Source organism: Falco punctatus (assembly GCF_963210335.1).
Source record: "Falco punctatus genome assembly, chromosome: Z".
Lineage (NCBI taxonomy): Eukaryota > Metazoa > Chordata > Aves > Falconiformes > Falconidae > Falco > Falco punctatus.
The window spans coordinates 66685929-66830107 of NC_137586.1; the positions used below are offsets into that span (position 1 = coordinate 66685929).

Consider the following 144179-nt stretch of genomic DNA (forward strand, 5'->3'; position numbering starts at 1 on the left):
TGAATCTCTACAGAACTGAACGTCTTTGCATGTGCTGGTATCACAGAGAGGTAAGCCTAGTCCTTTTTTGTGCCTTTTTAACATCTTTCAGTTGGTGAAGAGATGTGGCTTTTCCTATGCCATATGAAGAAAAAGATTCCTTTGTTATCCATTGAAACCTGCATGAAGATGAAACTGTGTGGCAATTTTCCAAGCATTTCAGTTGCAGAGCTCTCCCCTCTTTCTGCCATAGTGGCTGGCTCCTCTTTAGCTACCCCACGACTGTTCACAACTTCCCACACTCTAGCATCCCCGAAACGCTGCCTCTCCAGCTCAGTGCTGTACAACATCCTCTATCTCCACCACACTTTTTTCTGTCCCCTAACTGTTGTACTCAACTTAAAAAAGAAATGGTCCTGTTCTCATGCAGCCATTCCTCATGTACCTCCTGGTACAAAACCTGCACTCTAGGGACTTCCATACACTGTTACTTAGCAGGCTTGTTCCTTGTCTCTCTTTTCACAGTCCCTCCAAAGCCCCAGTACTTCATGTCCTGATAGCTGCTGCTTTTGTGGTAGGGGACGGATGATGGGGGAAATAAAGAGGTGAGAAGGAGAGAAAGGTCAGTGTTTTAAGAAGCTGAGTAAAAGACTTAGGTAAAATTGCTTCTTTTGCTAGGGTATGGCTGCTATAAAGCTTGATGCTCATCACTGTAGCTTGGTGTTTGCTTAATACCAGGACTGTCCTAACAGTTTGACTTGTTTGAGGAGCAAATCCTAGGGCAGCTGTTTTGTCGTACTAGTTTAAGATTTACTAAATATTTCTTCAGATCACTTTGTATTTCCTAAAAGATGCTAACTAGTTTTCTGTGTGAGATGGTACTTTTATCACTAATCAACAGAAAAATTGCTGTACTTACAGGGCAGCAATGCTTGCAGCACAGTTATGGCTGAAGTTGATGTATATACACCACTTATCAAGTTGAACCATGCATACTGCACATCTTCTGTCATGGATGTAGGAGGCAGCAGATGCTCAGTTGGAAGTAGCTTTGAACTGTTCTCTCTGCCCATGTAAGTAATAATTAAAAACCTCAGTAGCTGTAACAGACCATATGCTATGTTGTGGCCTACTGTGTCTAAGGACAGGTTAACATATTTTAAGCTTTTACAGCTGAACTGAAACTGGGACTTTACCTGGTATATGAAAGATTCTTTTGGGCTTGAATACTAGGTTTAGTCTCAATAAAGACATGTATCAAAGACTATACACAAATGACTTAAAACACATTAAGTCATATCTACTGCTCTGTATGTTAGTGGAACAGAGCAATATAGAATATTTGGCAAATTAATAATATAGAGACAGATCATTTGCATATATACTTGCATGTAAATATAGGTGGTGTGCTTATAAAGTGCAGAAGTATTTCTTATAAATTATAAGCATCTTTTAAATAGGTTTTAAAAGTAAAATTAAATTTGTATGAAAAAAGTCAGTGATTTAAGTTCCTTGTTTACCTTTTGTTGCCAGAAGGGTCATACATACATACATACATATATTTATCAGGTGTGCAGATAAAAGCAATAGTAAATTTCAGGGGGGTGGTGTGCTGTGGTGGTATTATATGCTTTTAAAAGTATTTTTTAGTGGATGTGTTGAGATATAAGTCATATACTGGTTGTGATTAAACATTTGCAGAATTGAGATAATTTGAATCTTTTCCGTAATTACTGTCAGAAGGTAATGAAAAAAAGTGATACTTTTTAAAGTACTATCAACTTAAAGTCTTCATTATACCTGAAGTAGTCCTCTAAGGGATTTTAACTTTACACAAAATCATGTTTCCTGTTGTTTTCAGGGATTGAATAGGATGTTTTGAGTCAGTGCTAGATGTGCTGGTTTATGCCAAATGTGGCATCAATATTATGGGGAGTACTAAGTTTAGATGAAAAGATATAAATATATTTTCCCTAGAAATGTTACGTGGATTTTCTTTTTCATCAAGATAGTCTGTGGAGTAGCGTCTGGGTTTGTTTTTTTTTTTTCCGTTTGGGTGTAATGGAGTTATGCAGAACTTAAATCTTACTGCTCATTCTGTTTCATTTGGGATGGTTTCAATAACGGATTTGTTAATGGGTAGTGCTGGTAATTAGGTATGAGCCAAGAAGATTGAACACTTAGGATTTGCAGCACTTGCCTTATTTAAAGACATTTTCTTTCTCTTTTTCTGTGAGCAGGCATTTGTAGTAGACAAAACAGGTACTTCAGCTGAACTTGAAACAGTTGTGAGATTCTTGTTCTGCTTGGCTTTGTTTACCTGTCTCCACCCAGGCATACAGCAGCAGTTCATCCCTCTGGAGTTCGCGCCACTGGTCTGTCTCCCTGTGATCAGTGAGTTTCACATTCTTTAGCTGTGTAGGCTGAACTTACACCTCTGCCTGCAAAACTAAATCATCCCTGTCTCTCTGTTCAGACAGCAGTCATGTTTGCTTTTTGACCCTGTTGTCACTGTGGAGTTGTGGATGATATTTTGCAGAGCTGTTCTGGCACTGTTGGGGCATTACGTGCTTTTGGTATGAGGAAGGAGAACACAGTGTGAGCGTCAATTTCTGTTGCAGTTACTGTTTACTAAGGGTTTATCTGAAATGAAAAAATAAAAAGTCAGTATTTGTCCAATGATAAAGGACAAAATATGAAAGCGAACTTTTAAGGACCAGATTTTACACCTTGCCTAGGAGCAGGTTATGGGAAGTCGTCGCTTATGTGCCTTTCACAAGATGCAAAAAGAATCACAGCCCTTCTGTTCAAGGGAATAAAAGAACAGTTCCTTCTTTCTATCTCTAGAGGCATGTATCACATCAAAGGTGGAGGGAAAGGACCATCACTATTGCGTAGCTCAGAATTGTTGTAACACTGTATATTACTGCTGTAAAAGTGAATCTATGGATGGATTCAGCTTCTTCTTTAGGATATGTCCTCTTCTTAATTTTTTAATGACTTTACATCAAAAGGAAGGTAGGCATGTTTAAAAATCGAGAAACATTCACTTACCTGGCAGCATTGTTTACCTCAGACATAAACTGATCTGAATTACTGTTTTTCTCACAGTGTGTATATAAGAAAATGACACCTAACTCAAAGTGATAACAAAGTTTGGGAACAAGGAATTGAATGTTTCTGGTTTTGTTTGTTTTTTTAAAGTAGCACTAAAATTCAGGAACGTGTGAGAAACTGTTGGAGGGATTGGACTGGTTGTGGAGAGAGGTTTGAGTTACAGAATTGGAGAGTTTAGACCCTGTAATTTGCATCTGACTTCCAAGTCAGAAAAACTATAATGTGAATGCTGCAATCGTTCAGAGAACTAACTCAGTCTTCATCTTTATATTTAATAATAAAGGCCCTGTGCTACCTTTGCAGAGGTGTAAACTTAACCTTTGTGAAGCTTTGGATTAAATTTTGGTGATTTGAATTGAATTTTCTGCAAGTTTTACAGTTAGCTTTGATTTTTTGCCTGTAAAATAGTATGTTCTGCCTCCAAAATTGCTGAAGCAACCATAGAAGATGGAAACATCGTTGCATCTTGATATGGCTTCAGCTGTCATGACAAAAACCTCATCCTGAATTAATTCTATGAATGTGTCTATTTGATGGCAATAGCTGATTTTAATCCCCTTTATAAGTTAATCTAAAGTTACAATTATGCTAGTTCCTTTATTTTGAGAAAATTGCTAGTTCCTAGAAGTAGGTGTTTGGCAAGTAGTTACTTATATCAAATTCTATGTATATCAAAATGTTGTTCATACCTATATGTATTTATTTAGTAATTTTTACAAACTGTGTCATCTGCACAATGGATTTCCAACTGTTTAGTCTAAGTTGAGGTTTCTGATGTGTGACAGGTAATAGGCATTCATGAATTAATCCTTCATACACTATTTCTTTCTTGGGGAGAAAAAATGCAGTGCTTTTGATTAACATTGGAACTTAATAAAGGGGAAAAAATAAAATATGACAGGAGTGTTCTGCTGAGTGATTCTTCCAGTGAAGTTGATAATTTCTACAGGGGAATGCCTCATGAATAATTCAGGTAAGATGGAAGCAAGTGCCTTGCTGGCCAATGACTCAATGAAGAAATCATGTTGGAACGAAAGTATCCTATGTAAAATGCATGATAGTCTTAATGCTGATGTTTAAGTATTAATAAGTTTTGTCCTGTAGGATAGCTAGAGGTGCAGTAGGGTTGAACCCCAGACAAGATTTTTGTATATCGCTTCTGAAGTTGTCACAGATGTTCTATTTTAAAATGGAACCAGGTGGATGGTCACCGTTGCCTAAATTAGCACCAGACTCCAGTTCTCAGGCAAGCTGAACTGGTTTTAAAAGCGAGCATGGTGACAAAATGTTACAGATAGGTATTGAATAACTATTGGGAAGAAGCAGGTACTCCACTCTATGTTGCTCTGCTCTCTGGAGAGTTAAACATTTTTATGTAAATAATCTAAGAAGAACATAACCAAGCTTTAATAGAAATATTTTTTTTTTTAAATGAACTGTGGTAGCTCATGTAAGAAATGCATAGTAAATACCAGTTGTGTTTTAATTTCCATATTTATTAAACAAATATATTTGTTGTGCAAACATGCCTGGTTGTGAATGCAGCCTGTAGATGGCTTGAGTTATATGGATGATAACGGCTGTTATCTGCGGTTCTTTGAGCAGTTTAAAAAGGTTGGTTAATTTCTGCATTTTCATTGTGGTGCCAAAACCTGCTAGCATGAGTGCTTTATGTTTGAGAGGGGTTTTTCAAAGGGGTTTTTGAAGAGTTAATATGTCAGTTGTGCCATCCCTATTTATCTGTTTCATTAGTGCTGTTTGGTGAGGCTAGAATTTGTCCTGCAGCAATTGTGGCTATTGCCGGCCTCTTGAGGTACAGCTGGAGACTGCTCCTTTTGCTTCAGCTTTACCATCATCGTGGTTTTGTACACTGGCATAAGGACTTCACTGCAGCATGTAAAATTTTTTTCAACATCCCAGAGCTGAAAATGTGTTTTCATGTGCAGTGGCATTCAAAGCTCAGTGCAATACCTGAATAGTTATTGTAGAAGGTTTTTTCCCCTTCTTAAATATGTTATCACATAGGCACTACCAGCGTTGCTGATGGGCTCAGCCTTGCCCAGTGGTGGGGTATGTCTTGGAGGCATCTGGAACTGGCTTTATAGGAAATGGGGGAAGCTTCTGTTGTCTTCTCGCAGAAGCCACCCCTGCAGCCTCCCCCTCTCCACAGATATTGCCATGTAAACCCAATACAGCATACACACCATTGCTGACAGCACAGCTGCAGGACATGGCTCCCTGGCCAAGACCAGGACACGCGTGACACAAACATAGATCAAATACAAAGCAGCAGTTTAACTGGATGCCAGGAGAGCTGAAAAGTGACAGATCCTGAGGGATTCAGTGCTGTAGAGGAAGGTAAAAAACCCCTAGGGACCAGGGCCAGTGTGTCCCAGAGGGAAAAATTCCTTCCTGATGGCCATCAGCTGTTCCCAGAGCATGTGAGCAAGACTTGCCTCCTGGCCCCATGGGGTGGTCACACCTACCAGGGATGCCACCACTGTGCAGCCCCTTCCCTCCTACAACCCAGATCCATCTCAGACACTTCCAAGAATGGCAAAAAGTCCCAGACGGATCGACCTTGGGGGTGAGAATCCTTCCCGTGCCTGGCAGGACACCAGTGGGTGCTCCAAAGCACTAGGGGAAGGTGCTGGCTCTCATACGCCTTGCAACGGCTTTGCAACTGCCGCTGGCTCTGCAGGAATGAGGACGATGAGCCCTGCAGTGCTCCCTGAAGCACTGAGAATGCATTCCCATGTTCTTGGCACGGCACCAAGCCAACCTTCGCCACTGCTATCCAGCTGAAAAGGCCTGATGGCTGTGGGCACCTCCAGGTGTTTGTGGTGCTTCTCATCTCCCCAGGAGCTTGTCTCTGTTCCCCAAAGGAGGGACGAAGCAGGATTTCCATCCAGTAGATGCAGCTTTGAATGTGGCCCTGCTGGGAGCTGGGACCACAGCAGAAAAGCTCCAGCAGCCTCATCCAGCCTTGAGTCTTCCCCACTCAGCCCCTCTGATTAACCCAACTGGCCACTCCAAGAGGTCCTCTCCTGTGCTGGGGGGCAGCCCCTGGCCAGCTCTGTCCCGACAGCACAGGCTGGCAGGCTGGTGGTGGGGCGTGAGAGGGTGCCCCTTTTGTCCTGGTCGGGCTTGGTGATGCTGCGTTGCTGGGTAGTGACACTGGCAGCAGGGTGGCAGGACTTTGTGTCACAGTGGAGGGCCACACAGCAGGAAGGCCTTTGGAGTGCTGGCCTCCAGGCTGTCCCTGTGCCCAGGGACTGGAGGCCATCCCTGCCCTTGGTGGCCATGCACCTGACACAGCTGGGACAGCCTGCTGGGCTCCCCCCCTGCGACCCTGTGCAGCGGGCTCCGGGTGTCACCATGGCGGGGCCAAGAGGCAGGTCACAGCGTAGCCTTGGCCAGGGGCTTCTCCTGCTGTGCCACAAGCAGCCATTAGCTGAGGGCAGTGTTGCCTGTGCTCTCAGCCTGGAGGAGTCCAGCAGAGCCCTTCACCATTAGGACACTGGGAGATCCCCTTCAACACAGGGCTCAGCACTCCTTCTGCAAGCTCTCCTCTCTCTCTAGGGCTTGTGTGAGTAGAGGACATAATCCAAAGTCTTGCTGTGACATGACAGTCATCTGTTCTGCTCGTTCTGTTCCTAAAGCTCAATGGCTTCTCAGGGAGCATGGGAAACACCCTGCACACCTCTGCAGTCACGTTCCTAAGTGATGGCCATGTCCTGGGCTTCTGCAGGAGAGAGCAGCCAGCACCTTTGGCATGTGGAGGGCTGCCGAACTTCAGTGCGACACCTCAAGCAACAGATGCAGCACATGCCACTGCATGGAAGCGTCATACTGTGGACACAGCAGAGACCTTGGTCCTTGAGGAGAAGAGCTGGCCTGAGAAGACAGGCCAGCTCCTTTGCCAGCTGCCACCTTGCACCAAGTGGCAAAGAAAGTGTCAGGCTCATTTTTGTTGGGGGCCCCCCTTTTCCCCATTGCAGAAACACTATCCTCAGTGCTATGAGATGGAGAAGTTGTGGGGATGCCTCCTTCTTTCCCTCTCTACTCCCCTGCAAGCTGCAAGTGGCACAGGAGGGGAGCATCTTAGGGCGGAGCTGGGAGTGTGGAGGAGAAAGCGGGGCGAGTACGTGATGTGGAGCAGGACTTTGCCCCCACCGCTGGTGCACCGTGCAAGCGCCTGAGCGGATCTGGATGGGAAGAAACGTGGGCATGTGGAGCACCAGGTGGTGAAGGCAGCTCTCAGTGCAACCCTGACCCCAGACCCAGGGTGCAAGTGGCATCTTGCTGCTGCGAAGGCAGCAGGTAGTAACATGGAAAAGCCAGGCTGAGAAGGCAGGCCAGACGCTTTGCCAAATTCTACCTTGCACCAGACTTCAAAGATGGTATGATAGGCCAAGTTACTCCTTCTGGATTCAGAGCCTGTCATCCACTGAAGTGAGAAAATAATGTTTTATGACTGCAGTGGTTTTCCTAAGTTTTTTGATTTCACAGCTGTCCTCCGCCTCTGGGGTGCCCCTTGGAAAAGTCTGTCTGGGGCTGGAGCATCTCTCCTGTGAGGAAAGGCAGAGAGAGCTGGGAATGTTTCACTATTAGTCCACAACATTATCTGAAACCTTTTTGCTCATATCATTACTTAAAAATCATGTCCAACCACGTACAGTTTGAGATATAAGGACTAAAATATATTGACATATTTCATTTTAGCCCATATTGCCTATGTTTTACTTGCTGAAGTTGAGAGAAGAGCAGAGAAGGCTCAGGGGGTTCTCATCAATGTGTATGGCTACGGCAAGTTGACTATGAGTCAACAGTGCGCCCTGGCCGCCGAAAGGGCCAACGGTGTCCTGGGGTGCATCAAGCCCAGCACAGCTAGCTGGTTGAGGGACGTGACTGTCCCACTCTACGGTGCGCTGGTGTGCCCCACCTCGAGTGCTGTGTGCAATGTTGAGCAATTCCATATAAGAGGGACATCAAACTATTAGAGTATGTCCAGAGGAGGGTGACCAAGATGGTGAAAGGCCTTGAGGGCAAGACTTGGGAGGAGTGGCTGAAGTCACTTGCTTCATTCAGTGTGCAGAGGAGAAGGCTAAGGGGTGACCTTATCGCAGCCTACAGCTTCCTTAAGGGTGGTAGTGGAGGGGAGGTGCTTATCTCTTCTCTCTGGTGACCAGCGATGGAACACAAGGAAAGGGCATGAAGCCACATCAGAGGAGGTTCAGACTGGACATTAGGAGAGAGTTTTTCACTGACAGGGTGACTGGTCACTGGAACAGGGTCCCCAGGGAAGTGTACAGCACCAAGCCTGTCAGTGTTCAAGGAGCTGCTGGATGACTTCTCTTAGTTGTATGGTTCAGTTTTAGGTAGTCCTGTGGGGAGCAAGGAGTTGGACTCAATGATCCTTATGGCTCCCTTCCAACTTAAGGTATTCTATGATTCTACTACACATCTAAGGTAACTGGTTGAAATACCACTCTACACTATTTCCCCATGACTTGGAGTCTTAACTGCTTGCTGTTTTTAAAGATGCCGATAATTTCTGCCTGGGAACTCTTGTTCAGAATAGAAATAATTGTGTACAGCTCTTGCGAACTACCCTTGTCTTTTGCAGTGTGCCTTCTGAATATGACAAAAAATTTTTTAATGATGCTCTGTGATGCCAGAGATTTTGCATTTAATGGCACTTAGAGCACATTGACACATGGAACTGTTGTGACATGTTTATATTTCAGTGTTCCTTGAATCAAAAGTCTGTTTTAATAAAAAATGACACAGTATTTATGATGCTGTGATATATAGGTCATGGATTCTTAAGGCTGCAGGGAACGTATGGCATGATTTCAGGAAAGTAGATGTGATCCCACTGAAATTTAATGACAGTTTTAGCAAGATTATCCATAACTCAGACTCCCTACAGCTTTTGATTTCCTTTCAGGAAATTTAACTTTAAAAATATTAATTCCAGATAACAGGTCAGATTCAACTTCAGCAAGTAAAACATAGGCAATATAGGCTAAAATGAAATATGTCAATATATTTTAGTCCTTATATCTCAAACTGTATGTGGTAGGGCATGATTTTTAAGTAATGATATGAGCAAAAAGGTTTCAGGTAATGTTGTGGACTAATAGTATATCTGGATGGGTGAGATGTGGTAACTAGTTCCGTGTCTTTCAGACAAGCTGCAACGTAAGAGTAGCTAACGTTAAACACAGTTACAATGTTAATGTCTTGTGGTCATGTTTTTCAAGTCTGTGAGCTATCCAGTTAACTGCAGTGTAGGCCATACTAGTCTTTAAGCTTGTTTCTGTGGAAGTACTCAGGGAAGAAAAAATCACCAACAAACTACTTTCAGCATTTAAAAATTAACTTGTACCGGTGCCTTTTCCTGTTCTCTTAATAGACTTTTGTCTCTCTGTGAAACAGAAATCAGGTCTGTAGTCTTTCTAGAAGTTTCTCACTCAGGTCATAACTTATCCCTATCAAAACTGTAACTCTCCTAAATTGCAGACATAAACTGTGCTTTACAAAAGCATAAAATAGTGCAGATAGCCCTTCAGGACTTCTTGGGTTTCCTAAGCCTTTCAAATTCTTCTGTTGTCTTTTCCTTGATCTTCAACATCTCCTTTATGTTAGGAATTATACTCTAACCTGCTGTGTGTCTCTTTTGACATGCCCTCTTCCCAAGTTAGGGCATATGCTGACCCACCTCTCTGAAAGGCTGCCTTAAATATCTTTCCTTTGGCTTCTGTCTAACAAGTTGCTAAAAAAAAAAAAAAAAAAAAAAAAAGGAGTACCAGTTTTCCTAACTAATACATTATCAGAACCTTTCTTTTATTTTTGTATGCCTAGTTTTTGATTGAACAGCCTTGAGAATTAGTTATCTGAGTCTCTGGAGTTTTATTGCATGGAAATTAGTTCTTTCATTGGCCTTACTGTGCTAACCACTCTCTTATTAACATTGCTTTCAAAGATCCATTTTCTTTGCTCTAAAAACTCATATCTGAAGATGAGATTACAACATTTTATGGTTCATAAAGCTGTGTCTTAAACTAAAGCTGCAACATACAATTTTGTGCTGCTGTGGCATCTGTTTTCTATAAGCTGTTATGTTTTAAATTTGCTCTTGAGGAAGATCTCACTAATTTTCCCATTTGGGACCTCTTTGGCCTTCATGTATGTTAACTGACATTTTACTGGATCATAAGTTTCTATAGAGCACTTACTGGGCTATAAAATACAAAAGCCAGCTCAAGATTTGTTAACTGTATTATAGGAGATATATGAGGGTGAGTCTGTAAAGGTCGTGTTGGTGCTCTTTTGTCTTCTCACTTAAACCCTTTCCCTTGATCATCTGTATATTGGTACACATCAGGCCCCAGCTTTCACTTGTGTCAGCTTTTCTTTCTGAGGAAGGTCTATTGCTCGATGCAAGCTCTAGACAAACTGGAAACAAGCCTTCCCTTTTGCGGTATGGACACAACTGGTGCACTCTAAAGGGGCTCAGAGTGGTAGAGACGTCACTGGTGTGCACACTGCTTAGTGAATTTAGGCATAGAGCTGTAGGTATTTACCAAAGTCTTTCACAGGTGGTTTTTGTGTCTGTTGAGTGTGGCCAGTGAAAGCCTAAGCCCTCCCAGTGTCACCTCTCTGGACTTGGCGAGCTCTACGTGCAGCGCATACCCAGTGCAGTAGGAAATAACGGATCCTGCCAACATGCACAACAGGACCCAGGTACCTTAGGGCACAGATGATGTGTGAGGACACTTGTTTCTCCTTTTCTTCTTAATTTTCCCCCTGTATCTTTGTCATGCCTCTTTGAGACAAAGACTGTGATGGCCAAAGGAAAGATGTGTTAACACATTCTCTTGAACATTACTTTATTTAACATAAAATTTTACTGCATCAGCAGTGACTGTAGTATACAAAAACAATGCTGTTCCTTCCTTGGGAAGGATTTTAAACACAGTTAATGTTGGGTTATGAATGAAGCTGAATATTTTTTTTTAAACCTTTCTGAATTTTGCCTTCATATTTTTACAAAAGTACCATCTTGCATTAAAAGGAAACTTTGGGCTCTGATTCCCTAAAGATCCCAAGGGAATCTCATACTTTTGACCACTAATCCTGCTATAAGTCCCTTATACTAGTCATTTGTTTTGATTTGTGGCTGTGGGTAGTAGGTGCATAGGCTTCTGATGTTTACTTGGGTTTTGTTGATGTTATCGTATAAGCAAATTTTTCAGTAGAATGGAAGTATTTATGTAAAAGTTGACTATGCATGACAAGGCTAGAGTTGTCAGACCAGTACCTGGTGTGAACTCCCTTAGACTACAGAAGAGTTAGTCCAAGAGGAGTTTTAAAGTTTCTTAAAGGTTTCTGAGACCTGTCAGTGGAACTGGCTGGAATTGAATGACCTGTACAATATACTAAATCTGATAAACGGAGATGTAAAGTCTACTTATTTTTCCTTTTTCTCTCTCTTCTAAAATGTTTCTATCTGTGACAGTTTATGAATGTAACAGGCTCTTGTCAGTGACTGAAGGGTTTCCATTTTCCCTGGCCTTTTATTGTACATCTAGATAGCCTTATGTGGCAGCATGAAGTATTGTTTTAATACTTTTTGGAAGCATTGGATGCTTGCTTCTCAACATATGTGAGTACTGAAGCTGTTGTTTAAAAAACTTGAGTTTCATGGTGTGCATTTTAAGTATGCTGTTTTTAAGAATGTTGAAAACAGATTTTGGTTTTTTTAACTAAGAAGCCCCCTGGTAAAAGAAATGACAAATAGGAAATAAATTTATTTGCCTCATTGGGGATGAGATGACTCTTGTGTGGTGATAGAAAGCACCATTTAGCCCAGAAATAGCAGCTTGACACTGGGGAACATAGAGACGGTTGAGAAGCAATATCAGTTCAAGGGAAATGTGTTAGTGAGGCATCGGTAACTGTGCAGCTGAGAGAGAAGGAGAATAACTAGGACATTTCCCAGCCAAAAGAGAGGGACTGTTGAAAAATGTGGGTAGAGTTTTAGTGGAGCAGAGAAAGTACTAATATAGCAATAACAATGGGAAATTGAATGGGTTTGGAAATTGATTTTCCAAGTTGTATATTTTATTTATATATGTCAAAATGTATAAACATACATATACAATATTGTGTGTGATTTTAGAGAGAGAGAGAGAGAGTATGTGTACTTTGTCACCAAATCATGCGTAAATGAAGGCTGTATTTTTGCTTTGAGTTTTCTAGAATGTGCTTTTCAAGCTCTTGGTCTATAGTTTCTGGTGTCAGAAGAATTCCTTCGCAGGGGCTGTGTGCTGTGATGCGCTGTTGGAGGAACTTTAATTGTAATGTATTTTCAAGGAGAGTTTATGAGTGGTAACCCTAGGCAATGGCTTTGTCCAAAGCAGAAACTACATGATATTGTTGTGAATGCATGGGGGATTGTACACAGTAAGTAAATTTTTGGAGTTTCTCTCTTTTGTCTCTCTTTTTTTAATTATTATTTTTAATATCAGTCTTCTCATACTGCAAATGATATAGCAGTGGAGTTTTACAGCTACTTTCCAATTTCCAACTTCAATGAGTATAGTTTGAGGGGAAGAGGGGCACAGAGCCTTGAGTAAAAATGAATCTAGTGAGCCTTCCATGTCCAGCTACTTTTTACTCAGAGACATGGCCAATAAACAGCAAGGTATCTTCTGGTTTGCATTGAGATTTTGTTAGGCACCAACTCTTCCAATAAGATTTGAGTGTCCCTGAATTCCTTTGAAAATCTGAGTGTCAAATAGTACTCGAGACCAGTGTCCAACTTTATTTCAGTTAAAGCTCAGCAGTGTCTAAGCTCAAGTGCACACACAAATACTTTGCTAAAGGAGTAGCCATGAAGCAGCAGCAGCGGCTGTGGCCACTTAGCAAGCTTCGAGACATTCCACTGGAAGAGCAATTTAAGTTAAGCTCAAAATATATAGGGAATGTGTAGAAAAAAACCCCCTTGAAAATCTTGAAATTCTATATAGATTTTTAAAAGGCTCAAAAAATTATGTAGATGACCCCCAACACTAAGGAGAAAAAAAGATCTGTAAGGCTGTTTAGGGTTTTGAATGACTTATTCTAAGGAATGAATCAGGAAAATTATTATGCCTTGCTATTTCAAGAAAATTAACTTCACTATGTTCTTCATCTCTCAGCCAGAAAGAACACAATCTCATCTGAGGAAAGTGGTTTGTGTTTTTTTGTTTGTTTGTTTGTTTTTTTTCTTTTGTTTATAATTCAGTACTTGTTTGTCACACAAGAACTGTTTTGCTATAGCAACTTTTCTAGCACCCAGTAGAGTTCATAGCTTGTAAACAATTTTTTTTGTCTTTGTAAACACCTTCAAAGCAAAGATTTTGTCATGGTTGGATGGAACTGCACATCGCAGAAGCAGCCATTAGACCTGAAGACAGACTAATTAGATGTCTGCCTTTTGCTACATGATATTAAGACTTACATTCTAGCACACCTAAAGTTCATGCAATTCCAGGCATCAGTCAATTAGACAAAGGAAAAACAGGTCAATTTTATTAGACTACATGACTCAGGCAGTTGATTATACTGAGAAAACACAGGACTTGGTGCTTTAGCAAAGGGTTTGCTTTTGTAATTGACTAACTGCAGCCTCCTGCTCTATTGACCTTCACTAATTTGTAGTATTGTCTGTCATTCTTTATCTGCAGCCGAGTGGGGATGTTCATATGTAAACATCAGCATCGTTAAGGTCAGGGAGGACTGCATCTGTCTCTGTAGCCTGTTCATTTTAATCCTGTGTACAGCAAGGCTGCAGGCTTTCTGCCATTTTGTTCTGCAGATCTATCTGAAAATCTGCAGTCTTTGTCACACTTTCCTGGTTTTAATAATAATGAAATGAATAATGAAAATAGCTGTGAATAATTTAAAAACCTCGAGAGTTTCTCCTGGCATGATCCCTGTGCTGCCACAGTGCTGCAGGGGAGCAGCATCCCCTGTGAAGCGTCTCTGTTTTATTGTATAGGATACACTGGTTTGCCCTGTGTGATGTGGTGGTGTATCACAGAGGATATGCATTCTGTTGTTGTGGTTGCTGTGGCACTCTCTCTGCTGAGAGAAAACTGCCCAAAACTTTTATTCTGAAAGGTTGCATAAATACCCTCCAGCTGTATTTCTCAATGTTTTGGACATGTCTACTTGACGTGGAAAAGTATGTCAATGATTTCAAGGGCCTGCCAAGATTCCAACTTTTTAAGAAAACAGTTATTTAGTGTTATTACCAATGCAGCATTTAAACGTTTTCAGTTTTTGGACACACTGGCAGTCCAATTAATTCGAAGCATTGTGACTAACTAATGTGACTGAAGTGCTGTATGATCACTGTTGTTTGGTAGTTTCTATATAATCTCATTTCTGCTGCAGAATGATTATATATAAAAATACTGCTTTTTTCTTCCTCTCTATACATGTGAAGTTTCAATTCTGTTTGTGGTATTTCCCATAGCCTGATGTATTTTAGCATTAACTATTTTTGGTAATAATCATATTAAAAGTTCTGAGTTTAGTTTTGTCTCTTTGTTCAACATAGCAACCGTTCTATTTCAGCAAATGATTCTTCTTCCTTTGATATTTCTTCCCTTCAGATATTTACATTCACTTTCTTTCTTTTCCCTTTACTTTACCTTGGCTAAGCTAGTATACATGATAGTCTTCTAAGAGTTTTTCCAAAATTTATCCTCTAGCCTCTTAATGCTGATATTGCTTAGTCTGAACCTTTTTAGTAAGTTGTCTAGATAAGTACCCCGAAGTCTTGGCACTATCACTTTGCTAGCAAACAGCTGCTCCTTCTCTGTCCTGTAATGAGATAGAGGACCCAAACATAATTTTTACTTCCCTGATCCATATCCTAAGGAGCTGCCCCAGTTAATAATGAGCTTCCTTTAGGTATCAGTATTCTAAATTATTTTGAATGCAGAGGTTCTGGTTTGACTATTGTTAGGTTGATTTGCAAAGTATTTTGTTTGTGTGGCAAAGCTTCCTTGTTTTTGAAACAATTTGTGTAGGCATTCATAATACCTATCAACATGGTATCAGTCAGGACACATTTTCTTCCTACTAAAGGTTGTGAATGAGAATACTACGTAAGTGTATTCAGCAAGAAGCACAAACCCAAGGGAAATAGATGCTTCAAGGTCTGGTTGTGAAGTAGGCTTGAATGCATGGAAGGGTGGTGAGTGCATTAATGGACAATCAGCAGTTTCACTTTGGCAAAAGTCAATTAAAGTGTTTTTAATGACAGTGACCTACCTGATGCTCCCTCCAGCCTTGCTACTTCAAGAGAAACCAGTGCTAACCTGTACAGAATGTTGAGAAGTGCTAAAACTTGTTCTGCCTGTTGTGATGACTAATTGAAAGAAACAGCTTGATGAATTTGCTAGTTCAGTAGTCTGGCTTCTGCAGAGAAACCACATTTCTGAAACATGGCAAGCTGAGACCAAAACGTTATTGCCTCTAGCAGTGGATCTTTGATCTGGCTCTGACTGATGTTGGGTAGCTGTGAATTCCTCAAGGTGATGCAACATCAGTTCTGAGCTGCATTACTTGCAGATCTGGATGATGAAGCAGAAGAGTAACCTGTGTACATATTTAACCCTGCAGCTGTGTTACACTGCATTTCCTTGAGCTCAAGCTCATGTTTATTCCTTGCATGGTTTTCTTGAGAAGAACAATGCTGTTTGTGTATTTCAGAACCCTAATGGTGATATCTCTTCTTCAGTGTGACCAAGCGTCACTCCTGCCTACCAAAGTGCAGATGAAAGAAACTAATTGATGCCCTTGGGAAACTGCAGTAAAATACCATCCGCCTGTGTCAGATTCGCACATTATAAGAGTGCTACAAGAAAGCAAGTGTCCCACGGTTTTCTGTGAGCTGAAGAGATGGGGGTAAGAACAGCCATGAAGGATGCTGTAAATTCCTCGAACAGCTAGTGGGAAGAAGGAAAACCCTCAAAAAGTTTGTCTCCTAGCAGTTACATGTAAATTACGTGTACTTTCTTGGATGTTATTTTCTTACAACAGTCTGCTGTCTGTCTCCCTGCTTTAGTAACATTGTTGTGGTGATGTGCAAATGAAGAGTGAAAGGAAATGAAGGCAAGGTCAGCCCCCAGACGAAAAAGCATTGTTTCAACAAGCCGTTTATTCCCAGACAGAATGAAAAGCTTTTTTACCTTAAACCATGCTTTGTCTTAGGGACGAGTGACTGAAACACAGAGTGAAGCAGAGAGAGAGGGGTAATTGGGTTAATTAAATTTGGCCTATATTTCTAAGGTTTGATCGAAGAGTGACTAAATAATATGAGGGGAGTTGGTTTGTTGTTTTGGGTTTTTTTGTTTGGCTTTTTTTTTTTTTTTTAAGAAGCTTGTAAGAAAAATTGTCACAACCCCTTAAACTTATGAAGTATTTTGTGAGATGCAGGTATAACATTGATGCAGATTATAAATAAATAATGCATTATTTATGCAGTGCATATCCTTAAGAATAATTTGAAAGTGCTTTGCAAATGACTTTGGCTTATTTACAAACCTATACAGTGGATGGCAGAGGCTGAAAGAGTATAATGCCCATCTTAAAAAATTAGAATTTTTTTGCTAATAAGTAGAATTGCCTTTATTAGATCATGGGGCAAAGCTGGCAGTGGCTGGGAAAAGAGCTCAGATGGAAGCAGGGAGTCAGAAGGTTCTTGAGAGACTGGCATCAGGACTGGGAAGAAGGAGACTGTGAATGTGGACTAGTGGGGAAGAAATACTGGACAGGAATGAATGGCTAATAATTAGTGTTAGAAACCTCAGAGGATGTGACGTTAGTGTAAGTGACTGTGCTCTTCTCATGTGAACAGGGCTGTTTAATTCTAGGAGGAAATTCACTGTCCTGCATTATGGGATGAAGAAGAATTGAGAAATTGTGTTAGCAGGGTCATGGAGAACCACTCTGAGATTTATAGATACATAGGCAAAACCTGACTTATTCAAAGAACCTGGTAATTAGGCTGCTAGATCCCATTAGAGAGAAGGCACAAAACAGATAAACCTCCTAAGCTTGCTCTTCAGATTCTCATTATGTTGATCTGTTGAGTATGCTGATTTTCCCATCTTGTCTCATTGTCTAAGATATTAGGAATTTCAGGAAAGAATGTTAGAATTTTAATGATCTTTATGCTTCTAGGCCAGAGATCCCCAGCCTGTTTTACATGAGAGACAAACACTGATGCAGAGCACTGGGTAAGTCACTACCATACATAGAAAAAGAAAAAATCCAGCAACTGAAAATGTGCAGAGAGATTATGAGAGTAAAAGGCAAACTTCAAATGTACAAGCAATTTTTGTTGTAGGGTGCTTTTTTTATGTAAGTGTTGTCTTGCTTGGCTGGAAGTAAATGTGATATGTTATGGTACAATGAAATAGTGCTGCTTCTTTATAAGCCTGGGGATTAAGTCTACCGCTCCGCTTCCCTGGCCTTCTCATCCATGAACAGAGGTTTTGAATACAGCATCCAGCCATGGCCTTGCTTGAAGAACTCACACTTCCTGAGAGTGTGATATACTCGTTTCATAGCGTCAGAATATATCCTGAGCTGCTGAAGACTTGTACTGAGGAGATAAAACTAACAGGGACTGTGGAACACCACTGAAAGCAAGTTAGTTTGTGATGAGAGAAACTGGGTGCTACTGATGGCTGTAGTTACAGGGGCAGTTGTACCTCTGATTTCCACTCTCTGTGGGCCTGTTTTTAACTAAGCATGATGCTTTGTTTAGGTCAAATGTTCAACTATGACCCATGTCTTGTCCAGCAGAGTCAAATGGGGTTGATGAGTAGGGAGATATAGTCATGTTCTCACAGTTTCTGTTGACAAGGGTGCCCTGAGACATAAGGTCTAAAAAAGTCCAGGATTATTATTTTTTTCCTTTATTTCAGTTTTCTGAGTAGAATCCTACAATTTTTAAGGTTAGCCTGAGACACCAGGGTGAAATATCTATATTTATCATAAGCATTATCTCTTGTAGTTTAATTTGGGCATTGCAGCAGATAGATAGGTAGATGCAGTGACCGTAAAATTTGCTGTTCAAAGAGGCCCAAAATGCTCTTCTTTTATATCTACTTTAGGGCCGTAGCCCCATTTGAACAAGGTGCAGAATTTCAAAGGCTGTAGCTCCTGTGCTGTAATGTACTAGTCACCCAGACACATACATGTCATTCTTGTTACTGCTCAGGTATCACCCATGACCAAGGTACGTTGATTTACATAGTAGCTGATGTCATGATAGCAATCAAATGAAGAAATACATGTGTAAATATCTTTCTTTCCTCACTACAGACAAGTATTTGGACTGTTTTATTTAGTGACCGGGTTTACCCCATCATGTAGCTAAACTGAATGCATTGCTACTGATCATGAAGGAGATCTCCTTTTAGCTTCATCATCTTCCCTGCGAAGGCTAGACTTCACAGGACTTAGCAGATGAGCAGAAGAGATCCCCCTAGTTCAGTACTGCCACCTTGCTGGGTAAGTGGGTCTGTAGTACCTATCCCATCCTCTGCCGGACCGGTCACTTTCCTTCAGTGTTGCATCCAAGTTTTTAGTCTTTTCTGGTTTTCTGCATGCAGACTTGGGATCAAGGCTGAAAATACAGTGTTGTTTGTCAGGGTTTACCACTGGTGAAAAACATAGTTAGTAAAGCACCTGTTTGGACTAGGATAAGAGTACAGTTAAAGGAGAACCTGTTTCGTCTGGATTTAGAGGATTTAATAAGGCAGATGGGGAACAAGTCTAGCACAGTGCAGTAGGGTTGATTATCCAGGAGGTGGCACCTGAAGTATTCTGTTGCAGTAAGAGCAAAAACCAGCCTGTAACTATTGCAGCTTCTGCCCCTCTGCCTCTTCTGCCTCTTACTTCGTTAACACTGTGCTAAAAAGAAAAGTCAGAATGGATGTGTGCTTTTATCCTACCACCTCAAACCTCCATCCCAGCCTTTGAATTAATTCTGGGTATTGTTGTGCAGTGGTACTCAGAATTAATTCAAAGCTTGCAAAAAAGTGCTTGTTTGCTATTTCATCGTGTGCCTTTTATTTTTTTGACTGACTTGAAAATCTCTAGATAAATTCTGGGCTTGGGGGAGGAGGGGGGCATGGTTTTTATTTCCTTGGTACATTTTGTTTTGTACTCTTTCCAGAGGTTAATGTCCAGACTTGCTGCTCTTGGAGTGCCATAGGCAGTCAGGATATAATTTTCATCATGGCAATGATTTTAATCTTGCCTGTTGGGTTTAAGTGGTGTCAACACAGCTTCCACCTGACTAACAATCTAGTCTATATATAAATAAATAGACCAAAAACGTCTATTAAATCTACAACATAACAATAGTAAGGAGAAATCAAAGCACAGCACCATGGGTAGCCCCTGTCTGTGTTATTCCTTACTGAGCAAAAGATTTATAGTAGAGGGCATTGGGGCATTGTTGACTGGCCTGTTAACGTTATGGAGAAGATGGCTTTTTCAGTCACTTGCCTTAAGTTGTTAGAAAACAACAAGCTGCGGCTGGCCTGACTTCTTTTTATGAAAAGAAATTACACAGACAGCTGGAATCATAGGTGTTTAAAACATTTTCACCCTTAATAAGCTGGAACAGCTAGCTGGGGATTCCTAGCTTTTGATTATATATTTGAAGCAGCCAGCCCTTCAACTGTACGACTTCCAAAATGGCAGGTGGTTATTTTTCTCCCTCTGGCAGCAATTGAAAATACACTTGTATTCCCCATTAAATTCAAACTGACAAAAAAATGCAAACCCCAAACCAAAAAAACCCAAATCCTGCTGCCTGAAGTAGAATCTGTACTTCACTGGGCTGAAAGATATCACACAGTTTCTGGGGAAGAGGCCTTCTGTCCTGTAATGTCCTGAGCACTTGAAGCTTCATGGCCTGCCCTTGAGCACAGGCTTAAGGATGTGTTTAAATATTTTATAGCATCTCTTCCTGGTATACTTGCGTGGCAGGGGCATATCTGTGCTGCCTTATTGTACAGGATGATCACTGCAATGGATGCAACAACAGTGCACACCTGGAGATCTGTAGTAGTCAATCAGGCATCTTTTAATAGCAAAGTCTTGGTGGTGACAAGACTTCGTTCCTGCAAGGAAGAGGTGGATGACTAGCAAATATGTTATTCACTCCATGCCAAGTTTCTCAGTCAGTCATGAGCAGGGTATGTTCGTCTTGACCCCAGTTATTTGTAAGTGTTCCTAGAGAAACTTGTACAAATTAACTAGTGGTGTTTCTTTGTTCAGAATAGATGGTTTGACAGCCGAACTTCTATTGACATTTCAGAGTTATTTATAGCTAATTTTTAAAGAACAGTGTTTACCTTTGGGAGTATAGTAGTTATTATATCCCTCTTGGTTTCCATTGTCTTATAGTAAAAGATATGTGCTGGTTACACCTGGGCCCTCAGCAATGTAAATGGGCTTTAAGTGAGACTCCTGAGGCCAATTCAGGAGAGGCAGCATGGACAAAGCATGCATGCTGACCTCCCTAGGCTTTAGGTATGTAGTTAGGACAGATTTGACAGATTGATAGCAGAAATAGGTGGACTCTACTCCTAGATGCTATGTGAAGTCAAAGCCTACACTTCAGGGGTAGATTTATGGGTAAGATGAGGGATTATGTCTTCTGCGCTGTGTCATTGTTAGCACTGCCCAAGAGTAGGCATGTTTGGCTGGAAGTGATGGAGCCAGAAACATAATGTATACCTCCAGTCCTGGACTGAACCTTTCTTTGGGCCAAAAGAGAGGTCTGTCTCTTTCTCCAGGAAATGCAAGAGATCAGAATAAAGGCCAAATAATACCTGTTCAATCACTGAACATTTCTTCAGCCTAATGGCCTGGTTTATCTTGCTCACTTACAAATTCTCATTTGCTTTCTAGCAAACTTTTTTTTAAAGTATTTTTCTACTTGGCAAATATCGGTAGCAGAATAAATGCTTTTAAGTGAAACATCTGTTGAGGATGTACAGAAGAGCATCTGTGTAATACTCTAGCAAATTCATGAAACCTACTTTCAGTATATCTTTCTTCGAAGTGTCTTCCTCTCCACTAAAATCATCCCTTGTTTCCTCCTGTCTCCTAGTTAATGGTAAAAGAAACTAAAATAGCCTCCTCCAAACCCACCCTCCTTGCCCCTTAGCTTAGCTGCTGAGACTGTCCTGACGACCTAGCAGAATGAGGCTTCAGTGCAGCATCCATCAGCTGTACTTTGTGTGGAAGCTGATTTCTTTCCCGTTCAAGGCCATTGGACTGGGCAAGAGACAAATCTGGGCTGATGTGTACATCTCAGCAGTCTGCTCTTTCCTAGAGCTGAAGTGGAATTTGTATGCATATCCCAGGCTTTTCAGGGGATGAGCTGTCGCTCCAGAGCACTGGGCACACAGGTCCTAAACGGCTTGATACGAGTCCCTTTCAGTGTTGTTACAGCATTAGCGCACAGGAAAAACTGATGGAAACAAACACATTGGCTGGGGGCACTCTTCTAGCCAGATGCTCAGATTTCACTTCACTTGCATTTGAAAGTTTATAGCAGCAGAATATATTTCTGGTAAAGTTTTCTGCCCTCCTAAAGCTGCTCTTTATCAGGAGATTACTTTTAGCTCAGCTACTGGTTATCATTTTAAATGATCTCTGTCACTGAGTGGAAAAACAACAGCAAAAAAGACTAATAAAGAAACTGAGGTTCCTGGCTTGCTTGCTGTTGAAGTTTAGTTTACTTTTTTGATGAGCCAAACCTTACCTTATCTTTAAAAATTTCCTACAAAACAGTAACCATTTCCCTGTGAGTTCTGCCAAAACAAATATTTCCATCATTTTATCTTGTGAGGTAAGCTGATGTTCCATATACTTTGTTTCTAAATACACTTTTGATGGTAAAAAGACAGTCTGTATCCAAGATGAGTTTCCAATATCCATGCCTTGCTGCAACAGACAACAAATGGTTTGGAAGTGTTTATTGCGCTCATTTCTGGAGTTAACCCTTACATCACACAGGTATATCTCTGTTTGGTTTTATGTTGTAGGAGGTAAGGGGAAATACAAAGAAGAAAAATTTTCAGTTGTGTTTGTGATGTTACATGTGCTATGACAGGGTTGTAATGAAAAGTAAATGGATTAATTAAAACTGTTGACAAAACAAAAGCCATGTTATTTGTAGTATCCCAAATGCTGAGAAGAATGTCAGAGTCACTGGAAATTGTGTCACTGATACCTTATGCACATCTCATGTTTGGAAAAGCCAGGTAATTATCATGGTGAAATGGACCTGTATAACACATTGTGCAAATTCTCATCCTCTTTTCTTCTGTAGTTGTAAAAGCCCCAACTTAACAACGAAAATGTAACAAATAGTATGTCTCTGTAGAAGACTTAAAAAAGGAGGGTACTGTAAGTGTTAGCTAGACAGGGGCATCCTCTGTTCCAGAAAGCAGTTTTGCCTTTCTGTAAAGAAGGACTGTAAGAGTGTTAAGATTAGTGAGTAAATTTTTCCTGCGTGACTTATTACTTGTGTCCTTTTGTAGTATCCCTTCAGCAACTGCTACATAACATGACCTTTTCAGCGTCTTTACCAGTCTCAACGTTATGGACGATGCAGAGTTATAAATGTGATTGCTGGGGGGAATGACCAATTCTAGGAGAGTGTTCCAAAAGCAGGTTTCGATGAGTGTGCTTCGAAACGCTTGTGTCCTGGTGCATGTGCCTGACTTCTGCTCTGAAGCTCTGACATCCAAGTGTAGGCACAACTCTAATTCCACAGCAAGAACTGTGAAAAAGAGCTTAAAATTCTAATAAATAGCAAATAGGCTGCATCTGATGAAGCATGAATGTTAGGGTCAATAAAAGATCCAAGTGTTTTAGTAATATACATCAATATATAAACACACACGTTGATGAGTCTTATTCCCAGCGCAAACCTAGTGAAAACTAGTGAAAAAATGACCTAGTTTCTGAGTAGCAGCACAAATTTACTGTTTGTAAGTTCTTACTTTTTGCCTTTTTTTCTCCACAGGTGTGATCGTTCTGTGGTTCCTGTGGTAGGGAGTCTTATCTTTGAAAGGCAGAAGATTTGATATTTGAGCACTATATTATACTTGAGGGATATGCTGACTTATTAAATTGGTTTCCTGGTACTCCACTGTGGCATTTCTTGCACTCACCTGTGAAGCTTCAGCTATTACCATAGTTTATCTTTGTACCATTGAAGTCAGTGACAAAACTTCTGTAACTTCAAAGGTGCAGGGTCAAGACCTGGGTGAACTGCTGTACTGATTCAGCAGTTCTGCTCTTTACTCTGGAAAGATTATGCACTGTGTCCCATTTACAAAATATATTTCTATCTTCCTTCATTAATCCATTTACAGAAAAACTAATAATGTATCTGTAGGGCTTTGTCTGTTACTTTCCTGGCATTGTTGGGCAGATTTTACACTCCCCAGTCTTTCAGATCTTTCACTGACAGATATGAATAAACAAAAAAGTTTGTAACCTACAGGCAGATGGGGATGAGACAGGAGAATGCTACGATCTGCTGTTTGTGATACTGGAAGAAGGAAGAATATGATGCTTAGTTAATCACCCCATTTTAACTTGCAATTTCTAACAGAGCAAGATTTGTGTATGGTGTCAGTGACTTAAGTGTTGCTATTTGAACATATTTTAAACAGCTATTAATGATAAAGTTGATAAATTTCTGATAAATTATATAGTTACTTAGTCTATTTCATATTTGTTTCTCATCTTCAGTTTTATGGCTACCCTGCAGGACTTGAGATTTCCACTGTGACTCTGTTACTGGCATTAGCACCTGTTTTAGAACCTGGAGCCTTTCCAGGGCTGGAACTTACTTCATAGCAGGTGCTGTGTCACATGGCTGCAAAATATGGGATACAAAGAGTGGAGAAATTCTCACTGTGTGCCTTCAAAAGCTTGAATTTTGCCATTTGCGTACATGAATAATACTCCTCGTTGCCCATTGGCTTCATATCACTGAACTTGTCTCAGAGGTCTGTTAAGGCTCCTGCTACCTCTAATAAATGGGGTGCGTTTGAGATGCACAGGTTAGGGAATCCAGTGGCTTTAAATTCTCCCATAGTTCTAGCATCTGCTCAGTCTGATGTCATCTGTGACTGACTGTAGTTACAGAAAGGAATTCCCAGTTCTTCTACATCATACTATGTAAATGAATTAAAAAATGAGCAACCCTACCTTTTTCTTTTTTTTTTTTTTTAATTAATGTACTCTGCCAGCTATGTGAAAAGGAGCAGACCTCCAAAGAGTTTGTGTACTGCTGTCCAAAATACCCAAGACTCCCCGGTCCCAGTTTACAAGTGGAGATGAAGTGCAAAAAATGTGTGTAGACCTGACAAATTTCTGGCTTCATGAGTTGAGACCATAAAGAGTTAGCTGTGCATTAGTGAAAATGTACAAAATGATCAAGTACAGCATAGGATATTTTTAAAGAATGACGTCTTGTAAACTTTTATAGACAATTCCGCTCTTTGTCCAGAACTGCTCTCTGAGGTATCATTCAAAAGTCTGGCCAGAAGTAACAGATTTGAAGAGCAGACATCTCATTCAAAACACTTTACAGCTCATAAACAGAGCTACCTCCCTAAGAAGCAAATAATTTCCATAGAGATCTGCCATAGCGTGTGATGTTATTTGAATCATGGCAATGCTGAGGTGCTGGATAGCCTGTGGTTGCCTTCTGTTTAAGCCATGCATATTAGAGCAATTAATTCTACAGCAATCATCAACACTTTCAATGTCATATGAAGAGGCAGTGATAGACACATACCAGAAGTCTAGGAGGCTATATCTGTTTGCAATGCCCACATTACAACCGTTTTGAGAACCCGCACTCTGGTTTGGTTTCTGGTATGATTGTTGCCTGCCCCTTTTCCCCACCTTTTGTTATGTTGAAATGAGTTTCCACAGTGCTAGTAGATACTGTTCTGCATTGGAGACAGAGACACTGCTGGACTCCAGCAGAGAGAGGTGGGGATGCTGGGGAAGGACTAGAGGAAAAGTGAGAGGAGGTTGTATGGTACTGTGTTACGGTACAGAGATTAATTTAAGGAGGGTGATTGCATACTGAGGATCAAGACAAAAAAAAAAAAAAAGGTTGCTCTTTGAATGTCCAACATGGTGGCAAGACTAGATCCAAACAAGCCTACTTTCAAAAAAATAGCAAATTATCTGCTATTTTCAATTTATTTTTTCCTTAGTGACATACTTTTTGTTTGTTCCTTTTTTGTTCAGTTCTGTTCAGAACCGTGTGAATGTATCCTCAATATTTGGATTTTAGTATTCTAATCCTGCAAATCTATGTATCAGCAAAGCTTTAAGTATACATGTTGGGCCCAGTAACTTACCTTTAAGGAAGTCCACAAATGTATGGAGGACTCTGAAAAAAAATCTCCAGAAAGAAAAGATTGCAATGAGATAAAATGTTCTACTCTTTGGAAAGAAAATGAACCACTTACATAAACTTCAGAATTTATATTGAATGTATGAATTTTCAAACAGTGTTAGTAGTTTTTTATGCGTTTATGTTTTTATTTTTTTTTTATATGTCATGCAGTTTCAATTCCTTACTTTAAGGAATGTGAAAAGTAACATTATACTTGTTCACTAACCAGAAAAAATTGTAGTACATGTTAGATGGGAAAACCTTTCTGAGAGCAGCTGTTAGAGTGGTCAGATGTAGATTTTCAACTTTGTTTTCCCCTCCCATGAAACTGAGAAAGGGGAAGGAAAATGTATATCAATTTTAACATATTCAGTTGAAAACAAATGGCCTAGTTGTGGAGAGGGTTCCAGTCAAAAAAACTAATGCTTTCTCTGTACCCTGCAGCTTCAGAGAAAAATGTAAACCTGAGACCTCTGTGGATGTGGATGAAGCTGAAAATGTGACAAGTGGAAGTAATCAAATGAGTCTATCATAACCTAATATTTCTAGTATCTCTATAGTTGTTGGAAGTAATACTTTTTGTTAAAATGTTTTTGTCTTTTTCTAGTTTTAGTCCACTTAATGTTAACAAATATATTCTATGATCTATGCTTTTAAAGACAGTACAAAGGACAGAAAAGAGGAGGAATGTAAACTGAGCTTGAGATAGTTGTTGATATGTCGGCTGGATGCTTCTGATGGGCAGAGAAGATTACATACCCTTATTTTCTTTAAAAGCACGGAAAAGCCACAGCATAAAAACTTCAGTGATTTTATGCAGGTATTTTAAGGAGCGTAAGAAAATTAATAGCTTTCGGTGCTGACTTTGCAGCCTGTTCCAGTGGAGCTGCAGTCCCACTTCAGGAATGAGTAATAGAGCTCCATTTAATTCAGCAGTTCAGTGATTTTCTACATGAAAAAGGTGTCTTCCAACATCAGTCCCTATAATCTATTCCAATCTAAACATAGCATCCAGTCTTAACAGTTTCCAAATACCCAAGAATTCCCTTTTATGTAATAGGAGTATTGATAGGTGTACTACTAGGTACCTCTGGCTGCTTGCTACTATTTTTTTTTGCTTAAAATACAGGAACTCTGGGCAGCTCAGTGTACTTCACAAATGCTAAATGAACGAGATCTGCATTTCCCCAGCTGTAGATACTGTGGAATATAGATACAGGGCGTGAGTTCCCTGGACACTGGTAGAAAGCAGCCATTCTTTTCCCACAGGGGAAATGGAATCAGACAGATATGAAGGATCCTGGCCAGAGTCTGCGGTGCTGAATTAGTGGCACAAAATTCTGTGTTTTGTGTCTCCCTGTTGTTTTTCATTATTTGCACTGTTGTAGTGCTGAGGATGTCACCTTGTGAGCTCTGGAAGGCTGATGTTCAGTGTTACACCTGCAGTCAGTGCGTGCTGCAGGATGACTGCAGGCTTCTACATGTAAGTAAGCAACTGAGCACAGACCACAGAGCTTAGCACGAGCCAGTGAATACTTCTTTCTTGTGCAGGGACTTGGGAGAGTCTGGACATAGAAGAACTAATTGACAATGATTTGCTGATCTTGATACAAGCTCCTGTGGGTAGCTTTGCTTTTTCACTTTGCTAGCAGTACCTGAAATTAGTCTGAAAATTTTCACAGGGACTTGCTTTAAAATTGGTAATATTTAAAATGGTGTATCAGAAGAGTGTACCATAGTAAAGTTTTGTGTGCTGCATTTTCTGATGTCTAGCTGGGGGAATTACTATGAATGCAGCTTGTTATACTAAACTAATTTTTCCTGCCAGTCTGCTCAAGTTCTTCAGTGGGATGTGTGGAATTTGCATTGTGAGTACTGTTTCTATCTACATCTCTTTTCAGGTTTCCCCTTTACACCACATTTTTTCTTTATTGTCTTGTTAGGCTTGCTAACATTTTTCATTCTTACAGCAACCTGGACAGAAAAAATGATTTCTGGCTCTGAGTTCTCTAGAAAACAATTTCTGATCTTTTCAGCTTGAATGTGAGGAAATGGAACAGCAGCATATGAACCCTTTATGGGATAGATTTTGACAGATAGTATTATCTTTCAGAAAGAAATGAGTATGCTTGCTGCCAGAATGTGCTGCTGTCTCTGCCCCAAATTCTATTTTTATTTCTGTTCTCCTTAGCAAAACAGAACAATAATAAAACATTCATTTTACTCTTTTTTTTTTATTTATTATTTTTTTAATCTTTTCCTAGCCTAACTCTGCAGAGCAGCCTGCAAGTAGAGATGAAGTCTTTGTAGAATGGCACCTGCTGATCCTCCAAGATCTGCCCTGAGCCTTAGATCCCTTGACAGTGCTGCATTATTCCTGTCAGGTGAGAAGTGGGCTTCTTGCACTCACACTTCACTTGTTGGCTGGCCTAGCTTTTTATTTTGTAAAGTCTTCAGTTTTCTTCATTAAACTTGAGTTAGAGATTAATTTTACTGAAATTGAAAGAGAGTTGATTTTTACTACCCAAAGCTTTGAAGAGGTTGCAGCTGGCTGGGCTGTGACCACAGAGAGGAGGAGCAGAGATGGGAGCAGAGCACCTTGGGGACACTCTCATTGCTTCCAGACTTGGGGAGAAACAGGGAGAGCAGTAGGTGCCACTCCGCACACACTGAGTACTCATTGTGTTGGTGCCCTGCAGCCAGTCTCCTGGCAGCTGTCCACTTCTCTTATGCAAGATAGCTGGCTCTACCCTGAATATGCCAACTGGCAATTGTTGTTAACTCTTTTTTCGTTTCACAGGAATGGAAATGTTTTGAGTGATAAAAAGGTGTCTTTCCATAGAAGTGAGCATGCACACATCTACACCCACACCTCTGAACTGTTTGATAAGTTTCTGAGCATGATGTGCCAAATTTCACAAAGCTCCTGCTCAGTTAAGTCCACATCCTAACAAAAATGGTTTAGGCTGCTTGACCTACCTATGTTACAGAAATCATAATAATGTGGAAAAATATTATGCAAGAAGGAAAACTTGAGGACAGTAGATGGGAAAAGGAGAATCGATTTCTATACAAAAGCAGACATAGAGGCAATTTTAAGTTGGAAGCTGTTCCACTTTGTATCCACAAGGGAATGATAGGATAAATTACATCTAAAATTTTTCTCTTAAGTATAGTCATTGAATTTTAACATCAGGTAACACCATATTATATGCACTAAATAAAACTTTTCTTCCAGTTCCAAAGTGATAATTTCATTAGAATTGCATTAAAATAAAGAATGAATTAGTCCATTTTCAGATACTTTCATTCCTGGTTTGTGCATCCTGAATGCACTGTTGCTCTGGAGAGTTTCTTTCCAAATTCAGGCAAGCTATTCAGAAAGCTTTGTGCTAAAGAGACCCTCTTGTACTACTTTCATCTGTCCCTGGTTGTGTCATCTAGCTAGCAGGAGGTCACAATCTGCAATGCATCTCTTGTATTTGTCTGGAGTCCAGTATTGCTAAATGTAGAAAAGGAAAGTAAAGTAATTTTTCTGCAGCTGGCAAATGATAAGTAATTTCTCTAGAGGTAGTAATGCAAGGCAGAACAGAATACAGAATTTTTTTAGTAATGGTAAAAGACCCAGGAGGCTTAGGAATGGTTCTATGAGCATTACATTAAGGAAGGACTTCATAGGAAGACCATGACATGGAGATAACAGGGATGTTTATGTGAGAACAAGCAGAGCTAAAGAGACTTGTAATACACAGAGACTTATGGTTAACTGAAAATGGGATCTGGTTCTTTCTTAACCAAGGTGTTTATGATATTTGTTAGCTCTGCATCTTTAATAAGTCTTTATAAATTTCAGTTGTTCTTCTTCACTTCCTACAATTTGGCCTCAGATTCACAGTCTGAATTCATTGATTTGTCTATACATTCATCCACTGCTTGCTTTTTATCTCTGAAATTTTGCATGTCAATGTAGCAGCCGTAGGATTTCTGCAAGTGAACAGAAAAATTATACAATGCACCAGCTATTAAGGATCTTGAAGACCTAGTTAGACCAAAGTGTGATCATGTAAAGTAACTGACTTAGTTTTACAGTTAAAGGTAGTGAAGCAGGGAGAACGTAAGTATTTTGCCTGACTTATGTAACAGTCTTTGCAAAGTTATACCCAGCCCAGGATATTGATCTGAGTAATGAAGCCACTATCTTTTAGTCATTCTTCCAAGAAAACACTGGTTGCAGTTGAGCAGGGACAATTCTCATCCAAAATCATGTTAGAAAATATTCTAGCATGCAATATGTTACCTTTATGTGTGTCTAATCTCTCTCACTGAGTTTAAGAATTGTTTAATTTCTTGGATGATGTATTCTTATTGTAGTCTTGGTTCCTTCTTATTTAGGCAGCTTTTGTCCAGGTCATTTGCCTACAAGTTTGCTCAAAAAAACTTATTTCCCCTTACTCTGTGAAGATTTTAAAAATATAGTAGGGAGGAAGAAAGAAGAATCTGTCACGGGCATAGACTTTCTAGCTTTACAGGAAGCAGTAGGTATCAGTGATACCAATGGAAAAAGAGCACTCATCTACAAATCCTGTGAGTTTCAAGCAAGAACCTGTGATGGGGTGAATGTGGATCCTTTTTGGAGACAAACACACCCCTTGAACACTGCCTCTGCTGTCCTGCTTAAGACTGGGTCAGCACACACAGTTTGAGTGGAAAATCACCTGTTAATGTGTTTGATGGTATGGATGTGTGTTCTGCATTTAAAATGAAATAAAATGGTTTTAAAAGAAAATAAAGTGACAACTATGTTGTACTGTGTTTAAATGAGCCCTAGGGCACTGTGTCTCCTTCTGTTTACAAAGAAAGAGATGGTAGTGTTGCCTGGAGAGCTGTGTTGTTCACCTTGGAAGGGTCTGATCTCCTGATCTGAAGGATGAAAAGTCCTGTGGTTTGCTTGGCCCTTAAGACTCTTGCTTCCTGCCTCAGATTTTCTGGCCGCTGGAGGTAAAGGGGAGTAAAGATTTCTGAAGAAAGCTGTTCTCCTCTTCAAAAGAGAATTTTCTAATTATGTCTAATGAAAGGATCTTAAAAGTTTATTTCATTATAGGACTGCAGAGAGGTTCAGAATTTTAAGACAGATGTTATTATCTGGTGTTTTCCTTATCTTTTCCCAGATTTTTCTGATGTCAAGATATTGAAAGGCTGTTCCCTTACAATCTTTTGATTCTTTGTTTTCTATTTGGCTTATCTAGAAAACTTCAAATAGTGTGGCCTCTCTAAGGGGGTAAGGGGAAAGGGGAGTCTTTATTCTCTTTGATCACAGGCCAGTGCTTTCTTCTGAAATAGTATTGTTGTGTATAAATAAAGAAGGACTTCAAGAACTTCTGCCCACAGAGGTGGGTGAGGACAGAGGAGTGATCTTTCCTGAGTCAAAGATTGCTGAGGAGTAGTTATTGGCAACATGCCCATGAAGCTGAAAATAATACTAATCTTTCATGCCTAGTATAAAACTTCTATTGCTGTCTGGTTAGTGTAGACCAGGTACATCTAATAAAATATTCCTGTTGTTGAATTCCCATCAAAGAAAAATTTCCAGCCAGACATGTTCTTTTTGAGCAGAGGGCAAGTTATAATTTATGGAGCAGATAAAACCTTTCATTTCTCCTAAGACAAGTTATTTGCATCTATAGCGAGAATAGAAGATGCCTTTTCTTTTCCTGTTGTGAAGTGCCTGTAGAGCAAGCAGAAACAAACCTAGCACAGATCAGCTTGCACAAAGGAGGAAACGGGCCATAGGGATCTAAAAAAAACCTACATGCTTTTGGAAAAGCTGTTGCACAGTGCAAAGGTTCATCACCAGCCACAACTGATTTGCCCATAGCCCTCTTCTGAATCAGTCACAAAAATATTTTTGTCGCTTTTCCACTTTACGGTTTTGTAATATAACGTTATTCCTTGGGAGTACCTGCCTGTTTGCACAGCTATACTCACAATACCATCCGCTATTTGGATTCTGGCTGAGGTAATACAGTACCTTGACCTGAACAGTTTTAGAAACATGTGACAGTAATGATGTGATAATTTTGGATCACTGCAGAAGAAAATGAATTACAGAGCAGGTATTAGAAAGGAAATCACATGACATCTTCTTCAGCACCCCATTTTTAAAAATACTCCACCTCGTTTTTAGTTACTCTAATTAAAAAAAATAGTTATATTAAACATGTCAGTGCAAATCCTTATCTTGGATAGTACTAGCTTAACCCCCTCAAAGAGAGACGAGTTCTGTTGGATTTACATCAATGTCACTGAAAATAGAACTTGGCTTTGAGTCTTCTCATTTGACAAGATTTGTGACTTCCTGGTGGAGAGATGAATGAAGATTGATATTTCATTCTGATGACAGCCAGAAGAGTACTTTCACCCTGGTCACAAATTTCCCCCTGGACTTCATGATGCTTTGTGAGTGGGAATGGAGCTTCAAATTCCTAATAATCAGCAACTGTGCATTTGGGAGTCAGGGCCCTCAGGATTCCCAGATCTGTTGTCTCTAGCAGTGAATTCTGTTGTCTGAATAGAAGATACAATTTTCATGCTTACAGAGTAAGGCATCTAAGAAAGAAAATAAGTTATCATAAATAATAAAGAAAAACAAATAAGAATTTCTGCTTTACCTTGGTACACTCTTGCATCTAATGATGAAAGCAAGGATAATAATTAAAAGAAATAATCTGCTTTACAAAGGTTTACAGAAATAAGCTAGGCTTTTTGATTTGATAGTTTTAAAAAAATAAGGATTTTTTTCCCCCCAAACTCAAAAACTTCAGCCCAGAGTAACCATCTTGTACAACACTTAATAGTCAGTGTAGCATTTGGCTTGAGAGAATCTAATTTTCTTCTTGAGACAATATTAACAGGTTATTTCCTTAGTTGTTCTCTGAAATATCCTTTATATCCATGAAGCTTACTATGAGCCAGAAGACTGAGATTTCTGTTTTTTTCCATTACTGCACCCATGGGACAAAATGTCATACTAGCAAGGGGAATGGCAGTAAGGTCTGTTGCATTAAAAGGATGGAGTAATTTGGCAGAAAGTAAACCCCCTTGCTTTCTAACTCTCCTAACTGGAATGGGAGGTTAGGTGCGGCTAGGTTTAAATTCTGAGTGATAACCAATTTGCCACTACCAGTCCAGTCGCTTTTGATATGTAAATTAAACTACCATGATTCTGGATACACTAATAGTGGTCTGCACCTTCAGTCCAGTCACGCTGATGAACTAGTATGGCCACGCTCTAATGTTCGGTTGCGTTCAGTGAGAAACTTTGACAACTGGCTACTGAGTGCAGTTTATTTGTGCAACAAAGATACAGGTTTTTTTGGATTGCCGGTGATAGTGAATGTCTGCAAGAGAGCATGTGCAAATATGATGTTATTAAGTACAAAACCCATGAAAAGGTTATAAATAATACAGCCTGGCTATAAATGTTAGGGAGTAACAATCTAGAGAGATTTTTAAGATTCCCAAGAAAAGCGCTTAGTTTAAATCTCACCCAAGAGGTCCCAAGGAGGGGGAGAAGCAAGGCTCAGCCTGTCAGCTGATCCCGGTAGTCAGAGGCAATCTGAGACGGAGTTTCCTCTGACTTGCTCACAGTGAAATCTTCTCCTCAAAAATTCACCATTTCCCTGGCTATTTTTATATCCTTTCTACCTTCAAGGTGGAGTTTGAGTGACCATAGTCATACATACCTTTTATCATGATTGGTGTGAATTTCTCTTGCTTCATATTTAAAGGTACAGTTTACAAAAAATTGAGGACGCAGACTCAAAGAGGAGTGGTTGCACCTTGGCGGCGGGTAGCCTTTGGGATGGAGGTATGTTTTGGTATTAAAATTACACTAAAATGAGAAAAGTTCACAAAAACATAACTCTTTGGCAAGGCCTCGAAAAACTGTTGGCTCAGATGACCACATGGGCTGCTCATCTGTCCTTATAGGACCATTTCTTCCCATTTATCATCATGGAGCATGCCTACGGAGTCTCCACTCCACTCCACCCTCTATGGTATGTTGCAGGGTGTTGCTGTGTCAGTGGATTCCTTGTCTGCTGCAGCCGTGTCCCATCCTCAGAGCTTTTTGATTTTATACTTTTCCTTTATAGGTGAACAAAGCTACATTTTTTGTATAAACCTTTGTTTTCAGATGCAAACCTTAATTTTTCCATTAATTCCACAAGGTCATACGCTCATGCCATGCTGCAGTGATGCTTGGCTGTGGGCCGCTATAGTATACTAACATTTGTGGCTAAAGCTTAGTCTCATTTACCTCCAGCCCGTGTAGTTCCTTCAGGCCTTGAAACTGGAAAAACTTGTTTTTGGCAAGTGGTAGCCTAGTCATTTCACACCTAAGATATGGTGTTAATAAAGAACTAACAATTGTTTTAAAAACTTTATGCAAATCATTCAGATTAGATTTATTAAAAATTATGAAGGGGAGAGAAAAGTTTTAATGAATAGCTATGCTGTGCATTATCTGTGCACAAAGCAGATGTAATGATGCATTATAAATGCTGAGAAAATTTAATCAGTGTAGAAAAGATATAATGAAATGGTTGTTTAAACACTGCAAAGCTAATGTTATAGTAATTACTTCCCATTGAGCAAGACATGGTGCACATTATCTGGGCTGTTTGATTAGTGATCCTGCCTATGACAACTTGCCTTTTCTTAATTTTACTTCAATATAATTTAAAAAATCTTCAATTCAAACCCCAGTTAAAAAACCAAAAGTGAGCATGACATCAAATTCAGTTCTCCTTCCTTTTCCTTTCTCACCCACTCTGCACAGAAGTATTTGATTTACTATGACTATATGTGAAGATGCTGAACACTTGCACTTACTGAAAACATGGTTCTGTAGAGTTTGTGGTTTTCTCCCCTGCAAAGTGATACTGCAGTACTACCTGTAATGATAGTTATATTTTTCAAAATGTCCTTGTATAAGGTGGATTTGAATATACTGAAGTTTTGCTATGTAGTTTTTCTAAGGTTTCTTTTAAGTGAATAAAACATGGATTTCACCACCAATCTTTCACAGTTCTTCAGAGCCTGTAGTAATACTTTCTTACTAATAGCTGTATGCCAGTCCTTAAAATGAAGTGTATGGAAAATTCTTCTCATAGGTCCTCTTACAACTATATAGCTTAGACATGAATAAACAAGGAATTCTTATTCATCTTCTCTATTGATAATTATACGTAGCAGCTATGATTAGGACTTTGTCATTGGGAACTGTCTTAAAGTCACAGAGATTCTGAATTGTGGCTGATGGTCTTTTAGTCATGTTGGATCATAAATGATAGATGGAAACAGAATTCTTTCTGTAACCTCCAGTCAATGAGTCTTGCTCTAGGTTTTAAGACATGTTCTGGTCTCACTGAACACAGTATAAGTGAGGGCTTTCTACTGCTTTTATGAGAGCTGAATTAGAAAACTAAACCACCATCTTGCATTACTGAAGATCAGATCAGAAGGGAATTATTTTGCAAATGTGGAGTAACAACCTTTTACAGAAAAAACAGATCTCAAGAAGAAAGGATAGGCATTTAAAGAAAAGAAAAGAAATGATACTTTCCCAGATAATGTAATTGAATATATAAAAACGTAGCAAGATGTTGTGGTTTAACCCCGGCAGGCAACCATGCATCATGCAGCTGCTTGCTCATTTCCCGCCCCCCAGAGAGATGGGAAGGAGGATTGGAAAGGAATGTAAAACTCAAGGGCTGAGATAAGAATGATTTAACAGGTAAAGCAAAAGCCACACACCCAAGCAAAGCAGAGCAAGGAATCCATTCACCACTCCCCACGGGCAGGCAGGTGTTCGGCCATCCCCAGGGAAGCCGGGCTCCATCACGTGTAACGGTTACTTGGGAAGTCAAATGCCATAATGCCAGATGTCCCCCCCTTCCTTCTTCTTCCCCCAGTTTATATACTCAGCATGGTGTCATATGGTATGGAATATCCCTTTGGCTAGCTTGGGTCACCTGTCCTGGCTGCATTCCCTCCCAGTTTCCCGTGCCCCTCCAGCCCTCTTGCGGGCAGGGCCCAAGGAACTGAAAAGTCCTTGATTTAGTATAAACATCACCCAGAAACAACTAAAACCATCAGTGTGCTGTCAGCATTGTTCTCAGATCAGAGCCAAAACACAGCACTGCACCAGCTACTAAGAAGAAAATTAACACTATCCCAGCTGAAACAGGACACTAGGCTAAGTACAGCTATGCTACAAATTCTGCATTCTCTTCACAAATATTAGAAGAGTAAACGTATGAAAGATTGATTTTCTTGCTTTCAGTTTGAAGCATGTAAACCGTGCATGTTTCTGCGTTTTCTCTTATTGAACAAAATAATTCTTATAAACATGAAATTTAACTGTTATTTTAAATAATGATTTGTGTATAAGCCCTGAGCTGATATTGTCAAGATAAAGTTTTTGATGGTTTCAGGGTCAGTAAGAGCTTAACGTGGTAAAAAATATTAGAAAGAAACACCCTTCAGTGGAATATTCCAATTTTGATTTGTATGTAGACTTGAAAACTTAAAAAAATTTGTAGGAGTCTGACTGGGGATTTTGCAGTCAGACCATTTCTAATTAATGTAATCACAAGCTACTTCCCAAAACCAGTTTTTTTTGTGGTTTTGGTTAATTGCTCAGTTTCTTGGAGCTGACATGATATACTTTTTTGTTCCTGTGATACATGATAGTGTTTGCACACTGCGTGTACATTGCTCAGGAATAATTTCCATTTTTTTAATCCATGAGCTTATTTTGTAAACCTTTGATTCCATTCAAAGAAATTAAGAACACTGTTTCAGAAGTGAATGGCCCACTGATCTCAGACCTAGGTACCAGTTGATACAGTTAAGGCAGTTGGCATAAACCTAGAAATGAGAAACAATTTTCAGTTAATTTGAGAAAGGAAGAGGTGAAGCTCAAATAATTTAGGAACAAGGAGAGAAAGAACAAGTAGCAGCTGCTCCAAGAAACATTGGCTTGTATCAGTGCAGCATATGGAAGGGCAAATCATAAGCACATGATTTCATCATTCCTGTGATGAAGGCTTTGCCTTCAGATCAACAGAACACAAATTTTGTTGTTTTTGTGGTTAATAAAGAAGATTGGGTTATGGCTCCTCCAGCAGAATCCTGCGGAGTCACAAAAGAAGCCAAGACATGGCTTCCCTCCAGAAATGCTCTTTGTGTATGAAGAGAGTCTTAAATCAATAGCCTTAATGCTAAACTGAGCTAATAATCCATTGAACTGGTATTCATTTAAAAAAAAACTAAAGAAAAACCTCCAAACCAAAACACAACAAACAAAAAAAAAAAAAAAAAGAAAAAGAAAAAGAAAAGGAAGAAAAGAAAAAAATTGTATACTTACCTAGTTAGTGTGTTTAGTTTTCTTTAACTAGGTCTCATGCCCTGTTTAAAGCTGTTTCTAAAATCTTCAAGTTTTATGATGCCTGCAATCTTTACAAAAGTAAATAGTGTGTCATTGTGATGCATCCTACTTTGTTCAGAGTGCACTTTGGGCTCATAGCTGTAATTGCAGTCATGACATGAAGATACAGGGCAAACCTTACAGCCTGATTTATCTTTGTCAGAGGGGTAGCAATGCTCAACACTGAAATCCAGGGTATACGTGACTAAATAGAGCAATTTGTCAAGTATTTCATTGACACAAATTGAAATGAAACTAGTTCTTAGACTCTAGAGGTCACTTTACAACAGGAAGAATTCATTATCTAAGTATACACAGAGGAAAACTATTTCACAATTGAAGTTGATTTGTGAAAGATGGATGTATGCACATAAAACTAAAAACTCATAGGTCACGCTTGGAAAGTAAACTATAAGAACCTACAGGCTCTGGTATTCCCTGGCTAATAGCCCATCAGTTCCTCTGAAAAAAACCAGAGCAGCAGTTGTCATATTGAGGTCTATCAAGTATTTCAGACTCCTTTTGCATAAAGAAACACATAAATTACCTGCTTCGAACATTATTGAGGCAAATGTCTTTTTCATCATGTATGTATAGTAGAGTACTGGAGACAGACATACATGGCATCCCATCCTATGAAGAAAGGTCTTTTTTAAAGGTCATGTATTTCATTTCACCTATGGCCTACTTTCAAAATTCATTAGAATACTGCTCCTCTCTTGAAAGTGTGTTTACTTTCAACCATATCTCTTCATAAACCCAATTAAAATCCTTCCTGGGTTAAATCTTGATTCGGTCATGGAAGAAGAGGGAGTCTGCTATGCAGAAGCAGAAACAAACTCCATTTCTCTCGTTTGCGCAGAGACTGCTGGGATGTGAGAAAGAAGTGAGAAAAGACAAGAAGAAAGAAGTAATGAAAAAGGTATGAGAGGTGAAATACAAGTTTACAGCTGCAGTGAACTTTATTTTATGTGTTGCAGTGTTTTATGGCAGGGGACCATAACCACTGCTGGCAGGCTAAAGTCATCAGGAGGAGTGTTGCTGATCAGCAGTGACACCAGCATGGTCCCAGTGGTGTAGGTCTTCCAGAGGGGAGGAATATTGCTCTCTGTTGCAGAGCTCCAGCGGTACCTAGGCTCTCTTTTTTCAAAGTCTGTAAACTTGGGTTGTCTTTCACTTGTGTGGCCACTCTGTTTGGTTGTGAATGACAGCACTTCACATCCACTTTGCACACGTGTGAATGATGCCAGGCTGTGGAAAAGGAGGCCAAGTATGCAGGATTTTATTTCATGTGGTGACATCTCTTGAGGGCTCATTTTTCCACCGAAATTAAGGTCGAGGTTTGACTCTTTCTTATGGGGTGGAAAAGAAACAGATTGACAAAGGAGTAATTTGAAAACAAAGAAAATGGAAAAAAGTCTAAAATCCATCCTGAAAAGTGGGAATATGTTTACTGTGTTCTCTGTGTAGAAAATGTCCTGTTCAGGCATCTAGTGGAGAGAGATGTATAGATGTGTGGTCCTCAGATTTTTTAGACCAATTTAAAACCTGTAAAATGTTGGGACTACCATGTATCCTTTTCTGTACTTTTATTTATACACATCAGAGCTGTTAATATTTTTGGGTTTTATTTTCAGATGATACTTTGAGAAATATTAGTCTAATGTATTTGGGAAACAGAATCAGTTCAAGATAGCAATTCACTGCTCTGGATAGGAGCATTTTCCAGAAAAAGAGCCAAATTTCCTGATCTAGTATATTTTTAACCAGCAGAACTCTGTTTGGCATCGGAGACAGTACTCCTGCAGCTCTACTATCTGTCCAGGTGAAAGGTGCCACGCTCTTGACCTGGAAAACAAAGGCAGACAATTGATAGCTTGTCTTCCTTGCAGGTGTTCATGTTAGTTTTAGTGAGCTACTAAATAGCAGCTTTTGGCTGGGGCTATATGTGTGGTATCTGTTTGGTATATAACCTGATACCTCATGATTTGTGTCACAATGCTTTTCCTACCATTGCTTGGTTGCAGAGAACCTGTTTAACTGAAGCCTTTTCTAGCAGAAACATACTTTCTGATTGACATTTGTCACTGGGAAGGAAACCTCCTTTCGAATCCTTTTGTCCTATTCTAATTCTGCAGGTGTCTGTTAATATGCTCCTGATGGCTCTACTAAAGTTCATGGGGTATTCTTTGTTCTGAAACACAGGTAGACCAGAGCTCTGGTTTGTAAAGAGCAGGCTGTGGCACAAACTGCAGGAGAAAATGTATTATTTGGAAATGCAAATTCCAGTGCTATGCAATGTTGAAGAAAACAAAGGTTAAAAAAACATTGCTATGAGCGGCTTGGGGAAAAAAATACTTGTATTAAGGTGACTGTAAATAGTTAAGATTAATTTAATAGGCTAGAGATTTCTAACTAGTGAAAAATGACAACCAGGAGTTACTCAGCTTGCCTAGAAATATTTATTCTGATAAATGCACCAGTTTTCAGCCTCTGAGGAAAGTAAATACCTGGTGACAACATGTTGCTCAGTGCAGTCAGTAGAAAGCTTTGAAATTAGGAAGGGTAGCAGAGAAGGAAGTGGTCAACTCTCTTTCAAGAAAGAGAGAAGTCAGGAAATACTGAGAATCCAAATATTCAATCTGACAAGTATGTCTGAAGATCTGGGATTTTGGTCTGTGTCTGGTAGATAGAAAATGGGTTTGTATCTGGAGACTTCTTGGAGCAGTCTCAATGGTCTAGTGTGAAGGAAGAGTGCTAGGGAGGCAAGTATGACACAAACTAGAAGACAAACCAATGCATTAAATGAAAAAAAATTCAGTTAGCTGAAAAAATATTGTCACTTTTTAATGATTTTTGACTAATTGCAATTAATGGAAAAATGTAAGTAGCAAAGATAGAAATAGAAATACAACACTTATTAACAATAAGCAAGAGGAAGTTGTAAATCCAACTAGTTAGAAATTTTATTTTGGTAACAGGTATTTCTAATGCCCAATTGGAACTGTTTGTCAGTACTGAAATATTGCAAGCCAGTCAAGTTCATTGGTTAAATTCTACCTAGGACATTTGGTGTACAGCTAAGTGAAGGTGGCTTTACAATAAAATGTCATTGCGTGATTTTAAATAATCAATAACTAATAAAAATATAATCTGGAACTGTAACAATTGTGGTTGAATATTATAGTCTGAATTCTGGAATACTGGAGATATATAACAGTTGTTGAATCAGAATGCAGAACAAGGAAAGTTACTCTTTGAGCACTGTTTTGAATACGTAAATATGAGGTCTTACATTACTGTGGAAATTCAATGTAGAAGAGATGTGCAAGTCATAGTGTAAAGTCACTGAAGTCTCTGACAATTGCTGATGATTATTTGTTTTCTCCAATGATAATACATGAGTGTTTGTCACATTTACAGCCTTAAACTGATTGTTGATAGTTGTAATGTGTTTACTTCTAATATAAGGAAAAGGGAAGACACCAAGCAGTCAAATGTTTATTTTAAGTTAAAAAAGCCTTATTTATCAAAGGTAAGGACAACTATTAATAAAATTCTGATGGAAAAAAATGAATAAAAATTTGAATCTTACGGTATGTGGGGAAGTGAAAAAGCTGCAATAATGTGGCTGGTAAAGAGGATAATTTTAATAAAGGTCTTCTGTTTCAGTGGAGAAATAAAGTTTTCAATTAAAACAATAAAAGCAATTTCAAATAAAACAATCTAAATAAAGGGGGAAGTATGATTTACTCTAAAACTTAAAAGTTAGGGATGTATGAAACACTTAAGGAAATCTAGAATCATTGTGCTAAGGACAAGAGAGACAAAATGTTTAAAATTTTGTGTATATAGGAAACAAAGAATGGCAAAGTCCATTTATAGACAGAGACAGTAAAATGATGATTTGGGGAAGAGACAAGTATTCATAACCATTTCTCTTCTGTATCCAAAAATAAATTGGATGATGTGCCAGTATCACCTAAGGATGACACACTGCCTTCTCATTCACTAAAGAGAATAGTAATTAATGATGTTTAAAGATAAACACTTAAGACAGAAGGCCCGGAGAATTTGTACACAGTCTAATACCACTGGGTAAGATGTCTTTCTTGCTAGCATTAATATTTAATGAACGTGGAAGATTATAACACTTCAGAGACCTATTTGAAGTAGACAAGCATACCATGGGTAACTTGTTAAACTGAGTTGAGCCTTAGGCACTGTAATAGCAAGGCCTGATATTGGATTTGATTAAACAAAACAGTAATGCGGCAAGTTCCACATTTTTTATATGGAAAGCAGGTTTTGTTCAATCAGATCATAACTTTCGTTGCTCAAGGTAACTGCATAATAAACACTTGAATGGCATTCATCCAATGATATTCCAATTGTAAAAGGACACTAAAATAGTATCAGTAAATCAAATGTGTGTTAAATAAGTTCAAAGCTGGATAATGGATGTCTCAGAGAAAATCACTTTCAATAGTGGTGTTTCTAGTGGGTTTGTTGGAGTATGTACTAGATTGATGGAAGCATCAAGTAGGGTTTTATTACCTGGAAATAAAAAGTTACGGTTGTTAAAAAGTTGTTGACTATAAGATTATAAAGATTGTTAGAAGAGTAAATAAGAACTGGATTTAATGACCATGCTTTGTATTATTTCAGCATATTTTATTTAAGTACAGATATTTCCTGTATTCCAAAGGAAAAAAAAGAGTGAGAAGAACATGTTGGACTTGTTTTGGAAAAAAATCTGGATGCCACAGCTGGCAAATACTCAGAAGAAACTATCAGTGAATGATTCTGTGCTTAAAACAGCCGTAGATGTGTTTCTGGAATGAATAAACATGAGTAATGAGTAGGAGAAAACGGAAAGTGGGGAAGTGTACATCTGATATCACAATACTGTGTATTGTACACAGTTCTGTAGCTGTGTTTTGAAAAAGGTTTTAAGGAATTAGGAACAATGGAACAAATATCCACCAGAATGTGGTGAAGTGTGTAATGTAAAATATGTTCATGTGAAAGGCCTTTACCTCAATACATCTCGATCATCAATGAAAATAATTCAATACAGACCACAGCTACCTGAGAGGAAAAGGCAGAGTATTTAACCTAGCTGAGGTGCACCAGAAGGAAGAACCAATATCTGGAACCTAAAATCAGACAAATTCAGGTAGGAAGTTTAAGGGAAGGTGATGAGTCATTAGGGGAAGCTATCAAAGAAAGTGGTGATTTTTTCCAATACTCCCTGTCCTGCTGTTCTTGACTTAAGACTGTTTATGAAATATGCTTTAGTCAGACACAGTTTAGACTTTAATACCGCTAATTGTTACACTCCTAACAAGATCAGCAAGGTTAAATCTAATTATCTGTTATATAATGGGAGTGAACTCTATGTTGAAATGTTCTTTATTTACATTGATACATGAAACAGAAAGAACACCTTATGCTATTAACTCTATTAACTCTTCTTGTCTGCTCCTACAGGGATGACAGAGGACACCATATCAATATTTTAAAAATGAGAAGAACTGGGCGTAACAGTTTCTTGGGTTTACCACAAAATCTAGTCCTGTCTCATCATTACCTAGTGTTGTTTGAAATTTTCTTGTCTGGAGTCAGGAGCACGGAGCACACAGGTTACAAGCCAGCCTGAGGGACATGATATAGAATCTACATGTTTGTCTCTGAGCATTGCTGTCAATTCCTTCTGCTTGATTGTAGTTTAATGTCTTGCGCATAATAAGTGCTAAAGGTATTTTGGGCAATTTCTTCTTTCTATTCTGCTTGAAGTAAAACATGAGCACAAAAAATTCTATAGTGATGAGTGACTCATCCTTTAGCTGGAGTTAATTTAATGAACAAATTCTAAATAGTGAAGATGCTGCACATTGATTTCAGCAAAAGCAGAGCTTTCAAAATTACCTTCCCATTCCCTATTAAAAAAGGAGCAAAAGAAATTGCTTTCCTGCTTTGACTGAAATGGTCAAATGCTTAAACAAGAATTCGGTGCAGATTTGCATTTATTGTATTTGTGATCTTGAAATGTAAGAAAAAGCAGTTGTAACTTTCCTGAATTATCTCATTTATTCCTATGCTAGCTACAGCTTATTCAGTACTACCAATGGTAGGCAAGAAAATTAAATGCCTCTGTAAATTTTAAGGCATCAGAAACTCAAGGTTCAAGGTTCAGAGGGTTGATGATAGGATCCTATGTGTTTTAAAGCCATAAACATAGCTGATCAGCTAATGCAAATTTTTCCATGTTAACAATAATCATTCTTCCTGCAATCTTACTGTTTTGCAAATACCTTTTCCAAAATTGCTTCAAGGATGAAAATAATTGATTTTGTAAGTTATAGAAGTTTCATGGTGAGAAATGCACAGAAAATAGTAGGGGGTCCATAGTACCCGTTTAACTGTAGACATTTTGGTGTTGATTTTTTTGCTCACCTGCTTGGCAAGTTAGGAGTACTTTAGCAAAAATATTGAGTGACACTGGTGTCAAGTGATACTATATGCTTATTCATAGTGCCCAGTATGTCAGCACTTAGTGTGGTAGGTACTCTTCAGAGAGTGTGCTTGTGTAATTAAAATGTTAGAAACCAAAACATGGCAATGAGATTTGGACAGCTGGAAAGCAAATGACCCAGGTAATGTGAGCAGGACTTCACACTGTCTAATATCTTGCTAATCCTACTTTTATAATTTTACTGAATTTCTGTAGGTTTTGGGCAAGGATTAGAATTACATAGATGAGCGGTAGAAGAGTTAGATTCATTGTGACAGAAGTATTAGAGGGAAAGAAGGTATACCAACTAAATTGAATCCTAGTTGTATAATCACACATTCATTGGGAACAAGAAAAGCAGAAGCAGTTTACAAAGAGCTCTGAACACCATAGTGTTCAGAGAGCAGATTTCTTACTGTTTGGTAACTGGTTTGTATCACAGGCTTCCAGATTTAGGGTGTTTTCCTGATATTTCTTTTGCATCACAGTAATAAACTGACCCCATCTGAGAATCTAGATTTTTATTTTGGACCCAGTTACTCCACAGACGTTGAGTGGCTAATACTGATCTCATGACTATTGTCTGTATCACTATGCAATATATTACTTGCCACAAAAGTCACAAGGCTATGGTTTCGTTAACAAATGGCTAATTGTTCTGGAATGCAATTGGAAACTTCTTTGAAATCAGGCAGAAAAAGGTGTAAATTCTCAGAGGAAAAAAACACTGGGAGAATAAAATACTTTGTGCCTGTTGACACATATGAAGATATTTTTCCAGTGACCCTAAAGGGGCTTGAACCCAAATTATGGTGCAGACTCTCAGGATTGCAAAGGCTTGCTAAATAAATTGGAGACCAGTTTTATCTGCTGTATCTTGGAAATAATAATTTTACACAGCTCTGCTTCCACCATCCATTTCCAATCAGTGGAATGATTGTTTTGTTATTGTTCCAGTCCCAACAAGTTTGTTTGTGTTGGAAGCATATTTCCCAGTAGTAAACATGACTTTAAGCATATAGGAAATGAAGCAGCTATCCCTGAAGAAAGTGAAGGAAGAAAACTCCCATCAGTACTGTAAGCTAAGAAGAAAACAATTGGCCCAAATGACAAGCCTGTGTTACAAGTCCCCATAAAAACAGTGAGCATCCCTATTTCAGTATCACTGAAGTGTCTCACCATACCACACCAATGAGGGTAAAGTGGCAGCATATGCAGTAGTATGTCACTTGCAGAAGAAAATGTAGGAATACTGAATACTTTGAAATGCTATTAGGCCAACATCTGACTGCAACTGTACTTATAACTTAGGGTATTGCAGAGCACTGACTCATCAAAGTGGCCCACCGATTGCTGACATTTCGGATGCCTCTACTTTCATACACCCTGTTTTCTTGGAGTAACATAAAGCATGACAATGCATTCAGGCTGTGTCTTAAGTTCAGATGAAAAAATCTGTGTTGAAGGTGGGAACAGTAAAAGACGTCCCTTCTTTTCCTGCTGTTTCCTTCCTGTAATGTCTGGTATGAATATTTTTACTTCCCTCTTTGTGGGTGAAGAGGAACTCCTCTAAGGAGTACTAAAGAGGTGTGGTGTGATTCTTCATACCATTGCTTCTAGTTAATATACCCTTTAAGAATTTGGAAAACCAATTAGTTTAAGATTGATGTCCTCTTACTGCTAACTCATGGTAGTGGATATGAATAGGTCAGGAGAATGGGTGACATGGAAACTCACAGTTCTTCCAAAGCCTCCAGGGTAGGGAGCTGCACTGTGGGGCCAAGCGGTACCATGGTGGGAGGAGATGGGGAGGCTGCTTGTAACAGAAGAGTAAGGGGAGGCATGGAGAACATTACCCATTGCTGCAGTTATTAATGTGTGTCTGTGGTGTTTTAAAGTGATGTTTTCCTCAGGTGTGTGCTTTTGATACTTCAATAAATGCCTGGGCTAGAATCAGACTGTCAGGATGCACAGCACTGAAGATGTGACCTGAAGAACAGATGTTTAGGCTGCACCCTTATTCAGACCACATCAGAATTTGAAAAGCTGAAAAACTGTGAGCTGCAGGTAGGAACTGAAGAGACTGCTTTAATTAAGATGAGCGCATGTACAGAGGGTATGTAACTGAAAGATTTGTTTCATACAGGAGCTGTAAGTCCTTTGCTGCAGACGCTGGAAGGCCATACAGGCAATGAGGTAAGCTTAGGGAGGGAAAGGAGCCTCTCACAGGAAGCACTGCAGCAGAGATTTGGCTATTTCAGTCTTTGCCATGGGGACCTAGATTAGATTTTTCACAGATGATTGGCACCTGTTCCCTGTGCTTGACAGAGACCTCTAAATTGCAGGAGGATCCCTGAGCTATGCTTTCAGCATGCAGCTTTATAGAACACTAAGTACTTTCTGAAATAAGGTTTCAGTTGTCTTACACTGAGCATCCACATACAATGGAACATTTTGACCTTGTTACTTCAGTAAAAGAAGAAATGTAGTATCCGACACCTCACCATACCAGGGTGTTTCAAAGATGCACTGTTCACAGCCTTTGGCAACCTAAAAAATCCAGACAATAAATGCAAACATGTTGAACTGTGTTTTGTTGTATGTCTAACTGTTCTGTGGTGAGTCTGTGGCTGTGCTTGACTATTCAGGGTGCCCACAGAGAATCCTCTAAAAGTAATTCACTCTCAAAATACTTATTTTATAAACAGATAGATCAGGACTTTGCTGTAAAAGATTTTGCTCCTAATAGACTATAAAATCAGCTATTCCCATAGACCACTGTTCTCATTGCCTTGTTTAAATCAAGCATTCTTTTGCAACTAGAATAGTTATTTTTTTGAAAGGGAGATTCACAGAGGTGGTAGTAGCAAGGACTAATTCAACTAAGAATATACAATGCAGCTTAATTAATGTGTAAAGCTCACAGAGATAATCACTCCTTCTGACTGCTGTATCATTGAGATTAGACACTGAAAAATCTTCCTTCCTGAAGGTTCTCAAGACAAAAATAAATCTGTGAGCTTTACATCTTTAGTTTTTCATTTTTATTTCCATTCAGTTTTACTGATTGAGCACAAACTGCAGGAGCCCTGAGTATGTGCATGCAAACGAAAAAATGAAGTACCTTTTTTATAAGCCTCAGAAACTTCAGAGGGACTGTATTGCTTTCACTCAGCAAAAACTACTTAAAAAAAAAAAAAAAAGATAAACCCATATTTGATAGCTGCTGAAAGAGGGAATAATCCAGATACAGACATTATGGCACAACATGCCATGCAGTTTCAATCTGTTACACTTTAGTAGCACATCAGTCACAATGAGCCCATTGTGAAAGGTTTTCATCTCTTTGTATATTTTTAGGAGACCCCTGGAGGCAGTGGGAAATATGTATATTTTTGTGTGAGGAAGTGCGAACAAACTGTCTTTGGGATAATCTGAACAGTTGTTGATTCATAATTCTTATATGGATCCTATAATTGAGATTTCCCAGCTGTGCTTGATGGAACTCATCATCTCATCTAATGCCGATAGTTCCCGAAAGGCTGTTCCAGATCTCGTCAGTCCTGAAACACAAGATGGGTGGAGCAGACCATAGCAAGTGCCCACTTCACAGAGACCTCATTCAGGCTTTGGGTGTCAGCATTTGCCAGCAGACAGCAGTTGGAGTCAAGTCAGAGACAGACAATGACAGATTTAGCATCTTGCTCCAGTTGTAAAGGCAGCCCAGTGCACATGCACAGACTTGTAGTATGAGGAGTATGCCAAGGAGCTGCCAGTGCCTCCCTGCTATAAACAGCACCTGTGCTGCCAAATGGTGGTGTCGCTCCATGGCCAGCTCTTTCCACGGTGCCTCAATTTTATGAAGGCAATTCCCAGGGCCTAGTGCTGCTTTCTCTGGGGATGAGGGGGTGGTAGAATTAAAAAACATGATCCCTTGTCCCTGTCTTAAGTGAGCAGTTCACCTGGCCACATGATGCTGAATGCTTTCTCAAGTTAAGCTGTCTGCTAAGTAAATAAAAGCCATTTGACTCCAGTAGTGTGACTATCCATCACTATCCAACAGAGCACAATCTGTTGTGTGGATAAGCCTCCAGAGGTCAGTTTACCTAAAGATTCAGGTTAAAGGTTTCTCTAGACTTATCAGTCTGCTACTCCAAATTACCTTCAATCAAATCTTGCAAGTGAGGCTGGACTGAGAAGTTGCTCATATCCCTCAAGTGCAAAGACCTGCATTTCTCTCATGTGGCTTTTTTTTTTTTCTGAGATCAAGTCAAACTCATTTGCAAACAACAGATTTTTTCCCCATCTAGCCAATGCTCACTTTTTCTCCATATTCTACAGAAATGTTATAATAATTTCCATGACTTGAGGCTGTGTGAAATGTTCTGTTCCATTTTCTATGTCCTTAGAGGCTATGAACAAGAAACAGTAATGGACATTTCTTTCATCCCCTTCCCACACTGCTGTGGGAACAAATGCCCATCAGAAAAAAACCCACCAAAATTGCCTTTATGCCAGGTGAAGCTGTAGATGCAGCTTGCCCAAGACAATGTATGCATTGTCTTCCCAGACCAAAGTATAACCATGAATTTCAAACTGGCCTTTTCAGGTGGATTTACCGTGCAGTAGAAGCATATTAAGGCTTCAAATCCATATATAGGCCTCCAGCAGCAAGTTAACCAAGCCACCAAACCTCCATTCACTTACCAATGAACTATTGCTTCAAGAAAACTGTAAGAAGAAATACTTGATGTTAAGTGCTGCGTATGTGTTTTGTACTTTACAGTCTCATAGTAGCATTAAGGGAAAAGTAAAGTGGGAAACTGGGTTAACAAATGCCAAAGTGGTGGTTGCCTGGGGAACTTGAATTCAGATCTTTTTGCAGTACATTTATAAGTCAGTTTTTGAGCACAGGTTTTTTGTTTGTTTATTTGTTTGGTTGTTTTTTTTTATTTTTTTTTTTTTTTATTTCAGCATGGGTAAAACAATTAATCTGCTGTTATTCTTTACTAGGACAAATGACTCTGGTTATTCTGGAACTGAAACTGAAGCTTAGAAATTACATAGGAAATGTGAGCCTAAGCAGTTAAAGACAATATACTGGAAAGTGCTGGGTAACCTTAATGAATGGCAATACCATGAATTATTTTACCAAAAATACTGAGAAAATTAGATACTTTTAGATTTCATCTGCTTTTTTTCTTTAGTCACTCATATGTTTAGTTTGTTCTTGATCATAATATAGAATGAAATTTGTTAATATTGGAAAACAAAGGATCACTATTTCATGGTTTAAGGGTCACCTTCTGAAACAGTTATCACAATGTTATCTGAAATACAGTATCCCCCTGCAGTCTCAGGGAAGATGTGCCTGGAGTCTCTGCTGAAATCTGTAATTCATCTGCAGGAAGGCTACTGCTTGTAACGTAAACCCAAGCACCTCCACTAGTCCAGGGGCTTCTCGAGAAGGCATACATCTGTATGGGAAAAATCTGACTTGATTTTATAATAGTGACCATTGTGAGCCTGTAACAAGGATTTTTGCAGGAGCTGTAATCTCACAGTTTGTCCTTTACTTTTGGTGCCATTTCCTGCATTTACAGCCTGAGTGCCAGGTCTGTTTGCCTATCAGATCTTCCAGACAGACTGGTCAGGACACCACAGAGCTCAGTTGTTTCTTCAAGGACAGTGCCCCAGCCAAGCAGGAGAGAAAAGGCAGAAAAAAAGAGAGGGGGAAAAAAAAAAAGAAGATGCACCCAAGATTGATGTATTTTTCAAGTAAATAAATTATTTTATATGAAATTTGACCTTTAAGCCATGCCTTTGCATTAATGAATTATACTAGATTGCTCAAATAAATTGCTGAATTTTGGGAAACTGAATACATGGAGGATTGTTCTGAGATCACCTCATCTTGTCTGTTTGCCTTTGTACAAGCCAGATGTACATGTTGCAATGGATTCAAAAGCACCTCGATTTTATTATTTGCTTTTTTAAGATATCACTCCTGGCTGAACGTGAATTTGAATTATGGGTACTGTTGATGAATCAGTGACCATTTTCCTAAGGGTTCTTACCCCCCCACTCCCCCCATCTTGCCACAGGGGCTGTTAAACCCCACTATTCTATTTTCATCACCAAGCAGAAATAGCTGTGTAGCAATGTGTAACATCTTTCTCAGAACAATCTCCCAGAGAGCCTGTGTGGGTAGGTGAAATATTTTTTTAGTTATTCTTAAGTTTCTGATGGTTGTGTTCTGCCAACTGGCTCCTCTCTAAAAATATTTTCAACATATTTTGCAATTCAAGGTTCATTACTTTTAAGTGTCAAAAAAGGTCATGTGTGTCTCATGACAGGATCATATTTACTGGCATGAAAGAGCAAAAAAATGGGCTTTTTATTAAGAATCCCAGTAAAGGATTTGTTAGACATATTTTTTTAAAAAAAGGAAATAAAAAAGGCATTTTATGGAGAGTGTCTTGTGAAGAGTGGTACCCCTATTTGCCATCCAGAACACATCTGTGGTGAGCTGCCTACAGATTGCCTCTCCAAGTAGACAGGGTCCTTGTTTATGGCATCTCTTGTTCAAACATCTGTGTTTTTGAGATATTTCTGGAGGTAAGTAGCTTTCTTTTCCTGTGCCCAGAAAGCATGAGGACTTTCTCTCCCAGTGAAAGCTGCCATACAGGTTGTTCTGGGCAAATGGAAGATAAAGGGAAACAACTTTTACCTGTGTGGCATGAAGCCAAGTGCAGCAAAATGTGGTGCTGTGACCCATGGAGGAACCACAAAATTGCCCTGCCCTGCTTGAAGCTCTGTTGCAGACCTTAGAATAAATTTCTTTATAAACTCTTACTAATTCCTTGGTCTTCACCATTAATATTATTCTTCCTGCAGCAGAGTTGCATGCTTACAAAAAACTGTGAGTATTGCTTTATGGGAGGCCATTTTACAGGTACAAATGTAGTGTGCCTTGTGTGGCACCTGAACGCCCTTTATTAACTAGCATCATGTCTTAATGCATTATCTAACAGGCAGAAAATAGCATTTGCTCCCCAGGGGCTGTTACATTCAGCCAGCTTGTATGTAATGAGCAAGGTGTCCATTAGCTTAGAATTCTGTGTGTTACTCTGCGTTGATGAACTGTTTGTGTTCCTCAGGAACATTGCAATTATTTGGGAGATTGAAGTTGCTTGTATAAGGAACTGTGGTGAAACCTGAAGATGGCAATATATGGAGTCAGTTTTTTACCAGTCAGGCAATAGGAAAATGAGTGGGAAAAATAAAATGAGGAAAAGGAGAGGGTATACTAGAGGAACAGCAATACCTCCTCTTGGTGCAAATAGTTTTATGAAGACTGCCATCCAAACTCAGTCTCTGACCAACTTTACCTATATATTGCTTTTATAGTCATGAAAGACAAAAGTTAGATCCTAAATGAAGAAAACATCCTAATTCAGAATATTTCAGAAGACTAGGTTTGTATGTAACATTCCAAAAGGCTGAAACGTGATTGCACATAGATAAACATCTAAGTGCTGCTGTCAATTGGTATGATCTTAAACATATACTGAACTGATTTCACTAATTGTGTAGTATGTAGCTATGCAGTTATCTAGAGCATATGGTTGATCATGCTCATCCTTTTCAGTGAGCAAACCAGTATTATATGAGAAGGAAGGCAGAGAGAAATTTGCTAGGAAGAAAGGATTCCATCTTTTGTTTGTGAAATATATGACAAAAATAATCCACAAAGTTTCATCTTTCACAAACCAGAAGACCATGCTCTACCCTGTTACTTTTGGTGTCAACGTTGCTTCCAGCAAAGTGGCTTTTGAGCCATGACTGATATGGATCAGCATCATTCATTCTTGTACTAGAAGCTACCGTTTAGTTATCCAAGCTGAGGCAGGAAAATTGTTGCAGCTTGCCTCACTTTTGGATGCTACCTGTATGAGAGAGAAATCATCATCACTATTTTCAAAGTTTAACAATAAGATTCATTGTGGTTACATCAAGAAGTTGATTATTAGATCCTGGATTTGCTTTCCTTTTACATGAGACCAAATCACAGATCTCTTAGAACAGACATATATATATGTGTGTGTGTATATGCAAAAAGGGGTCAAATCCCTCATTTGTTAGTGTTCTGTCCTTATTGATTCTGTTTATGACTTTTGTGAGGAAGCAACTCAAAAAGTTACAAAAGGTGAATAAAGTTTCACTGTTTGGCCTCAAGATGGCTGTGAAGACTTTACAATTCTGTCTTGCCTTTATTTGTATATTAACGTCAAGTAACCCCAACTGATAGACTTTCAGGTTCATTTTTCAGAAGTCCTGAAGAGGTTGCCTTCTTGTCTACTGCATAACCTCAGGGTCTGAATCGACATCCATCACAGACCTAAACCACTATTGACTGAGAGACTAGTGCAGTGCTGTATGGTGGGCATGGTTTGCTATAGGTATGTTGTGAGGGAAGTCTGGGGAATGCCAGGTGCTGCAGAATGCCTCCCCACCCTGCCTCACCTGGCGGGGGCTCCAGCCTACTTGTATTTACAGTTCATAATTAGTATTTCAGAAAAGTAATTTAAAAAAGTTTGACGTAATCAGGAAGCAAAGTGAATTTTGGAATACATCCAGCTGTCCTGCACAGAGAAAAGAAGACATGTTTTAAGCAAAAAAAGCTTTAAAGAAAACCCTGAAGAGCACAGTCTTTTTATTTTTATATTTATATCTATACCTATACTCAGTGTATGTGATGCTATCTATATATATACGTATATGTTTGTATATAGTTTTTATACAAATGTAAGTATGTATGTATGTATCTCCATGTGAACATTTGAGAAAGAACAAACCTGGGCAGGGAAAGAAGGCAAAAAGCAGTCAAAGGCCAGACATCTCTGTTCAGGGGTTGTTTGCAGTTTTCTGTTTTGGTTGGTTGTTCTTAGCTTTGCTAATTAGCTTATGCCTTTCAGCTTTCAGATGATGCTTCAGTGACTGAGAAGAGAGAAACTATTCCAGAATAGAATATGGAGTCACCAGGAACCAGATTTAAGTTGATCCATATAAAGTAAAAGATTATGCAACAAAATACTCCTATTAAGAAGGGTGTTTATCCTCATGACCGGAGAGGGACCTCCCTGCACCCTAATCCAGTTCTTATTTATGTGCAAAACTAGAGGTTTTAAATGCCAAGTAAAAAGAAACATTCAAGGAAAAGAAAAGAGAAAGGAACAGCCCAAAGCAACCTGGATGAGTGTTTTCCTAATTTTCCCTATCTGCTTTGAGTATTTGTGGACATATTGTTTTGTTATTAAGTACCACTTTACAGCGTATTAACACCATTTCAGATACCAGCATTGCTGAGGACTCCATGGCTGTGATGTCTGTCCAGCAGACTCTGTGTAGGGGTTTCTTTTCATCTTAGTGTTTCCCATAGCATTTGCATTTCTCAGTGCAGCTGTGTAGAAGACATTATTCCACCAGTGTTTTGACATCATCAATATTGACAGTGCCTGTGGAATAAACTTGAAGTAAATTTTGGAAAATTATCTTACAGTGATATTAATTCACAGATTGAAAAAAAAAAATCGTTAGAGGGGATGTTACCAGGTATTTAGAGGGCAACTTCAGCTGGAAGAGTGATCATTACCTAGGGGGCAAGACCCCAAGGGGTGGTAAATCAGCATCTTGTCCATTAAATATTTCAGCTCAGTGTTTGATGATAGTGAGGAACCTGTTCATGTTAGATTTCTGAAGCAGAAAACTAGATCCTAGAGGCAAATAAAAGACATGCTTGTTCAGTGGTATCTGGATGACTGTTATATGCAGAGAAGATGAACTGGATGAAGACCCACACTTTCTTTTAGTTCTGGCCTAGGCTGAACGAACTTTGCAGTACTGTTGACTTAGCTCTGTTAGCTTACTTATGATAGGCTGTGGAGACTGTCAATGGGTAATGTAAAATAGCCCTGAATATAGGAAAAGCAATACTGCTTTTGGTAATACTGCTGTACTAGTGTTAGCCTTGACGTATGAATGAATGTATTCAGTTTTGAATCTTCCTCTAGCTGACTGAGTTTTTTTGGTTTTTGGGCAATCATGAAAATTCTGAAAATTCCCTTATGTAATAGTTTAAAAACATTCAAAGCAGTCATGAAAACGTGAATGTGTTGAAGAAGCTATGATCCAAAAAGGTATCCAATATGAATTATGGCTCAAACAGTATTACAGTCTTCTAATCTTGATGCTATTTTTATTCACAATTAGTGTAATTTGTTCTCTGAATCTGACTGAAAGTATCACTTCAGTCAGGGAAATATGAAACCTAATTGGAGATATTTTCAAGCAGCCTTTTGCACACATTATTAATCTTGCATTGAGCAAGACAAAGCATTTGTGGGAGGAGAGGGAAGCAATTTTAGGTAACTTGCAGATTGATGAAATACTTAAATTTTCATTCCTTAATGTGCTCCAGGATTAAGTCAGCAGGTCAAATAGTCAACTTTCACTTATGATAGACATTAAGGAGAAGGAAAAAGAATGAGATCAGACTGCAGTCAGAGCTAGAAGGGTCTGTCAAAAGACTTGTGGATTTAGATTTCTCTGAGGTGGCTCACCATCTTCTTAAAAATTATTTTTGTGGAGGAAATAAAGAACAATGCAATGTCTTTTGAAGTCAGTGTGCTGTTTTTCTTGTAATGTAGTCTGACAGACTGTCTTTGATCTTTGAAACAATCTACAATCTTGTATAGCTTTGATCGCTAACATAATGGATGTGGTATTATTTTCTGTGTGTGTTGAAAATGGGTCTTAACCTGCCTAGTTATTACGGTTGCCAGCTGAGTTACAAAGAAGCCTTACCTTGCATGGAAGTAAGGGCTTACCAACAGAAGGTGCACCTACATTTGTGTGCTGTCTTGTCAGAAGTGAAAAACTGTGGTGGAGAATCACAGATCACAGTGCTCTGTAGCGCTGCCTCCTCTTGTCGTAGATGTGTGCTTTTACAGGATTAACACAAGTAGACTATGTTTATGCCTCTCAATTTCTATAAGCATGATCTTGCTGTGTTGTGTTTCTGGAGAGCCTACTGATGCTTGCCAGCAAACACTACATCAGTGCAGCAGTATGATGACAAAATCCCCTTTCTCTCGGTGGAGCACCACAGCAGGTGTTGGCAGACAGGCACGGGAAACATGTTTAGGGAGAGCTGCTTTTCCTTGCTGGGCTGCCTTAGAAGAATCAATGCTTTTTTAGAGAAACAAAGCCCAAATTCAGACCTGATATTGCAATTTGATAAACAATGTTTTGGAAATAAACCGGTAGAAGTATATAACTTCATGACATGTACTGAAAGGAATGGGCTCAAAATCCCTGCAATGGGTTCATATAGAGCTGTTTTAATTATGGAAATTAGACACCAGTACCATCAGTTGTTTTAATTTAGTAAGCAAAACTTTTGCTCTGTCTTATTTATGAGAGTTTTTTAACTGCATGGCTCTTTTCTGGAAGCACAAAGTAGATGAAGAGTGTATCTCTCAACTGGAAGACAGGGATGAGGAGCAGAATGCAGTCCCCACGGTCCAGGAAGAAATGGTCAGTGACCTGCTGCTCTGCTTATACGTGCACAAGTCAATGGGGCCAGATGGGATCCACCCAAGGGTACTGAGGGAGCTGGCAGAGAAATTCACCAAGCCACCCCCCACCATTTCTCAACAGTCCTGGCAAATGGGGCAAGTCCCAGAAGACTGGAGATCAACCAACATGACACCCATCTGCAAGAAGGGCAGGAAGGAGGATCTGGGGAACTACAGGCCTGTCAGCCTGACCTCAGTGCTGGGGAAGGTTATGGAGCAAATCATCCTGAGTGCCATCATGCAGCATGTGCAGGACAACCTGCATGGTTGTATGAAAACCATCATGGGTTTATGAAAGGCAGGTCCTGCTTGGTGATCCTGATCTCCTTCTATGACAAGATGATCCCCCTAGTGGATAAGGGAAAGGCTGTGGATGTTGTCTACCTGGATCTTAGTAAAGCCTTTGTCACTCTCTCCCACAGCATTCTCCTGGAGAAACTGGCTGCTCAGGGCTTGTGCAGCTGTGCTTAATGCTGGGTAAAAAGCTGGCTGGGTGGCTGAGTCCAATGAGTGGTGGTGAATGGAGTTCCATCCAGCTGGTGGCCTGTCACAGGTGGTGTTCCCCGGGGTTCATTGTTGGGCCCAGTTCTGTTTAATATCTTTATCAATGATCTGGATGAGGGTATCAAGTGCACCCTCAGTAAGTTTGCAGATGACACCAAGCTGGGGGGCGTGTTGACCCGCCTGAGGGCAGGAGGCTCTGCAGAGGGACCTGGGCAGGCTGGAGCGATGGGCCCAGGCCAGTGGTGTGAGGTTCAGCAGGGCTCAGTGCCAGGTCCTGCCCTTGGGTCACACCAGCCCCACGCAGCGCTACAGGCTGGGGCAGAGCGGCTGGAAAGGGCCTGGTGGGAAAGGGCCTGGGGGTGCTGGGTGACGGCCGGCTGGGCAGGAGCCAGCAGTGTGCCCAGGGGGCCCAGGCGGCCAGCAGCACCCTGGCCTGTGTCCCCAGCAGTGTGGCCAGCAGGACCAGGGCAGTGACCGTCCCCCTGCACTGGGCACTGCTGAGGCCGCCCCTCGAACCCTGTGTTCAGGTCTGGGCCCCTCTCTGCAAGGGGGACGTTGAGGGGCTGCAGCGTGTCCAGAGACGGGCAGCGGGGCTGGGGAAGGGGGTGGGGCACAGGTCTTGTGGGGAGCTGCTGAGGGGACTGGGGTCCTTTAGCCTGGACAGGAGGAGACTCAGGGGGATCTCATCGCTCTCTACCACTACCTGACAGAGGCTGTAGGCAGGTGGGGGTCAGTCTCATCTCCCAGGTAACAGGCAATGGGACAAGAGGAAACAGCCTCATGTTATGACAGGGGAGGTTTAGGTTGGATATTAGGAAAAAAAACTTTATGGAAAGTGTGGTGAAGCATTAAACAGGCTGCCCAGGGAGCTGGTGGAATCAGCATCCCTGGAGGTTTTTTTAAAATGTGTAAATGTGGTGCTTAGGGATGTGGTTTGGTGATGGACTTGGCAGTGCTGGGTTAACAGCTGGACTTGATGATCTCAAAGGTCTTTTCCAACCTACCTGATTGTATGATTGTATGATACTATACAGCTTAGTTGCCCTTGGCAGCAGCCATCTTACCTGCCTGCATGTGTAAATAAACCACTCTGGATGGTGAGGTGGTGCTATTATACAGATACAGTGATAAAGGATGACAAGAGCTAATGGGGTAGCAAAACATTCATGAGATTAAGGCTGTGTGAAGAGTTTTAACAGACTTTGGTTTTGAACCACCATTTTCTGAGAGGCATAAATGAGATCACCACACTGAATTATTTGCTTGCAAGTATGCCAGGCTTAAGTACAGAGTAACCACACACTGAAGTTCAAGACTTATTGAAGGCCTTAGTTTTCAAAATAATAATTTTACAATGTGACTTGTCTAAGGAGAAATAGATGTATCTGAAAATACAGAAAAGAGACACAGACTGAAGCTCCAGAAAGAGCCTGACCCTTTATGCTAGGATATCAAGGCTTAATCCCTTCTATAAACTCCCCCCGCTTTTGGAGAATGTCACAGCATGGGGTGTTTTGAACCCTGCTGGTACTATAGAGACAGCATGTTTGAGGGACAGCCTGCAGCAGGATACCCAGTAAAGGTCGGCTGTGAACGCTTCAGCCATCAGGTCCAGTCTTGGCAGTCATAAGCAGCTCAGTAACTGTAGGCCTTCAGTTTAGCCATCAATACCGAGGCAAGAGAGAATGCTTTTGTGAGCTACTGTGTTTTTTGTGCTACCAAGGCTATTGGTCTAGCTGAAACATTTCAGAAGAGTGTTCTCTGGAAACTGACGTCTTTTGTGCATAGGTGGGCTTAGGTGTCAGCAAAGCCTAAACGGAAAGCTTCTGTCTAGAACTTTCCTGTTGTACTCACCTTCGCCACTGAAGGGATCCCACGTCCAGCCCTAAGCCAGGGAAAACCAGTGTAATCACAGATGCTGGGAAGAAGCAAATAGAATAGCAAAGGCAATAACTGGCTTTACTGAAGTCTCATTTGTCTTTCTGGACAGCAATGCAGACTGGCCTGCCTTGGGCTGGTTTTGGTTAATTTCAGCTGTGAACATCACTTTTCATATGCTGTTAATTCTTCTTCTGGTTACTCCTTTATGGACTTTTTATGGTCTTATGTTTTTAACATTTTCCAATTAGTTTGTAAGGCCATTGTAAGGCCTGAGGTGTTTAGTAGTGAGAAATAAAAATGATCAATATAATGGTAGTCATTACATTTATTATTCATTAAGATGTTGGTATTATTAGAATTTTCAGGAAGTTGAATTTCAGCTGAGAGAAAAAAGGCACCTTCACTTCTTTAACCCTCCTAAATCATTGGGCATGCCTTCACCTATTGCACAAGCAGGAGTAAAGACAGAGCTTTGAAGGACAATTCATGTAGATGCTATAGATCTCAAAATCAATGAGGTGTTGCAAAAAATAATGGAAATCCCATCATAAGGGAGGGCATTAATGTCAGCTAATGGGCAGGAGACATGAATGGCTGAAATCATGTCAGACTGAGGTGACTTGTACAGTGGGGGAGCAGTGATACTTCATTTATGTTGCAGTAGCAGTCTTGGTGTATTATGGTGACTTGAATAAGGGGTACATCCAAACTCATACATGGGTTTTTTTGTGTTCATATAAAATGGGTAGATTTATGAAACAATTCACAGTACTGTTTTTTACTGAGTTAGAACAGACTGAATAAAGCATGCATATGTTTTATTTATATGTATTTATTTGTTGATGACAAACTCTGGTCTGTTGTACATGGTAGGTTCTTGCTATTGAAAGAAGGTTTCAGTCTTTCTGCTGTGACTGTCCCTGCTACCTTTCCCAAGAAGCTGTAGGTTCAGGAGCTGTAGCATGTGCATAGTACCTGCCAGGGCCACGTTTGGAGGGGGGTCTGCTGTGTCGGTGTGGCTGTTACCCCGATACAGCAGTGCTCCACAGCAGTCATGTGGCATCTGGGCTGGCAGCTCAGAATGCCTAAGGTGCCCCAGGGTGTAGGGCAATGAGATATTCTCTAGTAGGAAGCAAATCCCCCTTTTCAGGGCCTTATTTGCAAAGATGGAATGCTTAACTGAAGCTGTTGTCTCCTGCCTGGTTTTAAGTTGAGAATTCTAACTGCAACAGCCACCATCTGATATGCTTCAAATTGGTGGTTTATTTACTGGGGTTCATCTTGAAATTGTAATTCTATTCTACTCAACAAAGTCATGTATCTTGGACATCAGCTAGATTCTTTGGGTTTTTTGGGGGGGATTTTGAGGTGTGTCTGAATTCTGTCAATTACTGCTATTAGATCATGCCTTTATATCAGAACATCTTCTAGTTTTTCTTAGCTATAGAAGAATATTAGGCAAAGTTGCAGTAAAGAAAAAAACAAACCAAACTACACGCACAAGGAAACAACTCAGGAAGGAAATGAAATAAAGGGTGTTTTTTTTTATTAAAGGAACTCTAATCTCCAATAAGTATAACTTGTTGCTTGTTAAAAGATATGTGGGCTAAAGATTTACTAGGAAATTGTCCTTGCTCTCCTGTTGGGCAGTATGCTATTAAGTGGCTTCAATTGAGTATTAAAAAAAAAAAAGCATCAGAGGGAAGGTTTTCTGTTATAATGTAAGCTTCAAATCAGCAGCATCAAGACAAAACTGGATTAATATAAATCCTTCAAGGGATAGAACACATTTGCAGATTAACCCTGACCTCTGCTTAAAAACTCCCGAACTCTCTTTTCTGTATTGATTTATCTAAACAGGGCTGCCTGCTTGCACATAATGGAATGCTTCCTCTGCAGGTCAATTAACAGGCACCTGGATAGGATTCAGACTTCTGTTAGGCACAGAACATCCTATTAGATGTTGTTACTAGATGTGGTTGCTGCATGTTTACTACCAATATGAATATTGCATTTAGAAACTTGGAGTACAGGGTATGAAAAACCTGATGGTTATAAATCTTGTATTTGAAGGGAACGGCTTTATTGACTGCTGCTATCTTTGAGATGGAGAAAAGGGGAAATCTGTTCTAGCCTTTTGATTTAATACAAGAGAGCACTATTTAGGGATGATTGATGGTTGAAAAATGACTTACCAAGTGCTCCGCATGATTGTATTACCCTAGATAATAAGTTAAAGAGGAAAGAGGGGCTTCTGAATTTAAAGGCACTAAACATCACTTTATTGCAAATGAGAAAAATCTGTGCAAGTATGACATGGATGTGTTCATTTATATTCTAGACCAAACTAAAAGGGCATCCTATAAATTATTAATTTCTTGTCTAGTTGTGTGCCACCCTGAACTATTGTCTGAGTGATGTTAAATTTCATACTTTTTCATGCCAGAAAAGAAGTATTCTGAGTCCATTCTGAAACTGTTCCATGTCCACCCACCCCAGAAATTTAATGTTGCCATACTGAGATTATATCAACCTGCTTACTACTGTATGTTGGGCTGCATCTGTCTTGCACCCAGTGGAATTGTAATTGGGAAGGTCACCAGATTTATTTTAATGTCAGGAAATTTCTAATGAATTGAGGATAAAATTATGTTTCTCTTGAAGCAAAGAGCAAAAATTCTCTTGCTTTTTTTGGAGCTAGCATTTTACTTGAACTTTTCCACATGTCTACATTTAGGTTATGCTCCAAAGCACACAGAGAACAGATGGGAAAATCATTCAACCTGCCTGTATCTCAAGTCTCCAATCTATACAACTGAGTGGATAATATACACATCAGGTATATAAAGAGGATAAGATAACCCCTTTGACAACTTTGATTGGATATAATCAATACGATGTTATTAGACACTGTATTATTAATAAAGCTTTATAAACATACAGTGGTATTGTATTATTGACCATAAGCATCTTTAGGTATTGTGATACTTACTCTAGCCTTATTACTTCTATGAAAAGAAAATCTGTAACATCCCCAAACCTGCAGGCAGCTTAAATTGCCTTAAAAAAAATCAGTTAAAGGTAGGAAAGGCATATTAGATCATGCCCCTGTCTTGCAAGGTGTATATTCTTGAAGAAGGATAGACATTAAACTGAAGTGACACTGTTAGACCGTAGACAGTTTCTCTGTGAGAAACTAAAATGCTATTTGTTCCTGGTGTGCTTAGGTACAATATGAAGATAAGTCTACAAAAAACAAAGTACTTTATTGCTTTTAAAAGCATTACAGTTTTACAGATGTTGAAATATATGCTAGGTGTTTATATTAAAAAAGTATAATGCATGTTTTATCATAAATTGTATACACAATATAGAGTCTTTTTTTATTCATTTGTTTTCTGAGTTAGCTTTACAGTTGAGTAAGAGTAGCTTAACAAAATATTTGTTGGTATAACATACTGCTAATGGATTGTTTAGACCAGTTCTGGGATGCACTTTCTGTCTGCGGCTTGTATGGTGGAGGAGGATGTAACAGGCTATATATGGAATGTAAGCATGCACAAAATGTGTATGGACGTTTTCAGTATTAGAAGGAAGAAACCACTTTCTGTCAATGAGACATGTCCAACAATGAATTTTAAAGGATTATTGGATGCCTTAGGTGTTTGCTGAGGCACAGGGCCAGCAAGGACAGTACTCCTTCAGAACGAAGGCTGTCATATGTTAGAAGTAGTAAGTTATTATAGCATAGAAATTATGCCAGTATTATTGACTAGTAAAAGCCTTGGGCCCAGTCTTCTCAGAGGTAGGATGAAATGTAAGCTCACCACACCTGTCTTATACTCCAGATTTTTATAAAAATAGTAACTGTAAAAAAGATCCTAAACAGTAATTCACTTAGACTTACAGGGCCCTTGCTCGGTGCAGAATATGAACTTTTGTTCTGGTTTCGACATTTAACAAAATATCAGGGAAACATTTATTAATCTTGAATTGACAAAGAAAAGGCATGAGATGTCAGATAAAAATTACAGCATAAGATGAGGTTTATGGAAATGGGTGCAACAGTATCATGGACAACTTGTAGAGAGTTGTTTTTTTTTTTTTTTTCTTTCAGATTATCAAGTCTATTTCTTGGGCAATTAGCAATAGTGTCTCCTTTTGGCAATTTGATTCATCCATGAAAGATTGAACAATATGAAGCATTTATACTAGAACTGCTGTAAGGACAGCTTGGAGATATATGTCTTACTCTAAAATTAATGTAAACTACTAATTATAACTAGTGAACATAAAAAGGAAATTTTCTAGGGAAAGTAAGATTTGTGGAAAAAGGAGAGATTTTTATTTTTTGCTACCCCCCTCTTTTTTTTTTTTTTTTTTTTTTTTTTGCTAGACTTCCAGCCATCCATAATAAGGCAGAATACATCTGTAACTCTGTATCTCCTTGGTGAGTTACAACACCAATAGGACTCTAAAAGGATATTTAGCAAGTATATTTCATTTGTTCTCAATTTTCATGGTTTTAATGAATGCTTTATGCTTTTTGTCACACATCAATGTATATACCAACACATAGGTAACATTTGTATGTGCGGTTGCAACAGAGCATAGTTGCCGTAAATAAAATAATAATGACAATTTGATGTAACTTGTAGCTTTTTTGTTGTTTGTTTGTTTGTTTAAAGCTTTGTTGGCTTACATCTCCCTCTAAAAGGCATGTGCTGCAACAAAGTTTATTAATTCCTAACATAAAAATGTTACTTTCCTGACAATGTCTGAGATACTCAGTGATACTAAAGTATCTGAAATACTTTGTTTGCCTGAAGTAGAAACAAAGTTGGATTTTTTTGATTAATACATTGTAAACTATGTAAATGTAAACAATTTATTAGATAAATTTCTCTACCAATGTTACAGTTTCTTTCAAAATTGTTTTCAAATGTGTGCTTATATTTATATATTTACTTGTGTTTATGTACATATTCTTTCAGGATTATGAAAAATCTTCCTGAAACAGCTGGTTCTAGTTGCAGTGCTGCAGTTGGTTTGGCACTTAGGGAAACCCAGACACTTCACTATGGCATTGTGGGTCTGCTGCTGTCCAAGACTTCACTCAGGAACAATAAAGTAAACATGTTTTTCAAGAAGAGAGGAAGGCTCTTCCATTAAAGTGTGTTAGTATTTCAGTAGGGACTTCCTTTTTCCCTTCAGTTATGCAATGATGCCAGGGAATCTAACGCATCATTTAGACTTCTGTTTATTTAGTTACCAGATGTTTGTCCTTCTTAGTCTTGGATATCCATGCACGATAGTGTTGGCTGGCAGCCAGAAAGCCTCTGTAGTTTCCAGCATGAATAGCTGAGATATATAGATGACTTGACAAAGTCCATAAAATAAAATTCTTCTTCTGCTTGAAATGTCTATGTTCTGCTTGCCTAACCAGGGTGATGTAAACCACCACAAGCTTTTGTATCAGGAGGGCTGCATCACTTTATACTAATTCAGGATTCTGACAGGGGTCTAAAAAAAAAGTTCATTAAATTTTCTTTTAAATTTCAAAACAAGTTTTGCTGGTTGTGTTTGATCAAAAAAAAGTTTTGTCATAGGTTCCTGTAATGAACACTCATTACTGAATGTCAGTACTTGTTTTCTTGTATTTTCTTTCTGTAAGTATTCACATGAGCTAGTGAACAAAAGCTTACTTCAAGTGGAGTTCAGGTTTAATGCGGATTGTGAAATTTAAATGTTGTAGCAGCAAGCAACTCTATAACAGAGATTTGAAGTTGTAAGAGTTCCATTGATTCAGTCAGTGATCAAAGCTAATAACATTTGGCATTTTAATCAAAGAATATTGGAACTTAAAGTTCAGATTTTGAACAGACAGCAACAAGGGAAACAAAATATGCTAAATGCATCTCTGAATATCTTTGAAAAAAAACCCAGATATTTGAAGAAAATGGTGTGTGAGGACTTTCTAAGAAGGAACTCATCAGACAATTTATAAAGTGTTAACTTATTTTAAAATATTGGTGACATGTCATTCTGTAAAGTCAACCTAGGGAAATAAAGTGTATAGGAACTGTCTCCATATCATAATATTTTTGTCTCACTATTCTTCTAGTTTCTCAGCAACTATATGTTGGTCACCATTAAAATTCTACTGCCTGGTGATTGTTAGTATTAGTCTCTAAAAATACGGTACATATATGCAGGTTTTTAGGTGACCTCATTATTACTTAGATTAACCAATTTTTTTAACCTTGAAATCAGCGGGTAGAAGGCAATTTATGATGTGTGATTTATAAAGCAGCTAAATGGTGCTAATTCCTGTTTTCAGCAAAAGTGAATTTTGGTAAGACCCAAAGGAACATGAATATTACATAGCATACTTTTGAAAAATAACTGAAAATGCAATTTAAGCTCACAAGTCTTTAAGGACATTTTATAAGTTTTACTTGTTGTAATTCCTCAGCTGATGAAGGCAAAGAGTATTTTTAGCTGTTAAACCCCAAACATATTTTACTTTATGGTATTGAAGTATTCATAGATGGCTGAATCTAATCAAAGGCACATTTAACCTACAGTACTATTTACAATGCTGTCCAGAACTGAATGCTTATGAAGAGGGCACAAAATTACACAGTGAGACATGGAGCTTAAGAGCCAGGCAAAGACCAGTGTGAGGTGTTTTCTTGACCAAATGAATCTCATTCTCCATTTAATCTTTATCAAAATATGAGCATAACTACCTTTTTTAGTCTGGTGTACATTCATTTTTAAAAATCCAGAAGTGTTTTCACTGGTGGGACAGCTTTATTTCCATCAGCAAGGGAAAATAGTTAGAAAGACATAAAGTTAGTAAAGGCGGCATTTACACGCTTTGGAGTGCAACTGATACTAAAAAGAAAATGACAGCAAAGTAATTGTGTTTCAATACTGTCACTTCACTTAATGTGAAGGCTCAGCATAATTGTGCTCAATTTGTCTCTGTTTAACTGTTGTCAAACTTTGCAGTGCCATGCTTTGTCTTTGCATAGCACTGACATCATCCTGCCTGGCATGTTCACACAGAAGTCTTCATGAGCCAGCATGAGGTCATGTGAGTCTGAGCTGTAAAATATTTCTACTGATGCTTCTCATTTGTTGGGGAAGGGAAACATTAATTAAGATCATCAGAGGATTGGACTGGATAGTCTATTTTAGTTTTCAGGTTTCTTTTCTGATACCCATTTTTTCTACTCGCCATTCAAAATTTTTCTGAGTAATAGCCATCCATTCTGGTGTTGGGTCCCAGGAGTTGTTTATATGTTATTTTATTTCTTTTCATCTGTAGTTCCTTTATAGGTATCCCTTCATAATGGATAAACCAGCTGGTTGGGTTTTGATCTTTTTGGTATTGTTCCTGCTGCGAAGATGCTGTTTAAGAAGACAGCTCACTGAGTTTGGTAACTAATCTGCAATTTTAATGTCAAGAATCTAATCCCACAAAATGGAAATAGATACTGAAATAGGAAATGCAAAGTAGTCGAGGTCATATTTTTCCACTGACAACAGTGTACCTGTAATAGCCTTTTAGCAGCAAACAATGCTGACCAATGAGTATCAAGAATACAGCAGAAACATGGAAATTTGTGAACAAAAATGTCTATTCTGAAGCTGGTTGAACAAAATAGATGACAGAACTATTCACTTGCTGCTGGAAAAGCATCTCTTTGCACTATTTATTTTATTTCCAGTAGAGATAAAAGGATATGGCTCCCCACAGATTCATATGTCTCTTTTTCCTTGGAGGCAAGTGGTAGCTTTTTTTTTTCTAAGCATGCTTGTGTCCTTGTGCCTCTGGATACACTTTGCCTGGCTGGTGGATGGATGCTGAAAATGTATGCTGTGCCCAGAAGGATTCTTTGTAGCATACTTAAAATGGAAAGACATGAGTTGGAAGGGTGTGTTGGACTGTGACATGGAGGGGGAAGCAGGCAAAGAGTTGCAGTATGCATTTCAGTTATTTCTTTCTGTAGATTTCCATTTAGCTCTGTTTTCAGACAGAAAAAGGACCAGTTGATCCCATGACCCCTAAAGAAACTAAATTTTGAGACACTCACTTCAGGAAGCTGAGTTTCATAAGAAGATGTGCCCATCTCAGTCGTGTCCTTGGGCCGTTTTCAGCTGTTCATTGCCATTAAGCGAAGGATCACAAACTCCAAAGGGTAGTTTGTTTATTCACCTTCTCCTTTCCCCTCACTGTAAAGACAAACCTTGGGAGATCATGGGAGAAGCTGCTCACCCACTGGTGATGTGAGCATTCTGTGTTTTTATTTAAGAGCCATCTCCTGTGAGCAACACATCTGTTGGTGATAACACGGGGTGCTGTAGCCCTTACCTTCTGTCCAGAAATGTGTGAAAAATCAGTGTAGAGTTGTGTGACTGCACAGGCAGCAGAAATGGCCATTGGGTTCCAGGAAACATGAATGTCCTAGCTCAAGGCTCTTGTCTGCTGATCAGAAAGGATATCTTTGTCCAGAGGCAAGTGGGAAAAATGTATATAAATGCATAAATAATTAGTATTAGTACATGTTCTAGGTTTTAAAAAAACACATGTGCAAGGAATATAGCTTGTAGGTAACAAACATGCCTGCCAGTTTCAGGGAGGATCAGATGAGAATAAACAGGGAGATTTAAAGAGAATAAAGCCACGTTAGTAGCCTTGCACAGGTGCTAAGGCTGTCTTAGTGCATTATGAGAAAAATCAAGCAAGATTTAAACTTTGTTTACAGAACCCCCCCAAATAAGTGTGCACTTTATACTTCTTCCAAGTTCTCTGGAACAAGTGATTCTAATTGTGTCCAATAAAGACAAAAACTTTCAACATGGGAATTGAACAGCAGTTTTTAGCAATACCTGGAAGCTGTCAGTAACACCCTCATGCCTCCCTGCAATGTGGTTGAGAAATATAGGTATCTTGAATTTAAATTATGTGCTAGGCTGGATTTACAGCAACCTAAAGAACTTCATTTGGGTTTGGATACATGAAAAATCCTTCATCTTTCCCTGAAATTAATTTTTACAAAGCAGGTTGAGCTCACAAAATGTACTGGGATAATTCCCCAACCAAGGGTACAATTCATTTTTTTTGAACAGCAGGTATGTTGCTGAGACATCTGTTGATTTAGCTACCTGTTATGTTTCTTACCATCATTCTGCAAAGCATCATCTCTGGATGATGGTGCTCTTGGGTATTGCAGTCAAAACTGGGAATGCCGATTTATAGATACTGTCATCTCTCTTAATCTCAGGAGTCTATGCCCCAGAATATAATACTGCAGTACTTTTGTTAAGGAAACTGTGTTTGTCATGTGACTGTGTGACTTGGTAGAGATCCGTATGTATACTTTGTCACCTACCTGGGTCCCAGGGGAGAAACTATGATATAACTCTCTGACTTTCCAAATCCAGCTGCTGTTAACATGGTATAACCCTAGAAGTTTGTCAATATATTTTTCTAGCAGTTGCTTTCTAGATCAGTAATGCTTTTAAGAAAGACAAGTACAAAATATTTTGCTTATCAGGAAAGATATTGGTGAAATTTGTGAGTACTTTGACACTGGGTAGCCCCAGTATAGATTCAATATTTAAAATGAAAATACATATGATTTTTTTATTGATATCTGCACTTTCTTTAGATTGCCCTTTAGAATTATTTTGTGTGTGTGTGTAACATAAAAAGCTGAAAACTGGGAGGGTGGGCAAATGAACCGAAATTACCAACAGTGGTTTACAGAAATTGCTCTGCTGAAATTCACTTCTGATGATCTATGTGTTTTTGATAGCCGGGGGTTGAGCATTTAGAAAGTGTAAACCAGCATGGCTCATACTTGGCTCATATCAGCAGCAATACCCAGGCCTTTAAATCTGCATTTTAAAATTAAAATGGAGCCTATTATTCATACAGCATAGGAGATGCCAACATTCAGACCCCGCAAATCCTGTAATCATCACTTTTCAGCTAGTGAAATACAAGAGGAAAGGGCAATGTAACTGAACTATCACTATGCCTTTGAATTGGAGGATTTTTATTGTATTACATGGTGGTGGGACACCCTCTTCCCCAAACAATAATGAATCTTTTAGGCCCATTATGCCCTTCCAGTTCAATGGCATTTTCTTTAATTTAATGCCTTTTGCCTTTTAACTGCTTTTGAATTTGCCAACCAAATTAACACACTGCCCTGAACTGCTGCCTTGGGATTTATATTGGTTAAAACCCTCAAATGTCATACAATTTTTGTTTTCTAGTTCAAACACAGGTTTTACAAAACCATTGGAGTACAACTCATCTCATCTGTCTCATACTCTTGCGGTTTTATTTTGCTGAGACAGAAAGGCATTAACTGAGAGCTTTGCTGTAAATGTGTGTGAAACGTGCAGTGTGTGTGGAAGCAAGGGAACTATGAAGCAAACGTCTGCTCTAACTGCTGGAAAGCAGTACAGGAATGATGGGTTTCATATTTTTGCTTTTCTTCATATAATTTAGACAACAATTATAATCTTATCCATGAATAAAACCTTTTGTCAGGTACTCAATTAACTTAGTTGATGAACTCCTGACCCAATTTTTCTTAGATAATTATTCAATTGAGAGTAATTGCAGAAGAGGCAAGGAAAAGATGCGTGTTTTAGAATACTCTTCTGACCTTGATCTGGTCTATTCTGTCATATAAAACAGAAACTAGAAAAATCATATGTCCCAAAATTGTGAAAGTGCTCTGAAAACCTGGAGTCTGAAATCAGTTTTGGATTGACATTTCTTGCACTAGTTCAAATCCTCCATAGGACTATGTCACCAGACTTTAACCTGAACTTTTATTTTCTTTTTTCTTCCAACTACTACATGATATTAACAATTAATTTGTGGCAAATTTACAGCTAGCTAGTTTCAATTAACTTAAGCGGTTGATGCCTGAAAATAATGGAAGCCATCAAACACCATAAAATGCAACGACGTTGGGTCTCAGAACTCAGTTTACAGAACATGTGATGTTTGTCCTTAAAATGCATGACATGATAATTTTATATCTGCAGATTTCAGACTGGAAAAGTGTCACCATGATCTACTCACTTCTAATTTGGTTATCAGCTTCCACGGCAACAGCAACAAAAAGTTCGGAAATGGTAGCCCAGGTACATTGCTATAGACTTGATGATGGCTAAAGGATGTGAAGTATTTTCTGAATTCAGTTTTCACAGCCATCCTTGAAAAAGAAAGACCTAAGGAAACCAGCCAACACTTGGTTTGGAAAACATGGACCATTTCAGAATCTTGAGAGCTCTGCTTTTAGCCCAAAGTGAATGTTAATCATCCATTCTGTTTCATATTAGTAATTTCCATTATTTGTTCTTGGAATTACAATTATATAAAACTTACAGCTATCAGAGGCATTTCTTTTCAGCACTTCTTTTAAACAAAGATTAAAACCTAGCAAAAATCAAGCAAAACTCCAGAATTCGCCCTCCTTTTAACATCAACTTACATTCAGTAATGGAATTTCTGGATGCAGATGCACTTTCATGGTAGCTGTTTGTGTCTGCAATGAGCACAGTTTCTAGAAAAAGGTACAGGATCATAGCTGGCATGATAGTAAAGGTATTGCCTCTTTTATCAAAGGGGTGGTAAAACAACAGTGTGTAATAACATGTTTACTTAATCGTGCTCTGGCTGAGATGGGCTCAGTGCAGGCTGCAAAGACAGAGATGAAAGTAGCTTCAAAGTCTTCATGTGGTCCTGCCTCTTGGAGGTGCTGCAGCACCACTACACAACTGAAGCAATTTTTCTGCACCCTGTGCTGTGGAGAAGACAGCAGAGCTTTTGAGGTAATTTCCTCACACCATAGAAAATGGTTGACTTTTCTAGAACAATATGGAGATGGCCAGTCTTTCTGGCTGACTTTTCTAAAGCAATATGGAGATGGCCAATCTTAAATCTTGTATTTTTCTACTAATTCTCTTTCTCTGAGGAAAGGCTAAGCTCTGTGTAGTGATGACTCTTTGTAACTGAGGAGGTTTGTTTAAAGCTCTGTCTTTAACAAACCAGTGCCTTTGATCTGACATGTATTGTGAAATTTGACAACTAAGCGGTTTATGCAATATTCCCAGTGGCTGCCTGGAACACAAGCTCTGGCCAGAAGTGATTTTGTTTTGGTGGACTACTATAGCTGCACTGTCTATGAGGTGCTGAGATGGCTCTCTCTTTTTTTTTTTTTTTTTTCCACATACAATTTTATAAGAAAATGCAGATCATATTCAAATAAAGGCTTATACATTCCTTAGACTTCTTTGTGCTCTCTGTTAAAAAATATATCTGCCCTTTTTGGACTTCACATTGACATTTTAGTGGGTTCAGCTCAGATTACTTCAAAAGAAAAAAGGATTAGTGTGAAGCTTAATGCAGGGCCTTTCAGATGAGACCTTTAAAAAGGATCATCATTGCTTTGCTGGCCGACTAAAGTTCTCGTCACACTCTGTAATGGTGATGTGTTTATGGCCCTAGTAAAATGTACAGACGCCGGAATGGAAAAATTAATCATGTCAGGGGTCTGCAAGTTATTGGCCGTTCTATACTATATGTATGTGCTAATTTTTAAGCTGAGTGACATGCTGTCTGCACTGGAGTTAGAATGGTGTGTATGTAGTTGAGGTGGAAAACATAGTTTTTTGTTTTAATAAAGTTTCATATATGTTTCTCCAGTATAAATTTCAAGATGCATGTTTTTGAAGGACGTGTTGCCTACATGCCACAGATAATTGCAAAAACCAAAACCAAATCTGAAAAAAAATCTCCCTTCCCCTTGGTGTCTTGTCAGGTGTGATATACTAGTTTAATATAGAAAGGGTTATGGTGTGCTGCTTCTGGACACTTCGCAATTTCCTTCAGGGCTATTGCCAAGCTTTTATCTCCTCTTATTTATACTTTGTATTCTTGTTAATGTGTACTTAAACAAATGTTGATGTTGATACTTCTGCTCCATTTATTTCATATCATTGAATAAACACACAGGTTTCCACAAGTATAATTTTATAAAGTTTCCTGACTTGCTTTCTGCACCCTGTAGTGACTTTATGGTTTTTTTTTTTTGTTTTTTTTTTTTTTTCTTTTCCCCTGTTTACATTTAGAAAAATAAACAACCACTGAGTGCTGTCTGCACCCTTTTTATGAACATTTTGAAAAGTTCTTCTTGTGGAAGTCAGAGATGTGATGGCTGGGGAGAACTGGTATTTCTAAGATGGGTTAGTCTCGATGCAAATCTCAAGTTGACCTCAGATTAATTGTTAAGTTTTGATAGGGACTGCAGGATTACTCTCAATGCACTTTCTCTCTGCATTATTTGCCTGGCAGTATGGCAGTCATGCAATAGATGAAGATGAGATGTTTGCCCTATCAGTCTATCTATGAAGAAATATTATGACAAATGGAGAATCCTTGTAAATTCGTAATCTTAATTATGATCCAGAAACTATTCAATACTGGAAAGCAAAATTACTGTGAGTGATAGTGATTAAAGATGGTATCATTCCACCTTACTCTGTAAGCCTTGCTGATGCTTCAGCTTCCAACTTCCTTTGAGCTAGACAGAGAAAACACATGGGGAGATATCTTGATATTTAGCAAAATGCCTGCTTGGGATTAACTGACCTTTTCTATAAATCAGAAGTAAAGTTGCCAGCTGGGCACTTTCTCATATGCAGGCAGCAAGAAAATGAGTTGAAGAGCTCTCTGAAGCAAAACATTACAGATCTATTTCCCCTCCACCACTATTCTACCTCTTATACTATAATAATGCAAAAGCTATTATTGAAAGCAAACCAGAAAGATTTTTCAGCTCCAGTGTCTCTTCATTCTTTCACAGCAAGCACAATTATGCACAAGTTCATATTAATGACTATTTAGTTTCAAAGGGAGCTGCTCCTTGGTTGGCATGAAGGGGAAAGCATGAACTGACACAGCATACTAAATACTGTTATTTCATGTTTTCACCTGCATTGCTAGCCCAGCAGAAATGCATGAAAATTATTATAGCCATTTATATTAATAAGATATATGCAGGTAAGTCTGTCTAATTCAAAATATCTCTCATGCAAGTTGATCTGACTTAGGACTGTTTAACAGCTGACCAGTTCAGCTGCTGTGTATAATAATGATTCTTCTTTCATGTGTCAGAACAAACCCACTATCTTTACTAGGATTGTTCCTGTGCAAAACAGAGATAAGTGACAACAGAGTCAGTTCCAAGTTACGGGAATAGTGGTTTTTTGTATGAGACTAACCACATTCAGGCTTGAGGCAAGGAGTATCAATAAGGGCTATCACTCTGCCACATCTGAAGACTTACATTTAACTGAGGGAGGAACTTAATCTTTCTGCTGCACAACATTACAGTTCTCTGGAACTGCACCTATAAGGAGCTCTGCATGACCCAATTTTAATGAATGTCTTCACAAACAGTGCCTATATGCAGAAGAGATTTATTTCTTCTGCAGGCTCAGCAAAGTCTGAGTGGTTAGATCTATGCAAAACACAAAATAAAATTTGATGTTGAGAAAATGTGCTATATTTTCCACTAACTACATTCGTTTAGGAAACAGCGGGTCTTGTTCTGATCTCAGTGGGGTTACACATGTTCTGCACAGTGTATGTTCAGACTCAAGCAACAGTTTCTTTCTGGGCTGCACTTCAAAGAAATGATAACATAGGCATTCTCCTCCTTTGTTTTGCCTCAGATAATGAGTGCAGGAAAGGCTCCTTCTTGAGCTTTATGAGGGAAAGAGTAGTGTTGTTCCATAAGCTGGTGACTGAAAGCTAGCATGATGCAGTTTTATCTTGATACCAATCAACCTTTGTTTGCATCTGTATGTAGCAATTACGTGTTATGATCATCTCTGTCTTCCTTCTTGGGAGATTTTAAGTGTCCATGAACACACGGCTGTCTGAGACTCCCTCACACAGCTTCCCCACTCTACTTTGCTCTGCTTTGTGCATGGGGGCAGGTTCTAGCCCCAGTTCTCCTGGACACAGGCCATTTCTTGCTTCCAGTAGGTCTGTTGTTTTTCTCCTGCTTCCCATGGCACCGTCTCAGGAGAGTTACACTTTCCCAGGTCCTTGTTATATCTATGCTGTGTAATCTGGGTGGGTACAGCATGATGGACAGCAGGATGCCACATGAAACCCCAGAATCTGGGTGTATCTAGGTCCTTTCCTGTGGCTGGCTGGGAACATGGAGCACTTGGTCTGAGTCATGTTGTTGGCTGAATTACTTCAACTGGGCTGTTGTAAAGGTTACCATACATTCTGCAAATGTCTGACGAAGTACAATATATGTGTGCTGGGTTAAAAATCTATCTTGTGATTTCAGCTTTTCTGATTTGGTTCTAAGAGTTGGTTTCATCCTTGCCTCTAACCATAGATATTAATGAATTTACCTGAGCTATTCCACCTTTCTCTGGGCTTTGGTGTACTCCCCTGTGATAGGAGGCTGGTGTAGAAGTCAGTAGGTGGTGGAGGTGGACAGGGCTCCAAGCATCTTTTAGCCCATTGGAAGTCTTTCTACAACAGGGAACTTCTCTGCTAGACCTTGTGTCCCACTGTGCGTGTGTGTTGTAAGATCAGCAGAAGAATCTAATGTGCTTTTTCTGATCAGCTTTTTAATGAAGAAAGACTCACTGCTGTTGGTCATCATTGGCTGGAGCAATGGACTAGTATGCTTATTTACTCATCAAGGAAATACAGTTAGAATACCATAGCTGATAACTTTAGAATTTATTTGCAACCCTTAGCACAACATTTTACTGAACATTTAATTTATTTTGGACAACTTGAGAGCAATGAACAGTCATGATATTTTTCCAAAATGCAAACAGCCTCTGAATTGCCCATCTGGATTACCAGCTGAGTAGACCTCTGCAAGTCTGCTTCTCACCTACTGTCACTCTAATGATTGTAATGACAGCTCTGTATGAAGTTAATATCCTCTTGCTTCAGCCTTCTATTGTTCTGGAAACTGCTCAAGAACAATTAGACCAGTGTTATCTATTCTGATCAAGAGCATTGAGCAGAGTGATATTATGGTATCAAATTATTTGGAAGGCTAATTTCTTGATAGAATAACTAAGTGGTATGATCCTGCTTACAATAGGAAAGCGTGAAAGGAGCTGGATAAAATGACACAGAGTATGCTGAGACAAGACTCAGAGAATTAAAAATAAACTTTCCTCAAAGTGGAATGAGGGGCAAAGTCTCTTAATGCAAGATTTTGTAAGGTACAGTGGAAAGTACCGTGCAAATAATCTTGTAGTATCATGGATGGATATAGCAGGGGGTGAACTGATTTGACATTTTGTAGCTCAGTGACATGGTACTGCCCATGACTGCCCTCTGGGCTATAGAACATAGACTCTGTTTAATAAAATCATGAGGGTATAAATCAGATATCCAAACTGAAAGTTGGGCAAGACCATGAGCAATCTGACATGTTGTTTATCTGCCTAAAGACTATCTGCCCCACACAGCTCTGCTGTGCTAGCCTGGAGGGCTGGCCTTTGTCTGCATTGTACTAGCTAAGTACACATCTCTGTTTCACCTATCCTAGTCTTTCTGTGTATGGGATGGGGAAGTGTGGGAGAGGAAAAAGGAGACTTCTGGGAGCTTTGTGCAAAGAAAGAAGAGAATAAGCAGATGAGTTTTGCTTTTGCATAGCTTAGTCATGTTTTTTTCAGGTTTGTAGCACTATGTAACTCAAATGAAACTTGCAAGCCACAGCAAATATTCTTTAGTACATGCAATTTCAATTTATTACAAAAATATACTTCAGATATTTAGCCCATAGTGGAAATTGTGCAACATTCTTCTTCTCATCCACTTTTCTAAATAAATATTGTGAAATAACATTGTTCCAGATTTGCAGCATATAAAATAATAAAGCAGTAAGACAGTATGATGGTGCATTAATGGACTATAAATACATACTTGAGGTACACTGTATATGTAAAGGCTGAAGGCCAAAAGCCTTTAATCATCTGAAATGACTGTTAATGATCCATTAGGATGTAACTAGGTATATGTAACTTCTGCATTAATAACAATAAATATGTTCACCATAATCTTTGGGAAAAGAAAAATGTATTATGTTGAAGTCATAAAGGCTAAACTATTAATTAAAAGAAAGAATAAAGAAACAATACCTCTGGAATGTTTTTAAATGTTTTCTAAATGTGCTTGCTATTTGTAATAAGTATAGTGTGGGCTGTGTTTTGCCAGTCTCTTATTTTTCCACCTTCTGTGAAGATTTATTCCACATGATCCTGTCTGTATTTCCATTCTTCCACAGGAAGTGCCTGAAGATGCAGCTAAGCGCTCTTGTCTACCATGTTGTCAGACTCATGAGGAATGGAAAATGTCATTCAAATCGAATGGACTAGTAAAAGCCACTCATGCCAATTTAGTATGGTTTGGCAGTTAGAAGGGGAACCTACCACTGTTGTGGATGGGATTCTTGGCTGTCAGTACATTGAGTGAATAGATATAAATTTACATCGACAGTGGTTAATTCTTCTGGAGCACAGATGAGATTATTGTTCATCATATAAATCATTTTTACCATGATAGTAGTTTCCCATTCGTTTAGATTGAAAAGATACAACCTAAAGATGTGGAACTCAAAGCACGATTTTTAACATTCTTTCTGAATGAAAATGCATCTGTCAATCTAGAAGTAAAAGGAAAAATGAAATGCAATCTTGTAGAACTGAAATCAATATGCGATGTCACAAGTCTCCAAAAAGGTTATTGTGAAGAATGATATAAGAATAAGGTGAAATCAGAGAAGAAATTAAGGGATGTCTACACGAATATGCAACCCAAACGTCAGTTAGGGGCCTTCTTTATCCTGCATTTTCTGTGTTGTTTATGAGGGAAATGAGCTGGTTATCAGCACGCTGGTAAAAAATGAAAACGTATACCATTGAAAACACTCTGTAGAAATTAAAGGGAAGTTGGAAGAAGGAAGAATACAAGCACAAAGAATGGGAAATCTTATGAGAAAATGTAGCTTTTTTCCCCAGGATGTTCTGCCAGGCTCAGAGAGTCTGAATAGTTTGGAAAACAAAAATTTTTCGTGTCTCCTTGACCAAATGCTAGTTGCTTTTTACCTCTGTAGTGGACAGAAACAGAAGACAGAGGTAAGTGGGATAATCAATAGCAATTTGATTCTTTTTAAGTGAAGGGTATGGAAAACTGTAAAACAAGCAAACCAAAAAGAAACGACCTGACAATCTTGTGTCAAGTACAGCTTTATTTCCCTTTTATCTTTTTCTTTTGTGATTACCTGATATAAGAGACTAGAGAAAATGGACCCATATTCTTCTGGGACATATGAAATGACATGACAGAAGGCAATGGACACAGGGTTGGAACACTGGAAATCCTGACTTGACATAAGAAAAAAAAATGTCAGGATGGAAAATGGTTGGAATAGGTTGCCCAAAGAGGCTGTAGAGTCTTCACCCTTGGAGATACTAAAAATCCAGCTGGATATGACCCTGAGCATCCTGATTAATATTAGCCCTATCTTGAGCAAGGGGTTGGACTACCGACTTCCAGAGATCCTTTCACCCAAGATTACTCTATAGTTTTGTGGTTTTAATAATACTACCTATGTTGCTTTCATTGTCTGCTAAGTATTTCTGAATGAAAAAAACATATATGGATGTGGCAATTACAGAGAAGAAAACATTAACATAGAAAATATAATGATAAGTTGAATCTGGCTTAGCATGGTGTGTGAAATTTACATGTCAGTGTGGACCAAGTATAACAATTAATCCTTTAAAATAAATAATTTTTCTTACATGAAATAGAAAATTAATATCTGATTTGGTCAATGCTCAGCAGTTAAATTGATCTGACAGTGGTTCACCCATATCCTAATTGATATAGGATTACAAATCCATATATTTATCTCAGTTTCAAAGAGCCAGAATTTGAAAAGTCTAAAATTCAGTGATGGGAGAAATCTTTCACATTATGCTATAAATTAAAATGAGAAAAAAAAATTGAAATAATTTTTCAGTTAGGAGGCAATTGTTAGGCATGCTGTGCAATCGGTGCCCTACCATCAGTGTATATGTTATAGCAGAAATCAGAATTTGTCAAACTCTCTGCGGCAATACCTAGCTAATGAATCTAGACTGGAATGCATGGGGAACAGAGTAGCTCATGCTGCAGCTAAGGAAAAGACTAACATGTTCATAATTTGAAATAAACACTTTTGTTCAAATTAATTGAATGTGATTTAGGCAGGGAAGCTGTGAACCAGGTAATGTTACACTGTAATTTTGCTTAAGTACATTACCCCTTCCTGCATTCCCCAGCTCTGCAGTTTCCAGGCACGCATTACTTGTGCAGACTATTTAAATGTTTTTGTAAGGTCTCTTGCAACACCGAGGGAGATGTACTTCTGCTGTGCAATGAAGTACAAGCATGCAGAAACCCTCAGCTGAAGGTGAGGTCTTGGTACAATAGAAGAGCCTGCAATCTGCAATGAGTCGATCTCACTGCTCTGGCTAAATGCCCTTTTAGGCCAGGGACAGAAAAACCCTCCTCTGACCCCTGCTCCTTGTGGAGGTACACGGTTCTTCACATTGGTTATAATATATATTTAGGAGAAGAAGTAGCAATTTTGTTGTTGATACAACAGGCAGAAGAACCTTTTCTTTGTTGGCTTGGATGGCCTTTTGTCTATTTATGTTTAATTTAGGAGGAATAATGTAATTGCATGTTGTGACTGGTAAATAGTTATTTTTGCTTTGCCTTTATACTAGCTTTCTGAAAATGCTTGGTCTGGGCCTGACTTGAGTCCATCCTGCAGAAGTTGTATAGGCACAGCATTTTGTTTTATTGGTAGTCTTTCTATTTTACATTGAGAAATTAGTATTTGAAAGACAACTGTACTACAACTTCATATTTAGGACTCAGAACAATTTATTTGTGTGTATGTTTTTTTCATATGTTTGTGTGATTTTCTTTCTATAATCCTCAGGTTTAATGTGTCTAATTTTGTGCAAGGGAAGGCTTTGCATAAACGGTCTGTGTCTGCTTTGGCCATTCCCTAAAAGCTAAACCAGCGTCAACCAAGGCAGAAAAATAAGACGTGCACACTGCATTTCAGCCAACTGAAACTCTGTGTAGAATGTGCTTGAATATGTCTTGAAACAGCTGAGTGTTATGTGTCTGACAAGATACAGTGGACGGTATTGTCCTAGCCCTCACCACTCTTATCTGATAAGTCATAGGTTATTTTTCTTCCCCATTTGACACTATCATTTGGGAAATCCCTTTTTATCTATGACATGCTTTTGAGCTAGTATACTCCTGTTAAGGATCTGGTGTGTGTACTTTTCCAATATTAAGATAACAAGAAGAATGTTGCTGTAATCTTGGCCTAAGTTATGGCTCTTAAGCTGTCTGCACACTGAAAAGTAGGTGAAGTGTTTTGACAGAGAAAAATATGTGTTGTCAGTTTTGTGTTATCCATGGCTGAGAAGGGAAATGGAAACTGTACTTCAGCTGGTTCAGATACTGATGGCTAAAATGATCTGCTAAAACAAATTAAAAGAGAACTGTTCTGCTTTATGCCTCATTTCTTTTCCAGTGAAATGCGCAACTAAAAGAAGTGCTTGTGTGTTGGAGAGAAATCTTTAAAATCATGTAAATAGTGACCATGAAAGAAGCACCGTTTATGCCATAAAATGGTGCAAAAATATAGATAGTTCAGAGTGATTAGTTTCTCAGTGTTGTTACATCACTTAAATGTGTATAAGGGATAGTTTCTTTATATATGTAAAGTTACTGACAGTGCATTCAATCCCCTCATCAAGATTGTCGATAAATATATTAAACCGGACTGACCCCAACACCAAGCCCTTGGGAACACCACTTGTGACCGGCCACCAGCTGGATGTAACTCCATTCACCACCACTCATTGGGCTCGGCCGTTTTACCCAGAAAAGAGTGCACTCATCCAAGCCCTGAGCAGCCAGTTTCTCCAGGAGAATGCTGTGGGAGAGAGTGACAAAAGCTTCACTAAGATCCAGGTAGACAACATCCACAGCCTTTCCCTCACCCACTAAGGAGATCATCTTGTCATAGAAGGAGATCAGGATCACCAACTCATGATGTTTTTCATACAACCATGCAGGTTGTCCTGCACATGTTGCATGATGGCACTCAGGATGATTTGCTCCATAACCTTCCCCAGCACTGAGGTCAGGCTGACAGGCCTGTAGTTCCCTGGATCCTCCTTCCTGCCCTTCTTGCAGATGGGTGTCATGTTGGTTGATCTCCAGTCTTCTGGGACTTGCCCCATTTGCCAGGACTGTTGAGAAATGGTGGAGGGTGGCTTGGTGAATTTCTCTGCCAGCTCTCTCAGTACCCTTGGGTGGATCCCATCTGGCCTCACTGACTTGTGCATGTCCAAGTGGACCAGCAGGTTGCTAACTGATTCCTCCTGGACTGTGGGGACTGCATTCTGCTCCTTGTCCCTGTCTTCCAGCTCAGGGGGCTGAGTACCCTGATGGTAACTGGTCTTACTGTTAAAGACTGAGGCAAAGAAAACATTGATTACCTCAGCCTTTTCCTCATCTTGTGTGGCCATGTTCCCTACTGCATCCAATAAATCAGCGGTCCTCAAACTGTTTAACCAGGGGCTGGCGCGGATGCAGTGGCAGGCAGCCATCTGTGGCTGCTTGGTTTCCCACCCAACCCCTGGCGGGGGGGGATGGGGGGTTCTGTAAATACCGGGGGCCGGATTGAGGACCCTGGGGGGGCGTATCTGGCCCGCGGGCTGTAGTTTGAGGACCCCTGCAATAAAGGATGGAGATTATTCTTGGCCCTCCTTTTATTACTAATGGATTTGTAAAAACATATTTTTATTACCTTTCATGGCAGTGGCCACCCTGAGTCCTAGCTGGCCTTTCACCTTTTTAATCTTCTCCCTGTATAACATCATGAAATCCTCATAGGCCTGCAGAATTGCCTGCCCTTCTTCCAAAGTTCATAAAATCTCCTTTTCTTCCCTGATTTCCAGCCAAAGCTCTGTTCAGCCAAACTGGTCTTCCCCACTGGCTTGTTTGTTGGCACATGGGCACGGCTGCTTCTGCACCTTGAAGACTTCATTCTTAAAGAACGTCCAGACCGCTTGGCCCTCTGGGCCCTTCAGGACTATCTCCCAAGGGACTCTGTTGACCTGGTTCTTAAATAGGTCAAAGGCAAACTCATGTCCAGTAATACAGGTTTTTTTTTTTTTGTTTTTTTTTTTTTCAGAGACAGGCAGGTGTCATAAAAGGAAAGCAGAAGTACATGCAATATTTTTGAAGTTACAGCTTGAAGAGTCTTTAGTTTTCTCAAGAAAATCTAAAGAAAAATTAAATACCAGGGGATTTCAGTATATAACTGTTTTGTATGGAGACTTTTTTATGCTGTGGTGAGCAAGTATACTATTACGTGCATTACTGAATCCATAATGACAAACTACAATATAATGAAAAAATCAGTAGGTAAATTTATATACAAATGCCAGTAAAAGGATATTATGGAATCTAATATTATCAAATGCATCTATTGATTGAAATTATATATGAATATTTTCAGTCCAAGATAGTATAGATTATTTGAGACTGATTGACCTTATGTGCTGGAAATAATATTATAGTGAAGTTGTTCGAGTCTTTTAGAACTTTCAGTGCTTGCTGTATTTTTGGCTAAAAGCTATATGTAATATTTGCTTACCTGAGTCTGAATTTTAAAATCTGCATTATTGATCAGATATTCCATTAAGAATCAAATTCTGTGAGGTATGGGAACATTGGATCTAATATGCAGTGTTATGTACTTTCACACCAGAAAAATTCCGTAACTGCAGTAACAAGAAAACCCATATAGTAATGTTTTAGGTTTTTTCCTCAGTATTTATCAAGGGTAATACCTATTAGTAATTTCTTGAATGTGAGTAAAAGGATAATTAAATACAGGTATACAGAAAATTTAATAGTCTAGGTGTTAGGCCTCTTACAATTAGTCTCATTTTACAAGACTAGTTAAGTGTTTCTATTGGGGGCACAGAATGTGCTCCAACTGTTACATTACTATGAGAAAAGATATACTGTCCATAACGAAATAGAGTATAAAATGTGAAGAAGGACCGGAAGCACAAATTCACACAAGCCATCCATGTTTCACAGTAGATTATTTAAGATGCCTGAGTTTAGGTCAAGAAATGGCAGTACATCCCATGTGGTTCAGGTCTTCCTTTGTCTGGTAGAATAAATGACATTACCCAAAGGATGTGAAAATAGCTTTAGTGACACAATCAATCTCACAGTGAAAAATACATGAAATCTGCAGCTGACACCTGGGAAGAATTACCTTGGACTATCAAAAAGAATGAAAATATTTTATAATCAAATTAGTTAGGAGATCTAGTACTCTGTGGAACTAGGCTATCCAAATGAAGTATTGCAGTTAGTATGAAGTGTGTAGACAGGATATAGCAGAGATATTTGGAAAGGTGGGAGAAGCAGTAGGACATAACTGGTGTAAGTCACTCTTGCTCAATGTCATGTCTGGATATTTTTCTAGTTCAAAGAACTAGAGGAAATTTCTAGTTCAAAGAACTAGGAAGCTGTGCTCAGCCATATGAACGTCCAGATCTAACATGAAATTGGTCCCTGACACAGACCTTTGAGGTAGTGTTTTTTTCTAGAAGCAATGCTACATGGATTTCTTAATCTAGACACATAGTTGTATATTCTTTACTCTGTAGAGATAACAGTAGGAAATCGAAAGCTTATACAAAAGACAAAGCCAAATTTAAGCAGTTTTGTTATGACTGTGTGGGCAGAACAATATTCCCAGAAATAAGGCCATTTTACTGATGTATGGTGGAGTCTCCAGCAGTAGCAAATGGCCTGAGTTGATGATTAACAGGTACCAAGCTGTCTGAAGGACAGAGTGAAAAGAAAAATGGCTACTCTTTTGTTACTGTAATCTCTGGAAACCATCCCCATGTGATATGGCTGCTCCATTATGTATTATATTGCCAAGTTTGAATTATGGACTGATTTAACCCATTATAAGATTCAGTAATTTTATGAAACCCTGAAAAATATGAAGTCTAGTTACCATGTCTGTGTATGAGGTGAAGTTTCATAACGAAGCTGATAAGCAGGTAGATAACAGACTAATTAGTAGAATTAGTGTAGTCCATTAGGTGCTAACACAAGTTTACATGAGACACTCATTTGCAGGAAAAGGTAAGCAGACTGAGAGATGCAGAAACACAGCTTTCAAATTATATTGCAAGAGTTAAATACATTGTATTGCTATAACACATAGGCATCCACAATGAGGGTAAAGTAATTAACTGATAAGTGACAGATGTGTGATAGAAGTTGATAACCAGAGGGGAAATGGATGATATGTTTTACAAAGGACATATCAAATGCGTATCTGAAAAGCTGAAGCATGGAAAGGTTTAAAGCAGAGCTCATAATAAGGCTTGGGATGCAAAAGGCAAGTAAACAGCATTGTTAGTCACCCTGCTTGCTGTGCTGTTCTGCTGCTGGGTGCAGAGACCTCAGAGGAGGATACCACCTTCCCTCGGACATGGCAATATTCCCTCCCTCATCCTTTTAAAGAAAAAACACTACAGCCATCAGACCACTGAATGTCAGTAACACATATCTTTGCTGTGGAATCAATTTTCCTTTCCTACGCCTCTGTTTAACTGGATATGTACAGTATCAGGTCTCTCCAACAGTTTTGAATGGAGTTATAGGATTATGTGTTCTGATATGGAAGTTAACATCAGATACATGTGCTTTTGCAAGGATGTTAGCTAGGGAATGGTAACTGGTGGAGCTTTATGTCTTCTAAGTATTACCTTCTTTATACCTAAAGATTTGATCAAGCAAATGGAAAACATTCTGAAAGATTCAGCCTTATTCCCAAATTAGCATTCTGATATAGCCTGCTGTATGTACTGGAGAGCAATATAAGTCAAATCTGCTCTGTGCTAATGGCATTAATCAGAATAATTTCCCTGGGATTTTGATGTATTATCATGTTCACCACCTATTATTGCTGGTTGCTAGCTTTCTTTCAATACAAGGATAAATACTCTTTTAATTAATCTTTCTCCCTTTGATATTGATATTAAATGCTGGTAGACAATAATTTTCCAATGAAAAATATAAGCTTATTATATTGTATCAGACAGGTCAATATATTTTTGCATTTTATAACAAGAAAGTTTATTACTATGGTGACTTTAATGCATGTAGAGTAATGTTCTCCAGACTGGTTGTTACCAATAGATAAAGGCTGATTTGGTACTTTCTAACCTAAGGTGTGATCAAGTGGTATTACTGCAGTAAAACCATTAACTGCAGGAGGGATTGTCAGGACCATAATATTCTCTTACTAAAGGAGTGCATCATGCTGCCCTGGTTTAGTATGAGGAGCTGTTGATGATACACTGTGCCAAGATCCTCTTTATTGGTACTTGAGATATATAAATCAGCAGATTATTGCCAGCCCTTTAACTAAGGGTCTGTCAACCTCCTCTTACGGACCTTGCTTTGGTGGTCAATTGGTGAAACATTATTTTGCTGAAGCAGAGCTTAACATAGTCAGAAAGAACGGTCAAAAAGCAGAGCTTAACGTAGTCAGAAGGAACGGTCAAAGATAATGTTGAGACCTCAAGCCAGGTTTGCTACTGAGCCAGAGGACAGAGGTTGTGAAGTGTACTGAGGGATATTTTACGTTCCTTTTCTTCGAGATGACAGACTGGACATCAGTGATGCTGATCAAGACCCAGATCTTTTATATCAGAACATGTCCCATGGTGAGACAGACAGGACATGCAGCTAGCACAGAGCATGGGAATGCACCACAGATGAGCTGTTTCCCTCATATTTTGTCCCGTGTGACACTGCCAAAGCAAGATGCAATAAATGGCCCTGTCACAGGAAGTACATGCTTGTGTTACATTTCAGCTGGTGACTGCATTCTGAAACATCTAAGGACTCTTCTAAGTTTATCATGGACACGTTACCAAAATGCTGCTATAAAAGTTAGTTGTTTGCCAAATTTCTTTACCTTAAAAGCTCCAAGGGGAAGCGAGTTTCACAAATTGCTCTCTGCAAGCAAATTTCTGCTGTGATTTATGTAATTCTCTGAAAGCAGTTTCTGGAATGCTGTGATTAAAAAGCAATTAAAAAAAAAGCTATGACAAAAAAAATAATCCTGTAGTTTACTACTTGCACAAGTGCTTGTCAAGGTATAGTCCAATTTGTTTTACTTTCTTTGGTTCTGCCAATGTAAGATCTACCAGTCCAGCCATGATCACTGCACCTGACTGCTTCAAACCATGCCCACCTCAGTGCTGAGCCCTGGTAGGGTGATGGTCTGGTTTCAAACTCTTTTCTGGGAATAGACGAGGAAAGCTGATGGTGGTGGTAGATGAGGATATTTCTGCCAGTGGGACTATGAGTGAGGCAAGAGCACCCTACAGCCTACCTGTGGCTGAACCCTTCCTTGGACCAAGACAGTGGCGTGGAGGTGGGCTTGGACTCAGTCCCCAGCTGCATTGTCTACTTCCTGTTGTTGCCTTTCAGTAAGTACTGTGGGTTTTGAAATGTGGGAAAGGTGTATGAGGAATGCCATGAGATTTGGGCTGGAAATCAGAAGTATGAGCTGTGTGTTGTGCCAGCTGATTGTGGCTGCCTGGCAGTAGGTGGCCTTCGCACTGCTGTGAGCCTTTTCTGCAGTTGAGCTGTTGAAACTGCTCCTGGAGGGTGGTTTTACACTAAGAGGTTAATAATTGCAGCTTTCTGTACCATTCATGCTAGCGAAATAGAAGTATGGCTCCAAATGGTGCTAGGAAAGATGAACTAATTACAGTTTTAAAATGAATGTTTGTGGAAAATTGTCTTGGAATTGTGGAAAACTGGAAAACTATTCACCTAACCCTTTTCTCTACTGAAGACTAATCATTCAGTTTTACTTCAGTCATCATGTGAAATTTTTATCAAGGAAAACTTTTATTCACTGAATCTACTTTGCTGTAATTTGTGGAGCACTCATCCTTCTTATAGGTAATGAAATGAGTCTCATCCATATTAGGTAGATGGAAAGAGCAAGACATGGCTTTGGAGGCTCTTGCCCCTCACACTACACCCAGATAATGCCTAGGGATCCTGAACTTGAGCCTGAATGCTCAGAAGTTCCTCCAGAGCTCTGGCATCATGCCCAAGTAATTTATGTTAATACGATTTCTGGAGTTCTTCTATCTTATTCTTTTATGTCTCTATGTTTGACAGTGCTTCACCTTCATTATCTTTAAAGATCAGCACTAAACTAGATATTTCCTCCCTGTTCACTCTGTGAAAACCAAAACAAATAAATCACTTGGGTTCCTTGCTGTCTCTTTAATCTCCTCACTGTGTTATTTTTAATCATTTTGACCTTGTAAACCCGACAACTTTTACAAGGAACTCGAGATATACTTAAGCAATTCCTCTGTATCAGCAATATATTTAAATAAAGTTCTATTGTTTTATTATACACTGTCTTTTTTGTCACAACTTTTGAAGTGTTTTCATGGCCATACCAGTATTTCAGCTAAGTGACTTTATATTATATCTGTCAAGGATAGAATTCAAGCTTTATGTCTTTATATTAAGTGTTATCTCTGAACTTGAAGATAGTATGCTTTATCGTTTTTGAGAATTTGTTAGATAGTAAATAAAACCTGATAATTACCAATTTGAAGAATCTTTGTATTTCCACTGAGTCTACTCCACAGATATATTTTGGAATAGCTCCTGTATATTTGTTGTATCAATTTAGTGTGGGATCTGTCAGAGACTCATTGTCATTGTAGTTCATTTTATCCAAAGGTTTTGTTATGTTCTTTTGTTATTTGACTGGTTCAAAATAAAACTATGCTTTTGTATTTCCCTATCACAAGCAATAAGTGCAAGTACATGGGGATACAACATATTATATTTCAATATGGATGAAAGCTTAAATTCTAGCCAGTTTACATCCAAAAAATGTGATGGATTCAAGCTTTATTTGAAGTGACGGCTGTAGTATTTTAAAAATCAAAATATATATTGAATAGATTTTCACATTTGAAGAATTTTAGTCTGAAATTTTTTTAATTGTAGACCATATTAATTTACACCTTGAAAATTTATGATCAAGAATTTTCCATCTAATTTAATTTTCCATGCAGCAAAATCAAATATTGCTGAAATATTTCAATTTCTGTGAAAAAAAAAATATAAAATTAAGTCTTCACTTAATCTTCTGTAAAGCTTGCAGATAATTGCAGTTCAGGAGATTTGGGTATTTATTTTCCCTATCACTCTCCAAAGGAGATGTATGTCTTACCACAAATCTTTCTCCTTTCATCTTTGGGAGAATGGCAATTTATTTCAGGCTTGTCTAAATCCCGGTACATGTTTGGCAGCTCATACTGCTGGAACAGCAGTAGTAGTACTTGGTGTTACACAGCTTTGGTGACCCTCCAGGGATTTTAGGAAGACATGAATTGCCCACCACCTTTACATAATGAACATGTCTATGTACCTCCTCCCTATATCTGACAGAGATATTTGTATGGTTGTGGTTAAGCAAACTACCAGTGTGCTATAAAAGAAAATATGCAAACAACACACAAACTTCCCTGTCTCATGCTGTTGCACTTTCTTTAGTGCCCTGCATTACTGCACACTGCAAACCTCCCTGGCTTTCAGTTAATTCCTGGCAGAAGTCAATGTACTCTGTTACAAAGGAGATGTAGTGGTACCAATCTCAGTCTAGATTTCTGGTATTATCAATATGTATTCCTGGTAGTGGACTGCAGTTAGCAACACGTACAAACTCTGGATCCACTTTTTGAAAAAACCCTACTAAAGCTTAAAGAGTATTCTGAAGCAGAAGTAGTAGTAGAGTTTGGGTAATAAAATTATGCCCTGACTCATCTCTAATTAACAGTGCAATTTCTGAAAGGGATTAATGTTTAACAATGGGGAATAGGAAGGAAGCAGCAGCTATAATTTTTTAAAATAACCTGTTACTAACCTTCTAGAGGAAATTGATCCATACCTTCAGCTCAGTCAAATCTTTAAGAAGCTGGAAAACAGTTAAAGTAATTATCTAGAGGAATTACTGTTTTTATAAAATGGGGCCAGCGCTCTACACCACCAAAAATACCTGTTTTTTATCCAGTATGCATTTAATTTCTTCAAGCAAGCTGTTGCTGCCTAAAAAGTGCTTTTTTTGTTCACATGACACAAAGCAATAGCTAAGTAACATCCATGGCAATGTAAAATGCAAATCAAATGTTAAAAAGGTTTCCTTTAGTAGTATTCCTTATTAACTAATAATTAATTCTGTTTTATTAATTTACTGGTCTTGTGAGATTGTTAAAAATTAATCATTAATGAGATGCAAATAGCAACCCCACAACAACACAGCTGTTGTTTGTTAAAGTAATTAAGGCTGTCTGCATTCATGATCACATGGTTGATACAAATTTTGAGGAGTAATTCAGTGTTTCTAATGGTGTTGAGTTACAGTTGTGTTTACAAGTTTTAGAGCCATACTACAGAGGCAATTTATGGAAAAGGTTATTTTGTATGAATTTCTGACAAAACAGAGAAGTGGTGATGAAGATGATTCTTCTAGCAGGCCCATCCAAATTTCAGAGAAAAACTGACCACTTTTTTGTTCCTACAAAATTCTTCATGCTTTGCCCTCTTCAGTGTTCTTTGTTTAATAAAAGGCAAAATAATGTTGATAATTGGGGAGGAAAATGTGAAGGCTGCAATTTTGATTTTACCTTCCTGAGGAACTGGAAAATTTCTCTTAAACAGATCTTTTCTAATTTTCTTCAAATGTTTGTGTGGAAAATACCCACTTTGGTTTTGACTAGGGTTAGCCTCAGGTAGCACACAGGCACTGTGCTTGTATGCAAGTAAATTGTCAACATTTACTGTGCATTTGAGCAAACATAGAATTAAACATACCCACAGTTACTAACAGGCTAATGTTGTTTGTACAGATGCTGGCTTGGCTATACAGAGGGAAGCCCAAGTATGCTTAGGTTTTAGGTCAGTGACTGCATGGTACAGTTTTCACATGGAGCTGAATTGGCAGCCATTAAATGTATAGCCTCAAGAGTCAGCACTGCATAGTACGCTCAATTGTTATTTTTAAGTTTCTGCCTGAGTCTCCCTTGGAAACAGTCATTTGTAAGAATTTAGCTGTTGATATGGGATAGGAGCAGGTGCAGGGCTCACAGCAACCATACTGTGAGTCAATACAAATTTAAGGATCTAAAACAGACACTGAAAGCTAGAGGAAGCTTTGAGGGAGGACATTCTGTTCAACAAGGAGCCAAATATAGGGCGGGAGGTAGTGTGACAAGGAGTTTGAAGTGGGGGAATGTCTTTGGCTGCTACTGAGAAAAAAAAATGTAGACATTCAAGCAAAAGAAATCCTGAAAAAATAGAAATGAGACAAAGTGGATGCTACCACAATAGCCTTCATAAACATGAATGGAAGTGATTAGCAATGGAGTGATGGTTGACACCATACCTATTTCCATGAAATAACAATTGTTTGCATTTTTTAAAAGACTGTGATTAAGAACAATTATAATCTTTTGACAGGTGTAGAATTCTTCCTTTTAACACTGACGTAAAGATAAGATCTCCATTCAAAGCCACCTATTTTTTGAGGGATGAAGGTGTACTGCACATGTGATACACCATGTCTCTTGAAATACATGCATAAATACAGCTATATGCCATGTAAAATACAAATACATTTAATGAACTGTTTCTTCACCTGTTAGAAACCTTGAGAGCTTTCCTGCTTTGCATGGAAGGTCATAATAGCTTCAGAGGATTATATTTTCCTTTATCTTAAAAAAAGAAGAGAGAAACCCCTTTCATTATTTGAGTTTCAGATCATTCTTTGTCTCCTTTGTCCTGGCAAGAAAATCCCTGCCAAGATCGCATGACATTGTAAGTTGGAAAGGCCAAGTTGTTTTAATATATTTAAGGACTTTCTGCAAAATCCCTTTTAAATTGGAATGGAGTTTCCAATTCCTTTCAAGGAATTGCACAAGTGGGTTGGGACCCTTTTTCTCAAGTCTTTACAAAAGTGTGCTTGTTTTCTGAAGTGCCCTATTTGTGATAGTATAAGTCACTTATAGCTCTTTCTGCCTGTGTTTTGAAACATTGACTTCTGAGCTGCTCTCCCTCTGCAACTGTCTGTCTCATGTGAAATTCACTGACAGGGTAAACTCAGAAATCAGTGTGAGAAGACTGGGATGTTACTGGTGGAAAAAGACCTGAAGTTTCTTTTGATCACAGCAAATTAGGCCTTGTACACACTGAAAATTCTAGCAGGTATCTGATGAAATAAAGACAGGAACTGAAAATGTTTCTTTTATACATAACTTCTTTTTTTTGCAAAAGAAGTAAGCAGAACTTCCAACACTGGATGACTTCCTATTAAAGACTAGAGGACACCAGTTACTATTTCTCTTTGCTCCCAGAACTTGTCTTCCCCTTTCCATCCTTTGTGCTTCATTACTTCACATTTTCCCCCCTTTTTTCTTCCCATCTCCTTTGGAAGAGTGAAGATTTTTTTTCATCGGTGGAGAAAAAACTGCTTTAACATTAAGGTGATTTTCAACATGGGCAAGTAGGCACAGTAATGGATAGTGTCAATGAAAAGAGGAGCGTTGTCACACTATGCATACTGACAAGAGCCTGCTTTACCTGTGTCAGGATGCTGGTGCCAAATACTAGGCTATTACAATGTCCATGACGTGAACTGTCTAATTTTGACAGTTAAATCATGAGACTCAAGCAAGAGTATCATAAATTTGTGATCTATACTGGCAAAAGACTCCTTTTAAAACAGTCCATAACTGAGCAGTCAAACTTGTTAGGAAATATGACCATTCCACCTATCACTGGAGTTTTTTCTAGTCTGACTTGACTCGTCTGCAACCATGCAAACATTCAAATGTAAGAAAAAGATATTGTTTGAATGCTTGACCAAAGAACTAGATTAGATTCATTCAATTTCATTCCCTAATACTAGCTCCAAACAGCATGGCAATTATTACGCACCAGTTGTTTGAATGCAACCAAGTGCTATATTCTTTACTTTGTTGTCTTTTGGAGTAGCTTGCTTGCTTTAGTAAAGATACTAAGCCTCTCACTGCCTTTCAAGATTATTCAAAAGTTATGACAGCACTTTTCTTCATAAGGCATAGTCACTGAATATCAGTTCTGGTACTTTATGCATCCTGTGGGTACTGTATGTAGTTAATAATTTGTATTGTGCTGTGTAACTTGATAACATTTTTATTGCAGTGGTCTGGCACTGCCACGAGGACCAAACTGTAATGTATAGAAGAGGTGGCATCTCAGCTTTGGAGAGTGAGTAAAATAAAACCTTCCCTTTCAGAAGAAATCTGAGAGTAGTAGCATGAGACAGCTTTATTTTGGAGGGCTGTTTGTCTCCTGGTGTAGAATGGCCAAATGAAATTGAAATGATGCACAACAGCCACACACATATCCCACACCAGCTCTGGGACATGGTTGGCTGTAGGCAGCAGGGCTGCTTTTTGTTATGAGTGGGAGGTTTTTCTGCAAGCTATCAGGTCCCCGCAGAGGACAGCTGGAGCAGCATAACAGAGATCACAGTGTCTGCTTCCCACTGCGCCCATTAAATTGTTCTAAAGATCAAAAAGAACAGGAATGGGCATTTCTCTTCACAAGCAGTGTCTGTACATAGCAGCCCTTCCTGCCCCCCAAACAACCACGTCTGAAGGGAAAGACGTCTAGTTCAAACAAATTGGGGAGCATCCAGGCTGTCTTCTGCTCTCACTGCTATTGTCCTTCTTACTCAATGAAGCCTTAATTAGCTCGTAAGCTACTTTGAGGCAGGAGCAATATTATTTTTATGAGTCAAACCAACATACAGCCCAATAGAATAACAAGATTTTTTGGCTTCTTCGTTCCTTTATATAAAGGCTGTACCAAATAAATAATGCAATTAACATTATTGTGTCTGTCAGACTGGTTCACAATGTCCTATGTCATATGTGGCAGTCTGTACAAAGAAGTGGATGTACAGACGGATTCTGGACATGCATACAAAAGCAGCCTACATTCACAAACAGATGCACCTCCTTTCAACTTAAAAGTCAACAATCTCCCCAGGTTCCAAATTTTGAGGACTGTGAGAACTGTGAATCATACCAGGGGTTACATACTTCCTCCTATGACTGAGGAAGGGAAACGGAAACAAAATTCAGAACTGCAGACCAGATAGCTTTCCTACTAGGAATTCAGTTTTTTTTTATGGCGACATAAATGAAATGGAAATTAGTTAGCTGTCCTATGTCAAAATTTGTTACCTTTCTCTCAGGCTTTTAGCTGCCTGTCCTTGAAACCTACAGAATGTGTGTTCATTTAGGTTTGGTGCTTTAAATCTACACTGACAGCTGTAAATTTAGGCTAATAAATGAATTACACAGGTAAGAAAAACAAGTACTATCTCCTTGGAGGTTATATAAGCCACATAGCTAATGCTATCAAGAAAACACTGATCAGACACTAGCTGATTGATTTTCCCCCTAGGCAGGTATTAAGCTGTGCAGCTGATGAAATTGTAACTACTCATGTTTCTCTGTCCTTCATTTTTCATTTTATTAGATTTAGTCTATTTGCTAGACAGGGTCTTTCTGTGAAACCAAGCCTCCTAGGCAAAAGCAGAAACAACCTTCCCTTTCTTTCTGTAGTCTTTAGGGACAAGCAGTAAAACTCCTTGAAAACCTTGTAAGCTTTTGCTTTTGGCCAGGAAGAACACCCCTGGCAGACCTGTTGTGCAAAGCAGCAGTAATTCTGGCTCTCAGTCCATCCTCCCATGTCCTGTCTCAGGGGCGCACCCATGTTATGGGAACATCAAAGCTAGGGTAGGTGGGCCTGTGATGTCTTGTAGGGACAAAATTCTGTGCTTACTAGTAGCCATGAATCATCCTACAAGGAAGCAGTAATTAAGGCAGGCTGGGGAACTGTCAAAGCGATACTGGGCTGAGTGGAAAAACAACACAAAACAAAAGACCAACCCGACAGCAGCAGAGGGCACTGGTGATTTAAAGACATCCTGCTAAACTGCTGAAGCTGCTGGATGCTCTGCAGAGTACCACTGTATTGCCCTGAGTCTCACCTGAAATCCCATCTGTTAATGTGAATGTATATATAATGGGTCAATTTTCCTCTTATACTCTCTAGTGAAAATTAAGAGTGACTCTAGTGAGGACAAAGCGTTACAGAGCAGAAAGCGACAGAGAATTAAAATGTATTATCTGGGAATGTGAACAAGGAAACAGAAGCACAATTTTTATGCCTGTTTAGAGAAGCTTAAAAGGTTCACGAAATAGACTACCTTAGGGAAACTGTTTCTTATGTTCATAGTGAAAAATATCAGATGCTGCAACCAAAGATTTTTTTCCTGGGCGTAACGTAACTTTTTATGGGGGAAAAATGTATGTATTTTTTGAGGGGAAAAAACCTGGCAGTTTGTAATGTTCTTTACAGTCCCAAAGCCAGTATATCCTGATTCACTGAAAGCAGGAAAAAAACATATATTTTACAAGCTGGTCTGTAGTTTACTGATGCTAAACTGATGCTTTAAAATTGACAGCTGATACTTGTTTTGTTTTATAATAAAATATGTGGTTCTCTTAAACATTCTGAAGCTCTGTACCTTTCAGTGTTTCATTTAGTTTGGTGTTTTTGACATGCCTTCCTTTATCCATAGTTCAACTGCACAGTTGAAGGAGTACCCCCTGAATTCAGCAGAGCTAGCAATAACTGTGTATTTCTACCTGAAGTTACTATAATCAACTTTTTTTCTCCTACTAGTCTTCCTTCCTTCTTTTTATCCCCTGTGTATTATTTCCAGGTCTGCCCTAGATTTCTGCTTGTCATCTTCTGGTCCAGGGCTCTACATAAATAAATTGTAATAGCTCTTATGTTTGAGATTGTAGACACCAGAGGACATAGTTAACAAATGACTATCAGTCATGCTATGTCAAAACTCACCATCAAGGTGAAGATCTCTGCACCACTTTACTGGCATTGGATATTTTCAAAATGCTGGCAGCTTCATAGAAAGCTTTCCTTTTAATTTCCTTTTGCCAAGCAAAGGCATTAGCCTGCTTCTGGCAGCTTTATGGTTCCAGATGTCCAGATCTCTTATGATATCCTAAAACAGGGGCATCAGTTTTACACTTGTGTTATTGAGTTGTGTTGCTGACTCCCTAGAGTAAGAGCATGTTACCGAGCTTCTATAGTTATGTTGAAGTCATTATTCTCCATACTACTTACCTGCAACTTAACAACCACAAGAACACATAGACCTCTGGCGAGGCGCTGGATCAGAACATCTCCAGATGACAGCACAACATTTGTAAATACTATATATCATTTGCTTTTCCATCTCTGTGAGGTGAAGATAAGGAAAGTAAACTTGCAAAATTCAGAATGTTGCTTCTTAAAAGTATCCTGTTTATTCACTTTCTAACACAAAATATTCTATAAATCACCAGAACAGATGCCTCAGAAAATTGCCCTTTCAGAGATTTTAACTTTATCAAAAGATCTGACAATTTTCAGGTATTGAAATACTGCAGTTTATGCTTAATACAGTTCCTGTCAATGATGTTGTCTTTTCAAATGGTCACCGCAGTCCCAGACTGAGGAAAAAGTTCAGTGGTACCTATGAATTCTGTGCTTAAGCTCTGCAGTTTTGGATGCTGAAGATCCCTTTTTTGTCTTTAGATGATCCAGGTGAGGTTTTACAGACTTTGAAATTGTTGACTTCTTTTTGCAGAACATTAAATTGGGTCTGTTCCTTGCTATGGAGTAAAAAATATAAAAAATGTATAAGATGTAAAAAAAAAGATGGACTATACAGTACGTGGACACAGTACACATATCACAGTATCAGCCAAGGTGGGTGGCCAGTCAATGACCACAGTCACATCTGCAAGACACCAGGACTCTTCTCAGCACCACCATTCCTCAGACACTGTATGTTTTGTACTTTTTCCATTATAACCCCAATTCCATACATCTTTATTCTGGTTAAAGACATCTCCCCGAACCTCTGTGTCTTACAGTGTTTCAACAATAAACTAATTAAGAAAGAACTAGCATTAATGCTTGATCACCCTGAGGGACGATGCAGGTTTAATTTTTTACTAGAGTTTTATTCTTTTAGATATTAGATAAGTGACGTAGAAATGTCCATTATTTTATACAATCACACATAAATTCCACAAAATAATAGAAATAGAAAGTGTCAAAAAGAAAAAAAAATCACATTTGACAAAAAACAATTCTGGTATGTTTTTCAGAATGAGAGATACTTCTGTAGTGTAGATTTTCTCTTTCAAAAAAATAATTAAAAAAGTAAACAGTTTATTTCCAAATGGATTTTTTTTTTTGCATTAATTCATTTATTTATCTTTAAAAAGTGTTTGCAAACAGGTAAAATTTTTCTCAAGTATGTTTGCTGTTCATTATATTCATAGCATAATTCCTGGTTTATATCTTATTTGTAAGTTGGAAGTGTTCAGATCTGAAAATAAGCAACACTCCTCTTTCAGTCCCCATTTATATGAGCATTGTTGAAATAAACATTCTGTAAACAATGTAATTTATAAGAAAATGTCCAAGGATAGCCAACAATAAAAAAAATAAGGGAGAAAAAGAACAAAAGCCCAACATCTGATGTGGTACAAATAGTTACTTTAAGGTTAAAAAATTGCATTCATTTTCTCTTGACCTTAGTGTTTCTAAAGCAACTCTGTCTTCTCACAACTGTTTTTTATGAGCTGAGTTTCTATTAATTTGTTTTCTTATTTGTTTTAAAGTTTGCTGTAAACAATTGTTGGTATGCATGGGCACTGAGTTTGGCTCTAAGTAACAACCTTAGCCCCCAGCAGTTCTAAGTGTCTTGCTGATAGAGGCTAGATGGGTAATTTAAAGTGTTTTTAATTCCAGAATGAGCCAAAATGGCATAATGTGGGTTATATCAGTGAACATAATGTTTGGGTGTTTTTTTTTAATTTGGCAATTTGATGATATAGAAGCTCAGAAGCTTGCTCGCTACTGGCAGGTTTTTGCAGGCTTCAGCTCGTCTAAAATGGCTTGTTATCAAATTTATAGGGTTTTCTTGGGTTTGAGAGAAATCCGAATAACTCCAGGATAGACTCAGCTTGTTTACTGCTTGGCATGAATGAATAATGTTTACAACATAAGAAATTAGTGGGTGTTGTTGGTTTTGTTCTATTTGTTTTTAATTCCCGCCCCTCCCCCCCCCCCCCCCCCCCCCTAGTTTCTAGGTGTTAGGATAAATAAATAAAAGCCTTGCTATCACTTTGTTGTTGACTTAATGGAATTTGAAAGTTTTGCTATTGCATCTGCCTGGCTGAGCGTACTAAGCAATTAACATGTTTGTGATGGTTCTTTAGCTTCAGCAGAGGGGTTATTGAAAGTATTGAAAGTATAAATGTCTATCACCTGATGTACAGCATTTTGTAGGTGAGAAAAGGAACGCTTCCTTTAAAGCCATATACTTTACCATTGATAGTATGGTTACCGTAGCTCTACGTCATATGTATTCATTGTTAAGAAATTATTTCTGGTTATTGAGAACGTTAATGATAATTCTTATCATGGACTGGCCTGAAAGACGTTATGTGAAGTGCTTTTTTAGCTGTCAGAAAACAAACTTTTCATCCATATGCTGCAGTCTATGTTGTTCCTCTCGGTGATAAGAGGTATATTGAAACCAATATAGTTTGGAAGGGTTGATATGATTTGGGGCTGAAAAATTTGACTGGAGCCAAAATACTTTATAATGCTAAATTAGTGGCTTATTGGTTTTTATTGTTCCCTTTAATTTTGTATTACTGCTATCAGTGCACAGTAGTTTCTATGACACCTGACTACTGTTGTACTTTCTTCTTTTGTCTCCTGCCCATTTTGGTTTTAATCTTTTATGAAGGTGTTTTCGTATGAAGGTGTTTTCTTATGAAGGTGTAAAGGTAATATAGCTTGTTCAATAGATTTGACTGTATGTTTATCTGATAAGGCATCTTTAGGCATATCTGTAAGCTTCTGTTACTTCTAACTCTTTCTAAACCCATCATTTCACACATCTAGAAGGGGATAAAATGGATTCTCTTCCTTTCTGTGCATTTGCAACAGTTTTGCTTACATTAGTTTTCATGCTTTGTGGAAGACCCCATAGCTTTAACACTTAGCCACCTGCTTTTATTTACAGAAATGAATGTTACATTTATTTCTAAGTGACTACACATGATATAAAGCTGACAAGAAGACCATAGCTCGCTGTGGTGCCAACCTTAGCCACTTTTAAAAAGTGACAGAATAACTGCCATTTAAAAAAAATAATTGTCAGCTCCTCAATATTTCCTTCATTGGTTTGTTTCAAAATCGATTACTTAAGATTTTACAGAATCTTCTGAAATCCTCAGAAGCATATTAGATGCAGGATTGCCTAACATGAATCTTGTAATATTTTTGAAGCCATGTTTGCAACTATTGTAACTTTAGACACTAATTGGGTTGAGAGAAGACTGAATATTTGAATACATTGGTGTACTGAGCTGGCAGCAATTGCTGTTTCCTAAAAAATCATTCAATCTCTCTCCACACTAAAACTATTGATGCGAAGATTCAATTTCAGTTATTGATTCGTTTCAGGTTACAGTTTTTGACTTAGATTTACTGATTTAGACAGTTGCTCAGTACCTATTAGTTTTTACATGCAGAATCATAGAATTATTTAGGTTGGAAAATACCTTTAAGATCAACAAGTCCAGCTGTTAACAGGACAAGACTGTCAAGTCCATCACTAAACTGCGTCCCTGAGCACTGCGTCTATGTGTTTCTTAAACACCTCCAGGGACGCTGATTCCACCGCATCGCTGGGCAGCCTGTTGCAATCTGAACCTCCCTTTCCGTGAAGGGATTTTTCCTAATATCCAATCTAAAACTCCCCTGATGACCCTTGAAGCTGTTTCCTCTTGTCCAGTCACTTGCTACCTGGGAGAAGAGACCAACCCCCCCCTGCCTACAACCCCCTTTCAGGTAGTTGAAGAGAGCAAGAAGATCCCCCTGCCCCAGAGTCTCCTCATCTCCAGACTCAACAATCCCAGTTCCTTCAGCTGCTCCTCATCACACTTGTGCTCCAGACTCTTCAGCCCCGCTGCCCGTCTCTGGACACGCTGCAGCCCCTCAATGTCCCTCTTGCAGAGAGGGGCCCAGACCTGAACACAGGGTTCAAGGGGCGGCCCCACCAGTGCCCAGTGCAGGGGGACGGTCACTGCCCTGGTCCTGCTGGCCACACTGCTGGGGACACAGGCCAGGGTGCTGCTGGCCGCCTGGGCCCCCTGGGCACACTGCTGGCTCCTGCCCAGCCGGCCATCACCCAGCGCCCCCAGGCCCTTTCCCACCAGGCCCTTTCCAGCCGCTCTGCCCCAGCCTGTAGCGCTGCGTGGGGCTGATGTGACCCAAGGGCCGGACCTGGCACTGAGCCCTGCTGACCCTCACACCACTGGCCTGGGCCCATCGCTCCAGCCTGCCCAGGTCCCTCTGCAGAGCCTCCTGCCCTCAGGCGGGTCAGCACTCCCACCGAACTTGGTGTCACCTGTAAAGTTACTGAGAAAACACACAATCCCCTCATCCAGATAACTGATAAAGTTATTAAACTGTACTGGCTCTGGCTGGGGGAACTGTGATGTTCTGGCTGCAAGCTGGATGGAACTCCATTCACCACCACTCTTTGGGCTCGAACAGCCAGACAGCTTTTTACCCAGCGCAGAGCACACCTGCCCAAGCCCTGAGCAGCCAGCTTCTCCAGGAGAATGCTGTGGGGGAGAGTGACAAAGGCTTCACTAAGGTCCAGGTAGACAACATCCACAGCCTTTCCCTCATGCACTAGGGAGGTCACCTTGTCATAGGAGATCAGGTTCATCAAGCAGGACCTGCCTTTCATAACCCCATGCTGGCTGGGCCTGACCCCCGGTTGTCCTGCACATGCTGCATGATGGCACTCAGGATGATCTGCTCCACAACCTTCCCCGGAGCTGAGGTCAGGCTGACAGGCCTGTAGTTACCCAGATCCTCCTTCCTGCCTTTCATGGGTGTCACTTTGACTTACCTCCAGTCTTCTGGAACAGTGTAGGAATATTGACTAAATGTTATGAAATATATAAACCCACCCTGTCTATATATTTGTTGCCCTATCCTTCCCTTTGTTTCCAAAATATCCTTTTTTTTTTTTTTTTTTTTTTTTTAGTTTTGGAGAAGTTGTATTGGCTGTGATAAATTACCCATTTAAATGTTTCAAAAAATGAAGGCATTTGGTATCTTGAGTTGCATGTGTTGAGCTTTATTTTGTTTTAGATGTGTTGGGCTCCTCCTCTTCCATTTCTGTGAATTGGTTTCCCCCCTCCCATTCTTTTTTTACTTGTTAGACAAGTCTGCCTCCAAGTTTTCTTTACACACTGAAATGTTATCTCAGACTTTCCCCATTTTTACTGACACCTAGCACACATTGTTATTTTCTCTTTGTGTCTCTCCACTCCTCACATAATTGCTTGCACTTGCTACTTCCCATCCCAGTTTTCATACAAACTTCACAGCCAGTACCTTGCTTATGTGTTTCTTTACTCCCACTACTACATTTGGCCTTGATTTGAGGTATTTGATATGTCCTTTTCCTACTTCGCTTCTCTGTCCATGACTCCTCTTTCTCTGCATCAGTCCCTGTTACATAGCAAATTCCAATTTACCTATTTTCAAGCAGAGGTCTATTTTCAAGCTGCGGCCTTCATCCTTCACTCTAGTAGAAATGGACCTGTTTCCAGCTGGCTCAGCCTTCACCACCACTTATTATGTAACTATATTTTCCTAAAATGACTTGCACAAGCACTTTAATTCCTCTCTGAAACTCTTACTTTTGTGTAATGTCTATAAAAAAAAAAAACAACCTTGAAAATAGTTCTATTGTTGATGTGCTGTGACAGTTTCAGAAATTCAGCCTTTGTCTTCTTCGGTTTTCTCTTGCTTTAAATTTCCATTTTAATCTAGTTGAAGGCAGGGATCATTTATTTTCTGTCTGTATAACATCAAACAGTCCATAATTAGAGCTGCTAGATGGAATGATAGCATAAGTAATATACCCATGTGTATCTCTCATATTAAAAAACATTTAAGACATCGGTAAAGATACTGAGATAAGGGTAGTGAGATAAGAGAGCTATTGAAATAAGTCTTTTGATTTTCTGTGTTTGCTGAAGTTTTGATTAACCAACAGAATAGAAAGACCTTGGGGATCTTCTGAACTCTCTAAGCCATTTTGCTCTGAATTAATGACTTTTAGGATGGATTTCTTTTTTTAATTTTTTTTTTTAACACTAATGAAGATTTTCATTTGGGCTGGATTTTGGCAGATAATTAACACAACCTAAATACCAGCAGTGCCACTGTGATATACCAGAGAGGTTATTTTAGAAACAACCAACCAATCAGACCCAGTTCCCTAATTCCGATGTCTATCTGTCTAGAAATTAAGAGTCTTCTTGGTTTGGATTATAGCACATAAAGAAGTGATTTGAACAGACATCCTAACAATATTTTTAAGCTTATGGAGAGTGTAACTGGGTTAATCAATGTTCTGAGTTTTATACCAGGACCTGTAAAAATGACCCATATTTCTCTTAACTGTGTTAGACTCATAAATGTCAATACATTTTAAACAAGTTTTCTCTAAACAACAGTATGCTATTCTATATTTTTTCAGACTTTGAAATATGAAAACCTATTTAAGTCTGAATATGAAGTACACAGATTGTTATTCAGAAGTTTTGGGTTTCTTTGATTTCCATGGAAAATATAACACCAAAAAAAATCCATCAAACCAGTAATATTCTGTAAACTAGCCATGGAAAGTTTGTTTGATTTTTCTAAAAAAAATCCATCAAACCAGTAATATTCTGTAAACTAGCCATGGAAAGTTTGTTTGATTTTTCTTTTTTTTGTAATTAATATCAAGACTTTTTTCTACATAATACTGAGGAATAATATATATTTTGCATGCTTGATTTTAAAATGATAAGAAACTGTCTGTAGTGCAGAGCATATGCATAGACTGAAGAAAGATGTTAGAATTAAATCCCCCATCCCCTCAACGATTACTTTTAATATACTTATTAGATTATGGGTAAGATTATATAGTTAGACTGTATCTGTATAAAAATGTCTTCTGATGTCTAAATTGCACAGAAATTTTCCTTGAGCTAAAATGTTTAACATTTCCTTTTATCCCCTTTTACTCTGCTGCTTCCTTTACATTTGATTGCTTATTAAGAAAGTATTTCTTTTAAACATTTGTACTTTCTGCAAAATGCATTTGTACACCTCTCCTGCCACTACTTTAGATCCTGTTTTGAGGTCGTGAGAGACTAGCATCCTTTCTTTTTCACATTTCATTAAGAATTATAATAGTTCTGTCAGCAGAATGCAATAGCTATAGAAAGAGCTTGCTACTAAGAGTCCCTTTTATAACATTCTTTATAACATAAGTATCAATGGAATTTGGACATGATTAATGTTACTGAATTTACAGATAACTGTAACTTAGCATGCAGCACATGAGAATGGAGAAAAGCAGTTTTACTGCATTTCTTTCTGTGAAATGAAGGTGTATCACTAGATCTATGAAGGCCTGGGAAACAAATTTTTAAAATGCCTAAAGCTCCATCAATTACAAGGTCTGGTGTAATTAATGTTGACAGATATAGCTGCATTTTAGTGCTCCTCAGGACGAAAAAAGGAGACAAGCAGTGACTTATAAGGTAGAGGAACAATTGTGATCTGCAAAACAACAAGAGTGAATTGATCTAAGATGATTTAATTGCAAAAGTTAACTTTAAGAACTAGGGTTGTTACATAATTTTACAAAAGGCACCCCCCCCCTTTTAAATCAATAGGCATATTGCATTAATAACGCTAAATTAAAATAATAGTACTTTGTATGATAATAAGGAAACCATACGAACTGTAGAATGTCTTTGAGCTCTCAGTGCCACATGGTGTGAAAGATCCAGCACATGGGTGTATTGAGTAAGGAAAGAAGAGTAAATATCCAACATGTCTGTGTAGGATCCAAGTGCATTAGGTACACACAGTTCTGTTGAGTTAGATGCACCAAGAAAATGAATTTAGGTTGAAAGGAATTGGGATAGGAACTACTACAAACACTGAACTATGCTTATGTAAAGAAGAATAGAGGACCCTGACCTTGGTTAGGGTGAAAACAGAAGCTCAAGGTGGTTGCTGTGTGGATTAAGAAGTAAGATGTAAACCTAAGAAACAGAAAGTGACTTAACTGATACAAGAACAAAGAAGAAAACTGTCTGTAAACAACATGTTATAGGAATTAGAAGAACATTTCTGACCCTCAGATCTAGAGCAGAACAATAATAGAAATAGTAACATGAAAAAAAAAAAATAGGTAATGCCAGTCAGTTTGTGAAAGTGATTATATATGACTCATTTGCTTTTTATAGCTTTTCTGTGACCCTAGATATTTGCCTTTCATCCTGTTCTCACAGTTCTGAGTGCTTTGGCCATAGGGGAAGTAATTACAACACCGGAGACAAAGCAATGATTTTTCCTAGCCTTTGTCTGGAAAGGGCACACTTGCAGTGAGAAAAGGTTTGTTTTGTTTTGTTTATTTATTAATTAATTTTGCTGGGGCTGAAAGCAGCAATTTGGAGCATGGGTCATTTTTAACCAACACAGTGCTTGGAGAAGGGGGCAGGTGCGATCAGAAGGACAAGGATGAGGCAGAGGCCTAGACAAGACTTTGAGTAAAGGAAAATGAAACAGAGAGATCCTCATGTTGGGTCAGATGATGTTGGCAGGCACACCTTTTGAAATATGGGTCTGGGCTGCATGGTGTATGGAAACGTTCCCTGGGTTTGTATTAGCAAGGTTGTGACACACTTGTCTTGAATGAAGTTTGGCACAAACAGATTTACAGAGCTCTGGGAACAAAACAACTGCTTCAGGAGGCAGGAAACACTTCCCTTGTGGACAAGACTAAAGCAATTACTGAGAAGCAGTATTTGTTTCCTAGTTTCCTTCCAAATTACTGAATAGTGGCTGTTGCTAGAGGCAAGACATTGGACTTGACGTATAAATGGTGCAATTTAGTACGGGAAATCCTATTAGTCAATTCAACTTTATATTGAAGTACTAAAAAAACTCAAAAGAACAAGTTATTTCATAGAAAAGCTGGGAGAAAGCGTGCTGCTATAGTGGTTCTTGTATAATAAGTCAAAAAATAAAATACTGCATAATGATCTGGATTTATGCATTGCAAATCCAGAAGTAGTTTGAGGAAATGTAAATAAATTTAATGTAGCCTTCCATTACCACTGAACAAGTGCTTAGCAGCTGTGAAAGATTGGTTTAAGGGCATTAAAATAGCAAAACACCCTTTGGTGTAGTCATTAAACTGTGCTTACCTAGATCAAAGATTACACTGTCCAGTGAGTGAGATGGATATATATGTTGCCTTCTTGTAACATGTCTAGGTGCCATTAGGTAGTATGGGCTTGGTAGCCCATGTAGGGTGTAAGGCTTTTTAAAGATCTATTATCTACTAGTTGCTACTGTGCAAATTGTAGTCTTAAAATATTATCTTGTTCACTAATTGCACTGAAAGGCCTAGTGTAACATATTCATGTTATTAAAGTTAATGTCCCGTTACATTAGTAGTGATAGTGAAGAAAATCTAAAGGCAAATTTCCTGTTTTAATTGGAGGACTGTACGGTTGAAGAGAGGTTAGTACTACTCCAGAACTGGTGGCATGTACAGGCCTAAGAAGACAGAAGCCCTCTATGCTTTGCACATTAGTAAATCTTTCCTTATGTGCCTGTTATGTTTTCAGATTGCTTAAAATTGGCACTTCAAGTGCAGTTTTTAATTTGCTGTGTTCAATCACTTTCAAGTAAAAAGCTGATCTTACTTTTTATTTAGAGCTAAATACTTACTTCTGTTCAAAGGAGAAATAGCAACTCTTGCCTGTGGTTTGGCATACATTAAGAACTACACAGGCAATCATACAGACATGCAATTTCTCTTCTGCCCCCTGAAATCCTGTCCTGCATTTATATTGGTGGTGCTTCCAGGCTGCACCTCTACTCAAGCCCTGGAGGTGTGGGAGCACTGCCCCACAATGAAGCACAGTACTGAGCTAGGGCATGACTTCCTCCGCTGTCAGTAAGTTACGAATGGCTGCTTTTCAAGGCCTGAAAAGCTGATTTTATTCAATCTCAGACTATTTACCTTTTGCAAGCATACAGTTTGAATATTATAAATTGCAAGGTTAGTGGTAAAATGTGAGACATGGCAACTTGCGTTATCTAAGAGAATTAGCTAGTCTATAATTTCCTTTCATGGCAGCCTGACCCCTACCAAGAGCAAACTTTTCTTTCCCCTGATACATTTGCTAGTGATGCTCTGAGTTCAGGAGGTTTCTGCTGTTTTGTGTCATCCCCCTTATGCTCTTGCATCTTGGCTGCAGGCTTTTCAGATCAAACTCTGCTTTAGGCTATTCTTCCCTATAAACCACTAAGCTGCTTTAGTAAACTGTGAAAGGGGAGGGTGAAGAGGAGTGGATGTAGCACATATTTCTGTGTTTCCAATGCTTTCTCTGTCCCATTAGAGAAGCTCTCAAGAAGTTGATTGTGTTACCTTGGCATAAAGTGCAGATTGATGCCTTTCTGTGAATGCTGCATTTTGTAACAGCTCCTTGATTGTTAGTTAAAGGTGTCTCTTTCTATAGTGGCCCTGTTTGATTGGAAGCCAGCTGCGGCATGGGAGACTCCGTTGGTCACCACCTTTTCATTTACAGGCTCAGATGAGACCTGGTTCCCATGACACTCTAGCCTCAGTCAGTTTGAGAGGGCTTGTTGTGCATGTAAGGCTTTCCCTGAGTGAATTCAAACCGTCTTCTCTGCCAAAAGGGTCCTGCAAGTTTGTTAATGCATTTTTTAACAGTTTGCCTAATGATTTCCAGGGAGTTAGATATATGGAGGGGAGGGAGCTTCGCTGCCTTTTTGAGGACTACTCTTTTATAACCCTTTTGTTCTGGTGGTAGTGTGGTAGTTGGTGAGAGTTTTGCTAGCTAATCTGCTGTGCGAAGATAATCCCTAGATGGGTTAGACATGTCAAAAACTAGGGTACGCATTTTTTTTTCCAATGTCTTACTTTCAATGTGTCATTTTAATGCATAAGCTGTGCTACATTTCAATTACATAACAATTCCAGATGAAAATGTTCTTTTAAATACCCTGAAACACGAGGCCTCCTATGATATTCATGCCTTAACCTCTTCTCCTGTAATTTTTAATCTGTACACAGCTATTTTCAACAGTCAGGTGACCTGGCATCTCTTGTGATACGTTTCTTCCAAGTAAGCTGCAAACAAAGCATCTCTAAATATTCAAAATCCTGATTTCATGCAAAAAAAAATGTTAGTAAATCAAGGTGGTTAAATTGTAATCTCATTGTGTGGTATGAGATCTTTTAAATCAAGCTATGTATATTTGCAGAATTTGGTTTTTTTTTCCTATTATTTTTATCATGTTTCACACATTTTTTCCTCTTCCTGAAAAAAAGAACCTCACAACCAACCAAACAACACTATAAATAGACCAGTTTACATAATAAACATAAAGAAACCCAGTTTATTTCATTATTACATTTTGAATTAAGCTTTTCAGCATTCACTGATGTAAGAAGTAGAAGCCTGATGGCCTGACTCTTAAATCTACTGCCATATAGACATATTTCCTTACAGAGTAACTCTTGTAATTGGAACTGCTTAATGAAAAGATACTTAATCTCTCTGTAGGTTATCATACAAGCTTGTAATATGATTATTCATTTATCCTACCCGAATGGCAGATCTTAGATCAGTACCTATTGTTATAAACTGTGCTATTTCTAGAAATCCTTGATATGGTTTTCTGAGATGCATTGTAAATTTTGCACAGCTCCCTTAGGAGACAAGAGTAAAACTCCTATTTAGTCAAACAGCACCCACAGAGGTTAATGGCAGCACTAAGCAACAGTACATCCTTGCATATGTATGTCTGTGTACAAGGAGAAGTCTCTACCTTTCATTCCAAATTGCCTAACAGGGTGTTGCAGGTAAAAATACTAAATGAATTTAAATGTAACACTCAGAAACTCTAACATTCTTTATATTCTTTAGGCAACACTGTGCTGACAGAGAGAAAAATGGAGGTTAGTGATGTGCAGTCCAAACAAGTTACACTGGCAGCGAAAATGTTCTATTTTTTATTCTTGAAAGGAAATTATAAAAAATACATGAAGAAGGTGAGGATTTGGAATTTTTTTCCTGTGGTACATGACAGAAAAAGGGGAAAATATTTGAATAAATTAAATGAGAAAGTTGTGGACTTTATAGTGATAGAAACAATTTTTTTATTACACAGCTGATAGTGAAACTGTGAAGTGGCAGATCCTTAATGAGACAGACATTTAATAAGTAGTTCCTCTTAATGAAATATTTTTGAAGGGCTAATCAAAGACATATTTTAGGACTTCAGAGTCAATTACAGACCAGATTAAGGCCCTGATAGTGGGCAGTGTTGACATACATGTCCTTTCATGGATTCCTATAAAACTTTATGGAATATCTGATAATAGCAGGGACAGGTTATTGGAGTTCAGTGAACATGTTTTCTGATTTGACGGCAATTCTTCTATTCCTAAAGGGAAAACACTCACAGATATGTGGCTGGGGGCTTGTTCATGAGTTTTGCAGGGGAGATGAAATTGTGTTGTGCTCTGCAAAGGAGATTTTCATGACAGCTGCCGACATAATTCCAAAGTTGTCTTTCAAGCTGTTTCTGTCACTGTCTGGATCTCCCTTTTACCTGTGTGCAGTCAGTTATAACTCTGCAGAAGCACTTCTCAGAAATTACTTTCAAACACTTTAAAGACTTAAAGTCTTCTCGTTTTGTTGTGAAGTTGAAGATGCTCAAATCTGTAATCCAATACTGATCCCTTTGTTTTTTTTATCTTTCTTTTCTGCTTCTGCCTTTTTCTCCTTTTCCTAATGCCTTTCCCAGGTATTTCAGTTCAATTACATAATCTTTTCTGCTTAAGAAATTGAAGTCAGTAGGCTTTCAGAGTTTTGTTTTTGTTGGCTTTTTTTTTTTTTTTTTTAAAAGCCATTCTCTTTTTCCCATTATTCTATAAAGACAATTCACTGGCTTTAGAAGTTGTTAAACATATTGAAAACTTTCACTGCAATGGAAAAGCAAGGCTCTGAAAGATAATTGATTTTCTGTCCACTATAGTCAAGCAGAAAACCAAGAAGAAAAAATTTAACTTCACTCATATAGACCATTCCACTAAAACTTTATGTCTAATTACAGTTGTGAACACACAGCAGGGACACTATAAAGAGGAGATATATTTAAACTCTTCATGTTTGAAGAGGCCTTTTGACACCAGATATGATTCAAGTTAAGAAAGCACTGTCCTGACAAGTTATACTCCAACAAATGTGTTATTGATGAGTAGGTTGCGTATGAAACATTCGTCACAACATACATATTCTGCCTATTTGTTAAGAGAAAGTGTGTTTTCTCTTGGTTGTTTTCCTATACTAATTAACATTCTTCCATGTTTTAAGACTGCTTAACAATTCCAATACTTAATATAACCACAGCTACTTCACATGTTCTTTTGCACGTTGAAGAGTCCAGATTAACTATCCAGTTAATGCAAAGGATGCTGAACTTCTATATTGCATACCCCATGTTAGCCACAGTATATCATTCTTCCCTTTTACACATTTTTTATGGAATTCTGTGACTGTGGAACAAATGTGTTGCTATAAAAGTAGTAGAATATATGCTTCTTATTCTGGAAAGTGTAACTCAAAACAGCTGCATGGAGCATAAGAGAAAAATATTCTTTATAGCAAGCAACATAAAAAAACCTCAATTGCCTCTCAGGAACCAAACTTTGACCTGCTACCACTGACCATCCTTCTACACCTAAAAAAACCCCAACCTTTCAGCAGTAATAGCTAATTAAGTGAATATATATCAGCAGTTACATTTTTCATAACAATCCCATTTTTGCTGACTTTTGCCATTTAAAACATTTAGAATGTTTTTCAGGCTCTTATGAAAAACATGGTATTCTGAGCATTTGGGATCTAAATGCAAGGTATCTGGGCATTCATAAAATTGTCTGCAACATGTCCTCCCAAAATGCTGAAATGATGTGGGTAAGAACATGTGTTCTATTTCCACTGGTATAAAACTTCTGAGATTCAGTTTCTTGAACTAACATTGAATTTTTTAATCTCAGCAAACAGTTACTGACTTCCCAGTATACATAAATCGGAAAGGCATTTGTAGATCTACTGCTTGTACTTGGGAAGGAGAAATACATCTAGATTTCAAGAGCATATACTAAAATATATATATCATAGTATTCCTTTGATGGTTTGGAATGGTTTGCATTGGAGGAAAGGGTCTCAACAAATCTGTTATTTGTATCCTTAATTGGGTGAGTTGGAAATAACTGAAAGAATGTTGTATAGGTACTGGTTTTGCATGATGGACAGTGAACTGTCACATATGTCATCTTGATGAACTTTGAGCAAAGGTGTTGTTTAATGTCCCACTCAGTTTATGGACTTCCCTGTTTATCTCATGCTTTCAGATTTTTTTGTATTGTGCCATCAAATATCTTCCCACGCCTAGACATTCAGTGATTTTAGCCTTCCTCACTAAGTATGTATTTAAGAGATTGGTGTAGGTATATGTATGTATATACACGTACACATACAAGAACATACATATGTATATATACATACATATGATATATAATGAACCCACAGGGAGGCAATTAGATGCATCTACAAATTTGCACTTATATTTTATCTCATTATTTTTAAATACTTGTATACTTTTGACATTCTTGTCTGATGATTACTTGAATCATTGCAATTCTATCTTCAAAATTGTGTACAAAGACAACAGAAAATCCATGTACCATTATAGACCATCAGGCCCTCAAAGGCAATAGAAAGGAGATTATTTATATTTCAGGTAGCATTTTCCAGTCTTTCTCTGCCTCATTCAGTTTTTGAAATGTTGACAGACTTTATTGTAAGCCTAGAATCATAAATCACTACTTGTATATCCAAGTTCTCTGAAGTTATAGTAGTATAGTATAGCAATGTAGACACAAAACTACAGTCTTCTTTGGAAAGATAATCCTAAAAAAAGTTATCTTGTTGAAAATACCACCACAAATGTGAAGTAATATGGGGAAGTCTGTTCTCAATTTGGTAAGTAGAAAATTTAATATTGTCTTTAAGGAAGCCCTTTTCTTTTGATTCACTTTTTGTTAGGAAAATGAGGATTGTGCTTGAAGATCACAGTTACTTTTCTCTATGTTGTTTCCTATTTATCATAAGACTTATTTTCTTTTTTAATAAAAAGCTTCTAAGTTTTCAGTCCTGTCTTTTTTTTTTTTTTTTTCTGTGATGTGTAGGAAAAGAAGCGCAGTAGAGAGAGCTGAAACTGGTGCAGTTGGACACAATGATTTTGCTCATATGTTTTTGTTGTATCACATTGGCTTCTGGACTACCTGCATAGTATTTGGCCTTTTCCAGAATCTCCAAACTTTATTTTTTCTAGTGCAGCCTTTTCAGTCAAATGAATCTCTTAACTGTTAAGTAGTGGACAGCCAGAGATTTTACTCAGAAGTGGGGCAACACAAGAACTGTGAGTCTCTTCTAATATTTTCTTTGTACTTTTACTAATTGAGAGACTTGTTTAGTAGTCAGTCAAATGAGAACCTTCTCTTTAGACAGCTGTTAGAGCTGGTGGTAATATGCTTGTAAGGCTGTTGAGCTAGTTGTGTGCATCTTTGGAGTGGAGAAGCTCAAGCTGTAAAAGTCAGGCTTAAAAAAGAAAATGCCATTTCAAAACCAAGACTTGGCTTTGAAGGTGTGACTGAAATAATAGGAAAGGAGGCAAGGAGATAGACTGCAGGCTCAAAGGAATTAAGAGGACTAAGTACAAAGACCATCATCAGAGCCAGATTCATAGGAATCACTCTTGTGTGAGCTCCTATAGCTCGGATGATTTACCCTGTAACATGAATTTATCTACAAGGACTGAAGGGAGAAAGTAGAGAGGCCTGTATGAATGCACAGCTAGCATTACTAAAATGATTATTTTATCCCTCTGTAACTAGGGGACCAAATTCTTTACTTTATAAGCTTAATTGCTGTAATCATCTGACATTAATGTTTTAGCATTTCACCAGTTTTAGAATGAAGAATTTTGTGTGTGGAGTTTCACCGTGTTCTTAATCAGTTAGGAGACAATACCACTGGAAAAAAACATTTGAGTGTGCCTAACTTCATTACAATTTGGTGTGACATTAGCAGCTATGAATTACAGGAAGAATATTTGCAAGGTAAGGAATCCTGCTGGTCCAGGTGGGATGCAGTTTAAATGGCCAAGCTCATTTCCCAACTGGGAGTTCCAAAGAGGTGCTGAAAGAAAATACCTTACCAATCATAGCATTGCACTGAAAACATTAAGTCTCTTAGTTAATAAGGACAAAAGGACACACCAAAGCTGCTGAAGTACAGTTGTTGTAAAGAGACAGGGTGTAGCAGAGTGTGTCTCCTCAGATGCTGCTTGTTTTCCTTTCCAAGCTGCCATGCCAGAGAGCAGGTGCTAGTGCTCAGGAAATCTCTACAGCAGAAACACTGGCTTTGGCCTTTGGGACCAGCAAATGATTTTGTCATCCTGACATCTGAAACTCCTGAATGCACCCTTTGTCCCATTGCATCCTTTTCACAGGGCAGAAAATCAGGTTATGTGTCATGTTCAGAGAACTCGAGGAGGAGATGTGCTTAAATGACAACTGTTTTAGTGACTGGATAAAAACGTACACCGTGACCAGCCAACAAGACAGATACTAGGGTATTTGTACATTGTAATTCATTTGTGCTTTTCCACAAAGCTGAACTGCACTTATCTCTTACATGCTTACCTAAACTTATTTCCAGTTAACAAAAATAACTGTGGATAATGTCAGCTTACTAATGGGTCCAAGGATAGAATTTCTTTTGCCTGTTTGACAGATTTGATTCTTCTGCACAAATCCATGGCTTGCCCAGCTATGCCTGGAGGCAGATACACTGCTGTGGGCTTCTTCAGTTCTGTTGATGGGTTCTGTTCCGCCAACACATTAAGCTGTTTCTGTAGATAAATCATGCACAAATAAAAGAGCATACGGCAAATCTTAATCCTTTTTCAGTGTGGATGAACCAGTACTGCTAAAATAAGACCCCCTTCCCTCCTACGCTGAATCTTTGGATACCATTTGGGTCTGAACTGGTCGCATATTTTTATTTTGATAAATATTCCTGAAGGGAGAGCCAGGCACTTCCTTGTTTGTTTAATTTTAATCACTGCAGCAAGCTTTCTTGAAGAGGGACATTGGAACAAGCTACCTCGGCTGGCATCCCACAGCAGTTGGTGCTCTTGACTGTAGAAGAATTTAAAGCCTTTGGGGACTGGTGTGATGCAGCCTGCATGGCCCCTTGTGGAAACCGCTGCCAGGTCTCTGTGCTTTGCAGGGAATTTGCAGAGGCCTACCAGCTGGCTCCCTGAAAAAGCAGAATAGAGCACAAGCCCACCAGCACCCTTGGAGAGCCAGCTGGCCCATCTGGCCACCTGCAGAAGATACCAAAGTGTGCAGTAATCTGCTGAGCTGCTCCACTAAAACTGGACTTATTTGGTAAACTAATGCTGAGGGGGGGTTTAGTGGTGTTGGTAAGTATTATACTTCTATATCAAAAACATAGCAACACATGCAATTTGCCCTCAACAAGGAAGGAGAAAAAATAGTGATTTCCCTCCACTGCTCTTCCCATTAAACCCTGTCTCTTGCATTTGGCTTGAAAACCTGCTCTAGATATGAGGGTAGACCTGGCAACAAAGGCCTCCCAACCCTCCCCAGGTCATGGATCTGTTGCACAGGTATGTGGTCCATGCATCTTTGGCAGTTTGTATTTTCCTGTAGTCCAGAGCCTGTGCTGGATCAAAGAGGTGCCTGGTTTATAGGCTTTTTTGCTCTGGCACTCTGTACTCTAATGCCAAGGTTTTGAAAAACAGACTAGGTGTTAAAAGTGGCAAAATGTGTTGAACAATATCTTTTGAATGAACAAGTATAGTTACAGTGGTCATAGTGTGTGTTAAGTTTATGCTTAGTTGTCATGCCATAAATGGAATATTTTTGACGAGGAGAAGTCTTTGTACCATTGGGATTTAATAAGTAATTAAACATTCCATTAAACTTTTTACATGAAATGAAAACCTGCAACCATCTCAGAAATAAATCAGGAAAATGTGAATTCACAGATTTAAAGGTACTGAACATTGTTAACAGTATATATTACAGTTGTTAGAAATATTGAATCAAGATACTACTCAAAATTCAGAAACACAGTTGTAGAAACTGCCCTACATGACAGACTTGATAATATATAAAGACATTATTTTCAGGGTACCGAAGATTTTACTACCAGTTAAATTGAAAGGGAGTTTCTCTTGCTTTTCTTGTCCAATATCATATGTGAGGCATATGTGGAACATCAATTGAATGCTGCAGTGTAGCTGAGGTAAGACAATGTTGTTATACCCATGCTGGATATCAAAAAAGGGCAAATGTTACAAAATCCAACAACCCAAAATTTCTGGAGAGTCATGTGTTCTGTGGGAACTTGACCCAAAGCCCAGTTTTATCTTTCCATTGCATGCAATAGACTTCAGTATCAGCCTTCACTGAGCATCAGAAAAATATCTGAAATCCTGCGGTGATATAAATATATTGTTAACATTATCTTTCCTTCTCTTACCTGTTAAAATCTGCACTTGATCTGTATTTTTTTGTTTTTTGAGAATTGGGAAAATATTTCTCCTTGATTTCAAATAATTTTTTATATGTCAACTATAAAAATTGTAAGAACTTCAGCTTCTGCGTGTTTGCAGTAAGTGACCTAGTTCATTGTAGAACTAGGTTAAAATTAGCCTTCATAAAAAATCTATTTTCATGTCATATAATCTTTTAGTCCGTGTCTTTTTGTATTTCATAAAGTGTCTATCTCTTCATGCTTTAAAAGCTGGTGTTGTTTTGCTTAGCTTTGATCAAGACATGCTCATTCAGACCATGACAGCCTTAATTACATCCAGAGATATGGTAACAAAGCAGGCTTCTTTCTGCCTGATATAGTTTGTACCTTATAGTATATCATTGATCCAGATTTTGAAATATTATATATTCTTTTGTTTGTAAAAATGATCAACTGATGGAACATGAAGGGTTTTTTTTGGTTGTGTTTTTTTTTTTTTGTTTGTTTTTGGTTTTTTTTGTTTGTTTTGTTTTGTTTGGTTTTTGGGGTTTTTTTTCCTCCTTTTAACAAGTCTGTATATTAGCATTCTGAGATAAGCAGAACTGTGTGGTATGTTCACACTTTATGGTCAAAAATTACACATGCACTGTAAGAAGTCTCAGCTCACAATTCCTGGCTGCCTCATGTGACTTTTTATGACAGGGAACTTGATAAGTTTATGCTGGTTGTATATTCTTTGTTAGTTTTACTGACTATATTCCACCATTGTTAAGGCTAAGACTTGCTATCTGCAATAATGACACACTGCATTCTTTATAATTTTTTATAAGTCATTCGTAATAATGACACACTGCGTTCTTTATTCCTATTTTTAGGAAAGCTGTATCTGCATAGGGAAAGGATTTGTGTGCTTATGCACAGCTGAGAGCTTTCTGAGCTATGTCAGGAACCATAATACTGATTACTGTTTTTTACTGGTTCGATTTCTGCGCAGGTATAATTCTGTCTATGTGGTCCAATGACCCACAGGAGATGGAAAATACATTACTACTGTTTACAGATTTGCTTTAAAAATACAGGATCGTTCCAATCCGAATATACAAAAGTTCATGTACAACAGCTCATATGATATTTCTGCAGAAGACTTCCATCCTGGACAAATGTTACTGTTCAACTCTGTTTGTCTTTGAGCAGCTCCTAAGCCTCAGCCCAAGATTGTATCTTGTTTTGCATGGACATGTGCAGGAGATATAGCTGACAAGCTGCTTTTTTTGCTGTAAGTAGCCATCACAATTCATAGAATATGTGTTTGTGGGGGATGTGTTGCTTGACCCCAGTCACCTTCTCACTGCAAGTGAGCGAGAACAGGGCAGAGCCTTAATTCTGCCCAGAACAGCTGAACTGACAGCTTCCAGCTTACTTTCCCATGGAAGAGCCAAAATGCAATTTGGTTTCCTTCGACATTGGGAAACTATATGCAGAGGCTTAAAATTTATTGTACACCCACGAAAGAAGTAGAACAAATACTGAAAAATTTTGAGCTTGTTTCCCTGTCTTTCTGCCGGATGGGGTGCAATTGTTGAGTTCTTGCTCTCGCAGTACAAAGGCCTTGCCCATTCTCTTCCCTCTAAGTGTAATTTCCTTACTATCATTATTACCTCATTTATACCGCAACAACACCCAGAAGCTTCAACAGTATTCAGGGCCTATTTTCCTATGCATTATAGAAATAAATAAGGAAGGAAGAAGGACTCTGTTTAAAGGAACACACATTTTTGAGGGTCTAAATTTAATTTTCCTCAGCACGTAAACAAGTGGGAGCACATGTATTGTCCACAATTTAAAAACAGAAAGCTGAAGATCCATTTTGGACTCAGGTGATACCTCTGTGAAAGGATATGGCAAGGGATTTTGAGAGTTGTGTTTCCTCTGTGATTTAATAGGTTTCTTCCTGCCTACATAATACTGAGCAAGTGTATTGATACACGCAACGATAATTTCCAGCTTTCTGTCATTGTCCCAATAAGTCACACAAACTACCTAAACGTGCATGCCTTTTAGCCCTGTTCAGGTGTCTCATTTGCCCATGATCCTGACTGGGAAAGCTAAAAGAGCCAGGTCCTTTACTTCACAGTGCTATCGTCCCATGGTAGAGAAAACATACACCAGCTGGTGAAAACAGGAGGTTTTGCCGTGGGTCAGTTGCATTAACAGCATGCCAGGTATGAAACATTGCTTTATTCTACACTTGGCATATTTTAAAATGTTAAGATTTTGTTAATGTCAGTGACAATACAGAAACATTCCAGGACACAACCATGCTGCAGCAGTGGTAGAGTTTACTGCTAAACATAATTTTACTGAAGAAATTATAACCTGCTGGGGAGACATGAGCTTTCCTGCAGATGTTTCTTAGAGGTTAGCTTTGGAGCTAGGCTTGTTGTTGTTTTAAACAAAAGTTTAGGAACAAGAAGGAGCTTCATAACCTCCTTTTTAGTTGTTGTTAGGCAAGCCATTACCTGACCAGTTTCTTTTTTTCCTTTTAATTTGAGGTAGGGTTGGGGAGGTTGAGATGTTTTACATTATGTGAAGTGCTTCTGGCATTAAGCGATTAGGGAGACTGAGATTGGTTTACCCACTAGGTCATGGTAAATGAATGCAGATGCAAAGACTATGTCAATTGTGTCAACGGTGAAAGCTGTACCACACAGATTGTGAAAAATTAGAGGAGGGCAGGAAATAATTTATTTTTCTAACAACCTACTTCCCATTTACAACTTGTACCTGTTGAAGCTGAAAATGCTCCCTTTGTTTTGTCCTTTCCCTGCTGGCTGTCTCTCTTCTTTATTTGACAGATATTCAACACTTGAGGCCTTAAGTTCAGATGAATATTATTAACAGCAACCATTACGGTCCCATGGGGTTAATTTTACTTTGTGTGTGTGTGTTTTTAGAATAGTTTCAAGATGCTGGAATGCAGATATACTTCTAGTAAAAAAAAATAGTTTAGACAGGTTGATTCATTTAGCTACCCAGCAGGATCTGATTGCTTTTCTAAAGTTAATTCCCAGTGAGTTTTTTCCCAACAGAATAATACTACAGTAGCTATTACTATGAATGAAAGTAATTGTTTTCTTACAAAGAAATGAGTGAAAATTTAGCTTCTTCCCATATTCTTTCTTTGATACCATTTTTTTCAAGTTACTCAAAGTGAGACATATTAATCACATAGACATTTCCAACATATTGTTTCCTGCTTTTCAAAAACTAAAATCTTTGCATCTTCTGAGGAAATGGAAAGATTATTTGCCTTATTCAGAGGCAATGTTTTTTTGATTCAAGTTTGTCATCTTTGGAGGGTGTTTGGTTTGCTCGCTTGATTGCAGCTGACAAAGCAGAAAGACCTCTTTGTCCCTCTCTTCAAGCTGTGTGTGAACTCCAGTGGAATTCTGAACAGGTAAAACAACACATTATATGTGTTGCAGATGTGCTGACAACAAACGCTTCTGTTGTGGACTTTCTAAGCAGCAACTATGAAACAGAGATGACAAGTCTATGTTTTTACTGGTGGTGGCATTTAAATGGTGTTTGATGCTCTCAAAATAAATAAAAAAAAAGATTCCACTATCATACTCTCACTGGGGACTAAAGTGTGGCTTAAAGTTTCTTATGTATTTATGGGTTGCACCTAGGCAAAATGTAATATAAAGCAGATTGTGATGGTGGCTTTCATGACAGATTCTGCAGCAAATTTAATAATTTGTCACATATTGGTTGAGAAGTAGTTGAGAGGCTTGAAGTGAAGAGCCAAAAGTAACTCAAGCAGAAGAATTTCATGTAGTTCAGCCCAGCCATGCTTGCAACGTGTATGTAGGCACCCAGTGGACGGTGGAAAAACCCACAGGGAGGCTGGAGGTATGCCCTCACTTGTAACATGCGCCTCAGTGCCTCACTCAGTCTGATGGCCCTAAGCCCCACAAGGTTGTCCCTGCATTGCAAGAAGCCAGGTGGAGTATGTGAGATTCTCCTTTCACTTTCTGTCCTGTCATAGGAGGGGGGAATTTCAGGGACTAAGTACAGTTCAGTGCAAGAGATAACAGTCTTTAGGATGACAGTTGCATGAAAGGCCATTTTTGGCAAAGACAGCTTTGAACTCCTTTTTTAACTCTGTGCTTTTGTCTTAGGTGGTATGTAACTTGGGGGGATGGAGGAAATGGTCTGCAGAGGGTCTGGAGCAGTTAGTCTGACAGTTGATGGTAACAGCTTGACTGAGAGAGACTGCAGATCCTACCATGCCCTCCTCCAAAATTCCTCCCGTGGTTAAGTATTGGTTTAACACTTTATTATGAATACTCATGTAGTTTTAAACTGTGGCTCAGAATTTTCTTTAAACAACACAGCATCACCCATATTATAGGCTTCACTAAACAACCCCCTCCATAACATATGGTTATGCAATTGTAGTGTTTTGAAATTAAGTATTGACTTCAGTTTAATTGATTTCAAATTTTATACTCAACAAGTTTTAACTGAAAGCGAAGAAGTGGTTCAAGGAACAGTCTCAATGGCATTGACTTGTAATAACATTATTTGCAGAGGGTGGTAAGCTCAGGACTTGAGTATGTATTTTAAAGGCAATGTGATTCTTCTGTCCTTGAAATACTTTTCATTGTATGTTAGCTAATATGCACGACAACTATTGCTAAAACATGACATGACCAAACCTTTTTGACAGTTAGCTAGGGTGCAGTGTGTTCCCTTTAATTTATTCTGATCATCAATTTATTCTGGATTAAAGAGGTCATTCTCAAGTAGATGTTCCTTGCAATAACACCTTGACAACCATTTTGGTAGCATTGCTGCCTACAGTGATCCCTGTCTTGAGTTATTTTTAAAATTTCCAAAAGATACATCATGAGGGAAAGATGGTATCTCCTTATTAGGCTGCTTTAAAATTCTGATGACTTAGGACTCTCTTGTTTCTAAATATCAAACAAATATTAAGAATTGGGATTTTTTTTTTTTAAACTGCAAGCAGCTTACGTAGTTGTAGAACTATAAAAAATTATAGAAATAAATATTCTTTCAATTTTTAAAATGTTTGCAATATGTGGGAACACCTGATTTGGCTTTTTATAGTTATGAAGCAGGCATCAGGTTGATTTTTACCTCTCAAATTCTCAGCAGATTCCATCTGGAATTCTGCTAAGCAGAGAATTATATACATTTCAGTAGTCATATCCCTCTAAATTTAAGGAAAAGTAGATGTAGCCTCGATATAAATATTAATGCAGAACCTTCAGGCAAAGAAAGTGCATTTCAGAAACCTTAATTAGCATCTCAGAAGGATTTCTTCAAATAAATTGTCTGGTACTGCTGTGTGAATCACTTCAGATAGTGAAATTGCCCTCAGTTTCACTGGGAGATAAAATAGCTGAGCAAGAAAACAGGAACTAGACTTCATAGTGGGTTTAGAAGCAAATCTCATTTTGAGGTTGGTGAAAAAAATAGTCTGGTATAGCAATAAGGGAGTATATCACCCATCAACAAACCTGAAAGTGTCTCATATATGTAGGAATTAATTGAAATTTAGGACTGTGGTAGTTTGTGTGAAAAGACAAGAGCATATACATTTTTTTCCTAATTTTTAACTAAAAAGAATTATTCACAGAAACTAAAGCATAACCCACCTATTTCAGATTGACTGACAGACTTAATTTGTTTCACTCTAGTTTTCAGTTTCTTATGGATTTGAATTAGACTGTTATCTTGGGAATTTCACTCCAGAAGAGCCTTTCAGAAGGCAGTAGTGACATTTAAACTTTAAAGAAGGTTCTTAAAAAAAAAAAACCAAGAAAAAATGTTCTGAGTTTATATCATTCTGGATTTAATTGAACAGGTTTTATAACAAGAAGAATCAAAATCCAGTATTTAGACATTGTTGGCAGAAATATTAAGCTGGAAATAGAGGTTAGGAAATATATCTTTTGCCAGTGTATATATGTAATTTTTTATCGTATGCTCCGTTTCTCCTTAGATATATCTCTGACAGATTTAGTAACAAGTAACTTGTTTTTAGAATTATTGGAAGCAGTGCTGTGGCCATCAATGCAGAAAAGATCATGCTGGACTGTGAAGTCCCTTCTGTTCCTAAACTATATGATTCTGTGCAAAGCTAAAATTACCAGGAAAAATTATATATTTTCATCATATATGAATGTATACAGAGGTTTAAAGTGCTTGGAATTAAATTATAAGGTTATTTAGTGGGTAAGTAGTGAAGACTCTGCAGAGGGACCTGGGCAGGCTGGAGCGATGGGCCCAGGCCAGTGGTGTGAGGGTCAGCAGGGCTCAGTGCCGGGTCCTGCCCGTGGGTCACACCAGCCCCACGCAGCGCTACAGGCTGGGGCAGAGCGGCTGGAAAGGGCCTGGTGGGAAAGGGCCTGGGGGTGCTGGGTGACGGCCGGCTGGGCAGGAGCCAGCAGTGTGCCCAGGGGGCCCAGGCGGCCAGCAGCACCCTGGCCTGTGTCCCCAGCAGTGTGGCCAGCAGGACCAGGGCAGTGACCGTCCCCCTGCACTGGGCACTGCTGAGGCCGCCCCTTGAACCCTGTGTTCAGGTCTGGGCCCCTCTCTGCAAGAGGGACATTGAGGGGCTGCAGCGTGTCCAGAGACGGGCAGCGGGGCTGGGGAAGGGGCTGGGGCACAGGTCTTGTGGGGAGCCGCTGAGGGGGCTGGGGGTGTTCAGTCTGGACAGGAGGAGACTCAGGGGGATCTCATCGCTCTCTACCACTACCTGACAGAGGCTGTAGGCAGGTGGGGGTCAGTCTCATCTCCCAGGTAACAGGCAATGGGACAAGAGGAAACAGCCTCATGTTATGACAGGGGAGGTTTAGATTGGATATTAGGAAAAAAATCTTTATGGAAAGGGTGGTGAAGCATTAAACAGGCTGCACAGGGAGCTGGTGGAATCACCATCCCTGGAGGTTTTTTTAAAATGTGTAAATGTGGTGCTTAGGATGTGGTTTGGTGATGGACTTGGCAGTGCTGGGTTAACAGCTGGACTTGATGATCTTAAAGGTCTTTTCCTTCCTAAATGATTCCATGATTCTATGGTTCTTTGAATACTGAGACAAACTTGGCAGGCCCTTAAGGTTATCACATCAGTTCAGTGCAATAACTACCTGTAGCACTATAAACAGAGATATCTATAGAAATCACCGTGAAGTCTGTTGTCATGATTAGATTTTACCAAAGTACAAACTATGAACTTGCATTAATTGCATAAGTTTTAAAATCCTGTGACAATTAATACATTTTAATTTATGTCATTTATGAAAAACTTGCCATTGTGATGTAATCTGGTGTGACTACAAACTAACCCAAGCAGTTAAAAATAAAGATAACAAAGTATTTTTAAATGGGTTTATATTGAATGAACTACATCAAAACTAGAGTTTTAAAAAATAGTTATAGATAGTTTCTCATATATAATAATGTAATTTAAACAATTAGTTGGGAAGTTACCCATAGAGTTACAGGGCCCAGAAAGAGGGAAAAGATACTTTGAAAGTAGTGCCTAACAAACCATTTAATAAAAAGTTTATCAATTAAGCTAGAGAAGTTCCCAGATTTTAGTAAACAGTTCAATGCAGAAAGAAATTTAAAACTGAGTCAGATATACATCTGTTTCTGGATTGAGCACATTTCTGAAATGAACCTTCACAGCTCGGTAATGCTACTACATATCCTCTGCTGCGTTCTTCATACAGGCTGCAAATGGTTATAAATTCACTCATCAATTTCCAATATCCAGCAAATATATTTGTAAATTTGATTTAGTAATAAATGCTTCCTATAATTTGCATCTGTGTTTTATCTTTTATAACAACTCTGGTGAAAATATAAATTCTACATTTATGTCTGGAATCTGGAGGGTTTTCAGCAGCAGTCTCTATAATTCCGTGATGAAAATTTCTCTATACTGGAATTGTAGTCACAACAGCTCCAAAATCATGCATGCTCCAAAGAAACAAGTGATCGTTTTACAAATGTTGGAGGTTTAGAATATTTTAACCCTAAATTTTGAAATATTTTGGGGAATATTTTCTGTCTTTTATGTTTTTCAACATTCATATTAATGGATTTTTTTTAATTTTAATGAAATGATAGTTTATCACTCTTGGTTTGGAAGTGGACCGACAGTATTCAAAATTTAGAGTTGTTAAAAAGGTTGAGCAATTCAGAAAAACTGTGTAATCAACATATTTCAGTGTGATTCTAGGAAATAGGTGAAAATTCAGGTTTCATAAACTTGATTCTGCTTACCACCTCAAGTTCTGAGGTGGATTGGTCAGCTTGTGGAACAGTCATATCTGTCTAAATTCCTTCACCTTTTTTTCCTCTTTCTAGAGGTTTTTGCAAAACCAGAATATAGCTCTTTAAATAAGTGCGTATATAATCATCTAATCATGGAATGTTTCAGGTCAGAAGGGACCCTTAAAGATCATCTAGTCTGACCTCCCTGCCATGGACAGGGACACTTTTTACTGAATCACATAATTCAAAGCCCCATCCAACCTGACTTTGAACACTTCTAATTGAAGGGGCATCCACAGCTTCTCTGGGCAACCTGTTCCAGTTTCTCACCACTCTCATCCTAAAAAAGCCTTATCAATTTTGTCCAATAAAAATCTCCCCTCTTTCTGTTTAAAACTGTTGGCCCTTGCCCTGTTACTACAGACCCTGGTAAAAGATGTCTCTCCATATTTATCATAAGTCCCCTTTATACACTGAGAGGCCACAGTAAGGTCTCCCTGGAGCCTTCTCTTTTACAGGCCAAACAACCCCAGCCCTAAGCGTTTCTTCGTAGCAGAGGTGTTCCCACCTGCTAAAGCACGTCTGTGTCTTTCTTGTGCTGGGAGGCCCAGAGCCAGATGCAGTTCTCCAGGTGGAGTCCCACAAAAGCAGACTAGAGGGAGAGAATCACCTCCCTCGACCCGATAGCCAACCCTCCTTTTTATACAGCCCAGGATGTGATTTGTTTTCTGGGCTGCAAGTGTGCATTGCTGTCTTGCATCCAACTTTTCATCCACTAGTATGACCAAGTCCTTCCCCACGAGGCTACTCTCAATCCATTCACTGCCCAGTCTGTATTGATACTGGAGATTTCTGACCCAGGTTCAGGACATTGCACTGAGCTGTGTTGAACTTCATGAGGATCACATGGGACACTTGAGCTTGTCCAGGTCCCATTGGATGTCATCCCTTCCCTCAAGAGAATCAACTGTACCACTCAGCTTGGTGATATCTGCAAACTTGCTGAGGGTGCACTCAATCCCACTGTCTATGTTTTTGATTAAGATATTATACAACATTGGTTCCAGTACGGAACCTTGAGGGACACCACTTATTACTGGTTTCCAATTGGACATTAAGCCATTGGCTGTAACTCCAATTAATTTTTATGTGGCCATTCGTCCAATTCCTTATCCATCTAGCAGTCCATTCATCAAAGCCACAACTCACCAATTTATCAGCAAGAATGCTGTGGGGAACCATATCAAAGGCCTTGCACAAGTCCAGATAGATGACATCCATAACTTTTCCCTTGTCCACTGGTATGGTCACTATAATCTTAAAAGATAAAAAATACAAATCATATATATAAATATAAATGCCTATTAAAACTCACAAAACTTTCTATCTTTTTGTAAGAAGAAAAAAATGTAACTAAGAATGTACTGAATACTAATCCAGTAACTTTCTTGACCAGTAATTCTAACTTGTTAGGCTTTCTGGAAATCTTTAAGTTTTCCCATTTTGGAAAAGAAAGGAATGGAAATGGAGCTTTGGTGGGAATAGGAAGTTAGTCATGACTTTCATAGTACCTCTTATTTTTTAGGGAGGCCTTTACTTTCTCTTCTTTCCTTCCCTGCCTCGCTTTCCCTTTCTCCCTTAGGACATGACAGAAGTTCTGCTATTTAAGTATATGCAACCACAGGCTTCTTCCACATAACATTCCACTATTTTTTTTTTTTTAATATTTGTTACTTTATATATTTTTATAGTATATCATATTTTTATATATAAAAATTATACGTTCCAGCTTTAGAAAACAGGAAATAGTCTGAGTGAATCTCAACTCAACTAAAGGATAACAACAGTAAAGACATAAGAATATGTGTGTGACCACCACAGAGTCCCTCTAGCATAGACTCAATATAGAGAGGTGTTTGGGGTTGTAAAGAAGTCCCTATTTAATAAATAGCTCCAGACTCTTTTACACTTTAGTTATAACCTCTTCCTCTCTTTTGTGCATTCCAGAGTGTGTCTAATTCCTGTTTTTCATTGAATTCTTGTTTCTGGCACAGTCATTAGGGATAAGATTATTAAAAAGCCCGCATGAAATAAATCTTACTGTGGGCTGTGTGTCAGAATCCAAAAGGGCCTGGGCTTAATAAAAGATGGGGTTAGGCTTAATTCTATAAAAGTTTCAGTCCTGGTATCATACCTGTGTCATCCTTACTAGCAGATATACCCTGCCAATATTGCTTTCAGTAGCTGAATTACCTTTGACATATCCAAACCATGACACACATTCACATCTCTGCATGAGATGTGAAACTATTATTGCAGTGCAAAGGGGCTGAAAGTCTCCTTGCCTTGTTTCTAAAGACTAAGCTGAAATGCAGACATTCACTCCCAGTTATTCATATTAGAAATCGTCTCCCTAACACTGATTGTGTAAATTATTTTGAAATCTTTAGGGTGGAATGGACCAATTAGACTTGTTTGAATTATGGACTCTAGAATTCTTCTTTTAGGTTACTTCTATTTGTTTACAGGACAGGAAGGTAGAATATGAATGAATCTAACTTTCATGAAGATTCTTATGTAGATTTACTTGAAATCACACTCCATCTCAAAAATGCCATTAATGTTTGTGAGGTATTGTCATGGTTTAACTGTATCCAGCAACTAAGTACCATGCAGCCACTTGCTCATTGCCCATCTCCCATGGGATGAGGGGGAGAATCAGAAAAAGGTAAAACTCGTGGATTGAGATGAGATCAGAACAATTTAATAACTGAAATGATGTAAAATATAACAACAACAACAATTGTAATGAAAAGGAGAGAGAGAGAGAAATAAAACTCAAGGGAAAAAACAAGTTATGCACAGTACACTTGCTCACCATCTACTGACTGATGCCCAGCCAGTCCCCCAGCAGTGATTGGAGGCTCCCAGCCAGCTTCCCCCAGTCTATATACTGAGCACGATGTTCTATGGTATGGAATATCCCTTTGGCTAGTTTGAGTCAGCTGTACTGGCTGTGTTCCCTCCCAGCTTCTTGTGCCCCTCCTCATCGGCAGAACATGGCAAACTGAAAAGTCCTTGGTTTAGAGTCAGCACTACTTATCAACAAGTAAAACATTAGTGTGTTATCAACAATATTCCCTTACTAAATCCAAAATGCATCACTCTACTATCTCGTAGGAAGAAAATCAACTCTACTCCAGCTGAAAACAGGATGGGTATGAGTCATTACACAGAATAAGGAAGATCTTTTCCAGAGGAAAAAGAAATCAATGCCATTTGGGGAAGAATAAATAATGAGAGAAATATATCATCAGGCAGGCAGTCACCCAGTTTCCCACCTGTGGTGTCAAAATTGTCAAAATCCTATGGGCATGTAACTTTTAAACAAATCACTAAATACTCCCTGCTCAGTCTCATCAGCTCCTTGTTCAGGTTCATAGTGCAAGCAGTGCACCTAGAAAGCTTTGTTGAGGCTCTCCAGGCAACCCATCTTTTTGGTGCTGGTTGTTTCCCTCTGCAGTTTCAACAAAATGCTGTAAAAATTATATTTGTTCTGCTTTGCCACAATGATATATTTCTTCAACCTTGCCTCTGGATCATGTCACCCCAAAGTCACCATTGTGCCCCATCCTCATAATGAGCATGGAGCGGCAGCTTCCCCTTCTCATGAGGTCACACTGCCCTAGTGACATTCCCATCTCCCCTGCTGTATAATGTCAGCCAAAGAATTTCCAGTGAGAGAGAGCTACTAAACATATTTTCCAGCTAGCTGATCCTCCTTTTGCTGGGAGCTGTTGATGAAGAACATCTTTCCTAGAGACTTTGTCCCTCTGGAGTTTTGGACAGGAGTTTAATGAAGCATCTCCTTGCTTGTTCCCTCCTTTTCCCCAGAAGATACTATCAAAGAGCTCTTCTTCCTATGACTACACTTCCTCTCACTACCCAGAAATTGTCAGTAGCAATCTGTCTGCAGTTTTTTAGTTTGGAAACACTGGCGCTTTGTGTTTCCTAAATGGAAAATCACAGAATGGCTAGGATTGGAAGGGACCTCTGGAGATCATCTAGTCCAACCCCCTGCTAAAGCAGGTTCTCCTAGAGCAGTACTGCTCTAGGTGCCAAACTCCATTTGGTAGTCTGTGTGCAGTTGTTTTGTGTGCATGTGTGAACGAGCACCTGATTTTTGCACAACTTCATGTAATGTAGAAGACTGGTCATAGTCAGTCTGTCAGGCCATGTAAATACACTGCTGGGAGATGTCCCTTTCTTTAGGTTTGTTGATGAAGTTTAAACACATTGGAGATTTTTTCCCATGATCTGAGTGAATTTGAACTGCTGTGATATTAATTTGAAATTGAACACTGGGTCAAAAAACTGGAAGATCCAGAGAATATTATATTAGTTTGTCTATACCTGTGGGGTTTTACACCTAGCACAGGCTACTGAATTTTGGTGTCTTGCGTTTTGATTGCCTTATTTATGGGTTTTTAAAACTTGAAACTGAACTTTCAAAAGATAGTTAAATGCATAATTATATACATCAGTGTCCTTCCGCAAAAATTTCACATTTATTATGTATGCCAAATAATAAAAATGGTGTTTATTGCCACAGCTAAATCCTGAAAGCTTCCAGTTAAATTCTATATTTATTTGGCTAATCTTTGTGGTTGATAACTCTTTCCGGCAAACCATCCTACAGGATTATCTCTTGTATTTGGAATGAGCAGAATACAATTTTACAGAAGTATTTTAAAGAAAATAAATAATTATTAATTAATTATCAGACATTTCACAATAAAATAATTTAACATTTTTAAAATAAGACAAAAGTCACACTGCTAGTCTCAAATTTCCTAAGGCAGAGGCAAAAAAATCAGCTGAGAATTAATATGGTCTCTTTACATGGACAGAGTGTCACTTCATTTTAGACTAGTAGAACTGTTGCCTTTATTTAGAAGATTGATGTGAGACTGCAGGCACACAATCTAGGGACTCTGTTTAATTTATTTATTTTTTACTTTTTGAAGGACTGCCTAGCAATATATTGAATCTAATTTTATAATGTCAGACTTTTTTTCTATTCACTGTTACAACATAATTTGAAACACTGAAAATAAAAATTAAGAAAAGTGAACGTACTAGGTGAACATACACAATAAAATAGTTGATAGTTTTGATCACCTTATACATTAAGCTTACATGAGCTAGTCATAATTTATTTTCCTTTAAGCTGTATACAGTGCTTCTTTTTCACTGTAGAAAATTGATTATTTCTTGGTTAAGTGCAGTGCCATTTCACTCTGCTCATTCTTTTTTATCAAAGCAGTGCCATTAAGAGAAAGTGATGAGAAAATTGAAACTGAAAGTTCCATTTTTTAATGAGATTCCTTTTAAGGTAATTAATAAATACAACTCACATGAGGTAATACATAGGAAATACTACTAACCAGTTTGTTTGCATCTACTTAATTAGATACAACACATTTTCTTTCGTTAATGACATGCAAGCTATGAACATTGGTTGACCTACTCTGGTTTGTTTTTTGGCACATTATTATGGATTTCCAGGAACTGCCCTCAGAACCTTGATTTATACATAAGTGAGACCTAATGATTCATAGGTACGTTGAATATCAGCACATTATGTTGATAATTGAACAGTGACAATTTAAAAAATATGTTTGGCAATGAATATATAGCGCAATTTTTCTCATTTTTCCTTCTTTAAACAAAGTGTATATCTGGATAACCTTTATGTTGCATACAGTAAAATATCTGAGTGCAAAGACTGATAAAAGACATCTCTGTCTCTAAGTATTATATGTCTTTACTACAACTCCTCACATTCAACAACCTATTCTGCTATGATATATCAATTCAAAAGACTTGGCATGTACTAGTGGGAATGACTCTTGCAAAGTCAACTGCTTGAACTCAGTTTATGTTAGGTTGCTTTTTATTTTTACACTGCTGTGTTATTGGTAACTCCTTTTTCAGATTGGAAATGAATGGAGGATTGTCATGGAGAGGTGTTTATAAATGAAGTAAAACAGAATGCTGACTTTACTAGTACTCTAAATTGGCATTTATCTGAATTTATAAGAGATCTTTAAGAAATGGCTGATTAGGGTAAGCACAATCAATAGAAAGAATCTTTACTCATTGTGTGATACAGAATGAAGTTCATTCTGAATTCCCAAAATCATAATGAGAAAATGAGTCTATGGATAGGACATATAGATCATTGTTTATTTTGGGGCAAGTTCAATAGTAATTTTATTGGTTAGCTGTGGGCTACATGAAATATGGCTTACTCCCAGCCTTTTGAATTCTGGTAGTCTGTTTGCCTGAATTTTATACTTCAGAGATGAATCAGTCTTCTAATTTTGTGACACATGCTTTGAAAATCTGATGTAACTGCCATGTTTTCCTGAAAATTGTTGGCTGCAAATGTAGACAAACCCTGAAAATTGTATTCTTAGGAGTCTCTACCGTTTTAACATATAAATGTAAGGTTGAGGTTTTTGCCCCCATGTCCCTAAAAGCATGCACAAAGCAGCATGATTACTACAGTCTACAGCACAGGTTTTAAAATAAGTAATATAGTACCACAGGTGGTGAAGAGATTAAAAACAGCACCTTGGCTTTTAATGTATTATAGAATCATAGAATCAGTCTTAGGATCATAGAATCATGGAATGGTTTGGGTTGGAAGGGGCTTTTAGAAGTCATCTAGTCCAACCACGCTGCAATGAGCAGGGACACTGTTAACTAGATCAGGTTGTTCAAAGCCCTGTCTGACCTGACCTTGAATGTTTCCAGGGGTGCGGCACCACCTTTCTGGGCAACCTGTTCCAGTGTTTCACGGCCATCACTGTAAAAATTTGTTCTTTATATCTAGTATAATTCTACCCTCTTTTAGCTTAAAACCTTTGCTCCTTGTCCTATTGCTACAGGCCCTACTAAAAAGTCAGTCCCCATTTTTCCTATAAGTCCCCTTTAAGTATTGAAAGGTGACAATAAGGTCTCCCTGAACTCTTCTCTTCTTCAGGCTGAACAACCCCAAGTCTCTCAGCTGTTCCTCACAGGAGAGGTGTTTCATCCCTCTGATCATTTTTGTGGCCCTCGTCTGGACCCATTCCAACAGGTCCATGTCTTTCTTGTACTGAGGACTCCAGAGCTGGATGCAGTACTTCTGGTGTGGTCTCACCAGAGCAGAGTAGAGGGGCAGAATTACCACCACAGCCTGCTGGCCACACTTCTTTTTATGCAGCCAAGGATATGATCGGCTTTCTGAGTTGCAAGCACACATTGTCAGCTTACGTCCAACTTTTCACCCACCAGTACCAGTACCCACAAGTCCTCCACAGGGCTGCTCTCAGTCCATTCATCCCCCAGCCTACATTGATACCGAGTGTTGCCCTGACCCAGGTGCAGTACTCTATACTTGGTCTTGTTGAACCTCATCAGTTTCACATAGGCCCACTCCTTGAGATTGTCCAGGTCCCTCTGAGTGGCATCCCATCCTTCAGGTGTGTCAACTGCACCATTCGGCTTGGTGTCATTTGCGAATTTGCTGAGGGCACATTTGATGCCACTGTCTATGCTGATCGCATTAAGGACCCCTGAAGGACATGACTCATCACTGATCTCCATCTGGATGTTGAGCTGTTGACCGCTACTTTCTGGATGCAGGCATTCGTCCCGTTCCTTATCCACCTAATAGTCCATCCACCAAATATGTATCTTTCCAATTTAGAGAGAATAATATTGTTGGAGACCATGTAAAAGTCTTTACAGAAGTATAGACAGATGACATCCATTGTTCTTCTCTTGTCTACTGATATCGTCAATTCATCATAGAAGGTTACTAGGTTGGTCAGGCAGACTTACTATTGGTGAAGCCATGCTGGCTGTCTCAAATCACCTCCCTGCCCTCTGTGTGCGTTAAAATGGCTTTTAGGAGGATCTGTTCCACTATCTTTCCAGGCAAAGGTGAGGCTGACAGGTTGGTAGTTCTCAGGGTCCTCATTTCTACTCTTTTTTAAAATGGGTGCGGTATTTCCTCATTTCCCTAGGGACTTAACCTGACTGCCATGACTTTTCAAATATCATGGAGAGTGGCTTGGCAACTACATTAACTAAGTCCCTCGGGACTGGGATGCATCTCACCAGGTCCCATAGACTTCTGTATGTTCAGGTTCCTTAGGTGGTTTTGAATCTGATCTTCTCTTACAGTGGGAGAGACTTTGCTCCCCCAGTTACTGCCTTGAGGCCCATCCACTTGAAAGGTGTGGGAAGGGATACGGACAGCGAAGCCTGAGGCAAAACAGTTGTTGAGTACCTCAGCCTTCTCCTTGTCTGTTGTTACCAGTTTGCCAGCTGTGTTCATCAGGGGGAGTACACTTTGACCTTCCTTTTCTGGCTCACATATCTATAGAAGCTCTTATTATTCTTTGCATCTCTGGCCAAGTTCAGCTCCAGCTGCGCCTTGGCCTGCCTAACCCCATCCCTACACAACTCAGCAACATCCCTTTAATCTTCCCAGGATACCTGTCCCTGTTTCCACTGCCTGTACATTTGCTTCTTGCCCTTTATTTTAACCAGCAGGTTTTGACTCAGCCATGTCAGTCTCTTGCTTTCCTTCCCTGGTTTCTTACATCTGGGGATTCAGAGCTCTTGCACTTTATGGAAAATGTTCTTAAAGATCTGCCATCTCTGTTCTACTGCCTTGTCCCTGTGAGCAGTTTCCCAGGGTGTCCCATTGACTAACTCCTTGAACAGCTGAAAGTGTGCTTTCCTAAAATTCAGGGTCCTGACATGTTGCCTGACCCATTTCCCTCAGGACTGCAAGCTCCAGCAGTGCATGATCACTGCAGCCCAGGCTGCCTCCACCTCCAGTCTTGCACTTCTGATCAGCTCACTTGTGCTGGTTACCAGCAGGTCCAGTATCACATCCCCTCTGGTAGGCCTGTCTATTACCTGTCTTAAAAAAGTTATCCTCAACACCCTCCAGAAGTCTCCTGGATTGTCTACAGCTCACCATGCTACTTTTCCAGCAGGGTGGTTTAAATTCCCCAGCAAGATGAGAGCCTGCAGGTGCAATGCCTCCTTTAGCTGGATTAAGAAGGCTTCATCTCCCCTTGATTGTGTGGCCTATAGTAAATACCAGCCACAAGGTTTCCTTCGTTGCTTCAGTCTCTAATTCTTACCGACAAACCTTCAAACTGCTTGTGACTATTCATCAGAGACAGCTCTTCACAATCTATCCATTTCTTGACATAGAGTGCAGTTCCTCCACCCCGCCGCCTTCACCTGTCCTTTCTGAACAGCTTGTAGCCATTACTAGCTGCACTGCGGTCATGGGATTTGTCTCACCAAGTTGCAGTAATGACAGCTAGGTCATAGCTTTCCAGCAGCATGGTGGCTTCCAGCTCCTCCCGTTTGTTGCCCATGTTGTGTGCATTGTTGTAGAGGCATTTTAGCTGAGATGTTGGCCATGTCACCTGAATTCCTTTAAGATATTTCACTGGTGTTCCATGATGGCTCCTATTACCCCAGGAGCTCTTGGTTCATCTGGTAAGGCTTCAAGTGTGCTCCAGTGTACCCAGCAAGCCTCAGAGAAACAGCCTGAGGGCCCTCACTAGTACTCAGTCCCTCTAACCTTGATGTGTCTTCCCACAGCTTGTTGTGGGCGAGCCTGATATTATCCTGCTCCCCTTTCAAGTCTAAAGCTCTGTCAATCAGCCCTGCTAGCTCATGAGCAAAGACTTCTCCCTGCTTTGAGAAAGATGAATCTTCAGGTACACAAGCAGCCTTGGTGCTGTATAGACCATCCCACTGTTGAAAACGCAAAAATTCTGGCAGTGGCACCAGCCTTGGAATCATGTATTAATAGACTGGGTCTGTCTGTTTCTTCCAATATCACTGCCCGCAACTGGAAGGGTAGAGGAAAAAAATTACCTGTACTCTAGATTTTTTTTACCAACTATATTTTGGCCCTGATGTTCCTTTTGGTTGCCATTGGACTACACATTGCAAATTCATTGTCATCCACATGTAAGAGCAATAATGGGTAATAGACCTAGGGCTGTACCAGACCAGGAAGTGTCCTAGTGATGTTCCTAACCTGGGCTCCAGGGAGGCAGCAGATTTCCTTAAGCAGAGGGTTTGTCTGGCATATCGAACCCTTTGTTCTTCTCAGAAGAGAGTCACCTACAACTATAACTTCTCTTTTTTCTCTCGTGGAGGTGGTCATGATATAGTGGATAGGCCTTTCTGACCTTGGTAACACCTCTGATGTAGATGGACGATCATCCACATCACCCACTGATTGGCTTTTCCACATCTTGATCCTCATACCTGTTCTATAGAGGCATCTAGGAAGGCAAGGTAGGCAAGGAGGGAGTTTGCCTGCTACCCTGGTCTACCACCTTGCCACCATTCATTCCTTTCCTTTAAGCTACTGCCTTCTGCCTGGTGTATGTGTGTGATAATTTCAGCCTGACTTCCTTGATTCCATGATCAACATATCTAATAATTCTTTCTCACCAACTTTGTCAGTGATAGAAAATCAAACTAATACATGGCCCCCTCCAGGGTGAAAGCATTACTTAGATAATTATAAGCATCTTCCCTGATACCCTGGTTTATACAATTTTCTTAGAGTATGAAAATACCTAATCTGGCAGGGACCTCTGGAGATCACCAGGTCCTACTTTCTGTTGAAAGTAAAGTCTTAGATGAGATAATCTGGGCCATGTTAAGATGAGCCTTGAATATTTCTGGTGAAGTAGACTTCACTAGTTCTCTTGGAAACCTATTGCAGTATTTTATTGCTCTCATAGTGACCAGTATTTTTCTTATATCCAACAGAATTTCACCTGAAGCAACACTTGCCTGCTGCTTCTTGCCCTGTCAGCATGATTGCTTGTGGAGGGAGCATGTCCATCATTTTAACTACTTTTTAGGTAGTGAAAGACTGTGATTAGTTTCCCTTTGAGCCCTGTCTATGTTGAACAAACCCTCTTTTTTAAACCTCTCCTCATATGTCATGTTTTCCAGCCCCCTAATCACGTTGGTGGCTCTTCTCTGCTGGACTTTCTAATTTTCCAATGTCTCACTTGAACTAGAGGACTAACACTGGACATAGTACTCCAGATGTAGCCTCAAAAATGCCAAGTAGAGCTGGGTAACCACATTCTTTGGTGGGCTGGCTATAATTCTGTTGATGTGGTCCAGCATATAGTATGCCTTAGAAGCTGCCAGAGTTCACTGCTTGTTCATGTTCAGTTTCATGCCCATTTAGGATCTTTCTAGCACAGATACCTCTCAACTTGACAGCTCCAGCTTGTACTGCAGCTTGGGATTTCAACACCAGATGAAGGCCTTGGTATTTTGCTTTGGTAAGTCTCATGTAGCTCCTGTTGGCTGTCTTCAAACCTGTCACTGTCAATGTTAATGGCTCTGTGTAGGACAGTCCTTCCTTCCACCTCTTCTCCCTGTTTTTATACACAGATTTGGAAATGGTGCCTTCAGACTTGTCGTTCGAGTAATTTATAAGGATATTTAAGATTATTTGACTCAGTATTGACCCTAAGGAGCTCTGCTTGCCACCAGATGCCAGTTTGACTTTGAGTCCTTGTTCACTACGTTTTGAGCTCAGCATTTCAGCCCATTTTCTACCCATCTGGTGCTCCACTTCTTCAGTTAATAACTTCTCAGCTTTTCAACAAGGATGTTCTGGGATGCTGTGTCAAAAATGTTGTTAAAGTCAAGGTAAGTGATGCCCTGCCTCTCACCTCACCTCACCCACCAAACAACCTGCTTCATAGAAGACAGTCAGGCTGATGAAACATGTTGGCTTTTCCCAGTCACCTTCTTGTGTCTGGAAATAGCTTCCATGAGGACCTTTCTTGAGTCTCTTTTTCAAGGAATGAAGTAAGACTAACTTCTCTATAGTTTCAGAGATCACTCTCTTGACCTTTTGCACATGGGTGCAGTATTTGCCCGTTTCCTGTCATCCAGTACTCTCCCTGACCTCCATGACCTAAAGCTGATAGAAAGATAGAATTTGCAAAGATGTCAGCTAACTGTCATGTTGTGAGATTGTGATATATTGTAATACTTTTCTGCATTGATCGTTAATGGAAATGTAGGTCCATAATCAGGATATTTTTTTAATATTAAAATTTAATAACAGCAATTCAGTCAACAGGATATATTGTCCATTCTAAATGAAAAATTGATAGGAAATATAATTTTGTCTGAGTGACTACATTCTCCATCGTATGTGTTTTATTGTTCTGGGACATTCAGTGGAAAAACATGTGGCTACAATTGGCTGCAGCAAAACTATTTGTAGGAAAGAAAGCAGACCTAGTCTATGTATTCACCATACATAATCAGTGGTGTAGCTCACCACATCACATCATGTTTTCAAGAACTAAAGATACAGCACAGTATGAGATACCTAATCATGAAGCTGAATTGCTGTAATTTTTTCAGGTACTCAAATCCTTCCCTGCAAAGTCCATGACAAAGACTTTCCAGAAACATTGTAATCACTACCTGTTTTATGATTAGTGTAATGTGTAATCTATTTCTAATCTACTGAAGTACATGCAGTGGCTCACATACATTTGGGAAGAAATATGCATATAAAACCTGCTGTACTCAGTTGTCTGATCAGTGTGTAATCCTGCTTCATTAGGGAAAGATAATATAACCAGCTGAAAATGGAAACCTTGCTATTCCAGCCTTGCTTCATCAAAAATCTCCTATCACTGATCTACTGCTGAAAGAGAACAGAAAAAAATTTGGCTGCACAAGGCAGTGATGAAAATAACGGTTCTGCTACACTTTTCTCTCTATTCTTCAGCTGTATTTTATGAAGGCAAGAGATGAAAATGTTTCTTTTCAAGGGAAGAATACTTTCTTTAGCAGGATATGGTCTTCTGTACAGCTCCAAGTGCAGTCTCAAGCATATTGCCATTATCATCTCAAGTGCTACTCATGACTACATTCTGCTTCCATCTTGCAAATAAGTAATAGGATAAAACAGAATACAAATATCCTTGCAAAAGTCTTAGCACACATTTCTGGAAGCCCAGTAGTAGTAGGCCAAGCAAACATGCTTAACAAGGAAGTCTTTGAGTTCCACATGTTTCCTCCTAGAAAGGCAGGCAGCAGAAAACTTCTAAGAAACTTCTAAGAATCTCTTGTTTTGCATTGCTCTTTGTTTTTTTTTTTTTTTTTTTTTGTAAAAGAAAGCTCTTGAACCCATATTTAATAGTGGCATGTCTATTTATTTATTCCTGAAATTTAGAAGGTGAAGTATTGTCAAATAGCAGTTTGTGGTGTTTCTGCAGTAAGATGGAAGTCTTGAACTGGATGGATTTATGAAACAGACTAGGTGAAGTGACTGTCTAGGATGGCAAAGGATAGGAAGCAAGAGATCCTTTTGAACCTTTGTCTCCTATTAAAAGAAAGCTCCAACAGTTCAAAAAATGAGATCTACTTTAATGTAGATCATGTATTTAGGAACATTAAACATTCTCATGTTCCCTCACTGTTTGATCAGGAAATATTTAAATGTTTTTAATATTGCAGGTGGTTTGCTCTGTGTGCATTAATCTCATCCGCTAATTCCTGGCTTGTTAGAACCTCTTGTGCCAAAAATACAGGCTAGATTTTGTCATCAACATATTTTTTTTGTAAGAATTTGGTCTGAGAAATTTAGGATAGATTTACTATATGTTTGAAAGTTTTATAATATAAAGCACAAAAATGTTATACACTTAAAATGATCTAAGAGGACTTATTTAAAACTGACCATAAAGAAATGAGCTACATAGTTCAATTGCAGACTGATAATGCTAAGTTTCATGGATATTTTGATGGAAGATACTGTTGTTACTGGGGAAAGTAATGCATGTATTTGACTTGAGATGGTGCAGCTTATTTCTTACACTTAAGACAGAAAATCGTGGAAACTGAATCACCTAAGACCATTGCCAAAGTGAGAGATACCGTAGAAATGCTGAAAGCCAAGCCTAACTGATGTTCGCAGTACTCTTGCCTTTTACATAACATTTGTGATCCCTGACAAAGTCAAACTGTGGTTTCCTGTTAACAACTCTTACTCTCATGATGAAAAGAACAATGTAAATCATAAATAATGTACCTAAAATTACACGTCGTAGATCTTATTAAAGTTGTTTACTATATATAGTATTATATGGTTCTCTCTATGTACACACATTTGTACACAGACACACACACACATACATAAACACAGCCAGATTCACAAGCCACATATGTGAGCCCTTTACCCTGTTTTAACCTATTCATCTTTTCCTTTCATCTTCAAGACAGTTTCTAGAACACATGGAAGGGATCCCGGTACTGAAGTGTCCCACCCACACTAGGGGACCTGTGCAATCCATTTTCCACCACAGATGAGAGAGATATGGCTCATCTCTAATTAGTGGTGTACGATGTAGGTAAACACTTAAATGTGTGGAAACTGTTAAAGTAACTGTTACACCTTTCAAATTCTCTGACATTTTATTCTTCTGCTTCCTTTTGCTATACTTTCCCACTTGCTTTATTGTAAGAAATAGATATAAATGACCTGTAAAAAGTAACTTGTCAGGGGCAAGTCAGAAAATTTTATGTAGTCTTCTATGAGGCCAGAACAGTATATTCAGAAAAAGGTATTTGTAGTTGTGGATATCTGTGCTTACAATTGTTACCTTAATGGCTTCTCTGTTTTCCTCTGCTGAGCTTAGATTGTTTGCATATGTGAAGAAGTTTTTGTTTGTTTGTTTCTGTTTTTTCCTTTCCTTTTTTTCTTCTTCTTCTTTTTTTTTTTTTTCATGAGCATTGTATGAAAGCGCTTATTACAACACAGTTTAGCAGCAAAAAGATGCTGATCAAAGCAGATTTACATAGATTGGTCTAATATTAGGTTACTTTACACTTTTGTAACTGTCCTATATAGCTGTACAAATGTAATTCTGAGTGTGTATTAATTTCATTTTTCATCCTTTACCAATGTTATACAGTATTCTTGCATACAGTTTTATAGCTTTTAAGATAGAGTCCAAAGTTACTTTCAGACTTGTTTGAACCAAACAATAGTTTGTAGTGCCTTATTTTTTCGTTACCTTTTTATCAACTACCATTTCTAAAATAGAATTAATTGATAATGGAAATTAATAGAAACAGTGAATATATTTAAATGTAAAGCCAAGCTTGACTAGGAGGAACAGAGAGTTTAATCTAAAAATAGAATTCTTATATGCAGTTGTAAAAATATCTCAAAGAATAATCTTCAACAAAGAAAGCTGATGTGCACTGCCTTATTTGCAATACCCCATAAGTTAATTAATTTTAAAATCTTTTGCCCATGTTTTCAGGAAAACTGAAGAAAATATCAGTCTGGATATTTGACCTCATTTAAAAATGTTATCTGAATAATTTCAGCTTGTAAAATGAACAACAGGTTTCTTGAGATCTTGGCCACATCACACTTGTCAAACAATTCCTTGTGTAAAAAAGAAGACTGCTGATAGAGGAAAAAATATATATGTGATGTTGGTGAAAGCAGGGAAACTCCCTGATGAACCTATAAAACCAAACAAAAAGTAAAAGGCTAAACCAAGCAAATGCTGACAATATTCAGACTTTTTTAATCTGAAGCAGATGTGTGTCATATGGTACTTTCCATGTGACTTTTCAGCACAGGATGCAAAAATCTTACTAACCTTTTTAGACTTGGAAGAGATTGGAGAGCTACGTGACAAGTGGTGTAGACAGTGGAGAGAAATAAAATTGTTTAGCATTAGGTATAGCATGTTGGCACTTTGTAGGAGTTACCAGAGCTGAAGTAACAATTGTACTTTTTTAATTGAGATTAAGGGTGCCTAGAGGCTTACAGATGAGCTGATGCAGCTTCAGATATGCAAACAACAAGATATTTTTAGCAGGTATTTGGTTTCTGAGGGAACTGTTCATGTAAATAAAAAGGTTCCTTTTCTCACTGACTTAGATTAGAGCATAGGGTTTATTTGCAGAACAAGCTGTGTATGGGAATAAAGTGCTTTTCTCACTATTGAGAGCCATGAAGCATAAGAAAGGATTACTTTCTTTTGTGTCAGGATAGGTGCACTGAGAAAAAGTAACTTAACACTTCGCCTTTAATCCTCTAGGGCTTGATTCTTTTTAGCAATTAAGTTAGCCTCTTGTGCTCTTACACAAGAAAAAATATCACAAACCTGATACAGGGCTGCCTCCCCGCAAGGTATTAGTTAAAGGTGCTTCCAGACAATCTATGGAGAGCCGTTGAAATGGGTGATTACAGTATATCTGTGGAAGACTACAGTGGTGGGTCAGGGCCGTGTTGCCCCCGTCATGACTGTTCTAGATACATACAAGGAAAACATGGATTAGGTCTTGGTTGCAGCACAGATACACTTACAGCTTTTGTATCAACACAGCATATTTTTATACAGCATATTTGCACTTGCATTTGTGGGTGATTTTCTGCTTCTCAATGCTGTCTGCATAAGTGTGCAGTGTCCCTCTATTGTATTGGCTTTGGTCAGCATAGACCTTCGGACATGAGGGCTGTATCCTTTGTTCCCAGACTGAGCAATAAGAGGAAGTATTCTTACTCTTCTTTGCTGTAGGCTGACTGCATCCACCTGGTATTTGTTATGTTTACATTCCCTTCTATTCCTCACTGTGAGGCAACAAGATTTATTTGAGGCCATAATCTATAAAGATAAGCAGAGATATTTTAATATTAATTTTATGTTCAAGCTGCTGATTTGGGAGCAAGTGTTGACAATGGGACATATAATGGGATCAACATAAAACATCCTGAAAACAATAAATAAAAAGAACAGTCCTACTTTATGTGACATTATTGGTGGCAGCTTTCTGGTGCATAAATCATTGAGCTGAAGTTTCAGGCCTAAATTTACTGGCACACTGTGAAATACACAAAGGATGCTGCTTCTGCACACACCAACAATTGTTAAAGACAGAAAACTTTTCAAGTGATGAAACATTTTTGAATGTGGCTTTTGAAAACCAACTGAGATAATAAAAAGTGTTTAATGACAGTGACAGAAGATGATGCATGTTTCCTCTGCTGGAAAATGATTTTAAGTCAACTACGTTTGATCTCCTTTAACCTTGTATTCACTCTCCAGCACTTCTAGAGCTTTCTAACATAGCTACATTTTGAACAGAATCTAGAAGATACAGTTTCCCTTATATAGTTTTTAAATGTGTGGGTTTTGTGTGGGGTTTTTTGTTTGTTTTGTTTGTTTAAGTCATTTCTATCAAATAATGAAAAAATAGACAATATGTTCTGGGGAAATAACTTTTCTATTTCCTTCTAAGAAAAAGTTTGCTAGAGGAGTAATGTCATCACACCTAAATAGGATTCATATTTATACCATGTACAATAAGAAAAAGACAAAATACTTTACAAATGCCATCATTTGCCTTGCTGTCTTGTAAAAGTTTTAAAGTAGCTGCAGATGGTTTTTGTGATTCCTGACCAGTGAGTCTAACATGTGGGAAGAACTGCTGACTTTGTCTCATAGATGGCTCAGATCTGGAGATGTAAAACCTGAAGACGAATAAAGGCAATTTTTCTAGTTTCTATTTTTTATTTAAAATAATCAAGAAATGCTTCTGGACACTCCTATCTTTCTAGACACTCCTCCTACTCTTCCTACATGCTGGCTTCATTCTGTTGTCATTGAAAACATTCATAGTAGTGCAATGCAGCATAATTAATGTATTTATTAAGAGAACCTCGTTACAGCTTACAGTTTTCTCAAACTGACAAATCTTATCTGCTAAAAACACCACAAGAAAATTTTATCACCAGTTACTGCTCTGGATGTTCATGTTATTTGAGATTCTGATGTTGCTGAACAATAATTGGAAAAGAACAAAGACAATAGGCAACAAATAAAAATAATTTCTCAAAGCAGTGCTCTTCTGGAACAGGTATGATTTTAGTTTGACTGTGCATTTCATCTGGCACAAGCACCTAAGCACCAAACCACTGGCTAGCCCTTCTGAAGCACTGCCAAGTTGTTACATCACCTGCGCTTTGCTTCAGGCCTCTTCTCACACAAAGAAAACACAGGCATGGGGCAAGTTAAAGCATCAGAAAGTTGGGCTTCACTATAAAAAGTAACAAACTTCAATGACATTATTGGTTTTATTTTTAAAAAAAACCAACATCTACTCCTGTTTGTACTCTGCAGGCCCCTTTCTATTACACAGTGTCTGACTGTGAAATGAACAAGATATTCTCCCTTCCCCCTTCCCCCAGCCCCTCTTTTACTACCACAATTAACAGTTTCTCAGCTTTCAGAAAGAAACTTCATCTTCTTCTCTTTTAATTAGGACTTTATATTTTGTGAATATCTGTCCACTGGAGCAGTGTCCTTTTCTCTGGTTGGCACTTGCAACTTGAAACAGCTTTTATTTAAAAGGCAGAAAAATGAACATTTTGAAAGGATGTTTATACAGTGTTTCTATTCTAGTGGCTGAAAGGCAATGTTTTTTAATGTACAGTTTAAAATGTTTTATATCAAGTTGAGTCTTATACAGATACATTTCATTAAACCTGTAAGACTTTCCTTCTTACCCCATTAAATTCCATTATCAAAATTACCAGTCTGTGGCTTAAAGTCTTAAAGTTATACTGCTAATAATTGAGCAGTTTCTTTCAATGCCAAGTGCAATTTAAGATGAAACATAGCTATTTTCTCTGCCAGCTGTAAATCTTGAGCTGGAAATAGCCCCAAAATTGCAAAATTTCTGTCTACCTGACAAACATTGACTTTCACTACGTGATCCATCTAAGAAATAAAATCAAAACCAAACACAAGTAGCAAACTGCCAAGAAGGGTGATATTTAGAGGATTAAACAGAGATAAGTAAACTACTCACATGAGTAAGTGAATAATGACTGTATCTTGAACTTAGGTTTTCAATCGGACGAAAATATAATTGTGGTTTTGTCTTCATCAGATCTTCACTTTTAAGTACACAAAAAACAAAGATAACTTGTACAGGATTAAAGAACCCCCACTCACATACTGATTTTGTTCCCAAAATATTAATGTGTTTATCTGTTTTTCCCCATTGAGAAAAAGGATTACTTTCTCTTTCTAACAACCCCCCAAATTGGCTTGCTTTTCAACAACAAAATAGTCCATATGGTATTTCAAAATGGATTTTAAAATTTGTGTGAGCTGACTTATCCAAGTGAATAGTAACCATCTGGACTTCTCAATAGATCAATATGCATCAAGCAACAAAGACAGAATTCTGAACATAAAAAGAGGTGTTTGCAGTCACTAATCTTCTTAGCCACCTTTTAGTCCACAGGCATTGAGTTAGAATGTCTTTTTTACTTGCAATAATTCTGGCACTTTAAATACATACTGTTTGTGCCAGTTTTGATATAGCCATGAAAGCTCCTTCCAGTAAAAAAAATTGGCGATCATAGTCAGCACATTTTTTTCTCTTGGTATTATAAATGATCTGGCTGTGTTACTGACTTACTGATTCTTATATTGAAGTGTGATAGTTTCTCTTGAGTGATACTGAAGTACCTACATGTTAAAATCTCAAAGCTGGTTTCTCTGAGGATGATGAACATGTCATGTGCTCTGCAGATCCTCAGAATTACTCTTTAAAGAAAGTCTGCTGGTTTGGTGGTGTTGTGGTTTGAAAACAAGCTGCCCCAAAAAGTGACATGATTAAGACATGATGTGTATGTCTGCAATGTGCAGTGCAGGAACTGATGCTGTTAGTTTGATCCAGTGTAGCGCAGCAGTTCCAGCTAAATGCATTGAGGGGTGATGGTACTAGTTATGTTCCCAAATCCTGCGTAGTTGTATTGGTAAAGTGTTGTACCTCATGTAAGAAATTCTACCTCTTACAGCTTTTTTCTTTTGTCAAGGAAGTGCAAACCCCATTCTCCATATGTCTGAATGATAAACAAGAATGTGAAGTATCTTCAGTCCCAGAACCCAGTAAATGTCTATGATAAATAAGTAGACCATAGGGTTCTTCTGGTTTATTTCCTAAGCTGCTGCATCTGGTCCAGTTCTACATAGGAGAGCACTTCAAATTTTCATTGGTAGCTTTCACTTAGCCAAAATTCAGTGTATTAGGCAAAGCCTTCTTTAAAGACTTCCTGGCCTCCCCTTCTGCCAGTTACTTATTTGTGGTTTCATTGTTCTTCCTACTCTACATGCATTTTACAATAAGGGTTGTTCTGACTGAAAGAAAATGCCACTTTATTTACAGAGAAATACAGAAGAATATCATCCAAAGAATGAGCGTAATCCCCTCCACCCTCAACCTCATGACAACCAGTTAAGTGACAGAGAGTTGTAGATGGCCCTGGTAAATTATAGGTGACTGGTGAGACAAAACTCCCCACTGTGAACTAATGTATGAATGTAACTTTTAAAGACTGGAAGCTCTGTGATCTCTTAATATTCAATTCACACTAAACAAAAAGGGCAAATTACTTAAACTGGCTGTTATACTGAACATAACAAAAGTGGATTATTTACATTTGCCCACCAGGGCACAGTACAGGACTTTTCTGTGCTGTTTGGATTCCTTGTTCGTCTTGAGTAGTATGGATGCTCCAAATGATTTCGTTTCTTTTCTTGGAACAAATGTTCCTTTAGATCATATCTGAGATGTTACAACCTCTCAGCCATTATGTACTAAGGAAATGTTTAACTTGTTGGTGATGTTGGTGATTAAAACAACTCTCAGTTGTTTTAATTACATTCGCTGTGTTAATGAGTTGCATAATATTCTATACTTTTGCCAACTTTCTTGTTTTTCCTGCTGTTTTCATAGCACCTACTTCAAAATGAAAAACTTCTGCCCATTGTTAACTAAGGGTGAAGCCTTGGTAAGACTTTTGTTGAGACCCTAGATACACATATGTCCAATGCTTGATAACAAGCACTTGACTTCTAATGTTAAGCATGTGGTAAATGTATGACTGGAGAGGGACCACAGAAATAACATAGGAGGCTGCTTAGACTTTCTCTGAAAAACGTGGGCTGTGATAGCAGCAAACAGAGGAACTGGCAAGGAAACCTCATGTCTGGATCTAGATTAGGAAAGGATTTTGCCTTTCAGGTTGACACTGCATAGATATAGACTTGACACATTTCATTTTAATAAATGATTTCTGCTAGTTATGAAATATTTCTGTTTTAAAGCAAATAAATAAATACATAGTAAAAAGAAACAAATAGTTTCCCTCCTGCATTCTAAACCTCCTTGTTCTTCAAACGTATTTGGGACCTCATTACAGACCCTTTGCTACTGGATTCTGGGTCTCCAACTGAAAATGTTACATAAATCTGGAAGTTTAAGACATTACAAAGAAATCTACTTCATTTTGGGGCTAATTTTAAACAAGTTCTTAATTTTTGTGAATATTTATTTAAAAACATTACTGTAGGATCTATGGAAGTATGTTTGTATATTCACTCCTGAGGATACAATGACGTTCACATCCACTACTTCCTGAAATAGGTGCATTTCAAAGGAACAGTTTTTTTGAGAGATTAAAGAAGATTAATATAAACAACAGAAAGAGAGATGTGCTAACCCTAGCTTTGATGAAGTCAGAGAGGTAGAGAGGAAGGTACTGAATAGAGAATGAAGATCCTTGAGGGAATAATTAACAAAGGCTTTGATAATGCATTAAGTCTCTAGGCTGTGACTAGGTGACTCTGATGGAATTTGAAAAGTATGCATCTGAAGTACATATCTGCTACTGCACCAGCTAAATGGACAACTGGTAATTTGAAATATGCCATTCCTCTTCAGTACTGATTTCCCAGTTATAAAAGTCAAAGTATGTCTACAAGCATTTTGGCAACTAGTTTCATAGAGACTCAGAGTTTGAGGTGGAATTCAAGGGGAACAGAGGCCAGTTAAATAAGATGAGCTATATCCATGAAGAACCTTGTAGGTAAAAAGCAAATTTGTGACTTTAAGAGAAATCAGTTAAATGATTCACAAAAAATACATGAAAGATGATAATGTTTTGTATTAGTGATTAACCTTGCCTCTGTGTTCTGAACCTTTTCTTCCCCTTTTGATCCAGGACAGCTCCAGGAGCATCATACTGTGTATGTAATAATCATTGAATGGAGGCATGGAGGCATGAACAAGCAATGTCAGCAGGAGAAGGTAAGGATAATGGTCAGGTAATATTTCTCAAGTGACAAAATATAGCTTTTTTTCCTTCTTTTAATAAATTTTAAACAACATTTGCCATCTCACAGTGACCCTTTTCTATTGTTGCCACTGAATGCTGGGGCTGTAACTAGAATTAAAGCTCAGGAAGATCATTGTTTCAAATTAGAAGGATATGCTACTTAAAACCAGCTTAAATTTATTTATTGTGTTTCTAGAAATCCTTTCCACCTTATGTGGAAGGCTTTATGATAGTATCTTCAAAGTTTGGGGGATGATTTTAAGTTATCTTTTTAACAGTTTTTCAGATGAGTTGCTGCTTTCTCAACATTTTGTATCCTCTGAAATACATTTTAGTCCAAATGTGTATCTAGTCTTGCTAGATTTCAGAAAAGAAGAGAAGGGGCAAGGCACTGACAAAACACATGGCTGCAGGAGAAGATGTGGTCATAGGCATCTAATAAAATCTGAGTTTTCTGCTAGTAATAAAAGCTCCTATGTACAGATTGTTGCAAAAGCATACCACAGCAGACATCAGAAACACTGATGAAGGCATTCAGGATATTTTATTATTATTTTTAAACACATGTTCCTTGGCAGATCATGTTTTTCTCAGGACGACAAGGAAAAATCAATAGGGAATGTACTTCAGTGCTCCGATGATCAGTAACTCAACAGGAATAGCACATACTTAATAATTCCCTGGATTAGACTTTACTCATTTGACTTGCATCTGCAAGTAACTTAAGCAAATTGATAAAGGTCTTTTTCCTTCCTTAGTATGGCCAGGATTGGATTAAAATCTCATTACAAATGGGATCTTGGATGTCTCTGTAGTTCTTCCCAGAACTTCAGAAGTCATTCTTACTCAGCTAGAGTTTCACATTAGTTTGTGTTACTGGGTGGGCCAGTACAAAATGAGGGGATCCTGCTCTGAAAAGGCGTTGTCCAAAATTAGCGTGGTGTGAGTTTTGTGCTTTGTTGCATGGAATTTCTATGCTAATGTGCTCAGTTTACAGCTGAAAGTATATATTTTCTGACTGCCAGTTCTTGAACAGGGAGCTAAGCATTGTATTTGAGTTGGTAAACCAGTTTTAATGCAACAAAACAAAGAACAGAACATCTTTTTCTCATGGTGTGGTTGGCTCTATAGGACTGACTTGCTAGGGTGAAAACCAAAATGACCTCATTTGGGTCAGCAAAGTATTGGCAGTCATAGGAAGCTTTTGCTTAAGATGCAAAAGGTGTATTTTCATTTGAGACTTCTGTAATAGTCCCACCCTTTAAATTACCTGTCACATTGGTAGGCTCAATAGGTCATTGTGATCAGATATGATTTTAATTCTTTGCCTCTGAAGGCAGGGAAGCTTGTCTAGCACTTGATATCTGCTGTCTCACCTGTTGATTAGGAGCCAATCAGATGTAGAACTATGAAAGGACTAGTGAAAGTGACCAAAACCGTGAAATATTGTGATAAACTGTCATTCTTCTAATTCTAACTGATCTCAAGAGAGAAGTGTCTCACGTGTTCTTCTCTGGTGAGGTGCCAGCCCCTTTTTACAGAGGGGTCAGTGCTTCAGGGTTCTCAGGAGGCTTGGCGTGAAGTATGCTTGGCTACATTGCATCATGATAGTTACTCACAAGCCAGAGAAATGTAAAGGCATGAAA

The 144179-nt window shown here is 38.7% G+C and overlaps 1 long non-coding RNA gene across 1 annotated transcript; it reads left to right on the forward strand.

Moving 5' to 3' along the window:
- Positions 1 to 329: 329 nt before the first annotated feature.
- LOC308056424 lies at positions 330 to 78873 on the forward strand. Its single transcript, XR_013924825.1, has 3 exons — positions 330 to 45705; positions 45785 to 45834; positions 49242 to 78873. It is a non-coding gene; the product is annotated as an uncharacterized lncRNA (long non-coding RNA).
- The last annotated feature ends 65306 nt before the right edge of the window (positions 78874 to 144179 follow it).